General features: G+C 39.6%; 2 protein-coding genes across 4 annotated transcripts; one reads left to right on the forward strand and one right to left on the reverse strand.

The window, feature by feature from the left end:
- Positions 1–16,319: 16,319 nt before the first annotated feature.
- Positions 16,320–75,222, forward strand: pkp3b (plakophilin 3b). Of its 2 annotated transcripts, XM_051923200.1 has the most exons (14): positions 16,320–16,492; positions 30,536–30,743; positions 45,382–45,470; positions 46,002–46,762; positions 49,521–49,644; positions 50,675–50,879; positions 62,065–62,239; positions 64,569–64,686; positions 64,821–64,991; positions 65,441–65,623; positions 66,432–66,585; positions 70,411–70,603; positions 71,182–71,260; positions 73,398–75,222. In XM_051923200.1, the coding sequence occupies exons 1-14, from the start codon at positions 16,490–16,492 to the stop codon at positions 73,428–73,430; spliced, it is 2,496 nt and encodes an 831-aa protein (XP_051779160.1). In that variant the 5' UTR covers positions 16,320–16,489; the 3' UTR covers positions 73,431–75,222. The 2 variants fall into 2 exon arrangements, with proteins under 2 accessions (XP_051779160.1, XP_028650030.2); XM_028794197.2 differs by lacking the exon at positions 16,320–16,492 and having other exon boundaries at positions 30,352–30,743.
- A 34,187-nt stretch (positions 75,223–109,409) lies between these two features.
- On the reverse strand, positions 109,410–135,416 carry sigirr (single immunoglobulin and toll-interleukin 1 receptor (TIR) domain). Of its 2 annotated transcripts, none has more exons than XM_028794199.2 (10): positions 135,068–135,416; positions 127,698–127,858; positions 127,383–127,569; positions 125,820–125,947; positions 125,548–125,688; positions 125,165–125,308; positions 124,212–124,314; positions 121,596–121,746; positions 121,243–121,417; positions 109,410–113,134 (listed from the first exon to the last, which is right to left on the reverse strand). In XM_028794199.2, the coding sequence occupies exons 2-10, from the start codon at positions 127,708–127,710 to the stop codon at positions 112,950–112,952; spliced, it is 1,227 nt and encodes a 408-aa protein (XP_028650032.1). In that variant the 5' UTR covers positions 127,711–127,858; positions 135,068–135,416; the 3' UTR covers positions 109,410–112,949. The 2 variants fall into 2 exon arrangements, with proteins under 2 accessions (XP_028650032.1, XP_028650031.1); XM_028794198.2 differs by having other exon boundaries at positions 127,698–127,952.
- Between the last annotated feature and the right edge of the window lie 8,588 nt (positions 135,417–144,004).

Raw genomic sequence — 144,004 nt, forward strand, 5'->3', positions numbered from 1 at the left:
TGCAAGCTTGACCAGCTTGTCATTTATATTCTTATTGATGTATGAATCAAACAGAAAAGGGTATTTTAACTATGAAACATGTGTTGTTGAAAGTATATAACACAGAGAAAACAATTTGTTTACAATATGTTTCCATTACAGCTGTATATTATATCTATATATAAAAAGTGCTAATGTCTGTCCACCTGTCATGCAGTTACCCACAAACTACAGGGGTTAGAACCTCAATCTTGGTCTTAATTGAAAGGTTATGGCCTGTTAAATTCTGGACATTCAAAAACCAGTAGGTTGCAGCAACCTGGTTGCCACTTTACTGGGGCCAGAAAAGTTTATTGGAATATGGTTCCTGCAGGCCCATCTGTTGATAACTTCCCAGGTCATGATGTATACATACATGTTCAGAATTCATAATCAAGTGTAAGTATTTTGTTTAGTGATCATCAATCATTGAACTTTATTAATCCTAATTTAATAACAGCAAAGTGACACTTGGTCATGTGTTTATAGCAAAGCGTCAAGCTGAGCATTTAATGAGGAGAAACAGTAAGAAGACAAGATGCAGAAGCACATAGATAAGCAAGAAGTAATCCTGAATTCAGACCAACTGAACCTGGATAAAGAATGGAAGAATGAGAAATGCATGTCAACAATTGAGAAAATTTGCCAAATAGTCAAAACTTCTGACCATATGAAAGCATTGCTTTTAAATCCTTAGATGAATGCTTCTCTGTGGTGGGCTGGCACCCTACCTGGGGTTTGTTTCCTGCCTTGTGCCCTGTGTTGGCTGGGATTGGCTCCAGCAGACCCCCGTGACCCTGTAGTTAGGATATAGCGGGTTGGATAATGGATGGATGGATGGATGAATGTTTCTTCGAAGAGCACTACTTAGCAAAGTTACATCAGTAATGTCATGAATGTCAAAGTGTATTTTTAATGGTCAAAACAAAAGAATGTGTTGCCAAAATTGAAAAGTTCAGCTTGTTCTATATGAGCCACCAGAAGAAATAAAGTACATTATAACTTCTAGATGAACTGAAGGAATTCACTAATTAGAAAACACAAGAAGTAGCCACAGTCCATTATCTCTAACTTGGCTTTTTTCTGCATTTTATTTTAGGACCAGAGGTTTGTGGGTTTCTTTAGTATTCTTTAGTATTAAAGGCTCACAAACAGCATAATAATCCTTGCACACACCAATATGGATCCAAGATCCAGGCTTTTAATGACCTCTTGGGCACAGCCATCAGCAGAGTGTCGACCTTGTCGAGAGGTTTACTTGCCTTGGCAGTGACGTTAATGTCTCTGGTGACTCTTCCTATGAAGTCAGTAGACGGATTGGGAGAGCATGGGGGGGTCATGAGGTCACTGGAAAGGGGTGTGTGGCGCTCCCGATATCTATGCAAAAGGACGAAGGTCCAAGTCTTTAGAGTCCTGGTGCTTCCTGTCTTGCTATATGGTTGCCAGACATGGACGCTAACCAGTGACCTGAGACGAAGACTGGACTCCTTTGGTACTGTGTCTCTGCGGAAAATCCTTGGGTACCATTGGTTTGACTTTGTGTCGAATGAGCGGTTGCTCATGGAGTCCCGAATGAGGCACATTACCTACATTGTGAGGGGCCGTCAGTTACGGCACTACAGCCATGTGGCGCATTTCTCCGAGGGTGATTCAGCTCGTAAGATACTCATTGTTGGGGATCCGAGTGGCTGGACCAGACCAAGGGGTTGCCCACATAACACCTGACTGCGGCAGATAAAGGGTCATTTCCGGAGGGTGGGACTGGAACATTTGTCTGCCTGGGGGGATTGCCAACCGGGATCCCGAGTTGTTTCGGCGTGTAGTGGGTGTGACAACACGCTGTACCAGTGCATGCTCCCCAACTTGACTTGACTTGACACTAACATGTGAATTCCCAATGAGAGCACCATATGCATGATTTGCTGGAAGTAGCCTTAAAAAACAACAGAAGCATATTTTGTGAGCCATTAATGCCCTGTATATGAGCTTGTATGTTTAGCAGCAGCAAATGCTCATAGCTAAATAACCAGCTTATATTTAAAAAGGAAATGGTAAAAGAAAAACTAAAAGCCTGCCTTTCTGCAAGTCTAAGCTGCTGAATTGGTGTGCATGTTGAGTCTGAAGGTGCATTCCTCAGCTCAGCAAGTACAAGTAAAATGGCGGAAGTGCAGTACAATCTGAAACTGTAGTCAGTGCTAATGTCCCTTAGTTAAGACTGGCTGTTTGACAGTTTAAGTTGAATAAAGGATACCTTTGTGGTCATTTATTTTTATCTACAGCTTATCCCTGTCTTAGTACATACCGGTGTTGTTATCACACATAAAGCTCTGATAATAACATAAAAAACCTCCCAGCAGGCTGAGTAGGCATATACTGCACCATGATTATATGAGGACTATGTTGAATTATTAATACATAATTTATCATTAATCTCTTTAAGTTTGGCGTGCTTGAAGGACATTAAAGTGACCCACCTCTGGAACATCATATCTAAACAAACCTTGGCAAGCAAAATACAAACAACATTCAACCCACACTCACACACGCCTCATTTTGTGGTTTTGTCCTCTGGCAGTTCTCTAGAAAGGCTTTCCACCAATAACCTGTAAAACCCTTCCGTGCAGTTGCTTTGCTATTAGACTCAGTTGCATTTGCATCTGAGGAGCAAATGACAGAACAAAACAGACAGGTTCAGTGAGCACAGTCTGTTTCTTTACTTAGTTGTTGTCATTTTTCAATTCCGAAATCGCCCTTGAGGTTAGTAAAACATTGATGACATTGTCATTTGTTCAGAATAAATGTTAAAGACCAGAGAAAAAACGTTGTTGAGAGTAAAACTAAAGAAACTTCACTCCTTTAAGTCCACGGCCTTTGTTTCGTCTATCAGCAAAGCTCTAAGAAGTTTATCCTCTGCATAGACATCCCAGTCTTCCAAAAGACAAAAGTATAAACAATTTCAGGCAAAGGTCAACAAAGAAACAAATCAAGGGTCACTCGGCTTATTCATCTGGCCAAAATGGACTGGTTTTCCAGGTTTTGCCTTGCTCACATCCCTGATATGATTTATGTGAAACTCTTGTTTGTTCTCTTTTATCATCAATTTGAGAAAAAGAAAAAACTGTTGGCACTTAATAGGTGGGCAGGCAGCAGTGGTGGTGGGAGAGGAGCGGTGTCTCTGTTTTAGTGTGCAACATATAAACGTTCTAATATTACTCAGTGAGAAAAAACAGAAATGTGTGTTTTAGCAACCAAGGTGATGACTCCCACATTGACATAAATCTTGGAAATGAAAGTATATCCTCCCTCGATTCTGCGAGTATTAAGATGGGATAGGAACCATGGCTGAATTGTGGAATGAGTAAGCGGCAGGCCTATAGACGATATCTTTTATAATCACGTCACTCTGAAGACAAGCAAGTGGGAGAGAGCGAGAACAGCTGGCAATGCCCTTGGGCACAGGCCTGCGCCCTCTTCTCTGCCTTTGGTTCCACCTACACCATTCTTTTATAAAGGCTTCTTACTGAACACATGCTGTCAAGCTTCCCTGCTACTGAGCAAACATTAGCGTAATATGAACTCACTCTAGAAGGCACATGGAATCATACAAAAGAGGTCAGGTGTGGTTTTCTTCTGTCCACCCTATTTCAAACCCATGTAATCTAAATCTGCTTCCGTGGTATGTCAAACTCTGTTCAGGGAGAGAAAATAGAAAATATTGCAGATCTAAGGAGGAGGAGCAGGATGTTGGGAGTAGATCTAAGAGAGTCTTGATTTCAGAAAGGAGATAGTGGAGACTGGATGTTACAATGCAGAACTGATACAATGCCTGTGGAAATGGACTGCAGTGACACAAATAAGAAATGGGAGTGTATAGACAGGCCCTATAGATGTACTGAGATGAAGGGAGAGCTTTGAAATCTACAAAACACAACAGAATGCAAAAACGCATAGAATGAGGAAGCATCTATCTTACTAAACCACAGTTAATTTATGCATGGTGGACGCACCAAGGTGCATGCGCACTGAGGCCTTGGCACCCGCCTCAGAGTCCAGAGTCAAACGCACGCATGCACACTGCGGCCTTGGCGCCTGCCCAGAGTCCAGAGTCAAACGCAGCGGCTTCCCAGAGTCAGTAGGTGGCGCCCATATAACACAACGTGCTGCGCCATGGCGCCCACCCCAGAGTCAAACGCAGCGGCTTCCCAAAACGCGGCGGCTTCCCAGAGTCAGTAGGTGGCGCCCAGACAACACAACCTGTGAGCGCCCAAACAACACAACCTGTACAGTCATGGATACAAACAATGAACGAAGGCGCCCACATAAAGAAACTGCTTTAGTTCAAATAGGGTTAGTGAATTAAATGGAAACTTTACCATGCCTACGGCCTGTGAACTACACCTGAGGTAAAGCGTGCACGCCAGGTTGTACAGCCACCCGGACGCGACCACCCACACCACTGCATATACCCTCCATGATATCTCATCACGCAGCGGCTTCCCACCGAGGTGGCTTCCCAGAGTCAGTAGGTGGTGCCCAAACAACACAACCTGTAAACTAGACTTGCTCTAATCCACTGTGCCAGTAATATACAGAAGACGACAGCCCAATACCCAAATGCTACTTTCTTGACGGCCCTTTGGAAGCGTAAAAACGTGCCTTTATGAAACACTTACACATTTCTTTTCTGCAAAGAAACAGTTCATTGTCGCTTCACCTACAACCGGGGTAGCGGCTAATCTGTTAATAAATGGTCGAACATGTCACTCTTTGTTCAAGCTTCCAGTTCCAATCATGGAAACGTCACTTTCAACAATGAAAATGCACAGTAACAGTGCAAATGAGATCCGTCTCACAAAACTATTGATTTTAGACGAATGTACAATGGCATCCAGTCATATACTCAATACCATTGATAGACTTCTCAGAGCATTAATGGATACTGATATTCCATTTGGAGGAAAGGTACTTTTATTAGGAGGAGATTTTCGACAGTGCCTGCCTGTTGTTCCGCACGCCATGCGTTCGGCTATTATTCAGTCCAGTTTGAAATACGCTCTGCAACGACTTGGTAACGGAGGTTTTTCGTGAATCGATATCATTAGACCAGATACCACATTTGACGCACCGAGCTGTGTTATGTCCAAAGAATATTGACGTAGACCACATAAGTGATTGCATTACTTCCTGGAGAAACTCACGTCTTTCTAAGTACTGACAGTATTGTTTCTAACAACGAAACTGAGCATCTCCATTTCCCATTACCCATTATTTAAACAGTATTAACCCAGCCGGATTACCACAACACAATCTTAACCTTAACGTGGGAACAATAGTCATGCTATTAAGAAACCTTAATACTAAACAAGGTTTATGCAACGGTACACGGTTAGTCGTAAACACCATGACAGAACATGTTATCGAGACACAGGTACTAACTGGATCCCATACTTACAATACTGCTTTGATTCCCAGAATTGACCTTACAAGTTCTGACCTGGAATTACCCTTTAAACTTAAATGACGGCAATTTCCCATTAAGGCGGCATTTGCCATGACCATCAACAAATCCCAAGGACAAACCATAGACAAAGTAGGCATTTACCTTTCTAACCCTGTATTTGCACATGGACAACTTTATGTTGCCTTTTCAAGAGTTCGTTGTTCGTGTGACGTTACAGTGAAGGTTGTAACTACTCCATACCAGGGACAACTACTTCAAGAACAGCAAGCCATCTTTACTCAAAATGTTGTTTATAAAGAGATATTTGATTAACTGTTTTTTTTTTTCATTTTAGGAATGTTTACTTTCCAGAATACTTCATGTAAACCTTTCCACTCCAATATTGGTTTTACTTATAAGGGCAACAACTCAAAGACATTTTCGACTTACATAATGTGACAATTACAATTCCATTTTTGTTTTAATAAATTGGTTAATGTTAGTACAAATGTCTACATTTAATTCAATAAAAACTTTACCAGGACGCTCCCACCCACCATCACTTTTCATTCCGGACTCACCGCGACGCATGCGCACAGCCCCTCACCGCCCCAAACTCAAACCCAGCGGCTTCCCAGACTCAGTGGATGGCACACGAAAAACACTGACTGTAAACTAAACTTGCTGTACTCCACTCTGCCAGTGGTCGGTGTATGGAAAGGAAAAGCAATCACGGCTCCACAAAACGAAACCGCACAGATGTGCTTATTTAATTAAATGACATTTCCCCAGACGCACCCACCCTCCATGATATTTCATCCTTCCAAAGATCGGAGGAAACAGAAACTGATTGCCATTCTTAGATTTACGATTCTTTATAGAATCGCGGGCTTACTGGTAATAGAATAATAGAAAGTGAATCTAAAAAGAAAAAGTGAAGGAGTAGAGCTGGAGATGAACAATTGTTGTGAAATAAAAGAGTTGGAAGTGAAGTCTACAATCAATGACATGCCTACAAACTGAAAGGGTTGGACTCTAAGAGTTGAAAATGCAGGAGTACATAAAATTCAGAATTAATGATGGGGAAGAGAAGAACAGAAGACAAGGACTAAAGGAAAGTTTATACTTCACAATCTAACTGAGGACTCTGTCACGGTCAGAAGATGTGCACCCTGTTCTGAAGTATAATTGTGTTTGTGGCACTGCATACAGCTTCTCTTCAAACACATCCATTTCTTTGTTGCCCATTCCCTGCCCAACTGTGCACAGGATGGCTCGAACAACACAAATATCTGGAGTGATGTGTTACACCTCGGAACAAAATGACTGCTGACAACATTTATGTCTTACATAAATGCATACATACGCAGTCTTGTGGCAGATAGGCAAAGTATAAATTGGTCTTCAGAAGTCAGCAGAAGGCCGAAAGTGGTCTAGAATCAGAGAGAAAGTAGTGTCTAAGCCAGAAAGGGAAATGGGTGGAGGCCCAAAGCAAACAGTGGATTAAGATTCTGAAGCAGGGTGTGAGGATACCACTTTCACATGCTGTCAGACAGAGGGACAGTGGGAATTCTCCTGTGGATGCCCAATCAAGTAGAAAAATTCTGAGAAAATTGTTTCCTGAATTTTTCACATTGTGACATAGCACTGGTCTATCACCTCAATCGATTACATAAAATAAAAAATAACCTCCTCAGCCAGAAATGCCATTTTTGTGGTTAAATTGTATTTGGAGCAACATGATAAAGCTTTAATATGTTTATTTTGCTTTTTATTTTCTCAAAAAATATAATTTATCTTTAATTGCTTTTTCGGTTTGCAGACCACCCAACAAATCAACAATGACTAACAAAATGAACACATTGAAGTGACAGCTTGGATAGCACATGTGCGCAGCAGTCGAACGGCGGACAAAAGAATCTGTGAAGGGGTGACGTCTACAAAAGGGAACTACTAAGAGTAAAAAGTAACGACAGGGGTCATTCAGTGAGTTAGCAGCAGTTAGAAACAGAAAAATGTCCAAGTTAGCTTAAGCTGTCCTAATTTAGGGTGTTCATTACAAATGTAATGACTTAAGACTGACGTCTGATAGAGGTCCATAGTGGGCTTCATCACTAGTAAAGGGTCAAAATTCAAAACTAACATTATATTTGTAATTACTGGCCTTAAAATACTCTATCCCATAAACTTATGTTTGAAATGTGTCATTTGTAATCTTCTGGGTGTGGCTGTTAGGGGAATAGGACCACTGGTATAGAATCAAATATTCAAAAATATTATCATAGTTTTGATCAGCAACCTCAAAACAGCATAAAATGACACTCCGATTGCTTATTTTACCAATCCCCATTGTTTAGAAGTTGTGTGAAAAAGGAGTAACTTTGACCCCCTGTATACCATTAGGGAGTGAACCTCTGGGATCAGTAAACTGGGGATGCACCACTTCAAGACCTTCTGATTTTTTTTACAGAAGATAACTATTTGTTTACTCTTTATTATGAATGTGTAATTTCCTGCACAAAATAGGATCCCAAAAAGGCCTAAAAATTAGGGTTTTTCAGGTCTAGAGAGTCAAAAATGGGAGGGGGGGGGGGGGCAAAATAAAGCTTGACATCTTGCATAACTAGACCTCAAGTCAAATGGTATATCATATATGTTGGGAATTTTGAAGCACTAAAAATTGAAATAATTTCAAAGCATTCATAGAGTAAGTACTTCTTATGAACACAATGGAGACAAGAAGTGGAGTGGAAACAAAAGGCAAGGAGAGCTAGGCATGTAGAAGCTAAAGAAGAGATGCCGGAGTAAGGTGTCTATGGGTTTATAAGTGGTCACAGAGGCTAGAAGCAAAGTCAAAGAGTAAGATGTTTGGTGGAGTCGTGAACAGGAGAGTTGGGGGTTTAGTTGCAGGGATCGGTGAAATGAGAATGCATTGATGGGATAGATAGATAGATAGATAGATAGATAGATAGATAGATAGATAGATAGATAGATAGATAGATAGATAGATAGATAGATAGATAGATAGATAGATAGATCGATAGATCGATCGATAGATAGATAGATAGATAGATAGATAGATAGATAGATAGATAGATAGATAGATAGATAGATAGATAGATAGATAGATAGATAGATAATCCCAAGGGGAAATTCACAAAGAGAGACTGAAGTCCAGAAATGGAGAGAAATGGGGAGTGCAAGCAGAGCAGTGTGAGGTGTCTATAATAAAGAAAACAGGGACATGTCCAAATGTAGAAAGTAGTAGTAAGGACATGCAGTTGCTACATGTACTGGTTCTTAAAGGCATGTTATTGTGTTAGTGTATGCAACAAGACTCCTTTTAAAATCAGGAATGGATTGGTATTTTACAAATCTATTTATGGTTAATTATTGAACTTTTTGAAACCTTCATGTGGATGGTACTGTTGGAAACCAATGTGTCCAGTGTCACACACGTGCGCATGAGAGGCAGCTGTTGACGTCACTTTCGGGTCCGAGCCTATGGAGGAAGACCTTACCGGCTATGGCCCCTTTGACGTCACGTCCGGGATCGAGCCTGTGGCTGAAGACCCTTATGAGCCTGACCCCTCTGACTTCACTTCCTGTCGTCCCCTTTAAAAGCCTCCACCTTTTCATTATTCCCTCAGTTCTGTTTTGGACTCGGTTTTGTGCACATCAGTGCTCTATAACATTTTTGCGACTTTGCAGCCAGGATACCAAATATACGGGTGGCTGCCCCAAAACTTGCTATGACTCTGTATGGAGTTTCTGACACCAGTTATGGCATTGCTCTGTAGAATCACTTTCGTATATTGATTTTTAAGAGTGTAGGTGCAGTAATCAATCAATCAATCAATCAACATTTGTTTCATATATCACCTTTTGCAATGAGTATGAGCGCACAGGAATAAAGTAGTGAGAAGACTGTAATAGTACTGAGGAGGAGGTGATCCTCATGGTTTCCAGATTTCACAACGGCCCCTTCGATTTTGCATATGATTGCCCCTTGATGTGTATATTATACAAATTTTTATTATATTGCATTGCACTGTTCTTGTTTGTATTTCATACCAGGCTAGAATAAAAGGCATGGCATTATTAATCTGAGTTCTTGAAACTTTATGTATTGACTAAGAAAATGAAAATATGAATTTAGCTTCTACCAAGATGACATGATAGAAAACTCCTGACCTTGAGGGGTTATCATTAATGACTATGGTTTCCTCTACATCTTGCCATGTGAGACAGAAGGTGCCCTAAGAAGAGTTAACAACATGTTACTTGACACCTTAATCCAAGGGGACTTCAAATATTTCAGACATGGTTTCATTTCCTTTGTTTTTTTTTCAATGTGAGGTGAAATGACTTGCCCATTGTCACACAGTGTCAGTAGTGGGATTTGAATGTAAAACCTCAGAGCTTAAAGTCCAAAACCTTAACCACTACACCAACCTGCCTGCCTTGTTAACATCACGATATCCAATGAGAAGCCGAACATTTATATGCGACAAATGCGGTTTCGTCTGGCGCAGTCATAATGGCTGAATTGGTATTTAGGAACTGTAATACAAATATTAAGTGGCACACTTACTTCTTAATTTTGGGAATCTAAAGCCCATGGGGCCACACCTGACGCTTCAATTAAGTCTGTGTCCAGACTTGCACACAGACTTGTTTGCAATGGATAGTACAGAAAGTCTTCTTGAGCAGACATCAGTGTGTGGAATGATGTGGCAGGAGGGTGGGGTGCATTCCTGTTCTGTGACAAGCAAGAAGAAACTTGCACTCATTCCCGGGCTTCACAAGGGTGTGGCAACTGCTGCTTAAGGTAGACCTGCTCATTTCACTAATCCTGCATACAGGCTGAACGAGCGCAGACATTACAAACTTTTCAATTCCATTCCTCAGCCTTAAGTTCTACCTGCAGTGTTTTTTTTTAAAACTCACAGTACTGCCTACTAAATGGAGCGGTCCTTCACCTGGGATGCAGTCATGAAATAAAATGAAGGAAAGACATAGGCACGACTTACAGTGTGGCTCTGATTAAGGCTCTGTAATTGGCTAAACTCAGCCACAAAGCTGCTAAAGAGCATGAAATGTTCCTATTATTTCTATTTTCCTCTCTTTATTATTAACACATTTGTAATTGACCACTGCATTTATTTAAACTGCTGCTCATGACAGCTTTCACATTTTACATGACGGTTCCTCAAAGGTTTATAAAATACTATAGCTGGCCATAGTACCCCATAAATTTTTTTCCTTCTGCAGAAGCTGCAGACCCCTGATTTTTAGCACCTGGTTACAAAAGCAAAACGTCTGTTTTGTTCAACTGGCCGCTTAGGGCAATGTGTGCACTCAACACACCCGACCTCCACCTCCTCCCAGCCGCTCCTGGCAAAGTAGAAAGGTGAGTGTGTCAGCTTTGGTGTGCTCATTTCTTTATTCGGTGCACATTGAAAGCTTCAATAAAGTTTCTAACAGGAAAGTTCCCAGCAAAGGATACTACATACAGTACCAGACAGAAAATAAAAAGACACTAAATTAAATAAAAATGATTGACTATGACCACTCTTAGACTTGTAGCTTATCGGGTGGGTTAGGCCCTATACAGTATTTTCAGTATTTTTTACATAAATGCCTGGAATTTTGATCAATTTGACTATGAATTTTGTATTTGTGAATAAAACACACATTTTTAACACTGTTGACCAGAAAAAGACCAAAAATTATAAGTCATTAATACATTAAATTCCAAAAACTGACCTGTCAACACACAAAAATTATTTATAACCTCACACTCCCTGACAACTGGGTAAAGTAGCCATCTCTCACATCTATTATAGCAAATAGTCTCTTTAGATAAGTATTATTTTGCAAAACGTGATCAAGCAAAATTTGTCCTTGCAGACATACTGAAGTTGTGACATGGCAGAGGGCAGCAGTTATTAGGTCTCGCCACAGATGCTCAATGGGGTTAAGGTCAGGACTCTGACCAGGCCACTCACGGACATTTGTTTTCTTTACTGTTGCTTTGGGTCATTGTCCTACTGAAGCATAAACTTCCTCCTCATTTTAAGCAATCTGGCAGAAGTGAGCAGGTTTTTCTCCAAGATCTGTCTGTAACGTATTAATTTCCCTATCAGTCCTGACCAGAGGGCCACATTGACCAAGGCAGTGTGGCTATAATTTCATATATTTTTTGGTTCCATATGATAGACTGCATTGAACTCTAAGGTATGTTCAGTGCCTTTGAGATGGTCTTGTACCCTTCTCTGGATCTGTGCTTCTCTATAATTATATCTCTGACTTGTTTTAAATTCTGTTTTCTTTTCATTTTGGTTTGCTTTTGTGGAGAATCCCTACCATACTGCTGGACCACAGCAAGAGATGGACTATCTGTCCGTCTATAAATACGTGATCCACCCATTTCTTACACAGATGGAGACCACCAGCAAATAGGGTGAGTCGGTAAATTCATTCACTGCACTTAACCAAAGCTTGCTTTATATTTAGAAATGGAATGTATACTTTTTAAATCTCTCCATTTGGATATTTCCTTTGTAGCAAATTATTCAAATGTTTTCACTTAGTTTCTTTTGATTTGGCATGATATACACTGTTTTGAAGATCAGCTAGAAAACCTTTTACCTTAATATATTGTAATTTCAGATTATAAGACGATAAAATGTGAAAATAATTTTGGAGGCTGAATACTTTTTCAAGGCACTGGCTAGAAATAAAAATGAATTCCTTACATATGGGCTTTGTGATTGTGCAAAACAAATCAATTACTACCCTCCACCATGCTGGAAAAAATGCTGCTCAATTTCGAGGAATTAGACACAATTTCCGCATTATATAAAATCCTATTAGAGTCTCTTCCTTTCAAAGATCCAAGAGGACACTGGGAAAAAGATCTCAATCAATATATCAGAAAAGGAGTGGAAGGTAGCATTGCAGAGAATTCACTCGAGCTCCATATGCGTAAAGCGCAGAATTATTCAACTAGAAATTATATATCGAGCTCATCTGTCTCGCTTAAAACTGTCCAAAATGTTTCCAGGGCAAGATCCAACCTGCGAATGCTGCAACCAAGCTCCTGCCTCACTTGGTCACATGTTTTGGGCCTGCACCAAATTAACATCATTTTGGACCAAAATTTTTAAGTGCCTTTCAGACAGCCTTGGTATCACAATTCCTCCTAACCCATTAACAGCTGTGTTCGGTGTTCTTCCAGATGGACTTGAAGTGGAGAAGGACAAGCAAACGGTGATTGCATTCACTACACTTTTGGCACGCACACTTATTTTGTTAAATTGGAAGAATCCTAACTCTCCTCTGATAAGTCAGTGGGAAACTGATGTTTTATATTATTTGAAATTGGAAAAAATCAAATTCTCAGTTAGAGGATCTGTACAAAATTTTTTCAAAACCTGGCAGGATCTAATCAATAATATTTTAGAATAAGAAGAAATAATTATTTCCGCATTTCTTTCCCTTCTCCATGTTTTATTTACCTATATATATTTTTTCCTGTCTTTTGTTTATTTTTGCCCTATTAAAAAGCCCTAAGCAATTCTCCTTTGGCCATGCTCTCCTTCTCAAGGGTGGGGTTTGATTTGTCTTCAATTCTTTTTTGTATAAATTGATCTATTTGTATGGAATGATTACAATAAAATTAATAAATAAAATTATAAAAAAAAAAAAAAACAAATCAATTACTCAAACAATACTCATTTCATTTATATATGCACCCAGTCCAGAGATTGTTTTTACTGGGTGCCCACGATGTCTATGGAAAAGTGAAACAGGAGACATCATTATGTATAACATTACAAAACATCCAACAGTTTTTTGTTATGCATTTGAAAATATTGTAAAAAATAAGCTAATGACTCTATCACATCATCATTCATAAGATGAACAAGTAATGGCTTTAATAGCTTTAAGGTACTGTGTATTCTGCATCTCTTACATTTACTGTAAAATGATATTATTATCATTGCCTGTTGATTGGATATGCAAGTAAGAATTTTGCTGTGCACTGTAAAAGTGACAATACTACTACTAGTACTATTAAGATAGTTGTATCAGTACTATATTTTACTAGTATCTATTTTTATTTTGATATGCATTTTAAGATACATTGTATTGTCAGTGCATAACATTACCTTTTTAAAAAAGCCAACAATGTTTGTCCACCTGAATATTGTCATTACGTTTGCAATATCAATCAATGATTAGCTTTAAGCACTTTTTGAAGGAGGATATAAAAAGCAAATAAACAAAAAAACACCACACATTAACCAGTAGAGGCAGGCCACGATTGAACTGAATGAAGCAGCAGTTTTTCTATAGCTGATGGAAATTCATTTTCTGGCGGAGTGTTTGTCCATTTCCTCCCACATAGAGTGCAGTGTCAGGACATTTCATGCAGAGAATTAGGTAGACCACATTTGATGATCTGCAGGAAAATGATCCCTTTATGTGATGTTCTAGTCGGCAGTGTGGTAGAACTATATGGTCTGTATTATAAATGTGAGCACATGTTTTACATCTTTTCTGTAGGCAGGGAGATGTGCCATTTTCTGTTGGTTCACTTAGGGAGCTCCGGACAATTAGTTGCTGCAGGTTTGGTGGTTGTCTGTATGCCAGGAGGGGAGGTTCAGGAAATACATTTTTCAGTGTTTGGTCATTGTTTAGCATTGACTGAAGTTCTTTTATAATATGGGTATGGCAGTAGCTCTTCTTATTTGAGTGTCTGTTGTTTTGGGGGTATAACCTTGTCTGATGAAATCTTGTCTGAGCTCCTGCAGTTGTTTATCCCGGTCTATCGGGTCTGAGCAAATACGATTGTATCGTATTGCTTGGCTGAAAATAATGGAGCACCTTATATGCCTGAAGAGGTTGTAACAGACAGACACCACGCTGTTGTCATACAACACACCTTTATTCAACGTAGTGGCACAGCACACAATAACCCACAGTACTGACAATACCCTCAGTACTCAGTCCTTTCTTCCTTTGCTCCAAGAAGCTCCATTCCTGTGCTCTCCTCCTAGCTCAGTCCACTGCCATCCGCCTCCAGCCCCTGAGTTGTGGCAACTGTCTCCTTTTATAGAGGACCCGATAGCGCGCCACCTGATTAGCTTCCAGCTGCACTTCCGGGTGAGATGGCAGTCCTGCACAGGAGGGCTCAGCCGTTCCCCATACGCCCCCTGATGGTGTTCATGAGCCACAGCAGGGTTGAACGTTCCTGCTCTGTGGCAGTGTAGCAAACCCGGAGGGCTGTCCTCCGTCGTCCCGGCCGGGTGAGTATCCACCCGTTACAAGGTCTATTAATTTTTTACATTTAAGATTTCTCACTTAAAGGTTTTCCAATGTTATATCTGTTCTAGTGTCTATGTAAACACAAGGAGCTCCAGTTTCTGTATTACATCTTGCCTGAGTTGCCTCGAAAGCTTGCATATTGTAATCTTTTTAGTTAAACAATAAAAGGTGTCATTTTACTTGACTTTTCACTACATTCATAATGGCTAACACGATACAACACCCTAGTACTATAGCTGATGGAAATGCTGTTTTTCAGAATGTGATAAAAAGAGTAGAGGGCAGTGTGCTTGAGTGAGTAAAAATTTAATTAGTAACTTTTTTTTTCCTGGTTGACATTTATTTAAACCCACAGTATACTGAGGTAGTACCAATTTTAGGCTTTGATGCTAGTGGAGAGTTGAGATTTCTAGCAGTTTTTAACTTTGAATGAATTAATTTTAAATCACCTGTATAACTTTAACCAAATACTGCCTTAATACGGAGTTCTGCTGCAGTCTTTTTCACACCAGCACCACCAAGGACTGTATGTAGCATGTTCAATAGTAAGCCGCTCAAGTCAACTAAAAATATTAATCCTTCATAGATAAATATATATATTTACTTTTATTATATGGTTATGTTATATTACTATATATATATATATATATATATATATATATATATATATATATATATATATATATAGTATACAGTAAAGTACTGAGTTAATTACATAGTACTTCTGATACAGCCAATTAACCAATGCCACTATAACTGAATCCCATTGAATCAGAATATTTCCCAGACAATGCTGGGTAACATAGCTAGTATATACTGTATACAACTCTTGCCTGAATTTCCTCAAACTAAGAAAATAAAAACTGCTTTAATTAAAACACACTTACAAAGTACTTTTTTTTACTGTAAAATAAAAATAGGTTGAATGAGTCAAGAAGGAGCTTTTTATGTTGTGTTGATTTTGGCCCAGAGTCCTTGTTGTATTTTTTTCACCTGTGTTTCCCATGTAGGCCTATGAGCTGCCTTTCATCACACTCCTTCATCCTCTGCCCCACACTCTGTCAATAAAGACTAGTGATGTCTGCCAACATTCAGATAAATCTCTTTCAGGAAGACTGGCCAGATGGGGTTGATCTTTAAAGAGGTAGCTCCACCTCTCCTCTGTGTCTTAGGCCCTGCTCAGCACAGTGAGCTGTCAACACCTGAAGTGGTCAGCATCCAGGTTCGTTTCTCTTTCATTTTCTTACAGCTTAGTCCTTTTAAATATGCAGATGTTTGCCTTAAATTTCCTGGGGTCACTTTAAGATTTAGGTTGGTAGAGCCTTCCAATGTGAAAGCCTGACTTTTCAGTCAGGCTGCAGCATGCAGAATCTGTCTATATTTCCCAAACAGACAAAAACGCTGATGAATGCCAAGCAACAGTCATGAGAGCCGATTACATCTTGCCCGCAGGGCTGGTAGTCACACCTTGTCTAATATCTCAGTGAGAAGTGAATGAGGTGTAGCGCTAAGGCCCAGCCTTGCACAGTTCATCATCCTAGTGTGTGACTGGAGCACTAAAGGGTGGGGACCATACTGTACTGAAATCTGAATTCTACTATCATTTGTATCAGTGCTGACAAACAAGGGGACTACAGCAGATATTCAAGTGGACGAGAAAGAAGGAACGGAAGAAAGCACAGCTCCTCTGCATTCATGGTAATACCAGCTTAAAAGTCCTCTCCTCTCCTCTGTTAACATCTCCCTCTATTTCTCTCTTTCTATTCTTTATTATAAATTTTGTTTGGGGTAAACGGAAACATTTTAACTGGGCTGAAGACTCTGTAGCCAGGTTTCAGTCACATTAATAAACTGAGTTTATTGTTTCCACAAAGACAGAGCTGCTTGAAGTGATGCTGTTTGCCCATTAAGATATGGCAGCAAACCCATATAACATGGGTATCTCAGGCAGTTTACCCACTGATGGGGGGGGGGGGGGGTGAGGATGGAGGGCACAGCATGGTTTACAGATTGTACCCTGGGAAAGCTTCAAATATACATTTAATGGGTATAATGATAAAAATGAAATGCTTTTATTCTGAAAATAACGTAATTGTGATTCTGCTTGCTAGGAAATGAATGACATCTTTGTTTTTATTATATGGTTATGTTATTTTCTGGTGTTAAATTACATTTTTAAATCTCTGAACATGATTTGATTGGGGAGCTAAATAAGTATAAAATGAATTGAAAACTGAACTAAAAATGGATTGATTGGTTACTAGCGGAAACCTTCCAAACTGTAATCATGGTTGTGTTGTATCTTGCATAAAATAATAGTTTTTCAATTGAATGAAAACCACCAAAGTATTAGTTCAGTAGAGCTGTCAGGGTTGGCATAGTAGTGCAATGGTGATCTCTCCTCCTTCATGGATCCTGTGTCCAAATCCTACATGTGCTTATTGTCTGTGTGGAGTCTATATGTTCTCCTTGTGCCTGTGAATGGATCCTGTGCTGGACTTTGCACCCTGTCAAGGGTTCATTCCTGGCTTGTGTACATCTCTGATGCCACAGATGGATTAAGTGGCTTCTAGAATGTTAAGTTAGAAGTGTGAGTCCTGATCCTAAAAAGACTGAGAATCCCCCACCCCACACTGTTTTCTGGTACCAGGACCCTGTGTCTTTCAGAATTACTAAAGGAAATCATGAAAGGAAATCTCCACTTCTTGGCCCATATTTCCCACTAGTCACTGGATGTAGCCAAATTCTGTTCCAAAGTGGAAGAGAACAGTTTGCTACAGAGCACAGAGACTTAAGTCTAATGCCTTAATACCGAATGATACAGACTTTAATGCCAGGCTTTTGGTCCCGTGACTCTCAACCCAAATGCTAACCTGAGGAACAAATGTAGTGTCTTTGTAATTAATACTAGTTTAAAGTTTGAATCCTTTGTACACATGTGACTCACTTTGTTTTATTCTTTCCCTATTGTAATAAAATAACTTACACCACTTCCCACTGAAGGGAAATTCTTGGTCAAAGATAAACGTTTCATCCTTCCTCGCCCTTTGCCTATTTTGATCAACTGTTTTTTTCTGAATAGCTTTTGTATTCCTGAAAAAAAACTGTTGATTTCATTAAAAGTTTCAGGATTATGGTATGGTAACAAAGTAACATGAAAACAATATGTAAAATGAAGACAGGCTTCTTGAATTACAGGGACAGTGATGGGCTAGTTGCCATTTTTCCATTCTGCTCATTTAGAACTGGACATAAGGGGCACCTACTACCTCTTTTGCTCTCGCCTTTAATGCATAGAGAGGTCAGCCCCTCTGGTGGCAACCTGATAGCTCCAAGCCAGAGTCTTTGTTCCACCCATGTGAAATCACTGCAGGCCCTGAACAGGTCTTACAAGGTTTTGGCTCTGCTGTGGCTCCTTTACCCAGACACAGTTGTCTGCTTGTCTGTATAGGCAACTGCAAGCAGAAATGCAATGAAAATAACTTGTGGAATTTCAAACACATTGCAGTAATATTTCTAAAATGAGACATTCTAACTCATGTAGCCAGTACGTCATGTTACTCTGAAATCTGTTGGCTCCCAGTACACGTTTTCACAATATGTTTTGTTCTAAAAAATTGCTTATTATTAACATTTCTAAATATAAATAATAATGTACACTACTGGATAATGAATAGAAAGGGATGCTGGTTCAATCCTTGATTCTGATTCCCTGACAAAAAGGAAGTCATTGAGCTTCAGTCATATAAAATACACATGTACACATTAATGTACAGCTTTACTCTATGTCTATACTAGAGAGGCATGGGATAGTGTTCCCTTTCGAAAGCACCAATAAAAAGGAAGGATCGGGTTGCTTATGTTCTTCCTAAAAATTAGAAATTCTTCTTTTTGTGTCTTAAGGCCACAATGAATTGCAGCTTGTCTTGTATATCACAGGCTGGTTAATGCTTACCTGTCTACATCTCTAAAAGTAGGAGGCTTCTCTTTATGCTCTCTAATGGTATTTGGCATGGCAGTGGACTGATGTTAGACTCCCAGTCATAGTTGGTGGCAGTCATAATTTAAACATTGTGAAACCCGTGGGGCTCCTGATATGACTAATTTCAATTCGTAGCTCTTCCAGCCAGATCAGCATTTTTATGGCAAATGCAACACCAGTAGACAACGGATGACAATATATGCATTATGGCACTTACTGTAACCCCCCACCCACCCACTAAAACCTCCCACAACTCAAGTTCAATTATTTGAATCCTTTTAGGCAACTGTCCTAGAGCACTACATCTACTTTGAAAACAAAATATCAATAGCAGAGTTTGAAGCCTGACTGTGAAGCCACATCATTTCTAAGATGAGATTTAAACTGATGATTTCTGTAACATCTAAGCCCCTTTCATTTTTTAAAAATAACTAGCCTCATGAAATTCCTCCCAATTAGCTACAGCAAGTTGGTGAGAAGGACATTGACACTGACAGAAACATGCAAAGGTGTCCCTATCTCCTCCATCCAAATAATAATAATAATAATAATAATAATAATAATAATAATAGTAGTAGTAATAAATAGCAACCAGGGGAAGCCTAAAGGAACATTATTTTGGTTCAGCTGGATCAATGGAGGCACTATAGTATAGTAATTAGCATGGAGGTTTGTGAGCTTCAAGGGCTCAGTCTCCATGACCTTTGTACAGTTTCCACTCTTATTCCAAACTTCTGTCTGTTAGGTTTATTGGCATCTTGAAATTGGCATAGTGCAATGAGTGAGGTTATATGTGCATGATGATAATCAACTTGCCTCTATATCCATACAGAGATATTTCTTCCCTTTAGCCTGATACCCCCAGAATTGGCACTGGATTCCCACAATACTGAGGCAGTAGTACTAGTGATAACAGAAGTATTTTTGTGTGTGTCTGATCAATATTCAACACATCACTATTCCATGCCCTCATGATAAACAGGTATGTATAAAATACACAACTTCTTTATATTTAACGGGAAACAGAAATGAGCTTACTTGATGTAAGTTTTAGCTTTGTTTGTTGTACTCCCATTTCTTGAAACCTTGTGGAAAAACTACAGTATATCTAGCCCCAGTTTTGACTGGTTAATTAACCTTTCAAAATTACACATTCCATTTCTGTATTGTTTTGGCCTGAAGCCTGTCCTGATAGCACCAGACACCCAGCAGGAACCAGCCCCCGATGGGATGCCAGCCCATCACATGCATGTGCTATGGTCACCTATAATTTAACTGTAATTTCTACTTGAGAAAACACTCGGTTATCATAATAGAGAAAAAGTAGAATAAGAAAATTAAAGAAATAAGTGGTGGAGTTGTAGCAGAGGCCCTAGTAAAAAAAAAAAAAAACTTGGATGAAAACTTATTTAGAGCTAATGAAACTACGTAGATTTCTGACAAAGTAAAAAAAATGACCGTTTTCAAGTCTGCCTCATGTTGCACTTTCAGGTGCTAAGAGTTATTCTGACTTTCTGTAACAGCACAGATGGTGCAGACTGTGTCTCCTTCATCTTTCTTATACCATTACCCAGATGATGTTTTGTATGGCCTAACTAAATTCTTAAGGCTCAACTTTTCAGCTATGCTGATAAAATAAAGATATCTGCTCTTGTTGAAAAATGCCCTTTAGCACCTGCACTGGTCATGCAGATAAGGGGCTAGTCCTTATGTTCATTATTTATACTGTCAGGTCAAATGCAAATCCAGGTGGCACTCCCACTATTCCATTTTTTAAGTAATACACTGCAATTAGAAGCTCCAATTGTTTAGCCAGTTCATGTGCTGTGCCTAACGCTCAGCCCTCTGATTCAGCTCCACCATAACCAGTACAGGAGAAAGCGGTTTTCATACTGGAGGAGTTGAATCAGCAGACTCCATGAAAATGTATACTCTGAACTCATTATCCCTCTCACACACTACACACTTCTTCCACAGTCTTACCTCAGTGCAATGGTCTCTTAAAATGTGTCCACACCATTTTAGCATTGCCAGCACTTGCATAATCAAAAAAGGAATAAATTACAGGAGCACTAATGCCACATTCATGTGCTATAAGAATTTTTGGAGATACACTTGTGACCTCTCACTTTCCCACTTTGTTGCATTCCTATGAATTTTTAGTCTGCGTTTTGGGAGAGATGCAAGGTCACTTCAGACCTGCTACTTGGTCTACACAAAAAGCAAAAAAAGATTTTTTTGTGAAAATAAAAATCACACAGACACATTAATCATGTATTTAATCACTCCAAATAAATGTTGCTATAAAATTGCCATTATTTTCTGATCTTGTTGTTCAATTTTTATTTTACATTATTTTTGAAAGAAGTCACAACTTGTCCAATTCAGGCAGTATTGTCCGGCTGGGTGCTACCTTTTCATAGGGGGCTAACAAATTTCAAATTATAAGGCTCATATTTCTCATCTATATATTAACACATGAATGCAGAACTTCAGTGTGGTGTTAGAAAATAGGACAAAACTAAAGGAGGACTAAAATACATTTTGAAAATGTACTATTTTTGATTTGAAAAGACCCTTATGATAGTGTGCTCTGTGAAAGGTGTTGTATAAATTAAGAACTAACTGAGGGTGAGGAGACTATGTTTGAATCCTGGCTCTGGCCACTATTTGTGTGCAGCCCAGTTCATGTGAGTTTTTCTCCAGTTACTCTAATATTTCTCAGCTATTACAAAGCTGTGCAGATTAAGGTAATTAAATGTACAGCATTTCAGCCTGGAGTGAGAGAATGTGATTATAAGAGTACCCTGTTGATGGACTGAAGGCAAAACTAGAATTTGTTCTTGTCTTCAGCCTGGTGCTGCTTGAATATTTTTAAAAACGGGTTTCAAAATGGATAGATTATCGATTGGATAAAATTACATTTATTTACATGCATCTTTGGAACAGGATTATCTAGACAAATCCCAAAAGAAGAAGTTACAAACCCCACACTGACAGTAAAGGATCCAGGAACTGAACACACATCCCTGAAGCTCTTTTTTGTTCAGATTAGTTAATTTTTCAAATTACTACAGGGTTGCAAGGAGCCACACCTTACCCCTCAAATACTGTATAGTAAAGGACGAAGGCACCATTGAAGCAATACTAGTCCATGGCAGGAAATATGCAAACACACTTTTCTCAAAATGAGTCCTGCATGATTTTCCGTATTAGTGCATACAGTATTTCTATTTCTTATGCAGTAAAGGTTCCTGCCTACAAGTAAAACGAGATCCATACCGGTTTGAAATCTTACAAGAATTTGTGTAAGTGACTGGCCAATTTCCTTTAAGCCTTTAAAAATTTCAGCATTCAGTACTGTGAGTACTTTAAGATTTCTAATATTTCCGACAAGAAAGGCTCATACTTGAGAAACAAGCTTGGGTGGCTGCTGTTGGTTGTAAAGAAAAGGAGACAAGCTTGCACTTCGTGAATGAAGATGACTTTGCTAATACAGAACACCTTACAAAGCAATCTCAGCACTTATATTTTGTTTTCGCCACATTCAAGAGCGTATTCTGCTTGAGGCCACGAAACCTTAGGTGACCTATAGAATTCTGCCAGTTCACACATTGGGTTTAACTGTGCCATCTTTATCTAAATAGCTCAGTATCACTGTCCTGTCAAATATGGAAAAAAGCTATTAAAACTATTTTCAAATAACTGTTAGGGAGGATTTCAATACCCACTTGATCAAGCAGTACAGTTCCCACAGCTACAATTTCTTTTTAACATTCGCCTCCTCTTATCAACTCATGGATGATGACTAAAGTCAGTGTTTAACAAAGGTGTGACAGGGATTGTTGAAAACAGCAAGGCAACGCCCTATAGTTCAGTCCAAGCTAGTATGCTGTGCTTCAAAGCGAGCAATAAAAAAAACAAACAAAAAAAATTTTCTGGCCTTGTAAAAGCAATAACGTGCAGCTAACTAATACAAGGTGAAGGCATGAGGAATAAATGATGATTACCTACCAAAAAATTGCAGCCTGTTCTGTAAGAAAAACTCATTTACTGTTTGAAGAATTTATTACAATAACGACAATAACAGGAATTAGAACCAGCAAAGACATGCATCCTCTTTTCATCTAGTAGTGGAGTGTTGTAGTGTGGCTATATTGTTTCAACCAATGACTCGTTACAATATTAATAGAAAATGTAAAGAGTTACTTCTCTTCTTCTATTGATTTTGTGTTTATATTTATCTATTTTTGTTCAAGCACCACTTTGTAGTTTCAGAGTGTCTCAAGAAGTTTAGTTTCATTGAATGCTCCTTCTGCTGCAAATGGAAAAATATACTGCTCAAAAAAATGAAAGGAAATTAAAGTATAGCATCAAGTCAATGAAACTTCGGGGATATTGATCTGGTCAGTTAAGTAGCAGAGGGGGTTGTTAATCAGTTTCAGCTGCTTTGGTGTTAATGAAATTAACAACAGGTGCACTAGAGGGGCAACAATGAGATGACCCCCAACACAGGAATGGTTTAACAGGTGGAGGCCACTGACATTTTTCCCTCCTCATCTTTTCTGACTGTTTCTTCACTAGTTTTACATTTGGCTACAGTCAGTGTCACTACTGGTAGCATGAGGCGATACCTGAACCCTACAGAGGTTGCATAGGTAGTCCAACTTCTCCAGGATGGCACATCAATACGTGCCATTGCCAGGTTTACTGTGTCTCCCAGAACAGTCTCAAGGGCATGGAGGAGATTCCAGGAGACAGGCAGTTACTTCAGGAGAGCTGAACAGGGCTGTAGAAGGTCCTTAACCCATCAGCAGGACTGGTATCTGTTCCTTTGGGCAAGACAGTGCAGGATGAGCACTGCCAGAGCCCTACAAAATAACCTCCAGCAGACCACTGGTGTGAATGTCTCTGACCAAACAATAATCAGAAACAGACTTCATGAGGGTGGCCTAAGGGCCCGATGTTCATTAGTGGGCCCTGTGCTCACCGCCCGGCACCAGGGAGCTCAATTGGCATTTGCCATAGAATACCAGAATTGGCAGGTCCACCACTGGCTTCCTGTGCTTTTCACAGGTGAGAGCAGGTTCACCCTAAGCACATGTAAGAGACGTGAAAGGGTCTGGAGAGCCCATGGAGAACGTTATGCTGATTGTAACATCGTTCAGCCTGAATAGTTTGGTGGTGGGTCAGTAATGGTCTGGGGAGGCATATCCATGGAGGGGCGCACAGACTTCTACAGGTTAGACAATGGCACCTTGACAGCCATTAGGTATCGGGATGAAATCCTTAGATCCATTGTCAGACCCTATGCTGGTGCAATGGGTCCTGGGTTCCTCCTGGTGCATGACAATGCCCGGCCTCATGTGGCAAGAGTATGCAGGCAGTTCCTGCAGGATGAAGGAACTGATACCATTGACTGGCCCTCACGCTCGCCTGACCTTAATCCAAAAGAAGACCTCTGGGATATTATGTTTCGGTCCATCCGACGCCACCAGGTTGCACATCAGACTGTCCAGGTGCTCAATGATGCCCTGGTCCAGATCTGGGAGGAGATCCCCCAGGACACCATCCATCGTCTCATTAGGAGCATGCCCCAACATTGTCAGGCATGCATACAAGCATGTGGGGGTCATAAAAACTACTGAGTACGATTTTGAGTTGCTGCAATGTAATTTCAGCAAAATGGACCCTGCCGCATCATTTTTTCACTTTGCTTTCGGGTTGTCGTTGAATTCAGCCTTCTGCAGGTTGATAATTTTCATTTCCATCAAACAATGTGGCATTCTTCCTTTCCTAACACAGGAATGTGCAGTCCACATCAGCACAGATATCCAGCATGATTTTTTCCCATTGAGACCTGATGTGTTATCAAAGTGTTCCTTTAATTTTTTTGAGCAGTTTATAATGCAGTAGACCTTGAATAGGTCAGTCAAATGGCCTCAGTTTTCAATTCTGTCCATCCATTTTCTAATTCATATTTTCAATTACAACATTTTTGGACAGTGAAAACCCACGCTCACTCATGTAGAGCTGGTGCAGGATTTATGGGGAAACATGGGAATAGTGGGAAGCACCTAAAACTTTCACGCAGACATTGATCAGTTTGTATTATGGACTGACTACTAAAAACTTACACTTCTGTGACCAGACCTATGGTCAAAGCCAAAAGTGGCAGAGATCCAGCTGTAATTGACTATATTGGAAAAAAAATGATCTAGGTAAGGAAAGGCTGCCAATTCTATAAATTTGCAGAGGTAACCAAACATCTTGTTCTTAGAAATTCTTCCTGTACCACACACAAATATATGTAAGAGTGTGGAGTTTAGAAGGTTAATCACATGGATAATATCTTTATGTATATTAATGAGACACTGAGATTTTTTATACATAGGATTTATATAAGTGAGACTGAGGGGGGTGGGTTTTCAGGAATTAAGAAACAAACCATGAACATCACTGGGTAAAAATCAAGAAAATAAGTAACAACAAGTCAGACATTGATTATTTTAATGCAAGAAGTATGAGAAAGTGTCTAGACTATAATTTAAGCATAAGTATGCATGAGTATTACTATATTGTTAGTGAAAACTGAGTAATGTCTAAGTCAGGAAATATAGGTTAAAAGAAGTAAGCTGCAAAGAAAGAGGCATGGCTGTGGCAGCTGGTATAGAATTAATAAGGAAAATTGAGCCAATAAACAAGTCAGTAATATCCTAAAAAATTAGATGGGAATATTATAGAAACAGGCAAGACAAACCCTAATTACTGAATAATAAAATGTAAGACTGTAGTAAATAATGAAACACAATAATATCAATTTTCAGATTAAATTATTTTTTAATTCAGAATGTTAAACTTTTGTACATATCTTGAGACTTTGTAATAATTAAAACAGAATTTATAATACACGTTAGTGAGACATTAGAATTCACTGATCAAAACATAAATCTGCAAAAACTAAACTAATACATTATTTTCAAAATTACCACTTTTAAAGTGTCTTAGAAATATCTTAATACAAAGCACTGCAAATTAACTGAACAACATAATTAGTTGTGAACTTGAAAACTACATCAGTGGAACTTCCACATCTCGAGCATAAGTTATTTTGTAGACCTGATTGGGTAAATAGGAGTTGATAAACTACTTTAAACTGAATGGTGTAACCTCTAAGGACAAGCCTCGGGTTTCCCAAACCTAGCAGAAGATGTGAAGTTTGAGAAACAAGAGCTGATTTAGTCCTTCAAGTATGAACTATTTGCTATTTTTATCCAAGCTATCCCAATATCTAACCTAGATACTGACTTTAAATGCTTCAGGTCCATGACCTGTCAGGAGCATCCTTAAAGAATTTTATTCATGTAGCCTTATAAAGAAATATAAAATCATGCTGATTTTCAAAATTTCATTACAGTGAATAAGTTACAAGGCAGTAAGACATACTGCACTGTGTAGGTTTATTTGTTGAAGACTGAACAATTTGAATCCCCTTAGCCTGTGAAAGTATAAGCATGCTCTTTAGTCTAAATTTTCTTATTTGCTCTCTTCTGCACAATGCTCTTATGTAACCTTATTAACTGAGACGTTCCATATTTGCTCTGTGCATACAATTTTTATTTCAATTATTCCTTTTGCACTTTCAAAATGATATTATATTAGTGTTTTTTTACTTACCTCTTACTTGTTTTCACATAAGTCTCACCAGTGAGGAAATCAAATTTGCAGCTCAAACAATGGACAACTAAGAATACAGTTTGTGTTGCAGATGTGTGGCCATTTCTTTTAGCTAAGAAAATTAAAATCTGTTTTTGGTTCAACACATTTAAACACAATTCATTTCATTCATTGTATAGAAATGTAGGGTATATGTAGGAAACAATCCATGAAACTATATTTTTTTGGATTGTAGGCTTCAATTTATACACCTAACCTATAATCAATTTTAATAAAAGCAGTAGTTCATATATTTTACATAAGATTATTAGTGTCATATCGTAAACACAGAAAGAGACCAAGGAATTAGCTTATGTTTGTAGCAGTAAAATTTGCATAGTCAAACTAGACTTGAAGAAAATCCATAAGGAGCAGATTTGAATGCCTACCATCATTTAGGTTTGAGCACATACCTGTCCTGGGGGCATTTTGTATACCTGACATTGATTCTGACAAGAGACCCTAACTTGCAGGTATCCACAACCACTACTTTACAGTATTATTTCTATGTATTGGGACAATGAGGTAAAAATATTTTTGTGGCATTCATGAATAAACAGTATTTGAGAAAATAATCTGAAATGAGGCAAAAGCACAAAAGATCACTTGTTATATTTGGACATTTCTTACATAGTCCAAAATAACACTATTTTTAACTGACATAAGTGTGCAGTTGTTAGTTCTGCTGATTTACAGTATATGGTTTTGAGTTCTAATCCTAGTACAAATGCTCTCTGTGTAGAGTTTATATGTTCCCCAAGTGTCCACATAAGCCCAATACCAAAGACCAGCAAGTTAAGTCAACTGGATTCTCAGAATTGATGCTGGTTGAAGTAATTGTGCCATTTGGAGAATTAACACCCCATCGAGGGTTGGTTCCTGCCTTATGCTTGATGTCAGCAGGCAAAACTCAGGCTCCTGAAAACCCCTGTAACTAGAGTAAGCTTTTCCAAGAAAATAGATGAACTCCCAATTTTTCTCATATTCAGCTTTTAACTTCAAATCTGAATAACTTGTAAATATAGCAAAAATAATAATTTTAACTTCACTGTCAAAATACTGACAAAGGACACTGTATATTAATACTGAATTGTAACAACAACATAATCATTAATGTATAAATAGCATTTCCTGCTGGTACTAAGACCTTTGAATGATAGTGCGAAGCTTAGATGATATAGTCATGCTGGCATTTGCTTAACAGTTTACTCAACTATCCATTAAATATTCAGCTCCAACTCTAATAATGCTTCCAACATCATGCTGCATTTTTGTATCACCAAATTTCCATTCCGTCATTTTGACTTTGCATCAGAGTGATTGTGTGGCACTTTTCAAATATAAAAGTGGAAATATGCTTTCTAAAAGGGAAGAAGAACTACACAGATCGAAGTGCAAAGTGTGACTGGTGACATTAATTCTACATTTTGTAGACTACAGGTAAAGCAGATATAAGGCAGATCTGCACTATTTTCTTTGCCTTACTAATTGTTTAATAACAGTTAGTAGAGTCATGATGCCCTGATTATGAAACACTGCTGCTTTGGTAAAAGTATTTACTTTGCAAATTATTTAATTGGCTACTCAAAAATAGCAAGTAGCAGTAAGAAATATTTAGTCAGTAATAGTATATTTTTAAAGATTAAGCACTCCCTAGCTGTGTAGCTTCATAATTCAATTCTGCACTGAAAGGTAGGCAAAAAGCTCATGGATTATCCGGTCTTTGAGTCAGGCAGCCATAGCTTCAAACTGGTGCAAAGTATATTAATTGAAACCTGAGTGAAGTTAGCTATTCCCCAAATAAACTACTGTGGGTTTCATTTCTGCATGTATTACCATTTATGAGAAATAGCCACATCTTAATGTAAATGACCTTTCAGATCTTTCTTTTCATCTCATTTACACTTGAAGGGCATATGACAGCCGATAGATAGATAGATAGATAGATAGATAGATAGATAGATAGATAGATAGATAGATAGATAGATAGATAGATAGATAGATAGATAGATAGATAGATAGATAGATAGATAGATAGATAGATAGATAGATAGATTGTTGAATGTCGTGTAGACATAATGTAATTTTTAACTATGAAGTGTTAAGTAGAGCCTCTCTCTGCCATTAACATGGACAAAAAAAGTCTGCTATTTCATAACACTGCAAAAAAAAAATTAGTGATTACTCTAAACAAAGTAAGCTGACATTACTTAACTAAAGATCAAATTTTCAAAACATTCTTAATCCATGTTGGCAATTGAAAGATTATACTAGATACAAATTACATGAATGTGATTATACGCTATAAATCATCAAGAAAAGTCATAAAGCCCATCTATTAACTCAGTACTTAATTTATAAAAAATTGAAAACTTTTTTTGTTACAGTTAAAGTTGAGTTTAAAAGACTGAGTGATTTTTACAGATTTGCTCCTTATCGCCATAACGGATCTACTGCTTACTCTGTCATGCAATTATAACCTTTGAACCAGGGCGTAACGATTATGAGTTGCATTGACATAATCAATCATGGAAACAAAGTAGTGTGGCATAGTGCATTTTGAAACCAGTTTTCATTCTTAATTACAGATTTGCTAAGTGACTTTCTTCAAATTACATAACCCTCTTGCTCAAAATGTGTATTATAAATAAACTCTTAAAAATGATGGTTCTGTATGAAGCCTGTTATGGATCAAAATAAACAGAAATTGCTTCTGGAACCTTGATGCAGATGGATCTTTAGACAACCAAAAATGGTTCCCCTATGAAATTGCTTTGAAGAACCATTTTTGTAATTTTATGTTTAAGAGTGTAGCACTGTAAATGTGAAGTGGTTGTCAATAAAAAACTTGATTAAACTGCTCCCTTGAAGAGCAGTGCTGTACCTGTAAATATGCATGTAACGATTATAGATTTCACTTTAGGAAATGTCAACATTGTAACAAAGTATATTAACATTAATTCAATTCAAGGTCGCTGACAACAGTGGGCTCAAGTAAGAAAATGGTTCCGGAAAAGGAGCCAGGCATCACAGGGCTCCCTCATGTACACCCCACCACTCATACTGGCCACTGTGAGGAATCCATGAAACTAAGTGATAGTTCATGTTATTATTAGCCGTAGAAAATTAAATTAATTACTCTTAGACATTTTTTTACCATGACTATGAGTCAGTTATGAAAAGCTAAATATGAACAGAATTCACATCCTGGCACACCTAGGTGAATTTCCAGTTATGAGGATATTTAATTTGCCTACTACATTTTGTTCTGAGAAGGGAATTATAAAATGATTGAAATGTGTTCAGAAATTGAGTGAATAAATTAATGGACAGAATTCATATTTTGGAACGGCAAGCTGGTATATAGATGTCTTTGTGTTCTACAGTTTCACCCAGATAACAAAAAACATGCATGCCAATTAATGACTCTGGTTACAGTCTAATAGAGCGTCTGAGTGTGCTCTGTGATGGGCTTTTGTCCCTTTAACACTCGTTTCCTGCTTTCAGCCCGCATCTTTCTGTTCTTGGCTCACAACTATAAAAAATGAAAAGGCCTGCATTGACAAATAGATTGAGGAATGTTAATTCGGGGATGAGGAATAACAAGTATTCAGTTTAAGATTCCCGTGGAAACACTCTTTAAGGTTAATCCTATCCGCTGCTACAATTAACCAAATAATCCAGAAATTCTGAAGTGAAAAATTCTGAAATACGTAAATGCACACGGAACCCTCGACCACCTTAATGGAAGACATTTACCTGTTTAAGGTGGTCTGAGTGTTCAGTGCAGCTCCTCCTTAAAGTAGGATGGGTCCTGCGAGGCGTGTGGGGTGTGTCTGTGCCTCTGCCGAGTTCAGGAGGCTTCTGTCTGGGAGAGAGAGAAACCGACCAACAGGAGCGGAGGAGTGGACGATGGGCAGCTGCGGACACGGCTTGGCACATTAGAGTTACTTAAACCTGTGCTTTTTGCTTCTTAAAGTTAATTCGGGTAAAGAACAGTGATGAGTTCGGTGCCTGAAGGAGTGTTTTTGTCCACCTTGCAGCCCAACACGACCACCTCAAGCTATGCCCTACCCTCTGAGGGGCAACTCGGATATGGAGGAGGAGGCAACACGGACGAAGCCTTCAAGGCGCAGAGGGTCCAGGAGCAGGTCCGTCTGCGGATGACACAGAAGAAGATTGGTCAGAGTAGCGCCGGTCAGAGTGCTACTCTGACCAGAAGTACAGGCCCAGGCTACGGCGACTCCAAAGGTGAGGACACCTGAGTGATTGTGTGGAGCTGTGTGACACAGCCTGGTACAACACCCACACATCGCACACAATGACCCCAGTATGTATAGAGGGTCACAATTCTTTCAACGCCCACACAAAACACACACACACAGGAAATGCCTGAAACACTTTTATTTATGTTTTGTCCAACGCTGTCTCCACATTATTGCGGTTGTTTTTTGCAATACTTACTCGTCAATCATTACATCTTGCACATTAGTGTAATAACGTAGCCGATCTGTGAGAAAGGCAAACATTGTGCGCCGCTGAGTGCATGGTAGGTACAGGAAGAGTGTCACATTTAAGACTGACAAAAATAAGCGACGAGTTTGGGTGTGTTTCAGGTGAACGGATCCGAAAATGACGCCCCAAATTGCGCCCTTAAATCCAGCTTTGAATTACCATGCATCCATTTAAAATCAGATGTCGCTTGTGTAACCAATATTTAAATAATACAAGACAAACACACACTTCACAAAAGATAAAATGTTAACCCTTACAATTTTACTGAATTATGGAAAAGTTGGGCCGGTTATTGCTCGACTTGTAAGAAGACGTCCATCCATCCATTCTGTGCACCCGCATTTTCCAGGACAGATTTGGATCTCCTGCCTCTGTCTTATCGAGCGCTGGACACGTCCACGCAGACAACACACACATGAAGTAGCCAGCCGTTTTATATGGAGTCATTAATTTAACTCCATATCAATAATAGAATCAATACAACCATATGAGGCAAACGGACAAGTTTTGACAACCGATAGTTACACAGTTGTCGCATCCCAGAAGCCGTAATGGCGCAGGCCGCAGTGGACGTCACCTGGCATGATAGGTGAGGGCACTGAGGCAGTCGTCCGATCCTGGCACTTTTTTTTACTCACTTGGTTTAACGCTTTCTGGTTTTTGTGGTTACGCCTTGATCCGTGTGCTTTAAAACCTTTCCTAATGACGGTAACACAAGGTACAATAACAACGTGACCAACAGGACCGACCTTTCACCCACGATGTTGGCCTCTGTCGTGTGTATAAAATCGCGGTGCGTGGCAGCAGCAGACCCGTGCCGGAGGAGGAGGAGGCGGACGCGGCTAAATTGGCGCGCACCTTTACTCGTGGCGCACCCTCGCCTCGGGCACCTAATCCTCAATTTTGCGTTTCCATCATAGATTAATATATTTCGGCACTTAACCATCAGTTAAGGGAACCATTTGTAAAGTGAGGTAACTTGTCGAAGAGAAGTTGGCAAGGGCGGTGAAGCCTTTCTCAAAATGTCGCTGCCTTGTGTCTGATGTGCTTCTGCTTCTTTATTGACACTGAGAAGGATCACTACCTAGAAAGCATATGCCTTTGATTTAATTGTAAACTAAGGTCACATTCTTTCACATTTTCTAAAATCTATCAGCGCATGCTCCCAACCTAGGTAAATGGCAAATTTGATTTGTTAATGTGCTATTGTGCTTTAAATCTGTAAAGTCGAGAGAACGCCGTTTCTTTTGACAAGTGCGCAAAGTGTCATCTTCTCAAACATTTAACAACAACGGGAAAGGACAAAAAAAATGTGAATATTTCAAATCCAATTGAATTCACTACCTGATCTTTACCTCTTTATAGTCCGCAAGATGTCCAGGTAGTCAGAAAGCTCAAAATCGTATGAATGTCACGTCTGTCCATTTATTTATTTGGCCATTGCCTTTCTCCAAAGCATTACAACATCTTACAACATTTGAGATACAATTGGTTACATTTCTTTTTGTTTTTCCAATCGGAGCACAGGGTCACACAGTGTTAATAATTTAAACTCATAACGTTATGACCTGAAGTTCAAAGCCTTAACCACTGCACTGCCTGCCTGTAATGTGTCATTTCAAAATATTTTGCATCAATGAACTTATACATTTGTAGATTTGCCTTGATGATTGTGTTTTTTTCAGTTCATATAAAGTTTCTCTGACAAGTGTGTCTATTTTGAATGATTTGTGGCAGGAATGTTAATTTTGAATCAGCTAGCTTTTGGTGTGTAAGTGTGTCAGATCATGCACGTTCATCCATTCCTCCACCCACCTATCCATTATCAAACACAACTTAATCCAGTTTATCTAATGCTGCATATTCCTGTAATTACCTAATCAAATATTTAACAACTGCAATCATTTTTAATCTCAATAAGCTGTTTTGATTCCTTTTTATGAGGGTGCAGTTGTGTTGTTTCTAATTGCTTTCTGTTTCTGGTATTAGATTGTTAATTTTGAATCTTGTGTAGTTTTATCCATTAGCATGTTACTTTTTAATCACTAATGGATGTCTTGAGTGCCATTTTTACCTAACAAAAGTTGCATTGCTCCTCTCTCTTGAAATTTTATTGATCATCATCATTTAAAATTATTCCACACAAATATTTTCACAAGATGCACGTTTTTACTCACTGACAGTTTTGTCATTTCTAATCACTTACACTTCTTTAAATGATTGTGTTCATTTTTAATTGCCCCTGTTTTGGCCAGAATGTTTAATTCTTCTCTGGCACTATTCTTTTGTGTGTTGTCTTTTGCTGTTTTATGAGAGTGTATATTTAGAATCATGGTGAGCTGTTTTGATAAATGAATACATGCTCATTCAGGTACAGTTTTTCTGGTGAATATGTTAATTTGTAATTTGTGTTTGTGTGTGTTTTGTTTAAGATTATTTATAATGACAAATGTAAATGGATTTTAAAAGGTGTTAATTTTTAGTCTTGCACAATGTTATTATTAGTAAATGTGTGTTAATGTCTAATAAATTAACAGTGACAATTTGACATTGTCACTGTTAATCTTATTGCACATACAATATGTGTGTTACACTCTTGCATCTCATTGTGCTCCAGTAGCCATTTTACTAATCAGCCAGCCCTGAAGATGTTAACATGTTAGGTAAGAGGATAGCAGAATGGAAAACTTCACAGTATCATCATGGTATGTCAGGAACATGGCGATATATCCTCATGTTCAGAACTGCATGTTTTTGTTGCTTGCCAATGATTTTAACAGTTTATGTCATTTATAGTGTTTTTCCGATATGTAATGGTGTCAGCTTGCTTAATGTTTTAATATCAAGCTGTGAGTCCTTGTGTTTTTTTTTAATTCCTCACATTAGAAGTGGATTAGCTGGTTTGAGCGCACTTCACATCTGCTCAAGGATTATTGCAACCCATTTTATGTTTGATAAGCAGACATGAGAGGAACTGAAATCTGATGCTTATTTAAATCTTATTTCCTAATACTGTGTCTTTTATGTCTAACGGTATAATGAATGCTTGATTTTTGAACGTTTTGAAGTTTGCTTGGATTGTCTACTATTGTTTCTGTAACTGTAATGTATTACAGCACTAGCCGATTGTATGTAATGTAGTGCCTTCGATAATTCTCTGTGAAAGTCATGCTTGTTGATACTACTGTGCTGAATGAAGTATCATCTTTGCTTTTGTCAGATTTAACTTATAGCTGGTCTCCTTTGAAGTTTTCTTGCCCTGCTATTTTAGATGTCTGACAAACTTTCTGAAGTTGTTTTCTTTCACAACCCAGAGTTTTCAAATCCTTTCAGTAGTGCAAAATTCCAAATGTATGAAACATGACTTTTTAAGTGAAGATAATTTGCAAGTGCAGCACTCTAGTTGTGGATTTATTTGGTCATCCGATTGTTCCCATTTGGAATCTCTCACTTCTGTGATAGTAGCAACATATTTTATCACACACAACAGCTGACACTGTCACAGCCCTGTGATTGCGCTTTTCAGAGTCTTCACAGCTGTGGAAAACTACAGTAAATGTTTAAAATACTATCTGGATTGGAAAACAAGAATTTAGTAATATTCATGGTTGTTTCTTCATTCTCCTTAGTTAATATAAGGTGTGAGATCAGATTATTCAAATGCCAGTTCAGGCTTGTCTGTCCCAAGCAACTTCAACTTCATGTGGTTTTTGGCGGAGAATCAGTTGCTCAGTGGGTGAAGGAAATCGAGCTTTCCGGTTTAAAAACCCATTGAAACAACTTATATTTGACCACTTAGGTGAGACAAAACGGACAATTTAATTAAAGACATAACAAGTGTCACCCATCCATTTTCTGAGACCTATCTATAAAGTACAGGCTCACAAGGAGCTAGAGCTTAATTTCAGCAGACCAAAGACAATTTGAATGTAGTCTGTTTCAACATACATTTAGTCACACCAGACCAGTATGGTTTTTTCACACTACGTACAACAGTGTCTTAGACATGGTGTTCAGCCCTGCCTGTTTATTGAAATAATTTTTTTTTTTTTTATTATTTTGTAGTAAGCATGTACCATGTTATCATGACTGATGCAATAAAATGTAGCAATTTTTTCTTCTAGTGTATGAATCTCGATTTCATGTGATCATAACATATAGTGAAGTTGCTTTGTAAACATAATATTCACTCAGCCATTTAATTAATTTGTATTCATGCTGACCATAAAATTATTTTTTTGACGTAAATCATCTTTAAAACTGAGGATATATCTGTGGTGGTATTCGGGTTGTTAATATATTGTTTTTGAAAATGTTTATAAATCAGATACCTGTATTTTTCTTTAATTTTTGAAGAATCAAAACAGTACATCTGTAGTAATGAGAGATGGTAAAAAGGGGTAAATGTAAAAATATTACTTAACATTATGTTCCACTACACATTACCCAATATTCTCAACTTTGCAGTTACTCCTAAATTATGGTGTTACTCTGTACTCCAGTGTTACATAGATAAGTTAGTCAATACACACCCTAAGAAACCATGAAAATACCTTCTTTTTATTATTGATACTTTTATATACAATATAGAACGACACATTTTTAGCAAATGAAGCAAAGGTTATGATGTTTTCTATAACTATAATTTTAATGCAGCTGTAACATTGAAGGTTGATTTCTTTGCCATTCTGTGCATCCAAACAATGGCGCATACAGTATTGCAAAGCAGGGGATTACATTATGCAAATGCTTAGTCTCGGTGTCTCAGTGAAGATGCAAACCATATAGATGGCTAAAATGTCTGCCACTATAGTGAGGCAAAAAAAAAAAACCTAGGTAGAACTTCATTGCATAAAGATACATTGAGTTCCTATTTGAATTATTCCTAATTAAAACACCCTTATTATGAACATATATGTTACATTTAACACAGTGGCATAGTAATTTGTGCTGCTGTGTTATAGCCCCAGAGATCTTTGTTCAGTTCTTAGCCTGTTCAATACTGACATAGGGTTTAAATGTGCTCTCTGTGTCTGCATATTTTTTGGATATTTCTCACATCTCAAGGATGTGTTGGTTAGGTTAAGATGAAGATGACATCTCTAGTGATAGATATGTATCCTCTTTGTGGTTGTTTCCTGCATTGTGCGCTGTGCTGTCAAGATAGGCTATAGTTCTGTGCAACTCATTATTAGACTAAACCAAGTTCCAAAAATTGATAGATATATAGTATGTCTTTTTACCTGTATCTGTCAGCACATGGACTGTTACTTGTATTATAAACACATGTAATTGGATTTTGCTATACTAAAATTAATTTAAAAAGGCATTCAATGAAACATATTCATAAACCTGACCTGAGTCGACCAATGTTTTATAATATTTATACAATGTTTTTTTCTCATTGTTTATATCTCTCTCTATTCTTATATTAGAGTTAGAGTGATATCAATACCCTTTTTAAAGAGATAACCCATTTACAATTGTCATTTTCATGGAGGGATGGGTTTTTAGCTGACATTCATGTGGGCCTCTAGGTATGTGTTAGGTTATTTGACATAGATTGCACATTATGGAATAAAAATCTGCAGGCAAAAGTTAGGGGAGTCAGAAAAAAATAACAGTATGAGAGACTCCATAAGAATATTTAACTTGTTTGCATATAGGTGATGCTTGGCTGATGAAGAGAATTCATTTAAATATTGCAACATCCGGACACAGCGCTGGCTAAAGAAAAAGAGTGCTGTTTAAAAAGTGCAGAACATATTAGTTGGCACTTTTAAGAGAAACTATGAGTGTAATGGTTTTTTCTAGAGGACATAGCCATACTGTATCTCATTTGCTAAACTCTTTTTGTTCCCAGTGGGATCACAACACCAGACTATATCTCTCATAGCACAATTGTCTATGGAGAGGGCAAACAATGCTGTTGAACATATAGGTAGTTTGCCACACATAAAGTATGTGAAATGGTTGGAAGGCAGAACTAGGCACTGTAAGTAGAAGCATTAATTGAGAGGTTCAGGACACCACAGATACACCTTGATATAGTAATAGAAAGAAAATATATCTGTTAAGGAGCATGCTATGAAACATGTGGAGGAGATAAGCAGACAATTGTGAATCAGCGGGTTCATATCAGTTGCGGGAAGGGAACCAGGTCTCTGTATTTTGATATCTTGTGCTGCAACCCACCACCTGCAGCTCAGTGTCTATACTTGTCTGTTTGAATAGAAAAGGCTAGTCTTCACTATGTTGTAAATAGCAAATGTCCATCCCCTTTCTGTTCTGGTTTATTTTATTTTGATATTTTAAAACTTTCCCAGCATAACATTTTTCCTTAAAATGGGAGTCTACAAAAAGATATGCAGTCTATAGTATGCTAGATGAGATTAAGAAGTGATTTGCCAGCATTCTTTTTAGGGAGTGGTAGAGCATTGTCCACCAGGTCAACAGGGTCCTTTTGTGAATGTTGTGCTCTCAATAATTACACAAGGTCATAGGTTAATACCTATAAGGACTCTATAAGCCCTGAAGCATGTGTTCACTGAAATTACTCAATATAAAACAATGACAAACTGATCTTTGAATAACAAATTTTCTTTCCTGTCTGAGTCTAGCCAGCATGACAAAGCAGTTAATATGAGCTGTGAGAGTTGGAATGGCCTTCTTCATTTTCATTAAAACACTTCTAAGGGTTATTTTTTTTTAATGAAACATATTTTTGTTTTGTTAAAATTATAAAACAGATCACATTTGACTTTTCTAAAGGAACAATTTTAATGTTATGGGGGCTTTCCAAATAAATCTAGCTCCGTGGTCACATAACAGGTGAAAGTTTTCTGGGAATCTCCCCATACCCATAATGATGCCACAGGAGCCACAGATACCAAGAGGGTGAATTTATTATTTAACGGGGATGGGACACTCAAACTGCAAGTAAACAGAACAAATAAAAAAGTACAAATGAAGCACAAAGAAAACCTTTACAGTGTCTCTGCTCTAACTACTTGGCTAAGTGGCTTGCCACTTACCAACATCCCAGGTAACCTCAAAGCACTCCCTTCTCACTCTTTATCTACCCTTTACTCTCTTGCTGCTGTGCTCTCTTATTGCTGATGGTGAGCCCCAACTCTCTTCCCAGCTGTATCTGCCACTACCTGGAGGTGGCTTTAATTCTCTTCCGTCCGTCTGTCTGACTTTGGTATAATTAATGGTAACAAGAGCAGCCTGTTTTTAGGTGCAGAACTTAGGATACAGCTTATGGAAGCCGTATTTCTGTATAAGTTTAAGTGCTCAGTAGTTTTAAGATCTGCATCTTAAAAATAAGTCTTCTTCTGGCTGTCCTTTTAAAGAGTATTAAAGATTATGCTGACAGAGCCATAATGTTTGCAGTCCATGCTCACTTTATGATAGAGAAAGAAAGGCACATGATCCTAGGGTTCAGTCAAATAACTATTTTAAGATGCAGAGAGACTTTAAGAGCAAATAACTATCCAACATTCATTGAATCCTTTATTTTACAGACATGTTTGCTCATATATAATTAGGTTGTCTTCATTTGCAGAAATTGGAAAAGACGGGCATGTTGTCAGGTGAGAGAAATCTCTTCCAATAAAGATAGTGGATAAGGATTTTGATTCCCCATTATGTCTGAATGTTCACCTCTGAGTGACTTCTTCACAACCTGCCTCAGGAAAGTGGGACAACAAAGATTTTAATATACACTAAAGTTACTATGTGATAAATAAAAGGATAAGTAGGTGAAAAACAAAAGCTATCCAAGGTCTTTCTGGCTGGTATTTGCTTTGGATACTTTTCAGCATTATGTAATGTTTGCTGTTTTTTTGAACCTGAATGCACTGATTAGATGATCAACCTCTTTGTTTGTTTTCTCAGGGTAAGTTTGAAGATGGATCATATTGTCATGTTTCAGTTGCTTTGCACAGTGCCTTCTGTTTCGTTTTTGTGCATTATGTGTCTCTCTTCTGTGTTTTTTAAGCATGGCTAGGCAGCTTTCTAACTTACTATACTTTATTACTGTACTTCACTACTGCGCTTTGTTATTGCACTATATTGAGCTGCCAGTACTGGCAGTTACATAGTATTTTCATTGACGCAAAGTACAGCTACTTTCAGTGATGGTTTATGGGAAAGAATAGTTTGGCTCAAGTCATGTAGGTAGCACAGAAAAGTGCTGGAATCAGAAAGCCCAGAGTGGTTATGGAGTAACTTTTTGTATTTACATTTTTGGTGTCACTTCTACTAAAGAAGCAAACTTGTTTAAGATAGGTTGGACAGTATATCTTAATTGTCTTCTGTAACACAGAAAGTTTAATCTGTCCATTGTTAATTTGATACTGTAGTTACTGAAACTGTTTTTCCTTGCCCTTATTTGGTTGCGTGTAAGATATTTCTTTGAATCTCTTAGATCTGTAGTGAACAAGTGCAACTCTCTCTAAAGGGCTGTAGGACTGGAGTGAATAATATATACAGGACTAGAACAGTGTACAAAGGTGTGTATTAAAGGAAAACAATTAGGTATAGTATTGGCACACAATGGAAAAAAATGATAAAATATTTATATACTGTGGGGATTATGTGTAATTTTAAATAATTAAAACAAACTGAGACCTTAACTCACTCACATGTGACATGAGAGTCAGCTGTTATGCCACTAACAAACATGATAATCACTTTTTGGTTGTTGAAAATTTGTAGATGCACCTGGGCTCCTTATGACCATTTAAGAAATGGAAGATTGATTAATTTTGTTTGTAGCCTGTGGGGAAGATGCAATTTTTTACTACTGTGCAGTTGTATTTTCACAACTAGAATTGATAAACTGTACACATACTGCTTAGTATCAACTACCGCAGGTAAGACACTTGTATGGCAGTTACAGAAAATCTCTGTTTTTAAATTAAAGTGATTTAGTGACACCCACTATATGGGGCTTTCTTCTTGTATAGAGTCTGCATTATAGTGAAGTACTGTTTCATATTTATGACAATTGGATAATGCCTTTTCCCATCTTCCCTTTTATATTCTTGTCTACACAAGCATATGCCTTGGATTTTTGTTCTTTTTTCCTCGCAGAGCTGCTTTTGCTCAGTTTCTGTTTATCTGTTATATGTGATGTTACTAAGCAGAGTTAACCATTAGACATACAGTATGTGACTGAGGCTCAGAGATCAGTGCATCTCACACTCACTACCATGTGCCATTTTTATTTACATCAGCATCAGATTGCGAGTGACTAGTAAATGACATCTTAAAACTCCCCTTTACCCCGATATCTGCTCTATACTGCCATTCACTCTTTCTGACAGTGTTACTTAGTTTTTTGCCATCTATTTTTGAAGCTATGAAATAAATTTGGAAATAATATCAGATAACCCAAGCAGAAGAATAAAGATTTGGGTTGGTATGACATTGCAATCCAGGACAAGGTTCAACCTTTTGTTTATGAGATAAGGTGATATCACATTACATGACTTATAGTTGTACAGTATGTCAGAATTGCCGACTGCAGTTGCTGATCTTGTTGCCAGATCACATTGACCTACACAACTGCAAATTATTAGACACATCAAATTTAGTGACTGAGTGCCACCTTTCCAGCACAGTCATGCTTGCAACTTTTTTTGACGGCCAGTATGTTGCTGCTCGATAGAGCTGGTGCTGTGTGAAAGGTTAATAGGTATGGCAAGTTCACCCCACAATCACGGTCCTTTTCTTTTCTCTTCTATGTTCATTCTGTCATGCCACATAAAACACATCACATCAGACAGATGAGCTTTTCTATCATGCATGAGGTCCAAAACATCCAAGTTTCTTATGTCTTGTCGCTGCATTATAAACATTATACATAAACGAGCATTCATTGCTTGTCAGCTGTCATGTACACAGAACCTGCCACTACAACTAAAGACAAAATGAAATCTGTTTGATTTTGTCAGAGTGAGTTGTGGATTAGTTTGAGTGAATCACTAGGCACATCATATTATACATATCATATTACTGGTGTCTGCGGTGGGCTGGCGCCCTGCCCGGGGTTTGTTTCCTGCCTTGCGCCCTGTGTTGGCTGGGATTGGCTCCAGCAGACCCCCGTGAGCCTGAAAGTTAGGATATAGCGGGTTGGATAATGGATGGATGGATATTACTGGTGTAATGGGAGCACACCACTGAATACCTCTGACTTTCTCAGATTATGTAAATGATTGCTATGACTTAAAATCATTGGAAAAGTAAACTAATGGTGACATGGCTTTAAAACTGCTTCCCACAGCTTGTAATGTGGAAACATAATTTCTTATAGAGAAGAAATCCCAGATATTTTTCTGTGGGTAGTTACTGGAAAAGTGGTGAACTTTACATGATTTGCCTTTTAAATCTAGCATTGAAATATATAAACATCAATTCCACACACCTGCAAACTGACATGAGATACAAAAGAAGCCAGTGCTGACACATTTTTAGCGAGTTGATTGGGTGGGCTAAGCTTCTATTGCCTTTTAATATTGTACCCATTTTATTTGTGTCATTTGGAGTAATTTTCTCACAAAATTACATGCAAAGTGGCCCAATATTATATATCTGTCCTTGATGTTTTCAAAATAGTTATTATAGTTATTTATAAGGATAGTATATATTAATTCCTAGTATTTACATGTTTTTCAAAAAAAATTTGATTTGGAAATTTACCTTTTTTTTACAAAATGTGTCTAGTGAATAAATGAATATTCAGTTTCCACACAAGATTATATAAGCTCCACACAGATGGCACACCAAAAGAATTTAATTTACATGTACTATAAATAATGTTACCTTCTGTGCTACCCATCCATGTCCATTTCCTTTATTTATTACTAGGTTCAATGGAACGATAACCTTTATGGCAATATCAAACATAAGGAAGTAAGCAGTCTGAATGGGGAGGTAGTCTATCACAGGACATATTTAACATATTTAACATTGACTTTCACCATGCAAATTTGTAGACATTTGTTTGTATACTATGCATACAGGAGCTGCTGAAACTTCATTTTGAAATAGAAAAACAATTTGTCGAAATATGTAAATGTACTAAATATACATAGAATATTTATGAAATAGTAACCGTGTTTCTTCACTCTCCATCCACTTATCCTGATGAGGGTTGTGGTGACAACATGCCAAGTTAGACACACAAGGCCATCTTTTCCCTAGGTACTCTTTTTCACATTTGAAAGTTTCAGATGCTTCATAAATTCAAATTGTCTTTTAATATTTTTTATTTTGAGAAGTGTTTTTCAAAATAAGAATACGGGGTGCTTAAAAAAATCACAGTACATCATAACATAGCTAACCTGACTCCAATGGTCAAATTCATTTAGAAAGAAATACTAATATTAACATCCATCCATTATCCAACCCACTACATCCTAACTACAGGGTCACGGGGGTCCGCTGGAGCCAATCCCAGCCAACACAGGGCGCAAGGCAGGAAACAAATCCTGGGCAGGGCACGCACACACACACCCACACACCAAGCACACACTAGGAACAATTTAGGATCGCCAATGCACCTAACTTGCATGTCTTTGGACTGTGGGAGGAAACCAGAGTACCCGGAGGAAACCCATGCAGACACGGGGAGAACATGCAAACTCCACGCAGGGTGGACTCGGGAAGGGAACCCAGGTCTCCTAACTGCGAGGCAGCAGTGCTACCCACCGTGCCGCCCTAATATTAACGTTCTAAAACAAAATTAGTCCAAATATTTTACTTACTTGTAGACAGTGGTGTATGCTACAACTTGGAAATTGGCCAAGGGCACCAGGATATGGTGATGGCATCCACGGCAAAAACCATAAACACTAAACGCTGGACTCGCACGTCGTGAAAATCTCAATGGCTATATCATCTTGCCTGCATTCTGGAATCACAAAACCCACAAAAAAAGAAAACTATTAGTTTTCTATGTAGGTGCTAATTTGCTTGGCACATGATTGCTGTACAACCTGTAGTGGCATCAATTAAGAAAATGAACTGGATTGGTGTCAGCTTGCTGCAGGGGTTTTCAATTTGCATCTGGCCTCACTGATTGTGTGACCCAGACAAGCTCCTAGATGTTACTGACATGCAATCACAAATTATTTGCTTTGGTCATTCCTAAACGCTCTCATGTTTAGTGGATGTTTAACAGCAAATTATACATAACAGCTCATAATCCTATCATAATTTGTGGCTGTCAAATCATTTTATTAGGATATATTTTATGATCCCTCTTTAATTCTTTGCATCAAACAAAAATTTCAAATGCTGTGGGTGCAAACATTTTCAAAGTGCATGTTACTATGTGACTTTATGTAGAGTACTCAGCAGGTACTCCATTATTTGCAAGTTGTCGTACCATTCCCATGTTGCCTTTGATTTGTTTGATCACATGTACAGTATTGTGCTCGTCTAAACCTCTGTAAAAATAGAAATGCAAACAGTCCTCTGATTTATCATTTCTTCATCAAAGTCCATCCAGGTCTATGGACAATCCTTTGTACTCTTCCATTTCTGGAATATCAAGCTCAAAAAAGTAAAATCCATCTTCAGTCCAGTCAGTAGGTAAAATAATCATTAATCATCAATTGCTTCTTAATTTAGAAACATGTAGAAAACCGGTAAATTAAACCACATTTTTGGCCATGTCTCAGGGGTAGTAATCTATCATCTCGACTTCGGTGTGCCGACACCACTGTGACAGTAAGGATTCATCTCCGTTAGGGTGCCTCAGAATGCTCACAAATATAAACATTTGCCATTTATAAAATGTTAAGTTTTATTTTAAAAAAACTGCCCAAGCATACTGTAGAGTGTACTTTTAAGCATCCATCCATCCATTATCCAACCCGCTATATCCTAATTACAGGGTCACGGGGGTCTGCTGGAGCTAATCCCAGCCAACACAGGGTGCAAGGCAGGAAACAAACCCCGGGCAGGGCACCAGCCCACCACAGTACTTTTAATCATTACTTAAGTAAATAGCAAGAGTCCTTATTTTATAAAGAAGCCATTTTGACCTTCCATTTTTCTACTTCTTGTTCTGCACTTTGTATAGGTTTACATATTACCCTGCTTTTGCACAGATAGCTAAAATGTACTGTGGTTTGCCTTATTCAGATGAATGCCATGGTAATTGTAGTTCATGTTCTGTTTAATGCCCCATTTCTTGTGCATTTTGTACACATTTTGTTTCTCTTGTCCAGTTTCTATTTTGGGTCAAAACATACTGGATATAGCAACTTCAAGAACATATTTAAAAAGTGGTTTGCTCCTTTTCTTAATTTTGTGTAGGTTAGAAAGAACAGCAAAATTGTGATTCACAAATCATTAACAATTAGGTAGATAGCTAGAACATTATTTTTTTATAGAAGCTCTTTAAATAATTATAACTGATTACATAGATTTTATAGGTGACTCCCTCCTATAGGCCTTCATTTGGAATTTGAGAAAGTAGCTACAGGTCCCAGGTATCTGTCATTTGGATGTTTGTTCACTGTTAATGCTGGTTTATTCATTTTTTTTGGTAAATAGCATATTGCATTTGATTCATCACTATGTGGTGTAATGGTTAAGGCTTGGGACTTGGGTTCATATCCTGCTACTGACACTGTGTGACCATGAGCAAGTCACTTGACTTGTCTGTGCTCCAATTGGAAAACCAAAAGAAACGTATCCAATTGTATCATAAATGTTGTAAGTTGCCTTGGGTAAAGGTGTCAGCCAGATAAGTAAATGTTTGTGTGTATGGGGACAGCGAAGGTGCTGATAGTCTTAATATGGCTCTCGCTGCTGTTATGCTTATCTGGCAACACATTGGGTGTTCTCAGAATATGCTGTTTTTTAATTTTTACACCTGTGATTTCTGTTTTAAAATACAAAATAGGTACATTGCAGCCTTGTTACATCATCAATCAATTATAGTGTAAAGTAATTAAGTTAAAATTATTAAAAGGATGTTTTACTTATTTGAAAAATTCACTAAAAATGAATTAGTACACAGCACAACTTTTAGATCATAACAATAGTGTAATGATTACTTCTGACACACATCTGTGCCATATGCTCCTTGTTCTTCTTTTGCCACCTCAGCACTTCTTTAGGATTTGCCTTTCAGTACCCTTGGAGGTAAATCTGCCTTTTCTGTAACACTGAGACTGACCTGCCAATGGCACTCCTAGCCAGTAAGTTTCTTCTGAAATCTTACTAGATGCAAATTTTCCTGAGGCAGCGTTTGTGCTTTACTTGAAAAGCCAATTCTTGTTTTGGACAAGTCGTGCTCTTGTGTGCCTAAGCATAAAATAATGCAACAAAATCTCTTTCTATCTGTTGACAGACTTGGGACTGTCATCTGTCAAGTATGCAACAGTGGCTCCAGGATACAGTTCCAGATCTTTCATGTATCAAATGGAGTCAAAAGCAGCGGTGAGTGTGTTTTTCTTTTCTTTAAATAGTGTGTTTCATGGTGTGGAAAGTAAGAGGCCAGTGGATGAGAAAGCATCATTATCCATGCATGTATGCAGACACCCTGTGATATCATCTTCTTGTGTAGCATTGTGACGGTTTTGACGTGCTTCTTGTTTCCTGATACAAGCAGTTGTGTATTTCAAACTTTTTCCACTTGGGGATAGATGCTATAGTGGTTTTTCTTCTAAATAATGGAATAAGAAAATAGTAGTCCATGTTCATGCATCTTGAAGACAGTATACCACTTTTGACTATTTTTCGGCATGATATTTACTCTACCTTCAGATAACTTTGGCTTTACTCACTGACAGTGGAGCCCACAGCTCCTGGCTACTACACTCCTAGAAATTTAATCAAGGGATTCCTAGATAATTGTGATTTCCGTGTTAATTTTTGTTACCTGTCGTTTATCGTGATGTTAATAAAATCTTGATGTAGTAAACGTTAATATTTTTTACATTAATTGTAATATTTGAAATTGCCTTTCAGGTGCCACTACAATCTAGATATGGTACTGTACGGACTGGGGGATGGTCATCTCGTTCTGCCGTAGACATGGGCTCCAGTCGGAAGATGAGTGTAGGACGCTCAGGTGGAGGCAATGTTTACCAGACTAGGCACACCACGGTACGCAGAGTGAGCAGACCCCAGCCAGATATGGAAACTATGTCCCTAAGGTCCCTGCGTTTGACAAATGGTCCTCTTGCTATGCCTGTTGCTGGCTGGGATGATGGGGAATCCAGCATGATTTCTGACCAAGTGGACGGTGGTATGATGAAGCAGACCATGTATGGAGGAAGTAACTACGCCACAAGCTCCCAGTACAGACACATGTCCAGCAATGATGCACCAGGCACAATGAGCTTGCGGAGGACTCTTAGTGGTACTCTGCCTCATGGACTAACTGGGCCAATTGATTATCAGGAGCAAGTGGATATGGTGCCACAGCAGTCAAGAGCCCGGGGTCCAGCCATGCGTACCCTCAACCGAATTCAGACCAATAACCGATTCAATCGAATGAGTATGGGCTCTATTTCAGGAGCAAATACCATGCAGCAGCAGCAACAGTATGTATCCAACTCCTTTGTCAGTAACCCAGTGCAAACAACCAATGGCTCTTATAGCAGTTTAGTCCAGCAGCAGATTCCTCGGGCCACATCCATCAGGAGTCTACACAGCATGACTAAAGGAATGGATACTTATGATGATTTAGAGAATGTCACTGATGGAGTGGGTAACATGGCAATTGGGTAAGAAATCATGTTCTTTTCCAGGAAGCTACAACATGTATTTCTAATACTTATGCCTCTGATCTTTCTATTCTATTCTTTTTATTTTATGTTGTTCTTTTCTGTTCTATATATAAGCAATCAGGTACTGAGAGACTGAACAATAATAATAACAGTAATTTTATTTATACAGCACCTTATCATACATTTACATGCAACTCAAGGTGCTTTCTACAGATTAATCAACACAAAAAGAGATATACCACATTTACTTGGATTATTATCATAAATTAATACTATGATAATTTCTAATGTTAGTAAGTACAAAATCAACCAGGTATTATTAAGCAAAATGTAACCACTAAAGTGCAAAACAGACCTTCACTCTTATCAGAAAAAGGTTTTCTAATTAAAATATCTATACATTAAGGCAGACAATAGAACAACCAGATCTAATTAATATATATATACAAATACATATTTGCATTATATATCTGTGTTTTACCTAGGCATATATACATGGCAACACATTGAGTAGAAATAGTTTGAAGTTATTAAAGTTAATGAAAAAATGCAAAGGCAAATAACAGTCCATACAACTAACTCATAGAAGACAAAAACCACACACCCATTATACTTTTTTCAGCCATCATCATATTTCCACCAGCTGCTTTGCCAGGCCTGCAGGAGGCCTGAGAGTCACTCATCTGCAGTGAACGCAAGACAAGCACTAGCAGTGGATGGGAAGAAAACGTCTTATAAAACACCCGCAGGTACATATTTGCATTGGTCCTATTTAGACTGTCCATTCTATTTGAAGAGCTAAGTGATCATGCTTTCTTGTCAGGCTATGATTTTCAGTAATGCCATAAAACACAGTAACTGCAAGGTTAGTAGGTCTTGCATGTTTTTAGTAAATATTGTGGTGTATAATGTGTTTCATATTCTGAATCTAATCGAGTAGTTTACAATTTGTTTTATACTTTTGTGAGCTCCTGAAATACCTTTTGGGGAGCAATAAAGTGTCATCATCCATCCATCCATCCATACATTCCTTACTGAGGTTGTTTTAATTCTCAGAATGTCTCACTGAGCTTGTTTTCATACTCGGAATACAGGCTTTCTTTTTGATTTACCGAAACAGTGAATTTTACAGGCGTGTGCTAAAGTGCAGGACTGCTGATATTCCCTGTGAAACAAGTGGGCTGTTCAGAGAGCAAAATCCTCCAGTTACTTCATGAGACTCTGACTGTTCTGTAGTTTGACTGTTACAGTTCTGTTGCCTAAAACTGTCTTTCCCCCCTCTCGCAGTGCGGGATGCACCTTACTCCTTAACCTACTGTTATTTTAATAAAATTGAAAAAGGACCCGCACACCAGTTTATTTTGTTTCTGACAGTTGTCAGCAAAGTGGCTAAACCTGTTTGGGTGTGGCTACAGACTTGGTTGATTGCAATTCCTTAAGTTTTTAAATAAAGCATTTCCAAGTGTTTCCCAATAGCATCAAATAAGTGGATATTTAGTTTAGAACAGTGTAGCAGTAGCACAGCCTTCAGCAAACTGAAATTCTTTATGTTCAATTTCTGGATGCACAGCAGGTTGCAGTTAATTCCTACCCATGTGTTAATTATGTAACAAGAGTACAATTGCATAGCAGCATATAAGGGAGTAAATATTTAAATTGAGTTGATTTTTAAATACTGTACAGTACAAATGAAAACATAAGAAGATCTTCAAAGAAAAAAACAGTCAGGCCAGGTTTGAATGCTGTTTATATTTTTATTCTTTTATTCAAAACATTCCGCAAAATATAAGATTAATTGTTCCATGTCCATTTTTGGGATACAATTCTAAGTGAAGCACCAGCAGCATGAGCAGCAGAGGACAGCTGTATCCAGTGTATATAATGTAGGTTCAACTTCCTTTCTAGTGCATTCCCCTATCTAATAGATATCCTCAGTCCTTTTTAACTTCTAAAAGATCCCTTTAAATCCACTTGCTCTTCTTGTACATGTACTCAAACCAGACTGTCCTAGATATACAGTCCTATTCCATTTCATCCATGTGTTCACAGTCCATCTACATTATTCCCAATGGGTAACTTAGGACTAATTTTCTTTGCAGTTTATGCCCTTAATTCAGCTACTTATTTGATGGATCCCATCAACTTAGTTCTGCTTCCCTACACAGCATATGTCCATGGTTATTTTTTCATCTCGAAAGAAAATAAGTTACTGCTCTTTTAAATTTAATAACAATGATGGTGCAGAGTGTATCAGTGCTAGGTCATGGATCTAGCATCCCAGGTTCAATTTCTGCTGCTAGGCATCTTCAACATGTACAGCAAAATCACCAAAATGAAAATTACAGTGTCAAAGTAGCCCTTAAAAATGTATATGTGGAGAAAGGAGACCCATATGTACTCTTAAAATGTTACTGGCATCTTTATGGTGTGAAGTTTGAATATTCTGACCATGTCTGTATCGGTTTTCCTCCCACATTCTCAGAGATGTGCAGTTTAGATTAAAGGATAATTCCCAGTTTGCTCGGGTGTACAGGAATGTGAATGATGGTGTGACTCCCTGATTAAGCTTATGCTTTGTGTCAAGTGCTGCCTGGATAGGTTCTGGACATTCTCTGAGTTTGATTAAGTAGGTTTGATAACGAAATGAGCACAAGGGCTGTGACAGTGTTACAAAAGTAACCTTGGGGCATAGAGTAGTGTAATGATTACATCCTTTACTGAACAACTTATTTCTCTCTCTTTTTTTAACTTATAGATTTGATCGATTAAATATGGGCTCGGCTGTGGAATCCCTTTCTTCCAGTGATTCTGCCTTACAGGTCTTGGGTGCAGCTTTTATCCAACATGAGTGCTACAATAAAACTGAATCCAAAAATCAGGTATGCTGTATACATTTGTATCTCATGTACATTTTTTTTTTTCATTTTACATACCTCTTTGGTATATTCAGACATCAGAAAAAGTTTGATTTTCACACACAGTAAATATTGAGGGAATAATCTGGGAACTGTTCTTTGTCTTATTAGAAAACACTTTGTCCTTCTGTAGCACCAGCTAAAGATGGAAAGTGATTCCACCAAAATACACACTATCTTTGGAGATTTATCACTTATTTGTTCCTTGAAATGCCATTTCCCATCCTGCTGCCATCATCTTTTCAGCTCTGAGGCCAAAATCTTCTTGAGTCGCTAATAGCTGGTCATTTGCACCAGATTACTTTTTTTTAGCTCCTAAATGGTCAAGGGACATTTGTTTAGAAAGCAGCCACTGTCATTTTATATGGCGTCTACTCTCTAAATCTTCAAGATGTTACTAGTGCGTTTGAATAAGCATAATACCAAAAGTGTATGTTTATGTTCAAACATACATTTTGGTAATTTAGGATAAAAGTATGGTAGAAGAAAAGTATGTGCATTACTCTAAAAATCCTGTTTCAATGTTAAGCATGCTTTTAGTAAAGCTGTCATTTTTTTGTGTTGACTGGGAGTTCAAGTAGTGATTGATATTGTAGCACAGCAAAGATACTGGACAAAACAATTCATTGCCTGACCCTAAGCAAGCTATGTGGCTTACTTGGGTTTACAATTTGAAAAAAATATTTCTAATTGTTCTAAAACTCTATACTTGTATAAAACTCTACCCTGGTAGAGATCTCAATGGATCTATATAATATAATATAATCATAATATAATGGTTTGTAATGTGGGGAATACAAAAATGTGAGTTCTGCTGGAATTAAAAAAAAATGCAGTGGTAGCTTTGGGTTGATAGAAAAACGTACTGTTCTGTGTGTATTGACTGTCATTTTGTGTGTTTACTGGAATAAACTCTCCTGGTGTTGACCCTACACAACTCTGCATAGGCTTCCAGTTTGCATGACTGACCCTTTATATTTTCGTTTTTCTGCAGGCTCGCCTCTTGAAAGCCATTCCAAAACTTGTGACTCTCTTTACTAGTGACAATCTGGAGGTACAGCGCTTTGCCACAGGAGCCATGAGGAATCTTATCTATGAAAACACAGAAAACAAGATGGAGCTTATCAATTGTGACGGCCTCGTAAAACTCATGAGCGCATTGCAGGTGAACGATGATGAGCTGAGGAAGAACATCACAGGTAGTGATTTCGCTGCCAAGTTACAGGATGTTTGTGCATGACTCAACTTTCAAAGGCAATTGAAGCACTAGAACACATATTATGTCCCCCTTGTGTCCATCTCCACCACCCTGCTCTGTGAAAGTTGTGTCCTCTCTTGCTATCCCAGTGTTCTCCATGACATTTACTTGTTCATGTCATTCAGCTTTTTGCATATTCGTTCCTGTACTAATAATAAACAGGGTTGTAGAATGAGAGATTAACAGATGTTGATGGTCATGGAGTTGTGAACAGTTTGGAAGACTAGAGTTTTTTTCATTTAAGGTTTTTTGTTTATGAACATACATACTATATAGGTATACAAGAAGGTTAAGTAAGTTGCTCCACAGTTAACATGCACTCCTGACAACAGCTAAGGCTTCAAAAATGAGCTCTATCAAACCAAAACTTTTGAATTATATTTTTGAAAGGAGTAGGGAGCCGGTATGACAGGGGAAGTACAGTTTATCATTTTCCATGAGTCTTGTTCATGTCTCTAGCTCATTAAAAAGCTTAAGAATGCTGACTGGATCAGTACTAAAATGTTGACTTTGGTATCAATACTAGCTTTTTAACTACAGTACTGGTACCAAAATGATACTGAAGGAAATAATGGATAATCCCTCTCTCATATCACAGTTGCTTTGTTCCCCAAATGCATGCATCACCATGCTCTGACGCAGATTCACAGGGGAGTTGGGCCCCCTTTGGAGTCTCTAGCATGTTTTATATTTATGTGTACATTCAAAGGGGGGGTTCACCTTGGTGAAGTGAGCTAGATTCATAGCGCGTATTACATCGGGGGAGGGGGTGTCAATTGCAATCTTACTAATAAGTGAGTCAGCTAGAGGTACTGGAACACTGCCATTTACTTCTGGTAGCTGAAGTAAAGAAAGACTGGTACCATACCATTTTAAAAATTGGTGCTTTCTGTGCTTTTTCAGTACTGTTATACCACACAATCCTTGTGCATTTTTCAGAATTTGCCTACTTAACACTGTAATTCAAAATTGGCCAAAACAAGAGTTTATCTTACTCACCTGCAGAAAGTATTTTACATTTTCAGTGCAAAAAAGTTATTTTAAATCTTCAAAAAAGTAACTGAGTCTAAAAATCCTAATTATGTAAATCACAGAAATTTTCAAAAATATTGAATTATCCTTTGTGTACTGTACATTTATGTTGCAAAGGTTGGTAAATGTTTTATTCCTAACAATGATAGCTATTAGTCATTTTGGAAATGCATCTACCAACTTTGCTTAGCCAGATGTTCTTTTTTATTACATATTTGTCTTGACAGAATTGCTTACGATTTTTATTACTTATTACCATGTTTCTGCTGAATTTTGGTTTGTAATTTGATTTGGGCACTGGTGTACTTTGTTTTCCTTTTGCTGATTTGTTATGATCATTGATTGTATTGCTATAAGGTGAATTTTTCTATTAAATCTACATTCACCAGGAGCTGCCTGTATTTTCAGCTCTTCATTTCTCCCTTAATCTTCTCAAACCTCAGTATTTCTGCTTTAGCAATATATTTCTAAAACATAATGTTGCTGCCAAGATATTTTACGGGATGCCATATTTAGTACACTATGCATATTATTTTGCAGTAAGACAATAAAAGCAAAGTTGTACTTTGCATTTATCGAACAGGAAATACATTTTCCATGTGTATGGTGTGCCTCTTCAGCTGAACAAAACATCAGACTGATCTACCTCAATAGCGGCTTCCTTTTTGATTTGCATACTCCCCCACCATAACCTATTGTCTATGGAGATGGAGCCGAAAGCTTTAGATTTGTCAAACATTTCAGTTTTCAATGGATCTTGATGTCTTAGGGTCCCCTGATACTGAAAACATCGATAACTTGATGATGGGTGTGTGTCTGTCTGTGTGTGTGTGTGCATGAGGACGGTCTAGAGTTAAAACAGCTGGACAGAAAAATATCAAACTCGAAACTTAAGCCTGTTCTGAAATGACGAAGTGCTGATTAGTTTTTGAGCCAAATTTGCAAGAGAAAGAGGCACTCTAGAGGAACCCTCTAATACTGTAATTCTGCAATTAAATGTGAATTCTTCTTGTCAATTGCTATCATAACAACCTATTTTCTGATCAGAAAGATCAGTGTCAAAGCACTAAATAATTACTGAAATGTTATAGAATAGTTCAGGTAACTTGGTTCCTAGAGCACAAAGCCTACTGGCGCTCACGTCCAAATTTTTTTCCATCTATGCTAAATAGACTGAAACTGACAATAGTCAGCATTGTCCCCAGCCTCAGTCAGAGAGCTATGCTTTTTGTTAAGGCCTCACAGCCTTAACACAATTTCTGTAATCCATATAGATATTTGGGGATTGCTTGGTCAAGATAGTGTGCAGTGATGTCAGATTGTTTCTAAGTGCCAGTGTTAGCCCATATACTATCTTAAAGTATATTTAAATGTTTTGAGCCATTTCCATATATTAAATATATTCCATGTATTAAAGAGCCCTTTTTTGCAGCTTTATATTTGCCATGTTTTGTTTTTTGTGTCAAATTCACTTTGTACAACAGGACCAGCCTAATCCTACATGCAGGAGCATACAAATAAGTTGTATTTTACCATTTAACTCTTTCATTAGCTTCTTAAAGGTATTTTTTTCTAGGGAGACTAGTACGTCAGTGATGTCATAATGTTTGGACAAAGCTGTAAAAAGCACAAAATGTGGTATGAGGTCTGTGTTTAGCAGAAGTTATAAATCTTTATTGCCCACATTATTCATTTTTCTTTCTCTCTCATTCCTACAGAGAAAAGACTAACTGTCCTTGAAATTCCCCTTATTATTATTATTTTTTGAAGGGTGAGTCTTTACTTAGAGGGATTTTTTTGCAGCATTAATTGTTTTTGCATTTGTTGTTATGGAATGAGCAAGGTTTTCTGTTCAGCAGCTGAGTCATAACACACTCTGGCACAGAAAATACGGGCAGACTAACAGTAGCACTCTTATCAGGACAGTATGCATTCCTTTTTGTTCAGGCAATGAAGGTTAACACTTTCACGCATGAGACTTTTGCCTACCCAAGACAGTCAGCCATAGGTGCACCACTGAGTAACTGCTTCTTCACTCCACCATGATGCTGATCTCACCAGACAAAGCACCTGGATTAAGATTTCTGGTGTCTTGAGAGTGTTAAAAGTGGAGTTTTCTCAGTAAGCTCATGTTGAGTGCTATAGCTTTCCCCTTCATCTAACACATTCCCAGAAACACAGTTTACATCATTCCATAACTTCCATTCTTTGTAAGATTTGCACTATGATTTCAGTTCTCTTGTAAATCTACTACTGGATAAGTGTTTTTTGCTGTCTTGATTTTCACTGATAAAATATAAGAGCAACTAAGGAATTGTTTGAACTGCTTTGAAAATGAGTGAGTGCAATGTACCCATCTCTTTTAAACAAATAAGCCATATTTTGCCTTGCTTTCTCACTTCTTGATGAACCATTTGCGCCAAGCAGTCAGAGTAAGGCACATTAAAAAGCTGGGCGTGTACCTTCTTGTTATTTTGGACATTTTTGTGTTTGCTTCATTTGGTAACCTAATAATGAATACTGTTTCTCTGTTGTGTCAGATCAACCCTCTCACCACTATAGCACCTGTACTTGAACTATGAGCTTCGTCACATATTATTTGATCTGCTTATATGACCTTCCACTGAGAGAAAGGTGTGATAACAGCCAGCAAGTACAAAGTGGGAAACCTCAGGGTGTCAGTTTCCACTTGTTTTAAAAAAACAAATTGTGAATTACAAAATGAATAAGACAAATTAAAGGTACATTCAGTGCTAGTACTGCATATTTATGTTTCACATGAAATTAAATCGGTATAAGTAACCCCTCTTAATTTGGAGATCTACAGTATATGAGCAAAAAGCTTATTGTACATTAATCCATCTTACATTGAAAAAAGCGTAAAAAAAATGTATTGCAATGCAATTCATAAAACTAATAACATCAAGCAGTTGTCATCTCATCTTTATTTTAATATATCCTCTTGAAAATCGTTCACTGTTCAAAAAACAAATGAAGTGTCCTTCCATCCATCCAACTATTATTAAAACTCACTTAATCCTGACATAGTTATTAGAACCTGTCCCAGCAGGTTTTTAAATATGAGGTGTAAACCAGTCTCTGGAGGGACACAATTTCATTACAGGGGACACAAATACATGCACCCAAGCTCATTAATACCAAGCCAATTTAGATTAGGGAGTTCACCTAATACATTCATTTTTGAGATACAGAACAAAAAGAGAAATACTCACACACATTACCATATGGAGAACATTCAAACTTGTTACACATAATGCCCAGACCAGGATTCAAACCCAGGACTCTGTAGCTGTGAAGCAAAGGAACTAACCTTTATGCCAACTTGATATTCTTATTATTTGTTAACCAACATATTCTAGTTCAAATAATATGAATAGGCTAGGATTTGATTCAGAGATCGTCTAAATCAGGGGTCTCCAATCACAGTCCTGAAGGGCTGCAGTGGCTGCAGGTTTTTGTTCTAACCCAGTTGCTTAATTAGAAAGCAATTCTGCCAATAATTTAATTTCATGGCTTGTTAGTGCTTTAACTCTGCTATGTCAGGTCATTCCCATATCCTAGACTTTCTTCCCCTATCTAAGGATATCATCCAAATGATTTGAAGGCTAAAATGGACGAGCAATTCTCAATCATTCACTTTTTTCTCTTTACTTTCCTTCCAAGTATTTAATTAAACCAAATAATGCAAGATAAATACACACTGGCGTAAAAGGTAACAAGCCAAATGGAGAAATGCTGGTCTCTTTTGTCATTCGCATGTTATTGCTAATTAGGATCCATTAAAAACTGAATGAATACAGCTGTTTAAGATGAAAATAAGCAATAAGCATTCAAAATCTTAATGAGCGAGACAACTAAAGTGAAGCAGAAGTGTTACTTGAGCAATTAGTGCTTCTTATTAAGCAATTGGGTTGGAGCAAAAACCTGCAGCCACTGCAGCCCTCCAGGACTGTGATTGGAGACCCCTGGTCTAAATCATTAGACTACACTGTCAACAATGTAGAGAAATGTTTTTCCTGTGACCCCCCCACTTAGAGTGCAGTTGCCTGGTGTGCATATTGCAGTGGGTGTATATTAAATGTGAACAATTTATTTAACAAGGGCAGGTTCTCACAGATCCATAAAGTGACAGTTATGGCATACATGACTGAGAAATCTTCAGAACCTTAGTAAACCTTAACAAAGGAGCATTAGAAAACTGAAAAAATCTGATTATGAAAAGATAGTGGGACTAGGAATGTAAGAATATTCATCAGTAACACCATCACCAGCACCCGACAGTGTCCCCAATTATGTTATACTAAGATTTTTTACTATTTACCATTTATTAATGTTGGCAACTAGACCAACGGCTTTGGTAAAATGATGCTATGAAGAAGGTGGTACAGGTTGTGGACTGCACAAAGACAATCCGTCATAGTGTGGCTGCAACTATGCATAGTGAGGATCACAGGATTTTTATTTACTAGATCTATGGTCATGATTTGGGTGGGTAACCCAGGTGCGAGACGAATTATATAAATGTTATTATTATTATTATTATTAATTTGTGTGAGCAAAGAGGTTGATGATATGATGCTTTGTATCCTACAAGCTGCTTAAAAAGGGAAAGAGAGAGATGATTTGTTCTTTGAAGGTGAGCTTTAATGACTTTCGTTTGCAATTTTCGCTGTGTGAATAGAAGCTCGGAGCACACCAGTGATTACTGTGGAATGCCTGAAATGCTTTAGTGAAAGACTTTATGTAACCCTGGGGTGACACCATAGCAAGGATGGCTGCCACACCAGATGTCTACTTTGTAATTCACTGCTAAGGCAAAGATTTAGCAGTACAAGCACTTTCACTGACTCTGTTATGTCTCATTGCTGACTTTTTCGTTACCTGTGTGTTTAGGTTGCATTTTGTCTATTATTGATATCTGCCAAATGTACGTATGTAATAAAATATTTTTGATTGAGCATCTAATTACTATGTATATCTGCTTTTATGTAAATGTGTAGCCTGAACTTTATTTTTCTCAACTTGTCATCAGCAGACTCTCAATTTATAAGGCACAGGTTTATGGAGTGAGATCGCTGTCAAAAATAACTCAAAATAATTTACGACAAATTTACATTTCATACGTATGAATTATGCTTGTGCTTCTCAAAATTATGCTTGCTTCTGAAAATTACGAGTACATTTCTCAAACATGAACAAACTCACACTGCAGAGCCAGAGCTCAGGGGGCGTGCTGCAGAGTTCAGAAGGGCGTACACGTACATGGGGTTAGACTTTCAGACCTGCCCATGTCACGTTATCTGTGTTTGCATAGTTAGATGTGGGTAGCTCAGAGTTTGTGGCATCATCCCATTCTAATTGCTGCTGTGGGGAGATTTATTCAATAAATCATCATCAAATGCTGAGTAAGCTCCAAAATATTAAGTTGTTATACATTTTTAAATGAGTTTATTTCTGCTGTTTAAATGAACTGTTAACATGTTGTTACATCGTTACAGTTTGTGGGCTTTGAACCAGGGTAACACCTAAGTAATATTAGTTTATTTCACGTAATTTATAGTGCTTTAATGCGCTGTTTTGAAGATTTGCATTGTAATGCATTAACTGTTTTTAAGACGCATTTACACATTATTTTGTATTAATGTGGCTGTGGCCGAAGGTGTTTTGCTTTGACCATTTTTAATAATTATAATTAATAACAATAACAATTGATTCCTGAGGGAAAATTTGTCTGTTCGCATTAACATTAGGGTCTTTGTGTATTTTACCTAATTATTTAATATGTTCAAGTATATCTCCTATACATTAATTGTAAAGCTACTACTTATTTCTTATCTGTTCTCATATTAGAGCCATTTGGCCATATATCATCCAATTTATCAGCAACCTCCACCTAATTTAAATTATCCCATTCCACCTTATCTGTGGTTTTCACAGTAATTCTTTTTCCTATTATACTGTGATAAAATGTATAATAACTTAATATTTTGAATGATATTTTATGAATCTTATCATTTTGGGAAGAAAACAAAGAAGTTAATCTCCCTGCAGCAACAAACAGGATGGGATGGAGTGGGACGACAAACTCGGAGACGCCCACATCTAACTATGCAAATGCAGATTAACGTTCCAGATCATAATACTGCCCATTTATGTGCATACCTCATTGAGTTCTGAACCCCATTCCCCGAGCACCTTCTCTGTCCCATCCTTGGACCTGCAGCGATGACCTTCTCATGACAGTTTGTTCATGCTTGAGAATTGTACTCGGAATTTTCAGAAGCAAACAATTTTCAGAAACCAAGCGTAAGTCACACATGTGAAATGTTAATATATATGTGGTGAGAGAATGTAGGCAGTTCCTGAAGGATGAAGGAACTGATACCAGTGACAGGCCCCCACACTCACCTGAATTAAATCCAGTAGAACGCCTCTGGGACATTATGTTTTGGTCCATCCGACGCCTCCAGGTTGCACCTCAGACTGTCCAGGAGCTCAGTGATGTCCCGGTCCAGATCTGGGAGGAGATCCCCCAGAACACCATCCATTAGGAGCATGCCCAAACGTTCTCAGGCATGCATACAAGCATGTGGGGGCCATACAAACTATTGAGTATGATTTTGAGTTGTTGCAATGAAATTTTGGCAAAATGGACTAGTCGGCTGCATCATTTTTTCACTTTGATTTTCAAGGTGTCTTTTGAATTCACCTCTCTGAAGGTTAATAATTTTAATTTCCACCAAACAATGTGGCATCCTTTCGTTCCTAACACATTACCCAGTCCATTTCAGTATAGATATCCAGCATGATTTTTTTTCACATTGAGATGTGATGTGTTTTCAAAGTGTTCCTTTAATTTGTTTTGAGCACACATATATAGTACTGTGCAAAAGTTTTAGGCAGGTGTGAAAAAATGCTGTAAACAAAGAATGCTTTAAAAAATGGAAGTGTTGATCATTTATTTTCATCAATCAACAAAATGCAGTGAATGAACAAAAGAGAAATCTAAATCAAATCAATATTTGGTGTGACCACCCTTTGCCTTCAAAACAGCATCAATTCTTCTAGATACACTTGCACACAGTTTTTGAAGGAACTCGGCTGGTAGGTTGTTCCAAACATCTTGGAGAACTAACCACAGATCTTCTGTGGATGTAGGCTTCCTCACATCCTTCTGTCTCTTCATGTAATCCCAGACACACTCGGTGATGTTGAGATCAGGCCTCTGTGGGGGCCATACCATCACTTCCAGGACTTCTTGTTCTTCTTTATGCTGAAGATAGTTCTTAATGACTTTGGCTGTATGTTTGGGGTCGTTGTCCTGCTGCAAAATAACTTTGGGGCCAATCATACGCCTCCCTGATGGTATTGCATGATGGATAAGTATCTGCCTGTATTTCTCAGCATTGAGAACACCATTAATCCTGACCAAATCTCCAACTCCATTTGCAGAAATGCAGCCCCAAATGTTCAAGGAACCTCCACCATGCTTCACTGTTGCCTGCAGACACTCATTATTGTACCGCTCTCCAGCCCTTCGACGAACAAACTGCCTTCTGCTACAGCCAAATATTTCAAATTTTGACTCGTCAGTCCAGAGCACCTGCTGCCATTTTTCTGCACCCCAGTTCCTATGTCTTCGTGCATGCTTGAGTTGCTTGGCCTTGTTTCCACGTCAGAGGTATGACTTTTTGGCTGAAACTCTTCAATGAAGACCGCTTCTGGCCAGACTTCTCCAGACAGTAGATGGGTGTACCTGGGTCCCACTGGTTTCTGCCAGTTCTGAGCTGATGGCACTGCTGGACATCTTCCGATTTTGAAGGGTAATAAGCTTGATGTGTCTTTCATCTGCTGCACTAAGTTTCCTTGGCCGACCACTGCGTCTATGATCCTCAGCGTTGCCCGTTTCTTTGTGCTTCTTCAAAAGAGCTTGAACAGCACATCTTGAAACCCCAGTCTGCTTTGAAATCTTTATCTGGGAGAGACCTTGCTGATGCAGTATAACTACCTTGTGTCTTGTTGCTGTGCTCAATCTTGCCATGACATGAACCTCACCTTGGTAGCAGAGTTTGGCTGTTCCTCACCCAGTTTTGAGCCTCCTACACAGCTGTTTCTGTTTCAGTTAATGACTGTGTTCCAACCTACGTGTGACATTGATGATCATTAGCACCTGTTTGGTATAATTGGTTGATCATACACCTCACTATAATCCTACAAAATCCCTGACTTTGTGCAAGTGTACCAATAAGAATTGATGCTGGTTTGAAGGCAAAAGGTAGTAACACCAAATATTGATTTGATTTAGATTTTTCTTTTGTTCGCTCACTTTGCATTTTGTAAATTGATAACAATAAACAATCATTATTTATTTCTGAAAGCATTCTTTGTTTACAGCATTTATATATATATATATATATATATATATATATATATATATATATATATATACTGTATAATATACACAGACTATTTTTGTCTCATTTTCTTCTTCTGCATTTTGCAATATGCTATGTGCCTTACCTGCGTGACACATGATTGAAGCATTGTCACAGTCGAAGGGCTAAGGACGCAGATTTAATGTTGCTTCTGTGTTTAGTAGCCATTTCATGATGGGGAAAATAGTGTGGCATAGTGGCTGTAGTGTAAGTATCATGTTGAGTCCCCACTGACTCCCTAGAGCTCCATTATTATTTTAACGTCCGCTGTCAGAAAGTTAAAGCAATTGATAGTACTGCATATAACAGTCTGGGAGTGGCATTTCTTAAAATAAAGTTTGCCTTTTAAGCATGGTGACTTCTACTTTCTGTTTAGCATTTGGAAAAAGAGTCGGTGATCATATAACTTACAAAGCAACCTTTACTTTGTGTAGTACATATTTGCAGTGAACACCATTCCAAGGCACTTTAAAAGTCCATATATGATTTTTACATTTGGAGCCCTTAAAGATTAAGTAATTTTTGTGGGATCACACTGTGATAAAGATGTAAGACTTGAATTCAAAACCTTGTGCTTTGCAGCCTAATGCTGTAGCCAGCCAGGTCACACTGACTTCATTCCAGTAACTGGTATGTTCTTTCTTGATATCCAAGCTTACTCTCTTTCTCGTTCTGTCTGTTTCCTCAGAAGCAAAATTAGAGAGAGTTTTATCCACATGTTTGTCCGAGCATTTCTTTTGCAGTTGCCTATTTGGCTGTTAACGTCTCGGACCCGTAAACAGACAGGCAGACACCAATTGTCTCAAATCACACACGTCTATTTACAACCCCTTTTCCCCTCACCACAAACAGTGCAGTAATCACCACTAAAAGTCCTCTAGACCTCTTTATCTCTCTTCAGCCACCTCCAACTCCTCACTCTCAAGCTCCGTCCTCTTCCACCCGACTCTGGCTAACCCGAATGGAGTGAAGCGGCCCATTTTATAGCGCACCTGGAAGTGCTCCAGGTGCTCCACAATTAACATCCGGCAGCACTTCTGGGTGTGGCGGAAGTGCTGCAGACCACAATTCTGGACCTGTCCAGACACTCCCTGGTGGTGGCGGCCACGTCCCTCCATAGGGTTGAATTTCCAAGCTCTGTGATCCCCATGTAATCCCAGGAGGACGCCCCCTTGTGGAACAGGGAAGATACTGCCCTTTTCCTGGTCCTTCCCTTCTTCCGGCGTCCCGGTGGGGTAAGGTCCCTGGACATCTGTCACACCTTACATTGGTGGGATATGTTGGCAAAAATAAGTATGTTTATTTACTCATATTTGGATTCCTGTTTAGTAAGGAACAGTCCCTAATCAATCACTAGGCCTGAAGGTTTAATGAAGACTGAGAGGTATAAGCAGTGGCCGGCCTATCTGCTGACCTGAAATGCCGAGATGTAGTTAGATTTATTGGACATGTCAAAGTAGATGATGTGGAATGTGAAAAAAATCCACAAGATTCAAAAGCTCTTTCCTGTGTGTATATTATATGATTCACTGAAGTGAAATGATAGTTTGCCTGTTGCTACTCCTACTTTTATTTACTTAGCTTTTAAGTAAACCGCCTAACATCTATGTTATTGATCCACTGTATTTGCTTCTACAGGGATTTTGTGGAATTTGTCCTCAAAAGAAGATCTGAAAGAGAAGCTAGCTCTTACATCCCTCAATGACCTCAATAACAATATTGTTGGGCCTCTGACTTCGCAGAACAGTACAGGGAAGATTTGTCAAAATGCCTCTGAAGCAGAAATCTTCTGTAATACCACTGGCTGTCTCAGGTATTGGAACATTTGATTACAGTTCATTCCAGTTCATTTTATTTTTCTCAGTATTCTTGTGTTTAGATCCTTGTTAATATTGGTTAGAGATCTGTATTCACCCATCATTGAAAATGTATATTCTAGGCAGATATCCAATAGTGGTGCAAATTTAGGAGTGGCTGCTAACCACTACCACAAACTACTGCACATACCACAAAGCAAGAAGTTTAAAAAAAAAAAAAAGTATTGATAGCTTTGTGATGATGCTTGGGGTTGCCCATAAGTGGCATCATTTATCCTTGCACCCAGACATCGATAGTCAAGATGGACTAATGCTATAAAGACACACAACAACAATATAGGTGCTCAACAGTGCTCTGTGCTTTTTATTCCAAACAAAAAAAATCCAACAAACATCAACAAATGCCAAAAGGTGGAGTACAAAATCTTTCAATTTAAAAACAAATATCCATAAAAACACAGATGTGTACCAAGGAATTTGATGCCAATAAATGATCAGTAAAATCGCGGTTAGAATCGGTCTTTTAGCTCCTGTTCTCTCTCTCTCTCTCTATTCACTCATCTCCCAGATAGATATTTGATTCCCATCCAGATCACCTGTTTGTTAACATCCACAACCGTGTGCTGAGCCAGAATCCCTTGTCATGCAACCATTCCTTGGCATTTGCAGGACCTCTTGAAGCATATGATCACCCCTGTTCTCTGCTTTTCAGCATGAGTGATTCCATCCACCCCAGGAATGACTGTTACTCAGCTCCTTTGCGGAGCATCCCCTAACTGCTTTACCACGTTATCTGTCACTTCACTGGTTACCTCTGGAGTCTTTATTTTTTCCTTTCTCATCAATCTCATTTCTTTTTCTTTCTTTTTGCTCTTCTCCCTTTTTCTTTCCCCGAATTGCACTTCTCAGGCTCTCTTTATATTAGTGCTTTCATTATTGACCCATGGAAACCAGCTGAACTGAGTGCATTTGCAGATGAATGCGTGATCAGTCAACTTCTCAAACACTTTGGGGTTACATGGTATTACCACAGTAGATACCTCCACCCACCAAACCTGAGCTGCACTTACTCACTTCTCTATAAACTTGTTTTAAAATATTACTTTATAGGATCTTTTTTTATGCAATAACAGCATTAGATGCCTTCAGTTTATTTTTATGTTGCCTTCCTATAGTAAACACTATCCCAAGACATTTTACAACTCTATAGTATATTTTATTTAGTATATACAAGGGTAAATCAAAAAGTAAAGGCAGTTTAAAAACTATTTGGTAACCACAACAGATAGAAGTTGACACAATACAACACAATTTCAGTGGTTATGGATAGTTCAAACATGTACAACGCAAAGCTCTGCCAACAGTGTTGTTGAAACCAAGATCAAAACAAAATGGACTATTTTCGGCAAGATTGCACCATTGTTGAGTAACATATTGTAGTGAGATTTCTTTGCACAGATGGAGTAAAGCCTGCAGAAATTTACTGAAGCATGTTGTCTCAGTTCAGAATTGAAAACACATGGCTCAATTAAGTTTCTGAATGTGCAGAAAGGTTTAAAGCAGGAAGAACAAGCTTGATCTGGTCAACCATCAAGATCGCGCATACAGGCCCACATCGACATGTTGAATGCCTTCATTCAACTGTGTCTGCTGTTGCTGCACATTTGAATATCAGCTATGAATCTACACATGCCATAGTGCAGGATGGCTTGGGGTACCGAAAAGTTTGCGTAACATGGGCAACCAAACAGATTACTGATCTATAAGTCAATATCTGTCTGTGAATTTCAGTAGGTTTTACTCCCTCTGCCCAATGAAATGTCACTACGGTGTGTTGTTCAGCAGTGGTGCAGTCCCGCAGCAGAACGTCCATGTTCATTTGACCTTTGCTTCAAATAGATAAACGACAGAGTGCTGTGCTGTGTTTGTTCCAACTACCAATTAAGTTGTAATTTTAAATTGCCTTTACTTTTTCATTTACACTTGTAAAATTATAGTTAGAACACAGACAAGTTAAGTGAATTACTCAAGGTCACAGTGTAACTTGGAAATGGGAATTGAGCCAGCAGTCTCATATTTTAAAGGCTACTTTATTAGTTCCTAGGCTGCACTGTCTGCTTTTAGACAGTAGATAGTTGTAGGAGGAAGTGAGCAAAAGTTAAGCAGCTTATAAGGGCACTAAAAATATAACAATAATTAAAAGAATGAGACATCTTGTCATGTCAGAGAGGGTAAATGCAGTATTTCTCAATATTAGAAAATGAAAAGCAGCTTTGTGATCTGGGCATTGGGCAACTGGAATCATTAATGTTTTCTGTTCAATAGAAACCTGAGCTCAGTGAGTGACAAGATACGAAACCGCATGCGAGATTCTCCAGAACTGGTGGACTCACTGATCAAATACATCCAGGATTCACTGGAAAACGGCAAGACAGAGGAAAAGGTGACTGGTGATAGAGGATGACTTGTTGTCACATATGTCTTCAATTTTATTTATGTGCTTGGTGCCTCTGTTAATTGTGAAATTTCTGCAGATGAATGCAGGATATCATTGTTGTGATGACTTCTGTTTTACAGGGATTGGAGAATGTTGTGTGCATACTAAGAAACCTCTCCTACAACCTCTACACTGAGCTCCCACCATCAGTTTTAATGAAGTTGGATGGACCAACAAGGCGTGAAGAAGGAAATTCAAAGAAAAGTGACACCATTGGCTGTTTCACACCCCAAAGCAAGAAAGCCAAGCAGGTAAGCCTTATGAGAGTCCCCTTGACTGGACTGCTCAGTCTTAATTCTTCAAATGAGCCTACTTGATTTCTGATTTGCCCCACTAAAGATGAATCTAGCTTCTAATAATGCTCATCCACTTGCATATTTTAGCCATCAACAGAAGTGATAGTGTACTATCGACTATCACATACTAACACTAGTGTTATTAGTTTCAAACTACCATCATGCACCAGTTCCATGAACTTTATATCTCCAAAAGTTTCTCAAAAGCATCCGTTCTTTACACAAGCACTACTGCCTGCTCAGCTCCCCTGAATCCCTTTAACATTACATATCATAGTTTGATCCACCAGATATATGAAGTCAGTTAACCTTTAGTGAATTTTGGGATGCATTCCCTATAGCTAATAAATCGATGGTTTGTGAAATTCCTTTATCCAACAATGATTTTTTTCCACTTTGAACAGAAACAAGGCACAGATCTGTATACATTCTCTGAGATAAGCAAGGACCCCATAGGAAGGGAATGGCTCTGGCACCCTAACATTATTGACATCTATAATAAGCTCCTGCAAAAATGTGAGATCAACAACACAACTCGAGAAGCAGTTGCCGGAGCTCTGCAGAACATCACTGCTGGAGATAAGAGGGTTAGTAATACTACCATCTTATGTGTTTGTCAGTATGAGCATGATACAGACGGCATAATGAACAGTTTTCTGTTTATTTTGTTGTGTTCTGGGATCTGATTAGCACAAATGAAACTAATAAATAGTCCTTCTTTTAAAAAGCATCACTTTTTTTCTTTAAGTAGTAGAAATAGATTTAGAGTCTTTTGGCAATAGATAAAGCAGAAAATCAAACGTGACTTATCTTCAATAAAGCTCAACTTCATTTTAGTCGTCTCGGACAGCAAAATCCAAAAGCATCTTCTTCAGAGCTGCTGTGTTAGAGGGGTGGGGACACCACATTTGAGACTGAACAGAAAGACAGAATCCCTATAGCTGAGGAAAAGCTAATTGCATTAAGAAGATTTTTTACTATTGTGGGATATGAGAGTTGCATGTTAAGGCAGACAACATGCAGCTGGTCATGTATGTCTCTAACTAAAGTTTTAGTGATTTTCTGTGTTTTTATTCAAAACAAAACCTTTTCTGGAAAGCAAAGGTGCAGTGATTTTTGCGCATTTGTATTTGTATTTTGCTTTGATATGTATTTCAAAATTGAATTTGGTTACATCTGCATATATTCATTAAAGTACTACATGTGTTTGGTTCTACTTTTGGTGAGTATTGTATTTTTGTTTTGTATTTATTTACCTTTTGAATTGGTTTTGTGACTCACTTGATTTTTCTGTTGTGTATCTTTAATTTTTTTGGTGGTGTTACTTACTGAAACACTTCACCCACTAGAAACAAACTGCAAGACTTATTTTTCTAATGATTTTTTTGTCTTCAGTGGGCAGGTGTCCTGAGCCGAGTAGCCTTGGAGCAGCACAGGATCTTACCAACTGTCCTGGATAGCCTGAGAACCAACAATGACCAGGAACTGCGATCTGTGACAGGCTTCTTAAGGAATCTGTCACGTCATGCCCCTAACAAAGATGACTTTGGTAAGGCTGAGCAATCTGCTTAGGATGAGTCATGACCAGTGGAATCTTCATTGAGTCTTATTCCTTCATCTCTTTTCATATTGAATGTGTGAAATTCACCACCTTCAAGAGAATTTTCTAATTTCTCACACTTAAGAAAATCACAGCAGCAGCAGAAATACCTGAAATGACACAGTGCCTTTACACTGTTATACCATATCTCATAGAGCTTGTCTTATATTTATATTCTCTCAGTTTACAGCCTATTTATTTAATTACAGAACCACAGTCAACCAGAGCCTGATCTGACAGCATTAGGCAAGAACCAAATCTAGATGGGATGCCAGTTCATTAGAAAATACACAGCAACACTTACCGATAGAATTTATTGCCAATTTACATATGCTTTAATATCCTAGTTATTCACAGAAAACTTGTTTCTAAAATACCATGTAAATCTTCCGGTTAGAGAAACTGGGATATTGGTCTCTGAGAAACCAGGTTTAGACACATTGATTTCTCTACAGGTAACCTGCTTATTTAGCCATGTAATCCCTTAACCGCATTACAATTAAAGATTTTGTAGTCTGTACATGTCCATTGCACTCTGTTTGCTTTGCACACGCTTCAAGCAGCCATGGGTAGAAAATGGTGGAACCATCCACAGAGATCAATTTCCTGAGGCAAATGCTTAGTCAATTATATTATTCCTTTGGCTGGTTGAAATAATCTGTCTCAGTATTTCAGAAATTTCTGAATTTATGTTGATGAAGTGAAAGTACAGTGCTAAACTCAGCAACACAATCTCTGGAGCTGTAGGGTAGCATATTAAAAGTAACAGGTTTTACATAGTCCAGTTACGTTTTACAGTAATGAATAACCTAATACAATACTTATTCTATTTAAGTAAAAATACCTGTGTTGTTATTGTCCCAGCAGCACTGTGTTTTAGGCGAGGAGTAAATGCACCTGTATGCACAGCCAAGCAGAATAGAGATTGTTCTGTGGTAATAGAAACATATTATTCAAGTGTCAGATTTGGTCACACTTGCTTATTTGCTATAGATATGTTGAAACCATATGATTGGGTGTTGCTGCCACTATTGTTCATTCTGTGAATCCTAAGGGGCTCATGTTGAGGATGTAAAAAGAGGATGGATATTGTTTACTTCACAGCACATGAAGAACTACATGTATTTATAAAAATAAGAGAAATATCACGTTTGGTTGTGTTTCTGATCAGTTTCATGAAGGTTCAAATATATGCTCAGTAATAAATGCTGGCCAGTCAAATATGCAGTTTTTCATACAATAGAAGAAATGGTAACACAAAAGTGCTGCATTTTGTAATAAGTAACTCTATAACAAATTTAGTTACTTTTAATTATTTTTGTAAGTAGTGAGTAATGTAGCTAAGTTACTTTTAAAAGTCACATTCAACACTCTACTTGGGAGACACAGGCTCAGTGCTTATTTTTGGATTCACTGTGGCTAATGAGGATGTTTAATTCTTTTATGCAATTTAAAGACATCGACACGGTTTGCCAAGGGAGAGCTCCATTGGTGGACTTGCGCATGTTAATGTGGGTTTTTAAGAAACCAGGTTTCTGTCTTAAGTGGGCTACTCACCTTAACCCCAGTTTTGTGTGTGTATGTAATCATACACAATGTTAGGAAACCAGAGTATCTGGAGAAAAAGCCTGCTATCCTGAGAAAAATGTACAGCCTCTACACAGCCAATGACCAGATTGGGATTTGAACTCAGTATAGCAACAGTGAAAAGTACCACATCATCCATCTTAAAGATAGATGTGCTATTTACTTGGATTGTCCCAGCACATACAGAACATCTGAATAATGCAAAAACCATATCTGAACCTTTGAGGCATGAGCATTCTGAAGCAAGGTACAGTCATAATTGTGGGTCACGAATGCCATAATCTTGTTCACCAGAAATTCAGATGTGACAAGACGGAGGCATGATGAAGATCTGGACTAATGACATTAAGGCAAGTTAAAAAGTACTCTGACAGGCCCCAGATCCCATAATGAAGGATATCTGGATTAGCAGGTCTCAAATGTCAAGAATATCTGAGTGATAGGGATCATGTATAAAAAATACCTAGACTGAAAAGGCCCAAGCATGAAGAACATATACTGTAGACCAGCTATCTGTTCTACCCAGTTTCGCCTGGGAGAGTGATAAAATATGATACATGTGTAAAATAAATAAAAAGCAGATATTAGACTTACAATGTTTTTAATATTACTTAGCATCTAGTGCTTCTGGGGTTATTATGCCTTTGTAAAATTTTACTGGGAAATTAACTATAAGCTTTAGAGAAACAAACAAGTAATTTTGCAGGAAAGAACAAGCAAAGCAAGGAGCAAATGTACCTGTACACACAGCTATTGAAGTATTATAACTCGATCACTGAGAGGCAATGAGGGTCGAGTGGCACACTTGCCCTCCTACTCCCTGAGCAGCCCTGCTTGCATATCCCCATGAAGTGTCCATTCCCTCTCACTCCTCCTTATAAAGATGAGAAAAGAAAATAGGGAACAGATTTTTATATAATCCAGAAAAAGAGTTATTGAGAGGCACACATAAAAATCTCATTGTTTTTCTTAAATGCTTAAATATTTAAAAATTCTAAGTATTTATTGTAGTCAACATAAATGCCTGAAATTGTTCTGTTACACCATTATTTTTAATTCTTTTGAAGTAAAAATCGTGTTGATATCATGATGTAATCTGGAGATATTGAGGTCAAAACAGGTCCTGTGAAAATGTCAACATTACATTTATTCACGTAGCAGATGCTTTTATCCAACTCGACTTACAAAAGAGGTGAAAATAATCAAGTAAACATTAGTCTGGAAGATTGTTCTGGAACAAATGTTACAAGACAAGTTTAAAAAAATTGATCATCACAAGTGAAGAGCTCAAAACAAAATGTATGGTTTTAGTAAGGTTGTTTTTTATTTTTTATTTTTTTAGACATGTATGTGTTTATGCATGATATATACAGTATATAGAAAATCTAAAATTGTATTTACTGTATTCTAAGTTAGACTAAATTGGACATACAGTAACTGCAAAGATTTTTAGAAATGGTTTATGGTGGTTTTTGCATGATGCTCGAACAGACAATAAGAAATAAAGCAAGTTATATAGATTGTATATAAAGTGCCATTCTTCCAAGCAATTTTAATAAGGCTCACTATCTACCTGTTTCTGCCATCTAGAGTTATGTATTGCTGTTAAATCAGTATTATGTTAACTGATAACGACAATTTTAGTGAGATTATCTCTATTTTCAATATTATCTGTATACTTAGAAAACCTAAACTTTTATTAGCCTATATTCAGAGTTAGACTGTACTGGAAATAATTGCAACATTATATTAAAATAAGTGTTGTGGTTTTCACATGATACATTAACAGAAATAAACTCTATTATATAGATAGATAAGCACCATTGGTGACAAGTGTCCAAATTGATGTAATATAATGTGCCTGTAGGTAAGGCTAAAGACATCTAAAGCATCTAAGCTGAGAAGGCTTGACATGGGGAGAGCATATTAATGGTCAGCAGTGAAGAGTGTCCAAACTAATAAGCCTCACATGTGACAAGCATCTAAACTAGCAGAGACGACAGACTTCTTGGAAGAATTTGAAATTTAATGATGCGCTATTGAGCTCAACAATCAAACTGTGTAATGCAGCATGGTGTTACATTTAAAGGCAGGGATCAGTTTCTGCTTAAGCATTGAGCTGTGATTGAAATTAATTCTGTTTGCTCCCACTGGTTAACTCAGACTTGTTTTTGTTTGTTTTTTCAGCTACTAAGGTGGTGAATAACCTCATTTCAAAGCTGCCAAGTGACAGCAGCCAGGAGCAGCCATCTGTTGATGTCATCATGAATATCTGTGCCACACTCAACAATTTAGTAGCCAGTTCCTCAATGGCAGCCCGTGATATTGTGTATTTTGATGGTGTGGATAAACTGATAAACATCAAAAGAAACAAGAGCAGGTACGACCAATGCAACAGGTTCCCAATATTGAAGCAGTGCTAGATGAAAAGGAGCAGGGTTGCCCTCGGAATAACTGCAAGCTTTCAGACCTGAAGATGGCTGATCCTGTAAATTTAAAGCATCAGCAGAATTCTCTGGTAGTTAACTAACTGCCAAATGTGAAGAAAGTGGCCCACTTGGTCTGTTAAATCTTGGGTATAATTTAAAATTACTTATGATTTGTTGACATAATGTTGTAGTGGAGAGGAAAAGAATGCCTAGGCTAATTCCAGGAATGTGGAGTATGAACTGTGAGGAAAGACTGAGGAATTGAGCTTTTTCAATTTGAATTAGCCGAGATTAAGAGTTGATAAAGTAAAATTGTTGCAAATTGTGTAGAGAATTAGTATGGTGTATTCACGCTGTTATTTTATAAGAACACAGGCTCACAAATGGAAACTTGCTATGGGTAAATTTTGAACAAACAAGAAATAATTTTTCTTCACAAAGAGAAACAGACACATATAATAAATTACCAAGTAGTGTGGTAGACAGTAGGGCAACAGGAACCTTCAAATTTGTTTTTTATCCCTGGCAGAGAGAAGGCAGCAGACGCAGCCAACACAGTCCTGTCCAACATGCTACGCTACAGCAAACTGCACCGTGATTTAAAAAAGGTAAGTAGTACGGTATACTCTATGCTCTGCTCTGTCTGTCACACCAAGACAGCTGCTACTCAAAATTGGCTGGTGGTTTCTACAGGTATGACCTGTTCTTTTGTCATCATGACTGTCCATCTGCACTGTAGAAAACATTGTTCTCAAAGTTGTATTATAAACTCTTCTTGCACCTCAGCAACCAGATATTTCCACTTAAAACTAGAATCAAATTTATTTTAGACTGAAATAGTGCCCTCAATGGCAGTCAGATGGCATCCTAAGGCAGTGCCACATTCCTCACTCTTTTCATGTAAACACGTTTGTGTATTTTATATTTCTGTCTTATTTCCTCAGTAGGAAAGTTTAAAAAACTGTAAGAGCAGTAGATATGTACACCCAAGTGCATGCTTCAAAATACTATTCATGTTTAAATTTTCTGAACCTACTATTTCCATGACATGGTTGCTGAGAGCTGGATGTTATCTGGCACTACTAAGTACCAGGTAAGAAACTTTTGCAAGGAATGCAAGTCTGTTATAGGGCACTTGCACTTAACATTCAGACCTATTTGTAAAAACCCAATTAAGAACTACCCTCCAACCTCTTGTGTACATCTTTAGGATGCGGGAGGAGACTGGGGATAACTCGCTTGAAGAAGTGACTGGGCCAGAATTTGAACCCCATCTCCTGGAGCCGTGAAGTAGAGACCCTGACCTTAGTACCGTCATGCCACCCATTCTGTAGCCTTTATATTTATAACAAACCCACCAGTTCTATACTTAAAAATTATTTTTTGATACTTTGCTTCCCTGTCTCTGCTAAGCCTCTGTGCTCTCTGGAAAGCCAGGAAAACATAACCTGTTAAGCGAAATGAGGAACCGCCTTCAATCCTCCCCCACCTCGCAGTATTGTCTGTTTGCTAGGAAGGACCTTGGTTGCCATGGAAGCAGCACCACCTCAGCCTGAGGGCTCTTTTTACACAGGTGGAATTTGCAGGCAGCTCCTGTGACGTGCATTCCCTAGCCAAGCTGGCTCACCTAGCCCTGTCAGGCAAGTTGTGGGGGGAGGGAGTAAGGCTATAGCAGGCGCCCATGTGTTTGACTTGTTGACGTTTTGAATTAGTCCCTGATCCAGGACAACTTGTCCTGGATGATCCTGTAATCCTATGTTCATCTGAAAGAAATGGCACATCATTTTAGCTCCTGTGAAATAATTTCTTCTGTATGTGGCAACACTTGCCACTCATAGATGGCCTTCCCATTCACAAAGCCTTTCCACTGCATCTGGAACTGTGCAGCCTATAAAATGGACAGGCATTGTTCACTTCAACCATCTGAACCTGAATCCAAGATTTGGCTTTATATTAACTGCAGATGCTCACCAGATACTCACCCCTGTATATGAAGAACTTCTGCTGAAATATGGATGTTGTAGCCTGTGTACGAGTGTGTCATCTTTCCCTTCACTCTATGTAAACAGATGGTCACCACTGAATGACCTGTACCTGCTTAGAATTGCATCAGATTTTCATCCACTTAGATCATCTCTCTATGTCCCTCTCTCCAACATTATTTAACAGCTGTTTTGTTCACACCTGATCATTTAACTTTCAGATTTACAGTTGTAAATTACATTTATGGTAAGGGCAGCAGAATGTGTGGCTTCAGCTTAGTCTTCATCATGACTACGTGGTGTTTTAAAGTAACATAAATGTTAGGGAAATTATGATTTGGAGCCATTTTACCAACAAACAATGGTGTGAAAAATAAAGTTTCCCCAAAAGTTAGCAAAAGCTACAATTAATTAAAACAGTGCCATTTTTACACCATAAACATAGAAACTGAAGTTGTTGGGTTTTAAGGGTATCATCAAATTGGTGATGGAATTGAACTGTTAGCATAGACAGCAAACACTGGTTTTAGGGCAACAGATGTCCACCACAAGTGACAGTGTGCTATTCTGGTGGGGCCAAAAATTGTTTTGTTAGGAAAGTGTGAAGGTATAGCCCACCAGTCATCTCAGATGTGATCAGGAGCAATAATTTGGTTCTGAGCTGAACAATACAATACTGATCTCTTAGAGTCATGGTGAATGTGGTACACTGGAAGATCATCCAAGGGTTCTCTAATTTTCCTTTTTGTTCCTTCTTTTACAGAAAGGATTCAGTAAACGTGATCTTTTAGATTAAACTCAACAAACACAAAGCCCTTCCTTTTGAAAATATCAGTGTTGTGGTTGCCTTGAAAAAGGACCCAAAAATATACTCCAATGTTTTTTCTTTCTACCACCCACCCATGACAAGCTCCATCCACTCAGACGTCACATTAACCTCCAAAATTGCAACCCATGTTGTCCCACATCCGCTGTGTTCCACCTCTTTGAGTCCATGGGAATGACTGAATTAGATATCTCCACAAGACTGTGAGATTAATTCTCCAGAAGAGAATACAACAGAAGGTCTCAGATTGCACAGCTCCTTGTAATGTTCCCAACGATGACAAGAATAAGGATTGTTAATGGATTGGCGGAGATCAGCATAAACTGGAGCGTGACACTATCACTGATTGAGCCTGCCTAGGATGTGCCATTTTTGAGAATTTCCAGGTGGCCTTACATTTGGGAGGTTTGATAAGCTGAAAACAACATTACAATGGTCTTTCATTATGCTGGAGGCAATCTTACCTTTGGACGAGCGTCATACAGCACTAGCTGTCCTCTGTTGGGATTATCATCTTGGATTATTCAAGTAACACCTTTTATATTTTAAGAGCTTCTGTAAAAAGCCAAATTCCCCCCTGGGGGCAAATAAAGTTCTATCTAATCTAAAGTGACTGTGGACCTACGGCCAGTCTAGGAGGTACACCTGAGGGACTGCTTCTCAATGAGTAACACAGTGAGACCTGTGGACTTGGTTTTGAGATAATGTGGCATGCACTAAGTCTATCATCATGAAGAAGTTTGGCTTCACTGGACAATGCAGGATGTTCTGCATTTAGGCAGGCATCTCAAAATATTTGTGTTTCATCAGTGGGACTGGCAACTTTAGACACTGGAGTTTGACCTACAACAGGATTCTGAGAGAAAGTTGGCTTCTCATTAGAGGTGGCCGCTCATGTTAGGCAAACGCATCTTCGTTCATCCACCTGCTGACAAAACTGCCTTGCATTATGGTCAGCAGTTGAAATTTATTTGAATTTCAGTGAAAAATTCAATAATTGTAAGTCTTTTCAGTCGTGTTTATAGTTTAAACAATTTGCAAACATTATTTTTTTTCATCTCTCTCTGGATAGCTGATTCAAAAGCCATGAAACCTGGACATGTTCCCACTTGATCCAGTTTCCTTTTGAGCAGCTGTTGTGAAAATACTCTTCTTGCTTTTGGAATGTTAATTTTTTCTCATGTTTTTAAATAAGAATTATTTTTGCAATTCTGTATTTTTTAAGAAAGACAAATAGAGCATAAAAATAATTTAGTGCCTTTAAGCAGTGGTACAAAAATTGTGAGGCTTCTACATAATAAATGGGAAAAACCCCTTGAACTGTGTATTTATGGAGCGAGAGGCCTGCTCTTTCTGCTCCATGTCTGAGTGTGTGTGGGTGTGGCAGAGAGGTCCGGTTTTGCACACATTAAGCTGTGACAGAAGCACTTACAGTACATGACCATTTTCCCCCTGTGTTCTTTTTTTTTTTTTTTTTTTAGTTCCCAGCTTTATTTTTAACACTCTGTCTGAAGCTTGTGGTGCTTAGGTAGCATTAGACATGAATCCTTGTATGCATGTTTTGTGTGTGGAGGGGCGTAAACAGAGGTTTAGTTTACTTTTGTGTGATGAATTGACTTGTGTTATGCAAAAATAAACTTCAAGATGTTTATATCAAGTATTCTGAGTAAACAGTATAGCTATAGTTATAGCTATATTATTAACTATTTCATTTATGATTTATTTTGGTGGTGAGCATGAAAAATTAAATTTTTCAAAGATGTCCTTGTCTGTGTGTGTCTGTTTCAGCATGCTAAAAGAAAGTGTATGGAGCTAGAGAGTGCTGCTTTTACTATCTGGCCTTTGCTTTACTATATATGGGGCTACCATGATACAAGTAACACCACACATGGCATTCTCAAATCCATCCTATTCAGCGGTACAGGGGCCGATCCCAGCAGCATGAGGCACAAGGCAGAAACCAACCCTGGAGAGGGTACCACTCTCTCAGAGTGCACTTAAACACACGGGGCCAATTTACAGGCATCGATGAATCTAACAGGCAAAATTTTGAAGATGTGGAGAAAAATAAAAATACCCAAAGATAAACATCCACAGAGACGTGAGAAAAACTGAAAGGCAGATGCGAGAGTTGAACCCTGGGAGCTAAATTTGTTAGGCAGCGTTTGTCAACTACAATGCTGACATATTACCCGACAATGCAAATGTTAAAATAAATTAAAACATCCTTTATGTAGACACACTGAGCACATTAGCCATTTTGAGAAATTTTCTTTAGTGAGCATTCACAAGATGGCAAGTAGATGCTCCAGTTTAAGTGGGTTGTTATAGTTATGTTGGATTGTGGTTTACAGCAGTCTCTCACCCAAGTGGGGTGTGGATTGCCATTGGTGGGTCACAAGAAAGCCATTTCAGACACTGAGTTGCTGTGACATCCTCTGATCTCCCCCCATCCCTTGGTTGCCAGAGCGATCGACAAAGCCCTGCAATGTTTTTCCCCATTTCTAACGCTTGCTTCACTAAGAGGCAAAACCGATCATTTAATCATGTTTATTTCACCAAGGGGAATTATTCAGATGCCCTCCATGGGTTAGAAGTGTACTTGAAAAGGTAAAACTAGGTTCCAGGAGCATAAAGACTGAGTAACACTGACTTAGATAAAGGACAAATAATGCCTTCTTTAAAAAAGTAATCCAAAGGGTTCTGTGTTCAGAAGTGTTCAGATAGAGCTGAAAAATAAGCTAGAGTTGACTAAGAATTCAAGGAGCCTTTGTGTTTCAACAGCAATCAGCTCTGAGTATGTGAAACATTAATGTGTAACCAACAGTCGGGCCTAAGGAATATCTGAAGAATCAGTCAATTTATTAACTTTTAAATAGTAAAGATTACTGTTTAAAGTTAATGTGGAATATCAGAAACATTGCAGTATATCTACGTTAGTACAGAATAGCAGGAGCATTACTGTCAGTACTGCATTTACTAAGCAGTCCTATTTAAATAATAGTCAGTGCAGAATATTGAAGGGAATTCTCTGTAACTGATGGTCAGTATGGCATTGCTAAAGATTTACTGTTTATTTGATGGTCAATACAGGATATCTAAAGCATCCAATAGTTAATTCCAAATTTCAGGAGTATTACTGTTTAACAGACAATCAGTAATGAATATCTGAAGCATTGCCTTGTGTTCAATACAGAACATCCAAAGAGATTACTGTAATGAACGGTCAATGTCAGCCAGTCATTTTATAACCCATTTAGTCCCGAAGAGGGTTGTGGGGGTCTGCTGGAACCTATCCCAGCCAGTATAAGGCAAGAACAAACCCTGGACAGGGCACCAGTCCGTCGCAGTGTGAACACACACACATTCACCCCAGCCGCACACTAGGGCCATTTTAGGATCAGTAGTTCACGAGTTCTGCATATCTTTGGACTGTGGAAGGAAACCCATGCAAACATGGGGAGAAACTGCAAACTCCAAGCAGGGAGGACCTGGGAAACAAACTCTGGTCTCCTTGCTGCAAGGCAGCACCACTCTCATTGTGCCACCCTGACCGGTTAATGTGGAATATGCAAAGTCACTGGTCAATATAGAATATTTGAAGAATTACTTTATTACCAAATAAGGAACAGTCAACACTGAATATCCAGAGCATGAATGTACAGTAAAATACAGTATTCTAACAGCATAGCCGATGGTCAGTCAATATGGAATATCTAAAGCTTTATTAATGTTACATTGTAGACTGATGCGTTCACAAAACTTATAGGATTGGGATACAGAACAATTGTGCATGCCTTTCACAATTGGACCACAGGCAGGTTAAGAGACTTGCAATGGCGAGTCACACTGTAACTGAAACAGCAACCTTTAGGTTTAGTCACTACATTACACTACCTGCCTATTATTATTATTATTATTATTATTATTATTATTATTATTATTATTATTATTATTATTATGTTATATGCGCAGTGCTCAGCAGTTAATGTTGGGAGCAGTGCCATATAACTGACATTTAATCCAAAGTACTGGTTGCCCTAACACATTACCCAGAAACAAGCATAGAATATTCGAAACAGTGCTGTACAGTATAACCTACAGTTGGTGTGGAATACTCAAAATTGCCACTGTCCCTTTCCCATCAAGTGTCTTAAACAGTTTTCAAAAAAGAAAATTACTGTAAGAAGTAAAATGACAAATTCATTGCTAACTGCAATATGTCCGCATTACATTTACTTTTGAAGAGATTTGATCGGTGTGACAGTTTGTTCGTTACTTTCCTGGGGCTTTCCCGTTTACCAGCCTGAATTTTTTTACTGCTTACTAGCAGTGTATTGGTGCACCTATCACATCAGTTCTATTCAAAACAGACCCAAGTTCTGACCAATCAAATGTCATGTGATGGAGAACCTCACACCTGTGTCAGTGTGTGTGATCTTTAAAGATCATTGACTCAGTGCTGTGTGCTCCCTGTACAGGATCGCTTCTATTAAGAAATGTAGCTCTCAAACAGGAAACACGGGCATCAAATGAACAGAGAACCATCTGCATAGCATCTCTAACATGTACAGAATATTTTCAAATTCTAAATTTGTAGCACAGCTCTCAGTGATAGTGTCAGTAACATTTCTGACTGGTTTTCATACCGTGTTTGTGGTTAGTGGTTTGTGTTCTTTTTTTTGTCATTGTTGGTTTTACTTACCGCATTGTGCCTATAACATCTGACTGGCTGGATGAGACATCCTCATGCTGAAGAGTTACTGTATGTGTAAGCAATGTTAATGTATAAGAAAGTTTTAAAAGTGTAATTAAACAAATGAATCTGTTACAGTCTAAGTGGGTCGCGTCACTGAGTCAGTTTGGTTTTATAGAGAGCTACATGGCCCATAAATGCCTCTAGGAAGAAGGCAGCTTTCGGGCGTTATATGCGATGCTGCAAAGTAGCCAGTAAAGGTTAGTGAGGCCATTAGATTAAGTGTTAGAGGACCCATGAACAAACAGCAGTAAAGTTATTGGAAGGGGCTGGACAAGCATTAGCAGGGACTGGAGGGCAAAATCTTGTGGTCAGATAAAATGGAATAACTGCCGGTAGAGGTCATCTTTTTGCCTTGTTGCCTTGTGTTTGTTGTCAGGGGATGGTGCCTCGAAGTCCTCCTGAACAAGTCTCGGGAGAGAAGGGACTGCAGGGTATCTGTTATGACCCCATAGCGACGAAATTGGCAGTAAATCTGGTGGGCTGGATGTTGGTTTACTCATATGTGTCTGTGTGTCTGAATTTTCTTTTTGAAATCCTTTTGCTTTCTTGACCACAACCTGTTGAAGGACAAATGGAAATAATTTGAGTTATTATTGTTTTTTTCTTCTAATTTTAGTTTTTTATTGTATTGTTTTAACTCATTCAGCACTGGAATAAAGTTTGAAGAACCTGGTTGATGGACTGCATTGAACTTCGATACTGATATCACTTTCTTAATAAAGAACTTCAGCTCTCTGTACCACCCAGGTTTGTCTTTGGTCATGAACTACAACAGGGGTCCTCGATCACGGTTCTGGAGGGCCGCAGTGGCTGCAAGTTTTTGTTCCAACTTAATTGCTTCCAGAGAAGTCATTTATTGCTGATGAAGCACTTATTGCTCAAGTGACATTTCTCTGCTTCATTTACATTGTCTTGCTTGTTAGGATTTTGACCCCTTAACTACTTATTTTAGTCTTAAACAGCTGCATTCACTGTGTTTAACTGCTCCTTATTAGCAAGGAGATGCAAATGACAAAGGAACCCTCAGTTCTACATCTAGATTGTCTCCATTTCCACCTCTGTGAGTATTCGTCGTGAACTGTCTGGTGTAATAAAGTTCTCAGAAGAAAATTGAAGGGAGAGGGAGGAACTGAAAACTTCTCATCTGTTTTAGGCTTCAGATCATTTGGATGATGTCATTAATAAGGAGTTACAACACTAACAAGCCATGATATTAAATAAGATGTTATTGACAAGGAGTGTTTTCTAAGTAAACAACTGGGTTGAAACAAAAACCTGCAGCCACTGCGGCCCACCAGGACTGTGATTCAAGACCCCTGAACTACAAGATGCTCCATCATTAGGGTGAAGCAAGGGAAGTGGTTTGCATGAGCAATCACACGATTTGAATTATTTTTCATTTTTCCTGACCTTATCCTGTATTCTTCTTTGGTTTAAGTTCTTCCTTTTGGATACATGAATTCAGTTTTGTTACTTGAAAAAAAAATTCTTGAAAGTGTATTAAACATTGTTAAAAATGTTCCAATTCTTCCTGCAACACCATTATTAATTTTGAGTGCTGCCATTTTTTAACTATTATGTTTTTCGTTTCTATGGCTTTGTTGCCCAAAGTTAATTGGGAGTGCGTATTGTGTGACAGTGTAAAGGTCACAGTGATGCACTTCCAGGTCATTCGAGATTGGATTCAGCCCTGAGAGTTAGCGAGCGCCTTTCTCTAGTAGTCTGATCTTTGTCAACGGTTTTTCAACCATAATTTCTGGTTATCGTTTTGGCTTCGATAACGGATAGAACTGAAATTCTGGTAGCCAACCTAAATATAACTTCTGGTCCCAGCCAAAAAAATGTTACTTCCTTCCACAGAGGCATAATATGCTCTTTAAAAGCCAAGCTACAAAGCAACCTCCCTGTCCTGTACTGGTCCCGATATAATCTGCTCACCCGAGTTATGAAAGTCAAAGTAACAAAACTCCAACCGGCACCGGCATGAATAAGCAGATAACTGGAATCTGAGACGCCCAGTTGATTCAAAATTAAATGAAATGGAAAAATACAAGATATTCAGAAATTGAACAGTGTGATCACGAGAACAGTTAATGATGCGCCAAGCTCTCAAATTATGGCCTACCTGTACAGAATGTGAAGTTACACCTTGTAGGATGCAGACATATTGGCATGAATCATACTGAAACATTTTCCTGTTTCAATCTAAATAGTCTATTAAATGCTGTAAAAATTTCCTTGATTTGCTTTTCATCTTGCTAACATGGTGATTGGTGACTCTAATAAGTGTCCCACCATGGACTGATGTCCCATACAAGTTTGGTCCCTGCCTTCTTGTTGGTATGGGGTTCAGAAATATGGATTAGATGATGGAGGGATGGATGGAATTGAAGCAGCCTTATCACCTACTATAAGGAGGTAGCAAGATTTTATGTATTAATATTCCTCATTTGTAACTGATATTATATGTGCAAAAAAGTGTACACAATAGTGCAAAACATTTGTATGCGGGTGTAAATTTCAATGAAATGATGATCATCAGAAGTGGACTGATCTTTCATACAAATTGACGGTGTGGAATTTTGATCCCTGGGACAGCAATGCATTTGTGAAACTGATTGTTATATTTTTCAAGCAATATCTTTGTACATAAAGAGATGTTTTACAGAAGAACAGTGTGAGCCACAAACTATCACATATGCAGTAAGTGCAAACTATACAAGAATACCATCCATCCATTGTCCAACCCGGTGAATCCGAACACAGGGTCACGGGGGTCTGCTGGAGCCAATCCCAGCCAACACAGGGCACAAGGCAGGAACCAATCCCGGGCAGGGTGCCAACCCACCGCAGGACACACACAAACACACCCACACACCAAGCACACACTAGGGCCAATTTAGAATCGCCAATCCACCTAACCTGCATGTCTTTGGACTGTGGGAGGAAACCGGAGCGCCCGGAGGAAACCCACGCAGACACGGGGAGAACATGCAAACTCCACGCAGGGAGGACCCGGGAAGCGAACCCAGGTCCCCAGGTGTCCCAACTGCGAGGCAGCAGCGCTACCCACTGCGCCACCGTGCCGCCCTATACAAGAATACTGACCACTTAACTGTTGTTAACACGGGTAGTAAACATACACACATATACAGGTGTATACCGTATGTACTGGCGTGGATCAGAACCATCCCTGCTACTGCAAAGAGAGACAAGCCAAGAGGGATCACAGCAAGACCTTCCATCCCTGTATGTCACTCCTTATTTATATGTAGCAAAATAAGTGGTGTGCAGGTCTTTATGTTATAATGGAGTAAAACAGCTGAAATAGTCTTTGCAGAGTAAATTGACTTGGCAGAGCTAATGAGATGGTGATGATTTATTCCTGTGGCTTACTTTATCTCTTACTACTGAGCTCTTAATCTCTAAATTATTTTGGTTACACTTGCTGTAATTTCTAAAGTGGTTGGGTGGCACTGCTCCAAATTTCATGTCATAATAAACTTTCTATTTTTTTCCATATCGAAGAAATTGGTTATTACGTCCACTTTGTATCCATCCATTTCCCATAATGAGAACATGGCAGGAACCAAGCCTGGGAAGGACACTGGTCCATCTTAAGGTACACTCACACGAGCAGCCATGATTAAGTCGGCAAGCACTGGAAAATCTACTCAGGGTGCATTCCAGTATGGAAGTGACCCAGGCACCATGTGCTGAGAAGAAGCCCCAGTAGTACTTCAGGCTGCCTGTTGTATCTACCATTCATTCATTTATTGTGCAATCCTGGGCGTGTGCGTGTGTGTGTGTGTGTGTATGGAAGTCATGTAAAGTGCATTTTTGTGACGGTTTGCACCGGGGGCTGATCAGGGTGGATAATCACTCTTGTTCTGTTAGTAAAACAGCCACAGGGTTCAAAGGTAATCAGACTAGAAAACCAATGTGGGACGTAAAGTAGGCAATCAAGCTGGTGACTCAGATCTCTCTCCGCCTCATTCTGTCTCTCTCTGTGTCAATGTGCTGTGACCGCTGGGAACCCCAGAAAACTGAGAAAAAATGTGACGCTTTGTTTTTCTTTCAGTCCAGCCCTTCTGACTTGTTTATCTTATAACAGAAGTAAAAGGGGTTTCGACCCCTCTTTCCTCTGTTCTTCAAGGGTGCCTGGAGATAATCCTCAGGAAGAGTTCCTGTCCTGTGGCTAAGGTCAAATAAAGAAGTTATCCACCTTCACGTGTGACCTTCTATATCTTTCTTCAGGGGCGTAACAGTAAGGGGTGGCCCTAAGATATCCTTCAGGACCTTCTTAGACTCTCCTTTCTTGGGCATGTCCACTTCCACTTCCTTTCAGCAATTAGAAGAGGAGCAGCCCAGAAATGCTCGGAGATGACAGCTTCTCTGTTAGGGATGTCTCCTGTAATCCCAGGGTGGACAGTGCATGGGGATGAAGCTGTGACATACACACACACTTACTTATATATATATATATATATATATATATATATATATATATATATATATATATATATATATATATATATATATACTGTATATATATATATATATATATATATATTAGTGTGATGTTTTTATGTCACATTTTTTGTCACACTTTAAATCAGGCTTATTTTAAAAACTACATATATATGTTTGGTATCATTCTTTTCAGAATTTATCAAACTTTAATGTGATGTTGTTAGATTTTCAGATTCTTATTCTGTTTTTAAATTATAAACTAAAATATCAAGAAAATCATGGTTTATAAGAATGTCAGTTAAAACTAATGGATCGATTATTTAGTCTCTTATAAATACTTATCGAGCATAGTGGACCTCAGTTTAATGGGAATACTCCATTCGGTAAGAGAGTAAATATTTTATTCTCATTTCATGATTTTTACTCCGTTAAATAATAATTAATTTTTCTTTTACACATATTTATAGAATTTCGTTATTTTGACTCCAATAATTTTCTTTTGTACATTTACAGATTTTACAAATATTCTGGCTGCAACTGGGGGTTGGGCACCAAAGATGCCAGGGGCATATATACCTCCTAGTATATATATATATATATCCATCCATCCATCCATTATCCAACCTGCTAATCCTAACTACAGGGTCACGGAGGTCTGCTGGAGCCAATCCCAGCCAACACAGGGTGCAAGGCAGGAAACAAACTCTGGGCAGGGTGCCAGCCCACCACAGGGCGCACACACACACACACATACACACACACACACACAAGCACACACTAGGGAGCAGTTTAGGATTGCCAGTGCACCTAACCCTGCATGTCTTTGGACTGTGGGAGGAAACCAGAGTACCTGATTATATATAATATAGGATAAAGGAAGGATTCATACCTGGTCAGGAGGCCATAATGGAAGGAGTAGGCGGGCAAAGAAGCCCACCAGGAGCTCATTCACCCACACAACAGGTGGCAGTGTTCCTCAAGGCTGGACCACTTAAGTACCTCTACAAGGTGGCATGTGAGTTGAAGTCTAGTGATGCAGTGCTGTGGGGGTCTTTGGGGACTGCCAGAAGGTGCCAGCAGGAAAGGAGTGCCCAAGTTTGTGTATGATCCGAAACTGCTTCAGAGGCCTGAGACAGGAACCTGGAAGCAGTTCCCAGGTCAACTATAAATGAGGGCTCACTGCCTCACTTGATTTGTATTGTGTATTATAATTGATCTTTCCATGGGCGACTATTGATTTTGTAAATATCTTTTATTTATCCCAGAGCTGTGTTCGGTATTACTGTGTCTGCGGTGTCTCCTGGTAGGTGGGCGTATTGGGGGTTCAGAGCAGAATGACATAGCCAGGATGGGTTGTGAGACAGCGCTTGTGCTGACTGCTCTTCCTCTTCTAGCTCAGGTGTGGAACAGGACTCCAGTGAGGAGCACTGGACCTCTACAGGTCTTCTTCCGGCACTAGATCCGTATAAACACTGCATTGGACAGAAGCGGGCGTTCAGATCCAGGTTTGCGACTGTTGGAGCCGTATCAGATAGCAGGAGCGCCAAATCAAACAGCCTAAAAACGCAGCCATGACCATCTCTTCCTTTTCTGTTACATGCTAGAAAATGGGATCCCAGGTAGACCCAAAAACTTAACAATGTCATGTCCCCTTATATAAACTGTATATGCAATGGGCAGGATTGATCCCCAGAGGTGCTTCTTGTCAGGAATGAGCCTGAGGCTAAAAGTGCTCCAAGTCAGCACCTCCTGTAGGCGACGGAGGGGATTTTCCATGATATCATCCATTGCCACTATCCTCTGTTCTACAACAGGTTCAACTTTCTGACTTTCCTGATAAGTTTGTTTAGACTTTGTGCATCTTTTGGATTGAAGCTGCTTCTCCAGGAGACCACAGTGTATAGCAATACACTAGCTACTATGGACTGGTGAAACATCTCCAGCAGCTTGCTGTATACATCAAAAGATGTGAGCTCAGCTCAGCGCCACTGTGTTGTAAGACCACTTCAGTTTGCTGCCAGGTACTTGTAGCTCTGCCATCACTTTCACGTCCACCCCCTAATGGTGTCTGGTCTCAGAGGCACCTTTGGCACACTGGAAGTCCACCAGCAGCTCTTTTGTCTTCTTGCTCATGTTGAGTTGCAGTGTGTTCTTCCTGCACCACAAGACGACGTTCTTCACAAGTCTCTGGTACTCCGACTCGTCTCCTTTATTAATGCAGCCTATGATGGAGGAGTCATCTGAGAATTTCTGTAGATGGCAAGTGCCGGTATTGTACTGGACATCTATTGTGTAGAGGGTAAACAGGATGGGAGTCAGGACAGTTCCCTGATGTGCCCCACACATGACCATTTCTGACACACAGTTCCTATGAAACAAAGGACCAACTATAAATAACACGACCCGATTACAAAGGAATGGCATGGAGCTCCCTCATGTTTCCAGATTCTTGGATTGAAATTCAGGCCTGGTTGACCGTCAGAAATGTCCTCCCCATGTCTCCAAGAACTTTTCTAAAGGTACTCTGAACTGGACACTCTAAATAAGTGAGCCCTACAATGGACTGGTTTCCTGGTTCTGGACTTGCACCCAATGCTACCAGCAAATTGAGACAATGCTGAGGAGAACATTGACTCAACTGTCTGAAACTTCAGCCCTGCTGAGCAAACACTGTCACTCTGTCTGATCGTCATCGACACTCCCTGTCCACCTAGGAGTGAGTAATGTGGCTGTTTTTTTGATTTTTATGCCTAAAAACCTGAGTCTAGCGAGCAGGGTGCGGATTTCACAACACAGAACTGTTTCTTGTCTCCTCCTTTCAACAGCAGGGTGGGGCTTTGCAAGGCTGAGAACGTGATTTATGTTCACATGGTACAATCTCATTATCTCGTGTGTATGTGTGTGTGGGGGGGGGGGGTCACTGACCCTGCCCTCCTTACCTGGAGGGGCCTGCAGCCATCTCACTCATACTACTCTTTCTGTGGGGACATTTTACTGGACTGCAGTGACAACTTTTGGGAATTTTTAAACTAGCCCCCAGGGTGGGTGGGTGAGTCTTGAACACACTGGCGCTTTACCTTCTAAATAAAGAGATAAACCTCCGCCATCTTCTGTATCGGAGTGTTGCCTCACTTTTCAAACTGGAAGGAGTTTAGGGGCGAAGTGGTAGTACATGATCTTTCCAAGCTTGGCCCGCCTTGTGCCCTGCAGCATCCACCCTGACCTTGATCCAGATGTTCTGTGCCAAGTCTTACAACCCAGCCCTACACTCCCACCACACCCAGTGCTTATGTAACATCTGAGTCAATTCACATGATTCTTTGCTCTCCCTAAGTGAGTTGTCTCTAATAAAAGAAGAACAAACAGACGTGCGCCCGTATTTTACAGTTTTATGACCTCGCGGCACATCTAATGGCATTCAGTTTTGGAGTTGTCTCGAGTCGTCAGGAGGCTTGTGCAGACACGCAGCGCTCTTATCGACACCTTTGGCATGGTGTACACAGCTGCATTAGTAAATTACATGGCTCAGACAGCTGTTTCACGCGGGACGCCACTTTCAATGTGGTCTTCTGACTGACTCCCAGCACCAGCCCTCCTGGCTTGGAGGCTCAAGATGACACCCGGTCAGCACCCAAGACACGCTGCTGCATGTGAGGATTGCCAGCTGTGTCAGGTCACTTTTTCCCCCTCTCAGTTTCGGAACTTCTTCCCACTTTCTCTCCTCTTATTAATAGGAGGCACTCTAGGGATCAGTTCTGAGAGCTTGTCTGTTAACATGTGCCAGCTTAGAAACTGAAACAGTCCTCCAAAAAAAAAATAGGAATGTCTGAGCCTCCAAGACATTCTTTATGACATGTGTTACCCATTGGAAAGGATGCTCGGAGTTAAGGAGGCCGACTGGGGTCTGGGATCTCAGAGACGGCTGACCTTGAACTGCAGGTGGCTAAGTTGGAGTTTGCACCCTTGAACAGTGGGTGACACACTGAAGGATGCTAGCAGTTGGTTTTCAATTTCGACATGTGTGTTGCTGTCTCTTTACCCCATTGGCCACCAAGCTTGTGAGTAACATGACACTGTGGCTACCAGGGGGCGCATCTAACCCCTCAGACACCACTGTAATAGCACACGTACCTGCCGCAGGCTTTTCCTTCCACTTGGGTCTGTACAAAACAACATAAAGTCTTTCTCTTCTGTCTTCCTTTTTATTTCATCTTCCCCTTGCTTCATGTCTGTACCACTGCACAGTGGCGTAGCTGGGGGGGGCAAGGGGGGACATCTGTCTCTGGGCGCAGCATCCAGAGGGCACCAAATTGATGTTATGAAATTTTAGAGTGAAATGTTTTCCAAACAGGAGGGGGCGCGAAATGTTCAGTTGTCCCCGGGCGCTGAAAACCCTAGCTATGCCTCTGCCACTGCACTCCTCCTCAGGCTTGTCCACCAGCTCCCACCGAACACCCTGAGTGAAGAAGAGTGGCCACTGAGGAAGCGCCTCCTGCTCTGGTCCAAACGGTTATTCTGAGCAGCGCCCCCTGGCAGCACCTATGGCATTCAGCAGGGTTATACTTTGGGACTTCAATACCCAGATTGCCCTACTGGTTCCTACCATCATGCCATTCTGATAGACATTCTCCCCCTGTCCATCCACGTTAATGGTGTCAACCCACCAACCTGGTCGGGAGCCCACAACAATACAAAATAACGCGTTAATGTCTTTTGAGTACATTTCCCAGTAGTGAAGTAGTGTAACGCATTACAGTTTTAACTCTTCACATTACGATTACTGACTTGAATAGAATTTCGCTCCTTGTGTTCCACAGATTTGTCTAAGCAAACAGTATATAAATAGTGTAAATTTTTTGAAGGGCACGTGATCCGTTTCACAAAACATTCAAGCAGGAGAGGATGGCGACTCAATCTGTGTCCACTGCCCAATCTGCACTGCTCACCCACACCATTGTCACATGTGCATGGAGTACATTACTTCATCCTGGGTATGACGTTACTCTGCACCCAGTCCTGCATGTAGGGAATAGCCTGGGGGTTGGTGGCAGAATTAGCACTCCACCCACCGTAAAAAACCTCACACTCTTCTTCATTGTGGTGCTAAGGTGTCACCCGTTGCAGGCTGCACTCAGGTCCTAATCGGGGATCTTGAGGTGGCTTGTCATGTGGCGGGTGCGGTGACGTGCTGTATTAGCACCTGCTCCTAACCTCTCTCTGTGTATGACAGGTGTGTATGTGTTATTTTAAGACAGTTTGTCTTAGAGTAGAAGTGTACTGTAACTCACTTTGTCTTTGTTAATAAAGATTTTGAGTTTAACAATCGTTCAGTTTTACAATCTAATGAAAGAATTTGTTGAATGGAGAGAATTTCATTTTTGTTTAAAGAAGACAGAGCAATGTGCTTTACAAACAGTCAGCGCGCACTTTTAAAAATAGCAGTTCTTTAATGGCATTTTGTGATTGGGTGGTTCATCATTGAGCTCTTTCTTAACAAATCTCAAATCTATTCTACGAAGGGTTCTCTGGATATGAAGTTGGTTCTTATGCTTTGAAAAACTGTCTTATATCTTCTTCTTCTTCTTTCGGCTGCTCCCATTAAGGGTTGCGACAGTGGATCATCTTCTTCCATATCTTCCTGTCCTCTCCATTTTGCTCATCACACCCATCACTTGCATGTCCTCTCTCAGCACATCCATAAACCTCTTTGGCCTTCCTAAGAAAAAGTTTCTTATATGTAGAAAAAAAAACAAAACAACTAAAATCTTTAACGTATTGTAGGTTACCTAGGAGGCCTTAGCCTGTGTTGTTATATGCAGCAGGAATCCTTTTAAAATCGTGTGATATTTCATAAATCTGTTGACATCTTTTCATGCTTATTTACTATATGGATCTTTTATGGATCTAAATAAAGAAAGGTTCTTCATGTGAATGCGTCTTTTCAAAACCAAAAATGAAATTCAGAGTGTAGACACTTGCAAAGAAGCAAGTTAATAGATTAACACCCGGAATAAATTGCATAGACGTACACAATGAAATTTAGTTACACACAAAAGCAAGCTTAAACAACGTAAAACTGAGAATAATATGTAGCGCAGGTCAGGTAGTGACATCACACATGCACGTATGCGCCATACGTTATTCAGAGATCAGGTGCTTGCACACGCACCCACCGGACAACGACCCACCTGGATTGGGAACCGACTGCAATGGGTGACACCTCAGCACCATACTGAACAGTGTGAGGTTTTTGCAGTGACTGGAGGGCCAATCCTGCCACCAACCCCAATGTTTTCCCTGCTAGTTGGAGGGCCTGCTTGCAGGACTGGATGCAGATTAATGTCATACCCAGGATGGAGCAATTGCAGGTTAAGGGGCCCAGCAGAGTAGAGTCTCTTCTGGAGTTTACAGGATTCAAAACGGCAACCTTCCAATTGCTGGTGTGCTTAGAGTGAAAGTTCTACGCATGGACAATGCACATTGGGCAGGTAGCACAAATCCATGGCCTTTCAAGGCATCATGAGGTGCTTGGAAAAAGGTAAAGGTTGTCTAAGCCAGTGACACAGCACATTTTTCAGGGAAAGTTATGACAAAAAAGGTCACCAGTAAACCCAGCAAGTTTGCTGTCAAATTTCATTGATAGACACTACTGTGGGCGGCACGGTGGCGCAGTGGGTAGCGCTGCTGCCTCGCAGTTGGAAGACCTGGGGACCTGGGTTCGCTTCCCGGGCCCTCCCTGCGTGGAGTTTGCATGTTCTCCCCGTATCTGTGTGGGTTTCCTCCGGGCGCTCCGATTTCCTCCCACAGTCCAAAGACATGCAGGTTAGGTGGATTGGTGATATAAATTGTCCCTAGTGTGTGCTTGGTGTGTGGGTGTGTGTGTGTGTGTGTGTCCTGCGGTGGGTTGGCACCCTGCCCGGGATTGGTTCCTGCCTTGTGCCCTGTGTTGGCTGGGATTGGCTCCAGCAGACCCCCGTGACCCTGTGTTCGGATTCAGCGGGTTGGAAAATGGATGGATGGATGGACACTACTGTTCAGTTTATATTCATAGTTATTGGTGATTTCCTCCTTGAGTAGATGTGGATTACATCAGGGATCGGCTCTGAGACCTTTCTTATTTACAATGGTGATGGACAGGTTGACAGACGAGATTAGACAGGAGTCCCTGTGGACTATGATGTTTGCTAATGACATTGTGATCTGTACAGATAGTAGGGAGCAGTATGAGGAGACCCTGGAGAGGTGGAGATATGCTCTACAGAGGAGAGGAATGAAGGTCAGTAGGAACAAGACAGAATACATGTGTGTAAATGAGAGGGAGGTCAGTGGAATGGTGAGGATGCAAGGAGTAGAGTTGGCGAAGGTGGATGAGTTTAAATACTTGGGATCAACAGTACAGAGTAATGAGGATTGTGGAAGAGAGGTGAAAAAGAGAGTACAGGCAGGGTGGAATGGGTGGAGAAGAGTGTCAGGAGTAATTTGTGACAGACGGGTATCAGCAAGAGTCAAAGGGAAGGTCAACAGGACGATAGTGAGACCAGCTATATTATAAGGGTTGGAGACGGTGGCACTGACCAGCAAGCAGGAGACAGAGCTGGAGGTGGCAGAATTAAAGATGCTAAGATTTGTACTGGGCGTGATGAGGATGGATAGGATTAGAAATGAGTACATTAGAGGGTCAGCTCAAATTGGACGGTTGGGAGACAAAGTCACAGAGGCGAGATTGCTTTGGTTTGGACATGTGCAGAGGAGAGATGCTGGGTATATTGGGAGAAGGATGCTAAGGATAGAGCTGCCAGGGAAGAGGAAAAGAGGAAGGCCTAAGAGAAGGTTTATGGATGTGGTGAGAGGGGACATGCAGGTGATGGGTGTAACAGAACAAGATGCAGAGGACAGGAAGATATGGAAGAAAATGATCCTCTGTGGCAACACCTAATGGGAGCAGCCGAAAGGCAAAGAAGAAGATTGGCTTTCATCTTTGTACTTTCTAACTGGTACAACGTGAAGGTAAACTAACTAGTAGGGGGGTTAGTATTTCAAGGAAGTAACGAGTAACGTAATCCCATTACAATCTGAAAGAAGCAATTCCCAATTTGTAATGGATTGATTTCTCTGAGTAGTTACCCCAAAGAATGCACTGAATACACTGAGAGATGGCCATGTAAGGCAGGCCCACTTTAGAAGTGGTCAACAAGCATGGATATGTTCTCTGGGGAGACAGAAGGTGTCAGCCATTATGAGCTCATTGTTCAGATATACACCGAGCAGTAAATCAGTGAAGCACGATCAGGATTTTTCTTTCCTCTCCTGTATTTAATGCTGGCCTCCACAAATAAAAAGGTCACATGACCCATTTATTTTGCACCGCGCTGATGAATGACTAATCCATCTCAGTCCTCTGCCTCTGTGTTCCAGAGATAAAGGTGAGGTAAATCAGCCCTAAGTGACTCTCACATTCCAGACCCTGACACTTCCTTTTCTCACAGGCTTTCCTTTCACGTTTGTTGACATGCATACACAGCACGAATGCCTGTGTGGAGCGCAGGAAGACAGGCCGCCCTCATGATACTCAAATGGTTCATTACGGTTGTTTTGGTTGTTAGATTTCTGATAGCTAAATAGAAAATCCCAGTGATGAAGACGATAACCTTTTATACGCTATTATTCAGCTTAGCCTTACGGTTGCTTTCAGTCTTCTTGAGCTGATGCTTCATCCAGTTAATCCATGTGGGTGGCACAGTCAGACAAGGGCTATAGTCCTTCCTTCTTTTTTTTGGCCAGACTGCATCCACCAGCCTAGTTCACTCACTGTTCAGGCATTTTAGAGCCTTAGTGGTCCAAGCTAAGCCTTCAGCACCCAGTCAATATATGGACTCCGTTGGTTCATCTATGCAGTCAGGCCAGGTGAGCAGCACAGAGTTGTTTTCTTGACTTCGGTGGTCCTTCTGCTGCTGCACCCAGTCACTTGTGATGGATGGCACCCTGTCTTCTTATAGCCACAGTGGTCCAGCTCCTCCATCAGCTGAAGACAGAAACCTGGCTTGACCATAACATGTGGTCCTTCTTCTCTTTTTGGTGATTGTTTCATGCAGTTCATTCTTCAAGTCCCAGGTAAGCAGCAATTAAAGGCAACAGAAGTCTTCCTCTCTTTTTGCCTGCGTTACATCCAGTCACTCTAGGTTTAATTCACATTAAATGGTGGCATCTATTAGTTAAATAAATTGAGATAACATGCCTTTCTGCATGTGTTGAATGCTTCTTCTCCATAACTGCACATGCTGATCTGAAACTAACCCCCAAGCTGGGATAAACCAACCACATGTTGTCCAAATTATTGCACCCTAGATGACATTGTGCCTTCACCGGAAGAAATCTCTTTGTATTCAGAAGAAAAACAAAGTGAGGGACCCTACTGACTTGAAGAGAAAATGGAAAAACCCCAAAGTGGCTCTTGGTGCCTTTGAGTCATCTCATCAGATCACATCGAGTACACTGTGAAGACCCAAGATTAAACTAGGATTTATTACATGTTCTATTGCATTTGAGACAAGGCACACACACCTTCAAGAAACAGGCTTCTACTTGTATAGCATATGTAGGAGGCATGCAGGATGGATGAACAACCTGGCCAACAGTTCAGAAGATAACTTACCCAGATGGGAGACCTTGTGGGAACATAAAGGCATCCCGGTCAAGAAAGGGAAGGAGGTCACACCTGGACTTGGCAGCCCTAATGGACATCCCAGCCAGAGTGAATGGTTCCTTAAACAGATGGGAAGCCGTAAATAAATGGATAGGCATCCTGACCAGACCTGGACTTCATACCTTCCCTGGCCAGAACAGAAGAAGAAGACAGGGTAGGACTGTCACTGGGGGATGTTTATTATCCCCAGGCACTACATGGCAGCAGCCCTCCATATCAGCGCCCATTTGGGAATCAGCAGGGAATGCTGGGAGTTGTAGTCCGGCAACACAGCTCTGCTGGGGTAAGTGGGTGCTGCAAGGAGATGCACTCCCCAGAATATGGGACTTTCCTATGACCCAGAAGTACTTCCATTGGACAGTGGCCAACGCACCAGCAGTACTCCCGGATCCTCAATAAAAGGGACCGCACCCCCTTATCCAGGCGAGTCAGAGCTGGAAGGACGTGGAGCAACACCTGACTGGAGGAGGGGAGCAGTGCGATGGTGAGAAGAGAGGAGAGATATTGGGGACAGAGAGAGAGATTACTTGAACTTTGTGTTTGCAACGTTTTGGAGGTATTGTATTCAATAAACCATCCATTATTTGAGCCCGGGACTCTCTGTGTGTTCGGGTTTGGGGCTCCCCTGTTTCCATCATGCATAGCAAACTTGGTTGCTCTGAAGAGTGGTGTTTACACCCTTTAGAAAGGCACATGAGCCTGAACCTCCATTCGTGTGCTGCAGTGTCAGTCCACACATACAGATGGCGACATACAGCAAGGCTAAATTTTACACAAACTTTAGGAAGTTCTTCTTCACACAGAAAACCATAGACACTTGGAACAAGCTAAGTCCTCCATCATGAGAAGGCTCAGGAGCAGGAGATCATGCAATTTGTTGTGGAGGTCTGTGAATGGTTCTATTTTTGTTTGAATTTACTGTTTTTTGTGAAATCCTTGCTTGTCGTTCTTGGATTTTGCCTAACGTCGAGTCTCAGCTGGGGTTCAAGTTCATGTTTTACTTCTTCTTTGTTCATTTTTAATTCTTTAATTTACAGTATGTTGATTATGTGCCTCATTCTCTGTGTGGATAGCGCTTTGAGTACTGAGAAAAGCGCTATATAAATGTAATGAATTATTATTATTATTCTTTATTTTTGGTTTTGTCTCTGTATGTAAGCTGCCTTTGTCATATTTCAAGTGTTTTGTGGCTAGTCACCGCCAGGACCTGCCCTCCGCCATATATACAGTATCTGGAAGGTCTCCCACAGTCACTGACAGTTTATTGTGAATGCGTAATATTTTGTGTTTTGTTGTGCTCGTCCCTTTTGTATATTTTGGATCCTCTTGTCGTTTCTCGACAATTTCTTGATTTAGATTCTGCATTAGGACTTTGATCACCGTTGTTACAGGCAATTCCATTTTGACTTTGTGCTTCCTTTGGTTTGGAATACTTTGGGTGAAGAATAAATCTTTTATTTTATAAAGATGTTGTGCTTGCCCTTATTAGTAGCTGGAGTTTGATGTTGAAGTCCCCCTCTAGTGGGCGTTATTGGAAGTGTTTAGGACTACGTGCATTGGAATTCTTTAGAGCTTGGGTCTCCTAGCTGATGACACCTATGGATTGTGTATTGTGATTTGTTTCCTGTGGGTTGCCTATTAGGCCAGTCTTTTGCCCATTTTCTGCTATTTTGAACATTTTTGCAGAAGTTTGTATTTTCTCTAATAAATCTCTGATTTATAACAATCCATTGTTACCCTTTTTGTCCACAAGCCAGGTGTTGTTTGCTTATCCTCCCACTTTTTTGACAGAATTGTGAGCTCCTCACTTTTGGGGCCTGCTCTGGCTGAAGCCTACTGGTAGTGTTTGGGGCCTGGCTGAGTTAAGGTAAACCTCTTCTGGGCAGGTTAGTAAAGTTCCTGGGCTGCTTTGTAGTTTATGTTTGGGGGCCTTATACCCATTTTGCCATTTTGAAAACTTGATTTTGTTTTCCTCTCCTCTGCTATCAACTGGCCATATCTTAATTACAGCATTAATGGACTTACAATGGCAATTTCTTTTTATCTAATCTTTAGAAATGGTTTTGTTTTACTTTCTAATGTAACTTCTGTGTTATGGATATAACTATTCCAGGGTTTCATAGTTTACCATTAATGTGTTTGTTCTGCCTAGCAGTTGGAAAGTAAAAGGACCAGCCGAGTTTAGAACCAGGAGTTCCAACTTCACTATTTGCCAAATTGAAAACAAAATCCTAAAGTGTAGTAGAAATCCACACTAGAAGAATCGAGAAAATCAAAAGCACACATAAAGTTCACTGTTGTTATCTGAATCTTGGCTGACCCAGAATGGCCGGGGTGATCTTTTATGACAACATAAAATCTATGGTGTCACGGCAATGGCGACACACATCACACATTATCTTGCCAATTCCATAGCAACCACAAAACAGAAACCAAGACAGCATCAACAAAAGATGTAAATAGTAATCAGCTATTCGAAATCAAGCTTAAATCAAAAAATAATGATGGAAATGAATTCTGCAACCCCAAATGCTTGTGCAAAGTGAAATGCATCTGTATAAAATGCTGAGGGTTGTGTCTGTCTATCAATTACAATTGCACCACTGGGACTAGAACCTTGATCTCGAAGGCTCATGACGTGATACACACTGATGAAGCATAAGTTGTGAAGTTATTGGGCTTCATGTGTTTCTTATGGTGAACTGCATACACAAACTGATTGAGAAAATAGCGTTGCAGGAAGAAAAAGAAGAGCAGCGACATCTTCTGAGCGTGAAGCAAATTGTAGCAGTTGGTTGTGCGACAGAAAAAAGATCACCTGCATTAACTGCATGGTAAGCACATTTAGTGTGGCACTCTGCTGGTATGCATGAACTATTGGAGCGGGACCCTTGATCTTGAGAGAACCAGAGGGCCACTTGTTTCCTAGTAAAAATTAATTACTAAACATAATCGTATTAGCACATAGTAGTATTAAACATGTGTAAGCCTATCCTCAGTGAAGAGCGCTATACAAAAATCAACAGATACGCTTTTGTTCTGCTTTACTCAACCCTTTCTGACAAATAGTGGGACATGCTGTGTGGTCATCTGAAGAGCCTGTCCTTGACGGTAACCGTACTGAACAAAGAGAGCAAGAAGTCCTGCAAATGGCTTCCAAACAGACTCTGCTTTAACTCTAGGACTCACTATAAAATAAAAAGGAGAGTTTTTTTGAATGCTCACTTGTCACTTTCTCATACACCCTTTTAAACCATCGCTGACCATAAATCATCTATGTTTTGTTTCTTCTTTAGGAATCTGTCAAGTAGCAATTATCCTTCCTTCCCTCAGGGTGATGGGCCTAATTCCAGACAGGAGAAAAGCAACCCCATGACACACCCCACAGTGCAGGTCTGGCTGCTCTTGAGTTTTTATTAACAGTCAAGGTCGGGACACCCCTCTGCCAAAAGGCTCTTAATGTCTGAAGACGGGCTTGAAGGAGAAAACCAAAAATGAGCTTTACTATTAAACCAGACTGCCACCCAGCACCCTAGTGGGTGTTCTGTAGCTGTGCACCTCTCCTCTTGCCAGAAGGTCTGCTCAGTTCAAACTGAACAAGCTTTATTAGGAAGAGAAGAGAAGAGAAGAGAAGAGAAGAGAAGAGAAGAGAAGAGAAGAGAAGAGAAGAGAAGAGAAGACCAAATCAACTGAAGCAGGCATTATAGTAACATTGAGGAGAAGCTCATTCTGAGACTGCTGCTCGCTCTTTTATGTGTCGTCCCGCCAGCTCTCTCCACATGTTGGTCTCCCTGATCGCTTCCAGTCTCAGCACTGCTGGCTTGGCCATTTCTTTGTTTCAGGGGTCTTTTGTTACTCGTAAGAACAAGATTAAGGTAAATGGGCCATTGCAATGTGTAGGCCACACTACTACTACTGAGGTTTCTTCTTTTTCATTTATTTTGTTCACTTTTGAATGCTTTGAAATCACTTCAGATTTTTATTAGGTCCTGGCAGCTCCTGACTCACCGGAACGAGAAAAAAACCCACATATATGATATACCATTCGATTCTTGATGCCAAGATGTTGAGATTTTTGACTTCCTAGACCTGAAAAACTTTTTAGGCCATTTTTGACCATACTGTGTGCAGGGAATTACACCTTCATGGTAAAGAGTAAAGCAGTAAGTGTCATTAGCTAAAATGATCAAAAGGACTCGTTGTGCTGAATTTCACATCAACTGACCCCAAGGATAGATAGATAGATAGATAGATAGATAGATAGATAGATAGATAGATAGATAGATAGATAGATAGATAGATAGATAGATAGATAGATAGATAGATAGATAGATAGATAGATAGATACTTTATTAATCCCCAAGGGGACATTCACATATTCCAACAGCAGCATACTGATAAAGACAATATTAATTAAAGAGTGATAACAATGCAGTGGGATTGACCCCCTAATGGGACACAAGGGTTTACTTCTTTTCAAAAAACTTCAAAAAAACATTGGAGATCGGTAATATAGGCCCGTGGAGTGTGTCATTTTATGCTATTTCAACATTGAAGATCACGGACATGATAATATTTTGGATATTTGATTCTTTACCTGCAGTCCTAGCCCACTAAGAGCCATTCCCAGAAGGTTAACATAACAAATTTTAATCATAAGCATGTGCGGTGTGTGAGTGCCATACGGGACCCTCTCCCGACCGGGATGCCATAATGGTAGGACAGAATTGAAGGAGGAATGAATCAATATCTGCGGTGGGTTGGCGCCCTGCCCAGGATTGGTTCCTGCCTTGTGCCCTGTGTTGGCTGGGATTGGCTCCAGCAGACCCCCGTGACCCTGTGTTCGGATTCAGCGGGTTGGACAATGGATGGATGGATGGATGAATCAATATCTGGCTCAAACGAAAAGATGAATGGATGGAATGAGGGAGATGGTGTATCAAAAGCACCCATAAGAGATGGCAGTGCCCTGCTGGTGTGGACCCAGTAAGGACACCCGCAGGGATATACAGTTGTGCTTTAGAATTTTCTATATTTCTGCATAAATATGACCTAAAACATCATCAGATTTTCACTAAAGTCCTAAAAGTAGATAAAGAGAAACCAGTTAAACAAATGAGACAAAAATATTATACTTGGTCATTTATTTATTAAGGAAAATGATCGAATATTACATATTTGTGAGTGGCAAAAGTATGTGAACCTCTAGGATTAGCAGTTCGTTTGAAGGTGAAATTAGAGTCAGGTGTTTTCAATCAATGGGATGACAATCAGGTGTGAGTGGGCACCCTGTGTTATTTAAAGAACAGGAATCTGTCAAAGTCTGCTCTTCACAACACATGTTTGTGGAAGTGTATCATGGCACGAACAAAGGAGACTTCTGAGGACCTCAGAAAAAGAGTTGTTGATGCTCATCAGGCTGGAAAAGGTTACAAAACCATCTCTAAAGAGTTTGGACTCCACCAATCCACAGTCAGACAGATTGTGTACAAATGGAGGAAATTCAAGACCATTGTTACCCTCCCCAGGAGTGGTCAACCAGCAAAGATCACTCCAAGAGCAAGGCGTGAAATAGTCGGCGAGGTCACAAAGGACCCCAAGGTAACTTCTAAGCAACTGAAGGCCTCTCTCACATTGGCTAATGTTCATGTTCATGAGTCCACCATCAGGAGAACACTGAACAACAATGGTGTGCATGGCAGGGTTGCAAAGAGAAAGCCACTGCTCTCCAAAAAAACATTGCTGCTCGTCTGCAGTTTGCTAAAGATCATGTGGACAAACCAGAAGGCTATTGGAAGAATGTTTTGTGGACGGATGAGACCAAAATAGAACTTTTTGGTTCAAATGAAAAGCGTTATGTTTGGAGAAAGGAAAACACTGCATTCCAGCATAAGAACCTTATCCCATCTGTGAAACGTGGTGGTAGTATCATGGTTTGGGCCTGTTTTACTGCATCTGGGCCAGGACGGCTTGCCTTCATTGATGGAACAATGAATTCTGAATTATATCAGAGAATTCTAAAGGAAAATGTCAGGACATCTGTCCATGAACTGAATCTCAAGAGAAGGTGGGTCATGCAGCAAGACAACGACCCTAAGCACACAAGTCGTTCTACCAAAGAATGGTTAAAGAAGAATAAAGTTAATGTTTAGGAATGGCCAAGTCAAAGTCCTGACCTTAATCCAATCGAAATGTTGTGGAAGGACCTGAAGCGAGCAGTTAATGTGAGGAAACAGCTGCAGTGGGGGGTCACACCAGATACTGAAAGCAAAGGTTCACATACTTTTGCCACTCACAAATATGTAATATTCGATCATTTTCCTTAATAAATAAATGACCAAGTATAATATTTTTGTCTCATTTGTTTAACTGCTTTCTCTTTATCTACTTTTAGGACTTGAGTGAAAATCTGATGATGTTTTAGGTCATATTTATGCAGAAATATAGAAAATTCTAAAGGGTTCACAAACTTTCAAGCACAACTGCATGGGAGTCGTAGTCCTGAAGGACAATCCCGTTGGGGTCCACCAGGACTTGCTACAGGGAGAGGGACTTCCAGCTTCAGGAGACTTCCATCTGACCCAGAAGTGCTTCCACTGGGCTGTGGGCTATGTCCCGGTACCAGAAGTACTCCTGGGGTCAGACATAAAGGCCCAGCATCCTCTGGGGAGTCAGAAGGTGGAAAGGGAGGACTGTTAATTGAAAGATTGTGGAATTGGTCTGGAAAGAAGGCATTTTGGTGCAAAAAAAAAAAACCCTTTATTTTATCCTGGGACTGTTTAGTGTGGTGTGTCTGGGATTTGGGGGCTCAGTGGCGCCCCCTATGTATTACAGGTGTCATTTTAGCCTCTTCCAAGGTCAGCATTTACAAACATGATGCTATTTTTAAACCTTTACTAAGGATGTAGGCCTCTGTGGCCCTCTGTCAGAGGGTGAAGAAATGAATTGAGAATATTCAGATTTTTAAACGTTTGAACTGAAGAACACATTTATATATTTCAAATATAAGTCATGCAACTATTTTTGTTTATTATGTTCTTCTACCTGCATTTTATATAAACACTCTGAATTAGGGCAGCCTATGTTAATTTAGGTCTGCGTGGGTTTCCTCCGGGCGCTCCGGTTTCCTCCCACAGTCCAAAGACATGCAGGTTAGGTGGATTGGCGATTCTAAATTGGCCCTAGTGTGTGCTTGGTGTGTGGGTGTGTTTGTGTGTGTCCTGCGGTGGGTTGGCACCCTGCCCAGGATTGTTTCCTGCCTTGTGCCCTGTGTTGGCTGGGATTGGCTCCAGCAGACCCCCGTGACCCTGTGTTCGGATTCAGCGGGTTGGAAAATGGATGGATGGATGGATGTTAATTCAGACTCTTTTTTACTGAACATGTCATTGATAAAAAATTATTTCAAAATATAATACAACAGTCGTGTGCGGTTTCCTGCTTTGTATCCAGTGCTACTAGGATAGGCTCTGGCCCTCTGAATCCTTCAATTGAGTTAAGAGGGTTTAAAATGGCATGATATTAAAATTACAATTGCATTTAATTATAAAAAAGTAAATATTTGATATACATTAGCCTAAAGCAGGGTATAAATCTGCATGGCATGCCAGGCCTGTACAGGGCACACCTAACCTTAGCACAAACAAACTCCACTCGGAGCATATGACACACGTGGCCAATGTGGTACGATGCTACGTTGCTTGACAGGGACGCACCAAAGTAGACACTGCACTCTGTGAGGGACGACATGGCACCCGGGCCAATGTGGACCCCACTCCCCCTTACTTATGTCATTTCTGTGACTACGTTCTAACAAACACTGAACAATAACACCAGGGATGGGCTTGGGAACAGGGAAGGACAGCACATTGGGCAGCTGCCGGCTATAGACAGGGCATCCACCTTTACATTAGGTGGCAGCATCCCACCTGGCAAGCCCCCTTATGGATGCCAGCAGGTCAGCATGGGAGTTGCGGTCCTATGGGTGTGGGAGCAGTCAGATAATAACATTACAAGGACCACCGTAGCTCTGCCGGGCCCAGAAGTGCTTCCTGGATCATTTGGTTAAGCACTGGAAGTATTCCCGGGTCCGGAGTATAGAGATCCCACCCCTTGGCTCAGAGAGTCGGAGCGGGCAGAGGAGCTGGACGACACTCCACTGGGAGAAGTGGAGAAAAACTGAAGGAGCAAAATGAGGGTCTGTTGGTGTTATTGTAAAGAAGAGTACTGGATCTGAACCCGGGACTCTGTGTGTGTGTGTGTGTGTGTGTGTAATTGTGTTTGGGGTGCTGAAACACCCTCTAGTGGCCAGGATGGAGAGCGTCTCTCTTTAAGTAGATAGATAGATAGATAGATAGATAGATAGATAGATAGATAGATAGATAGATAGATAGATAGATAGATAGATAGATAGATAGATAGATAGATAGATAGATACTTTATTAACCCCAAGGGGAAATTCACATTTACAAGTACGACAGTAGACCATTTAAAACTGTTCAGCAGTCCATGTTGGAGCAAAATGTGCGAGAAGGGAAGCTTGGCCTGGCACCATACACACATGCAGCTTGCCACTCGTGAACTGTCCTACCTGCAGGAGATGAAAAATTTCACAGGCGCTTTGAGTGAAAGTTTGTAACCAGAATTTTGCTTTTTTGTCACAATTCACAGAACAAACTCTTGAGGTGGGACACCGCTAAATCTCAAAATGGCTGCCTGTCCCACCAGTGGTGGTCAAACATTAGGGAGTTCACCTTAAATCCGAGGTTCACCATAAACGTCCCATGCCAACCTTCAGTGTATGGAGGGCACATCGTCCTGTAAAGGTTCAAATCAGACTTGTGTGTCCTTTTTGTGGGTCTGTGGTCCCCAGTGACATATTGTTTCTCTAAGGGTGCCTTTGCCTGGGATTTACGGTTTCACTTTGACCTGAAGTCATGTTTTAAATTTTGGTACACACAAAAAGACCCTTGAAATATGCGTATGCCGCTTCTCACACAAGCATCAGAATTTATTAAAGAAAACTTGAAAAGAAAACATGTATAATAATGGCAACTCTGCCCCATCCAAATACAACGTTTCAGAGAAACTGGGAAGCGACAACAACCTTAATGAAATAGAGAAATGCAACCAGACAGCTAAATGACGTCTCGAACGCAAAATAAATCTTAACACTGAGCCGTTATTGCAATCTGTGTTGACGTGGCAATCATATTACATCTCAAATGTGTTGAATATCAGGCTGCATTTTAGTTTCCTTTATGAGGGCCAATGCCGCGTATTTACACTAAAAGAACTTTTTCAGTTTTTCGTTCGTTTAAATCAGCTACTTGTTGTTATTTCTCCGAGGAGTGGCCGACAGGTCAGGAATATGTCCATCAAGCTTCACTCAGTCATACCTGCTGTGCTCAAAGCCATTAACCGACTAGTAAGGCGCTATATCCAGTTTTCGTATGGTGTGGGTGCACATACATAAAGCATAACACGGTTTTGCCAAAATAAAACGTCTTCCGACGTAATTCCAGTAATTGACAGCACTCGTATCGCAGTAAGGGCATCTAAGCATTCCATTAGTGCACAAGTCATCTGTGATGCCCAGATGAGACTGACAGCCATCATGTCTCCATGGCCTGGGCCAACCTGGGATTCATTTATTTTGAGGCAAAGTACCTTTGACAAGACATGACGGTGCTGTACATGGTGTCTGCCTTGTTGGTAAGGTAACTGGCTGACCCCTCAGTGTTTCGTATGACTTGAACTATTCATAGCCATCACCTCATTACATGGGCCAGGTGACAGTGGCTACCCACTTGGATGCTGGCCCCTTATGCGCTTTCCTGACCCCTAGAACACAGAAGAGAGGCGCTATAATATTCAGCATGACCTTGCACTCTCGATCGTGGAGTACAGCTAAAATGCACGTTGGGGGGGGTCAGGGGATAACTTACACATCTGGGAGGGAAATTCTGGAGCAACATATGCTGCCATCCAGATGCCATCTTTTCTGCCAAACCACATTCTACCCAGATTACAGATTATTGAGAGTGTGGGTACGACGCTGACCTGCACCTGACTGAGAATGTCTGGTCCATTCTGAAGCCCAAAATACGGCATGAAGGCCTTGCACAACTGAAAACATTCATAAGGGATGGCTGAGAGGAAAATTCCAGTTGCTAAACTTACCAACTTGTGTCTCCGGTGCCTGAATAGACGTATTGAAAAGAAATGGTGATGTCACATGGTGGCCCCACCTTATTTGGAGGGTGCTGCAGTCATCAAACGTGAGATAAGCTAATAACTACGACAACCTGCTAGCTGCTGTTAGCTGATGAAACAAACTTGATGGACTGAATGGTCTCCTCACGTCTGTGAAACGTCTCATGTGCCGAGTGTGGCGTAACAGTTTCAAATCCACGCAATAATCTCAGATCTGTGGGGGGCTGCAGCTTATGGCAACATGTTTATTATCATTAACGAAGGCTTAAATATTAATAAAAAAGTGTTTTTCTAGACTTATTATATATAATAGAAGGAGGACAGGCTTCCTGGCCAGGAAAGGGGGTGATTTCGATACCCAGATGGGATGCCACACAGGAATAACAGACGGAGTGGCTGGCAGAACAAACAAATAACTTTGTGTCTGGCCAGTATCAAATAATGGAAGGACCAGCAATAGCCGGAAGTCAGGAGGAATTCCATCTCCCCTATGCTAGGAATTGTCCAGGAATTGTTCTTGTCTTGTGCCCGATAACTTTTCAAGTCTGCAGGAGGCAAAATTCTGCATATAAACTTTTCATGACTGGGATGGCATCAGAGATCAAATGACAAAGGCCAGCATGGCAGTTTTTTTGAATACAACATTGAAAGTGTCAAATGTCAGGATACGCAGTGTGAGCAAAAACGGCACAAACCTTAAAGTTCACCTACAGAGTGAGCACCAATTGATTGGCCTGCAACCTGTTTCTGGGCAAAAAAAACCCAAAAAGGATGAAAGGCACCAACCTTCAGATTACACTTCTGTTCAGCACAAATGATCACATAATATACAGTAACTATTCCGTATCTTGTTTTGTTTTGGTTTGTTTATCAGGACACACCTGTAGCCTTCGACTAACAGTCCACAAATGTCAACTCCAAACCCATTAAGGCTACAGTTCTCTGGGTTTGTGACACAAAGCTAAATTGCATAATTTCTCTTTTTCCATACATAATTACAGAAACTAAAACTGGTATATAAATAAAATGGAAATGCCTTTGAACTGAAACTAAAAATACATTATAAAGGAAAAGTAAAAATAAACTGAATTTTCAAGTAAGATCAAAAATTATACAGAAATAAAAAATCATATAAAAAGGCAACACATAATTATCTTGTACTGCAGCAGCACAGGGCACAAGACAGAGAGTGGCAGTTCATCATAATGCCCACTCATGCCCCCATGCTCGCACGTACATGAGGCTCATATAAAACCTACGCTGCACGTTTTTGGGAACTTAGAAGGAAAACTGGAAAAGAAAAAAAAAAAAAACTCATTCAAAACATGAAAGCTGTGCACAGACAAAGACTTGGCATGACATGGAATGCTAACCACCACACTACAGTACCACCCATTTTCTTCTATTCATTAAAACAATAAGCAGATCAAACACAAGCTCTCTATTCTCCTGTTGCAACAATCAGCTGGTGCACAATGACTGCTGGCCACCACACCTGTTCCTGGCACACTCACCACTTTCGACTGGCAGCCGGCACACAAAGCATAGACAGTGACACTGAAATCCAGTAAGTGTTTGGACTGGTAGCTCGCTGATGCAGACCCCGAGTCAGGATGCGGCCAGATCCCAGGAAGGCTGCTTAAAGAACTTGCTTTCCTCACTCACTGTGACATTCATGAACTATTTAATTTCCATTTACTGCCTGGCAGAAGGTGCCACCTGCAGGCCGCCGACATTACGGTAGAGCTTTCCAAAGAACTGGCTGTTTGCTCCATATGCAGATACTAGTCTGGTGCTTGGCCTGGGCTGGATGTGATGGAGCTTTCTGAAGGATGTTTTGTAAATAAGGTTACAGATGTCCTCTCTTTCACAGTCGCATGTGCAGGCCCTCTGGCCTTTTTGAAACGAAAAAAGTGATTTAGAGCCTCACACAGCAGGATCCTTCAAGGGCGTCCCAAATTGCAGGGAGCAGTCGCCAGTAATCATTACTACTTTTGGCCTTGAAATTCTGATGTTGACCACAAAAGACTACATTTCTGCGTCCTTTCATATGAAAACAGACACAAGATTCCATTCTCGTTGGGTCTTTCTTTTTATGTACATATGTATAGACCATTAATAGTTCAATCATCAGACTGATGACCAGCATCTTGGTTCTTAAAACAGCAGTAAATCTGGGACAAGTAGTTACGATTTTTACAATGGAATTTGTAAAAAATACAAAATAATGATACCTAGCATTCTTACAATTAAACAATAATAACATGCTCCAACTCAATGAGACCTCCCATAAACCTTCTCTTCCTGGACAGGCACAGCAGACATAAGCGATCTCAAGCCTCAGAGCACAGCAGCACAAGTGGGTGAGTGAGAAATCTGGAAAGCCCCACTGCTGCCTTTCCAAATATCAATTTGTTGAACTGAATTACTCAAACTCAGGAATGCGAGGGGCTGGAGCCTGTCCTGGTTCACTTAGGAACATTAAGGCTTTGGTGTTCTAAACCTTAGTGGCCTCCTGGGGATCTGCTACTACTTTTGGCCTTCAGATTTATCCGGAAGCCCAGACTAAAGTGGAGAGAAACTGAAGCATGCAATGGCCTAACATGTCAGTATGTGGCCATTCTTGCTTTCCTAGTCACCTGTCGGACTTCCCACAGATCATGGAAGTCACTGTGCATGTCATTAGCAGCTACAGAAAGCAAAGCCTGAGCAGAATCTTCAGGGTACTCTGTGCTGTAGGACAGAAGAGAAATGTCACCCAGGTATGCTTCATTCTAGGGATCTGAATCAAAGAAGATGATTTCTTTACACACAACTGCAGTGCCTCCAGGGTTTAAGTGGGTTGGGCTGTGCCAGTCTCTGCCCATTGGAGATTTTCACAGTTCTGAACAATAACATTGTTTTTGGATATCTATTGAAACGTTTAAAAAAAGTGCGGAAACTTTTTCAACTCTATTAAGAATTTCAAAAACAAATTACATCACTTTTCTACATAGTCACCTCCGTTTGCGATGCAATTTTCCCAGCGTTGTGCCAACTTTTTAATGCCCAATTACTACTCTTCCCTCCTTCACCATTTCCAATAAAAATATAAAAGTGCGGAAACTTCTTTAACGTTCCTTGTATTTCAGTATTTTTGATGCCTAAAAAGTGTTACCCAGGTGAGTTCAGGTGATCGAGGTATTTAGTCAGTCAATGTTTTTCAGTTCAAAGTACCACCTGACCTGAGAGTTTGCCACTCGTGGTGGTGTTTTTGAAGAGAAGTAGAACTGCCTCTGGCTTTGGCTAGCACTGTCCATGCTATTTATGTTGTCTTGATTTGTACTATATTACTGGTGGTGCCCGCTGTGGTACAGATGGCTGACTCCCAGTACTGAGAAGTATTATTCTTCTTCTGAAGTGTGGGGCGTCTAATATACAGTAGGTAGGCCTCACAGTTTTTAGCTTCTCCCAGGAATTTCATTAGTTGTTTGTTGTTCCGACAGTTGTTCTCCCTGTGTCTGCGTGGGTTTCCTCAGATGGTTCAAAGACATGCAGGGTAGGTGCATTGGCAATCCTAAATTGTCCCTTGTGTGTGTGCCCTGCGGTGGGCTGGCGCCCTGCACTGGGTTTGTTACTGCCTTGCGCCCTGTGTTGGCTGGGATTGGCTCCAGCAGACCCCCCATGACCCTGTAGTTAGGATATAACGGGTTGGATAATGACGGACTGACTGTTCTGACAGTTTGCCAAAATGATGTTTAACTGAAATGGCCAAAGAAAACAGTTGACTTCACAATGCAGTGGCATAGTAGGCAGGATTACATGTCACTGAGAAATTAGAGAAAAGTTAAATCAGTCATCAGTGAAATAAAGCTGTATGATAAACTCTGAACTCTTCCATTGCTCATGAGTGAGATGGGATGCTGTGGTCAGTATGGAGTTTCTATATTCTCATCATGACTGCATGGACTTTCCTTCCATATCACAATGATGCACATTAGGTTAACTATTATCCCGGTGCACCCTGGGACAGTCCGATGTCGCAAGAGAATTCTTATACTTGAAACAGTGATTCAAGTACTTGAGGATACAGGTGGAGATTGAAGGGAAGCATATTTAAGACAGAAATGAAGACGTCCTGGGATGTTGAAGAAAAAAAAAAACCAAAACAAAACTACCCAGTCACTAGAATGACAGAGAAACATGGGATAACGCAACTCCAGTCTAAGCCAACAAACTCAGTGGGTTGAATGCTCTCCTCTTGTTTGTGAAACCTCCCCATGCAGTCCTTGTGCTGCCCGGATAGCCCATAAATTTGTTTAGGTGGGTTTATTAAATGGATAAGCATATTTACATCACTTAGTCCATGCTGCACTATTCCATATCTCAGGTTAAACACTTTGAAGCTCTACAAATTGATGTTGTCTACCGTCCATGACAGAAAAGCTAAAATAAGAATTCATATGGTGAGATACGGTGATTAATTTATGGTGTTACGGCTCACTATAAGCCATCCCTCCTGCAGGATGTGAATTCATGATTTCTCACTCTGCAGCCCTCCTTATGGATTTGATGGGTGACCCACCAGCCATTGGAGTCACAAGGACATTTTGGTCGTTTGCAAGGCTTCTGTTATCACACTGGGTGCTGCTACATGTCACTGCATTGAGGTCCACAGGAGGTGAGCATATTTATATATTTTGGAACATGGAAGACCCATAATAAAGTGTAAAGAAGTGACACTACTGTGATGGTCATATTCTAACTCAAAATTATAAATAGATTTTTAAATTTCTGGCAAAAGAGGCTTCTCCCCTTAGGAATCGTGCTTATGATTATTTTTCATCACGGCCTGTCTGGGTTTCACTTTGAACACAGGCAAAGTTTAGCTGCTCTCTCATTGTCTGTGTTGTGGTAGTACTTCTTTCTACGTGTACACCCTCATTTCTCTTCACTCCTCCTTCTTCTCCATGTCTGGAGGAAAAAGGAAAAAGTGTTATTGAATTCATTGTGGTTGAAGCTGACTGGCACATTGGTTCATTCTAGAAAAATAGTTTTAAATTAACACGAACATAAACAAACACCTAAAAGCATAACATTCTTTCTTCGTGGCTTTCATAACTTTTAATCAAACATAAAATTGTCACCAAAAAAAAAAAAAAAACTAATTTCAACAAAGTCATTTAAAAAGTGTTTTGGTTATAACTCACAATGCTATTCTTCGTCAGAGTATGAATAAAACTAACTTAAAACAAAAGCATAAAAATACCACAGAATGCACTGCTAACATAACACTCCATGTCATTACTAGAATGTCGTCAAGCCAAAGGAAAAAAAAAAAACAGAACACAGAGTGCTTTAGTTTTGCCAAGATTCGAGAATAAAGACCCAACCAAGTATGGCTCCTATAATCAAAAGTGGCCCACTTTGAGACTTCATTTGGTTGTGCATCACCACAAGAGAATTGACCCTCCCATTGCTGCTTTATTTCTTGGCCAGAGTTGTGACAAGTTGACCAAACACCTGAAATGTCTCCCCCGAAAGTCATGAATTTTGATCAGAACTGATGGTGTATGTGCTGTACACATATTGAGAAGAAGGGCCATTAACCGCTGGCGCAGGTCTGGCACCAGGCAGCACACTATGGCCGGACACAGTTTGGAGTCTCCCTGCCTGCTACGGGCATAATCATGGCTAAAATAGTCTCTGTACTGCAGATTACCATTAGGTAAGTGTTTGAACGTCACATTCACTGGATAGAGCAGCCACAGGGTAATGAAAGTTACAGCTCTCAGCAAGATAATGGAAGCAAGGACAGTGCCAGTGTGCCAAATGTCTTGAATGGATCTCCGAGTGCCACACATTCCAAGGGGAGGTAACGTATCCCATCTCTTTCCAAGTGGATTTATTCCCATAAACACAAATGTAGAAAAATTTAACCTGTGTCTGTTTATGTGTTGGCAGACTCCTGGATTTGGGTGTTGCAAGTATGCATGTGTGGGTGTCTTTTATAATGAGGGTACAAACATGTCCCAACTTACATAGGAGATAGAATTCTTTTGAGAAATGCTTCTTTATTTAGTAAAGTAATTTGTAAATAGCTTTACGCAAAGGCCCTCCACCCTGTTTACAAAGAACAACACAATCCGAAAGGGATTGTAAAATATAACCAAAATGTCAACAGTGCTCACAAGTAAAGCCATAAAGTACATGTGCAAGGGTGATCTTATGCCAACAGGTTTTTTTCTTTTTTTATTCTTCCTGCCACTATGCTGTAGCCAGAAGGTTGATTCAAATAAAAAACCTCTCATCAATATTTTAAGCACATAGCGGACAATCATTATACATTATTTATGGAACACAATATAATCATTACTATGTGTGTCATGCTCATTGCAAAAATCACAAATGGAGAAAAATATCGATTACATGCGCAGGCACACTGCAGTAACAAAAGTCTGCCACCGTCATGCTCGTTTAACTTGATTTAAAATGACCACACGTTTCAAATAAGGGAGGGCTCATGAGTACTTGTGAACAGACAAGAAAAGAAAGGAACTTAAAGAGGAGGTATGTAGCTGGTCTATCAAATAATGAGCCCTTTCCACCAAAAGGGGGCAGCACTCCTTTGAAGCAATTGGGACCCCTGAGCCCTTACAGCAGTGTTCAGTCCTCCAGCCCCGGCTACTGTAGATTTTTATCTCACCCCATTTCTTCCCTCAAATGGACTCCTACCTTAGTTAGGCAAACCATTTTCCCAGTTTCTCTATTTTTTTGTATCCATCCAGAAATTACAAATTTGTCATATGCTGTTTTTACTGAATGAAGCAAGAATTTATATATGTTAGATGGGTAAGAAATCATTTTTTTCCTTTTAAATTTTTAATATACTAGTTATTTAGACAATTATTTACTAATAAGCACACAAGTGGGTTGTACTGTCAGAGTCATTTGCTCAGATGGCTGCCCTGTTCAACGTTAATTGTTTGTATTCAGATACAATTAAGAAAGTCACCTCCACATAAATAAGTGAATTAAAAACAACAATAGAAAGTAAGCATTTAAAAATACATGAAATTAATATTTGTACTTTTTCTGTAAGTGTAAATCTGACACTACTGCACTTTTCTAAATGCAACATAAAAGGAAAAACAGGCCATCTACATAAACTGTGAGATCAATTAAGGTAACATTGACCGAGAAACTGGTTGGAACAAAAACCCAAAGTCAGGGGGCTTCCAGGACTGAACGTTGAGAACCACTGCCTTAGTGCTGGTCATGAGACCCCTATGGTTACAGGTACCCAGTTTCTCAGTCAGTCAGTCATTATTAACTAGAATTGATCTCAATGTTTAATTACCTGGTGTGGTTTTTCCTTTCTTCTTTTATTCTACATTGAAAAAAAGCACTAGTGTGTAGTTTAAATTTAAAGAAATGTAGAAATATTCATAGTTCTTATTTTTTTTATAATTTTATTATTAATTTAGTGTTTTCTGTGGCATTTACTCCTTTAATTGTATCCTAATAATGTCAATTAACAACGAGCAGAGTAGACACCAGGGAAAATAACACCGAAAGGCTGCAGCTACTTCAGTGTCAGACCCACTAGTGCGCCCATCAGAAAAGAACAGCTTAAAACAACCAGAACATCTGGAAAAGCCAAATGAAAATCATAAGAGCAATGATGAAAACCTTAAAATCCAAGACAGGAAGAAGAGCACACTACATTACCTTCATATTACACACATAAATGTTTAGTATATTCCACTGAAACTAATTCCAATTTTAAAAAAATCCAGTTTTAAAACTTCTACTGTAAGGCCTTTTCATTATTCCTATAATGATACCATGATACAAACTCTGCAGAAGAAGATGAATTAATAGGAAAAATGACAAAGCAGAATTAAGAATTTAAGACTATGGCAAAGAATATTTAAAATCTTCCTATGAATGTAGATCAAACACTGGTGCTTTTTCTGAATGCAGAATATGGAAAAATTAAGCAAAGAAAATCAATTTGATGCAAACTGACTCACCAATGTTGAAAGCCAAAGAGGTTCCAAAAGACAAGCGATTACAGGTAGCATATTGCTGCCACCTCACAGCTCTAAGAGAGTCAGTCTGAACTCTGGCCACATTGCTGACTGAATGGAGTTTGCACATCTTCCTCTTTGTTCTTGTGATTGGTTTTCTCCAGTCATTACAGTCTTCCTTTCAACTACCAAGCATGCAGAGATTATGAAGGGGAATAGTAGGATCAACTGTGAATGTATGAACGCGTGTGTAATAATACAGCCCTGTGCCCAATGCCACAAAGGGGCAGGCTTCGACCCTCAATGAACCACTAACTGGAATACACTGGTTCAGAAAATTAATGGAATATTTAAAACAGCTCCAGAGTCTGCCACAGAGACTGTGGTTAGCTGTAGAGCAAGTAAATATTTTTAACATCACATTTATGTGAAGATCTTTCAACAGAGCTGCTCTTAAGGACATATTTTTCTACATTTATTTATATACTTTTCTTATGATATTATGGATGCAATTTTCTTCTTCCTAGACCACTCCAGGATGTCCATCGACTGTAGATAGCTTTGGGTACATGGTATCTGACTGCTACAAAGTAATAAAGTCAAAGAATGCAGGGTTATGAGAACCATGGCCTAGGAGTCAAGATGTTGGGGCTTAATGTGACCCAATGGGAGCCTTTAATATTCAGAGGCAAAGCACTGGGTAACAACAAGAGTTTACATGAACAGAAGCACACACAAGAGTAGGGGCGTCTCTAACACCACCTACTTGACCTTTGATGAAAAGCATTACATTGGTTTCTGGCATATGTACTTTATTGATTTGGCGAACACATTTAAGTTGACTCAGAAAATCAGGCCTCACTGCAATTGTTAACATATATCTTGATTTTTTAGAATGGAAACTGTGTTTTTTTAACTTCATGTTGTATTGTTTATGTATTACATTACACTACACTATTATAAGTGCTTTGTACTCTTGATCATACATCCATCTATCTATCTATCCATCTATCTATGTGTACTAATTGTACTAATTATCATGGGGCCCAGGTACATTGACTTTTTCTGGGTCAGACAGTAAGCTGAAGGCTGGAATTGAAACAGCAATTTCTGTTTTTATGTGCAGCACCCTACCTGTTATAGAATAGGAGAAAAACACTTAATAGGGACAAAACAAATGGCAAATTGCTGAATAACAACTTCATGGCCTTTTGGCCTAGTGAAGTCAGGTAAACCAGACAGCAGTCTCTGACATGTATTCACATAGTCCTACAGAAGGAGTAGAGGACAATTTTGTTAGTGTAACTCCTTTTGATTGAAATAATTGATAACATAGCGTTCCTAACTGTTGTAAGGACAAATTTGGGTGTTCTGTTGTAAATGACAACTGTATTTAATACTGTCAAAGTAATTACATCAGAAAATGTGTGAGAGGATGTACCATCAGGCATGGACCATTCTCAGCCCATCTAGCCATTTCCTGAACCCACTTTCCTAATGCAACCTTAAAGAGACTTTTAGGGAGAAAAGGCACATTTCTTTGTAGCAGCAGTGCAGGCTTGGTTTATACCCAAAAGTAGGGTGACAAAGAATTTTTGGCATTAAAATGTTCTGTCGTTCAGGCACATGCTATTCACTTTAAATTAAGCTTGTTCCATACATAGAAAGTTAAATTTACAAAATTTACATTTTCTAAGAACTATTCAAAAGCAAGCACTGTATCCATTATTTAGCATACATAGAAGGTTCAATATGTATTCCCACTCCCAGTTTGGTTTCAGCACACAATTGAGAGAGCGAGTTTGAGCTCAGAGATGAATATTTACTGCCCTCTAGCGACTAAAGACTTTTCTAGTTAAAGGGCCACTGTTCTCTTTCTCCAGTCACAAAACACTTAAGGAGCAGCAACCATTGGGAAGCACTGCCTTCACTCCCTTAGTGCCTATGATTAATTATTAACAAGAAATCTCAGACACAGAAGTCTTATGGTAGTAGGAAATGCCAAAAGGTAAAGATTTTAATTCTAAAAGGCCCATGTGAACTTTGTTAGGCTCCAAAGCCTTTATTTCACAGGCATTCCCCTTCAACTGCCTGTCTGCAACAGGAAGTAATATGGGGCCTTCTTTGCATCCAGTCTTCTTCAAACACTTGATGTAAAGAAAAAGGATGTGTAGCTTTTGTCTTCCAAATCCCCAGACTCTTGCCAATAACTGGCCTGAAAAAACAATTGCCTGAACGGTCTGACACGGGAGTCCAATTCTGAGACATGTACACCTCCAACTGGACTACATAACATGCTGGTGACTCACTGAACATCATGCCTGTCCTCTTTAGAACTCCTCTTCTGTCACTAGACAGTAGAAATCAGTGCGCACACCATAGTTGCGGGAACCCAGGTCTGAAATGTCAATTTCACTGTGCCTTTGCTCCAGTTCTTCAGTAGGCACGTGGGTTGCAGAATTAGGAAGGGCTGAAACCTTCGGTGGTGGGCCTTTAAAGATCGGAACTCGAACACCTGCAAACGATAAAAACAAGTAGTAGGCTGTCATTTACCAGACTTAAAAAAGCATCTATAAGAAAGGAAAGTGACCTGATCCTATTGGCTCGGCAAGGCAGAGTCAGGTAGTGTATTGGATGATTTATGCCTCTTCTACTCTTTGAAACTACATCGAGTACTCATGTCAATACCTACCACTTTGGAATACCTACTAATTTTGCCAAATTACAGGATTATTTTATTGGGAGGTCTTCTGAAAGTGCCTATTGTGAAAGTTAACAATAAAGCTTATTTCATACATTAATTTGATACAGTACTGTCACTATTGCAACCAAGTGTAAAATTAGAATATATTCTCCTCCTTCTTGACTAAAGTGCAGCATTTGACACTGTTAATCATGAAATCCTCCCGTCATGTCTCTCTGCTGTAGGCATCTCTGGCTTAGCCCTTCAATGGCTCACATCATATCTCTCTAATAGGCAACAGTTTGTCACACTCAGCCGATATAAATCCTCCACCTCACCGGTGTCGCATGGCGTCCTTCAGGGTTCAGTCCTTGGGCCATTACTTTTTCTACTTTATATCCTTCCTTTGGGTCAGATTATTCACAGACATGGCCTTAACGTCCACGGTTATGCAGACGATATACAGTTACTGTATATATCTTAGTACAGACTCCCCTACAGATTCACCTCCCAGCACACTCACTGACTGCATCACTGATCTTAAGCTATGGATGGAAAATAACGTTCTCATACATAATACCAATAAAACCAAAGTGTTACTGGTGGGTCCAAAATCCCAGCTTTCTAAGGCATCCAATTTCTCGGTTACAGTTGATGGTACACTTGTCAAACCTGCTCCTGTTGTCAGAAATCTTGGTGTTTTGTTTGATTGATCACTTAACTTTGAGCTACACATTAGGTCTCTTTCCAAAATTTCATTCTATCATCTCCGTAACATTGCTCACCTCCGTCCATTTCTGTCCTTGTCTTATCCTCAAACTCTGGTTCATTGTTTCATAATCTCTCGTATTGATTACTGTAATTCCCTCTTCATCGGCCTCCCTCCAAAATCTATACAGAAGCTACAGTATATTCAGAACTCCGCAGCCAGAATGTTCACCCACACAAAGCGTTTTGCTCACATCTCCACTGGTTACTGGTTCCTTCAGGGATTAAATACAAAATTCTGCTTCTCACCTTCAAATCCCTACATAACCTTGCCCCTCTCTAACTCACTCAACTCCTTACACCCCTTGTCGCTCTGAGGTCCTCAAGCAGTAATCTCCTTACTGTCCCACGCACCAGACTGTCTACCCTGGTCCTTAGGTGCTATGGCCCCTCAACTCTGGAACTCTCTTCCTCAGTCTCTCCAAGACTGCTCCTCTTTCTGCACCTTTAAATCTCAAATGAATACTTTCCTCTTCTATGAACTTTTGTGTTCTGTGTAATTTATATTTTTTTTTTAATTTATTTTATGTAATAATAATAAAAAAATGTATAAATTGATCTGTTTGTATGGAATGATTACAATGAAAATTAATAAAATAAAAATATTAAAAAAAAAAAAAAAATTATTTTATGTAAAGCAACCTTGGGTTTGTGAAAGGCGCTTTATAAATGTAATATTATTATTATTATTATTAGAAGAGCAAAGCAGCCTCTGGCCATCATCAAAGCCATGGTCACCTTTGATAAAATTTACTCTCTCTTGTGTTGGTCACTACATATAATTATTTGAAAGTAACATACACCAAGGTGAAAGACAAAAAATACTCTTTTCTGTGGTAATAAAGGTCACATCTTGACTACCTGCTGAGTGCCAGAACATCTGAATGTTCTTTATGATCTTCCCATAAAAAGGACAAAGGCAGGGTTGTTGTTTATAGGGTCAGTGTTGTCACAGGTACAGAGCAAAATGAAATTCTTGTATGTCATTTGATGTGTTCATATATTTATACAATTGTGAGTAATGTTATTTTTAGTAAAGATTTGTTTCTTATCTCTCAATAGGACTGTGGTTTAATACTGTACTTCAGAAGTCTCAGCATTACATATCAATGTGAGGTTCTTCACTTCCGTCCTACATTCCAAAGACATGCATGTTGGTTAGTGTGTCTCAAGACGGGCTGGCATCTGGTCCAGGTTTGGTTCCTTCATTGTCTATAATGGTGCCGTCAAGGCTGTGACTACCCTACATTGGATTACATAGGTTTGTTAAATGAATGGATGATCATGTGAAAACAGACAGTTGTGAGAATTTGTTGGTTGATTTTAATAATTTTTTTATATGAAGTGCAGCATTTGCTGGGCAGTAGTCCACACCAGGGGACACCTAGTCCTGTATACTTTTATTATTGATTGGAAAATAAGATAAAATTGTATCAATCAAACAATATTCATCTTTCTGAGGGCTGTTTTTTCTTTAGGGTATCCAAATCACTACTTTCCTTACCTGATAGTGTTTTTTTTTTTTTTTCATAATTTAATTTTTGCATTTTTCACACTAAGAGGATATGTGCTTGAATTGTGACAGAGTCAAAAGACAGTTTGATTGGTGACTCCCTGCATGAATGCGCACATCCTGTGACAGGCAATGTCCTACATATTCAGTAACAATTTTCAGATTCACGATGTCAAGATAGGCTTCTGGTTCCTGCATCCATACTCTGGAATGGTACTAATACCTAATGAGGAATCACAATTATAGATTAAATTGTATGGAAGTCTAAAACTGGACACATCAGGTTTATAGGGGTATTCTTATGACATAAGCAGTAATTCCCTCAAGTCCTGTAAAATCTGATTAATGTAAAGTTCAATTAACCCCCTAGTTATCATCTGGAGGATGCAGTTAATTTAGTTCAACTCTTGTTAAACACTGGGTATAGCCAATACTAAAAGGATCCTGCAACAAGATGAAGCTTGTGTTTGCACTGAACTTTAAACATATGATTTTGTCAGTCCAAAAACTCAATTCCTCACGCCCTGCAATTCTTCTTACTAATGCTGTAATTGAACAGCAGCCCAGTTCTGCTGCTGTAGACGGTGAAACAAGCTGGTAAGGATGCCCAAAAGGTTTTTCCTGGTCAATGGGATTCATTTATTTGGTCTTACGTAGCAGTGCGAGTCTTATTCTGAACACATTTTTTCCAAATGTTCCTGTTTCCACTGGTGTGTTGAAATATGTTTATCTCAATAATGGTCAGAAGAAAGTGGTCTGCATGAAACTCAATGGCAAAACACAAAACACATTATATTTTACAAACACTGAGTGTTCAACTCTTCACATTCATATGTTCTCTTTGTGTCTTAATCCAGTAGTGCAGTTTGTCATGCCTCCACATTTTTATCATTTTAAGGATACTTTCAGATGTAAAAAGCAATATTTAAATTGACTGTGCTCTAATAAAAGCAGAAACTATTTTCAAAGATTCAATACATTTTCTGAACACCAGGGTGCGTTAGTCTCTTTTCTCAAGCCAATGAAAGGCAGAGCTGTTGAGGCCCTCATATTTTGAGCCAGATGGTGGCTAAAAGTGCTGGTTGTGGCAACTGGCTCTCTTATTGTTCTACTTTAGGCATTTTGCTTTGTTGAGCAAATTACATTTTTAACAGGAGCTGCAGAACCACGGTGGTCCATGGTTTAAATCATGCATTGAACAGCACCAGAAATTTGAATAATAATAAGGTTACAAGTGAAGGCTGGGAAGGATTATTTAGAGAAAGTAAAGGTAAGACAGACAACTCCAACAAAAATGAAGGTAAAAACAAGTCTAGTAATCCAATGTTTAAATACAGATTGGTGTGACAGTATCCAAGGACTAGAACCAATTATCATGCAAGTCAGTTTTGTTTCAGAGTGCACATTTGACCTTTTTTAATGTTTTATTTGAATAAAAATCAAAAGTCAATGCAACAGTTGTGTCATTTATAATGTACATAAACCTGAAATGTAAGACTATTTTAAATAAATAAATACATTTTAGCTTATAGTGCTTCTCAATGTTCATTACAAGTCTGTCATTGTATTCATTTTATTTTCTTAATGTAACTGTCTTATCTGACATACATTTAGTCTAAATTTAACTGGTATTTGCAGTCTATGTTGCATTTCAACTTTAATATTGCACCTTATTACGTTGTTGTTTTGAGCCAAGTGCTGTCCAAGGCGATTTATGATGGTGATTAGAACAATCTATATGAGAACAAGCCATTCAGTTGAACAAACCTTGCTAGTTCTATCCACTTAATTCTTCTAAAAAAAATCAAGTCAGGTTTTGAAAGTCCCTAAAGTCTTACTGCCTACCGCACTACTTAGCAACTTATTCCAAGTGTTTGTGGTTCTCTGTGTAAAGAAAAACTTCCTAATGCTTGTGGAAAATTTACACTTAACAAGTTGCCAACTGTGCCCCATGCTCTTGATGAACTCATTTTAAAATAACAGTCTCAATCCACTGTACTAATTCCCTTCATAATTTTTAAACACTTCATGTCTCCACGTAATCTCCTTTGCTTAAACTGAAAAGGCTCAGCTCTTTTAATCTTTCCTCATAATTCTTCCTCTGTAGCCCTGAAATCAGTCTAGTTGCTCTTCTCTGAACTTTTCTAGCACTGTTATGTCATTTCTGTAGCCTGGAGACCAAAACTTTACATTGTACTCCAGATGAGGCCTCACCAGTGCATTACAAAGCTTCAGCATAACCTCCTTGCACTTGTAGCCAGTTCTCCACCCATCAACAAACATCACCCTGAACTTCAAATTCTTTTAGTTTGATGCCCAACTTCTCATGTGGCACCTTATGAAATGCTTTCTGAAAGTGAAGATAAATAATATCATAAGCTCCACTTTGATCATAGGATTTTGTTGCTTCATCATAGAATTCCTGCTTGTTAGTAAAACAGGATGTCCCTCTTCTCAACTCATGCTAACTTTTCAGAAAAATTCTTGTACTTCTCATGCGCTGCTCAATGTTATCCTTAATTCCTTCCATTAATTTTCCTGTGATGCACTTTAAGCTTACTGGCCTATAGTTGCCACAACACCCTTTTTATATAACAAGATAATATTTGTTATTTCTGAATCTTTCGGAATTTCCCCAGTGCACAGTGACGTCCTAAAAATATGCATCAAGGGTTTATATATGTATTCGCTAACCTCCTTAAGAACTTGAGGGTAAATATTATCAGTCCTGGAGATTTGTTTGATTTCAGCCTATTTATTCTGAGCAGTATGTCTCCCTCTAAAATTTCTTTATCATTTAGTACCTCCTTAGTCGTGCCACTTACGCTGGGAAGTTACTCATTTCCTCACTTGTAAAGACCTCAGAAATATGTGTATTTAGAGCATCTCACTGTCTGTATTTTTTAATTTCCCTTTACTACTCCTGACACGCTTCACCTCCTCCTTGACTGTTCTTTTACTACTGAAATGCTGAAAGAATCTCTTTGGGTCATCTTTCTGCTTATCAGCTATATCTCTTTCTAACTGTTCTTTAGCCTTCCTAATATCCTTCTTATTGTTTGCCTTCATTATCTCATACGCCCTATGATTTACTTTGGAGTTATTAGTCTAATATGCCTTATACTTTTTCCTATGCAGCTTAAAAAAAAAATTAATTCATGCAGAGTTTTTTAAAATTTCTTTTTAATTACAAATTTAGGTATGTACCTGTTCTGCATTACATGTAAAACATTTTTAAACCTGTTCCACTGCTCTTTGATGGTCTCTACACTTAAAGCTTAACCAATTCATCCTCCTCAGACACTGCCACATCTGTTCATAATTTGCCATATCAAAGTTAAGTTTTACAGTTTTAGTCTTTGCATTAGCACGCTTCAAAAACTCTGAGAATCGTATTATATTATGGTCACTTCACACTAGTGGATCAATCACCTCTACACCCTCAATTCCATCCCAATTATTGCAAAATACTAAACCTAGGGATGCTTCACCCCATGTTGGTGATTTAAAATATTGGATTAAAAAACAGTCACTGGTTACTCTTGTGCTCCGCTATTCGCAAGGTTATCCCAAGGTTAATATTCGGATACTTAAAGTTCCCCATGACTATAATATTCTCCTATAAATTTGCCTTTTTAATATTACTAAAAAAGATGTCTGCATTGGGTGGTCTGTAATACACTACTACAATAAGACCTGTTTTCCTAATGCTTTCCAGGTGAAGCCACATGTCCTTACTAAGATGGGGTTCAATGTCCAGCTGAAGAGGATTTGTGTTTAAATTCTGTTTGACATAAACAGGAACCACACTTCCTTTTCTGTTCTGTCTATCCTTCTTAAAAAATGTACTCCAACTCACTTGCTTTATTTTTTATACTTCTACATTACTATGCATTTTTACTTGTTTGTTCCTCCATGTACAGTTCTAAATCTGGCCTGTCATAAACTCCCTGTCCCCACCATACCTTAGTTTAAACAATCTTGGGGGAAAAAAAAAAAAAAAAAATCGGGGAACCGATTTTGAGGTGGCCTGTTGGGGCTCCTCATCCCTGCCTACCACCTCAGAATCTTCAGAGACACTCCACAAGGACCTGAAAACGGTTTGACACTTGATGCCCCCAGAGTGTGTGCACCCTTTACCTTATGCCTTGTGACCGTGACCCACCTATCTCTACTCATCTGGTATAGAATCTCCTCCCATGCCACCTTAGGGGTGCACACTATCTCTGTAAAGGACAATTGGGTCAGGTCCTCCAATTGTCTACTACAACGCCAGCCAGCCAAGTCCTTCTCAAGTTCATCGACACTGAGCTTGAGTTGCTGGATCAGCTGGCATCTTCTGCTGATGTAGTCCTTATAGAAAAAGGGCTCCTCCAAGCCACCCTCTAGAAAGTCCAACATCAAACAGAACTTGCACTACACTGGCCTCAATGCTAAAGGTTGAGTTAGGATTACTAAAACTGCCTTAACTTTTTTTCAAATATATTAAAATTAAATGATTTAACTTAAATGGTAAAACCAAAACAAATTTAAGCCAAGAAATTAGCTACAGTTATTTTACACCTTCTGGCCCCTTAAACCCCTGTAATATTCTCCCTCTCAACTGCCTGCTGATATAGAAAATAAGAAAAGATCATTGGATACTAAATAAAAAGTGGGACTGATGGTCACTTTTTGTCACTAATTATAATGGGCAGACACCCAGGGCACTGTTAGACACAACACCCGTTATTCATGAAGGTAATTCTACCACTTGATTTAATGGTCCTCATTATGTCCATAGTGCCACCATTTCCAGGTGAGTTCCTCACACCCGAGGGATGCCCTTTTACATTCACTCTCCAGTTGTGTCACTGCATAAACCAATACTGGCCAAAAAATGATTTCTTGACTTGCTGTAGGTTGTGATGATTATTAAAGATGCTTTAAATTAGACTTACTTATTTTTCATTTAAATGTCTAATAAATATAAACATTTATGTTCTAAAACAAAACGGGCAGCATAATGGTGCAGTGGTTTGAATGCTACACCTGGTTTTGGTTTATGTGCAGCTTGAAATTCTCCATGGTCATGTTAGGATAACTAGCAGCTCTAAGCTAGAAAATGTCAATGTGACTGGACTAGGTGATGAATTAACATCCTTCCCATAGGTGCATGACACAGATAGCACTAAGTGCAGTCAGGGTAGGCATCTGCCCACTGTGACCCCGAATTGGATTATGCAGGTTTAGAAAGTATGTATATCATATATACATGATATAGGATAAAATATATCTAATAATGTGTATGTATGCGCCTTTACTATTTTAAAGATTAAAAAGATGTTGAGCCTGTAATTTGGTTGAAAAATCTTAAAACTATACTGTGTACTATAAATTGATCACCACATTTTCCCCTCAGAATGCTATTTGATGATTTACAGAATAGTCATGGTGAAGTGCATCAGATAAAATGAGATTGGACAGATTAGGCTCTGTATATTTTCACACATTCTGATCCAGCTTTATAATCTTTATCTCAGTGCTCAATAGGCTCCTATAAAGAAAGCTTGCAGCACTGCATTCTTTTTACATGGATCAGTAATCTCAAAAATCAATGTGTGTTCCCTGAATTTACAAAAAAAAAAAAAAATCTTAAAAAAAACTTAAAAATCCTCACCCAAATCTCCCTGTGGGTCCAAGTCTGAACCGCAGTCCAGGTATTCAGGATTAACAGTTAGCATAGGGTCCTTGTCATCATGGAGAAAAACCTGAGGGTCAGCCATAGTGCTGTGATACCTGATCTTGTGAGGCATTGCTAAGACCAGCTCCTTCCAGAAGTCTGAAGAAGGGGTCTGTGTAAGAGAAGAAAACAGAAAGTGTATGATAATAAAAACTCTGTTGTGTGATAGCTTTCTGAAAGAGAAAAGAGCTGGAAAGAAACCTATGGAGGAGCCATTACATTTAGTCGGGGGATAGTAATCAAGTCACTGCAGACATTAAGCACCCCACCCCCCTCCCAATTCATCTCACCACAGACTTGGAGTTCCAGACTAATAGTGTGATGCTCCTCTTCTGCTCCCTAAGCAGCTGGACAGCCGGATGAGTAGCCAGTCTGTACTGATTTTCAAAGAGAATAAAGATGGGCTTGTTGCAGAGCTCGGTGAGACGCCAGAGGCCCTCCCTAAAGGCAAAAGAAGACTCCTTTAAAACTTCTATCAATTAGTACTTGTGCAATAGCAACCCCAGAAAAAAACAAACTAAACTGCAGAATTCAGCAGATGACAGTAACAGAGGTTTAGACCAAATCATGGATCGGTCAGTACAGATAAACACACTGGTGATGTACAGTTAGCTACAGATCAGTCATTTCACAAAACATACTTACTAACACATCGATGGGTATGGGGGATGCATAAGAAAGATGAGGAAAAAAAATGGAAGAGAAGGTGGGCAGGCACAGTAAGTAGCAAAGGGCTTCAGACCAATTAATATTTGTATCTGCATAGCACAATCTGTTGGTTTGCTTGATCTTTATGCAAAAGCTTTTTATTTCAAGCCACAAACTCGAAACTTGGACACAGGTATTTCTCACTACAAATTATGATCATGGAGTTATGGTTTCAATTCTTGACCCACTGGAGACAATGTCTTGAGGTCAGAGTGTGCAGTATGAAATAATACCATTTGATCTACTGTATCAACAAAGAATCACAGCCACATTTGTTGTGTTGGTGGTGTAGTTGTTAGCATTGCCATTACATCACCAATAGAATCCATTTGGCACTGTTCCTCTGTTATAACTGAAGCTGCATAAGTGAGGCTTTTTTACATAGATTTTTGGCCTTGGTAGAAATGGTTTGGTATTGGTTAACTGGTTGTAACCACACAGCTGACTCAAATCTTAGGATAGACTGGAGTCACAAATTGTGTTTAATCTAAGCATAATCATTTTCCCATTTTACATTTACAAAGAAATATAATTCCTAGGCAAAGCCGCGAAAGGGTAGCTACAGTTGTGGTACTGAATCAAGTGGCTGAAGCTTAAGTAGCTGAAAGAGACTCACTAGACAAAAAAGCTGTATCACAGTAAAAGGAATCAGATTACCGACAATGGCTAACAGAGATGTCCATTAGTGCAGAGGTTGAAGTGGTGTCTTGTCAATCCAACATCATTTAGTTTGTGTCTCTTCTCTGCTGTCTCGGGACGGATGGTTCAAGAAAGACGATTGGAGAGTCAACTTTGAGCAGCTCCTAGCTTGGGATAACTGGGGGCTTATTCTGAGATTACTCAGGGAGGGGATGACTGTAGCTAGCAGTGTACACAGGGTCAGCTGAATAGAGTTGTTGCATAAAAAAGTTGTATCACAGGCTAAGTGGCCACATCTGCTTCTGCCTGAGGGAGAGTTCCTTAACTGTAGGGCAGTTTGTAATTCCAGTGTCATGAGTTTGTATGTGATCTCTTCCGTCTCAGAGTGGACAGCTCAAGAGAGAGCGGAAGCATCAGACCTGAGCAATACTTTGCTGGTGAAAGATATGAAATAAAGTCATGAGCTGATTTATGGCTCAATTTGAGACCAGCAATTGGGCCTTATGTCAGTCACAAAGTGTACAGGTCATCGCAGTCGAGTCTGTTTGGGTCTGCTGTGGGTCACCAGTATGTATACTTTAACTGCCAGTAAGGTGCAGAACAAACGGTCGTTTATGTCTCAGTGACCACACGGTGTGTCCATGTAAGGCAAGATTTCTCAACCACTGGAGTGTGCATCCAGTGGGTCACAGTATGTCACCTAAGCCAGTGTTTCTCAGCCACTGGGTTCCAGGTTGCAGTCGCTGGTTCATGAGTGGGTCACTTAAACTATTGCCAGAGTGACAAGCGATACGTTTCCCTCTCTCTAAGTGAGCTGGTTTCACCACGCAATCCGATCACATTTGTTTCACCAAGGGTGTGGTTGATAGCTGCTACTAGTGAGATGTCATGAATTTAATAAAAGGCAAAACTGGGTCATTGGACTATAAATTTTGAGTAAAACTGGTGTAGGGAAGGCAGTGCAGGCTAAATGCATTGGAAGTAGTCACATGGAACAGCCCAAGTCAAAACAAGCCTTGAAGGATCTTTCAAGAATCAGAAAACAGAGTCCCTGTGAAATAATAATAATATTGAAAGATTTATTACTGCTGCTGGATTTGGCAATGGTGTAGAACATTACCATCCAATTGTTTTCCTATGCCCCTTAAGTGCGAATTGCCTTAACCTGGTCGGATATAAATCGGCACAAGACTGTACTACAGAGTGATGTGTCAACAGAGAAACAATACCACACATGTTGAGATGGCTGCTTTTCAAGTTCATTTTCCAAATGAGAAATCCTGGTTTGATTCCCGTTCATTACATTGTGCTTTATTTTTTGTGATCTTCCCAAGCCATACGGCCACTGGAGTTATTTACTGCATGTAGGTGTTCTTTACATTACAAGGAAAAAAAACTTGAGGTATTTCAGCACTAACAATAGTTATGTAGTAATTGCAACAAGTTAAGGATAATAATGTTTGGTAAGATATGCTATGTAATTATTATTTGCCTTTTCACTTTCTCACCCGTCGTTGCCAGGTGACTAAACTATTATTCCTAAAATGCTCTGTACTCACTTAAAGTTGTTAGTGCACCAGTCCTGCTCCAAGTAAGACTGCGATAGTACCACAATAAGCCGGCGGCAACGGCTTACATTCATCAGCAGCTCTGCTGAGGGCTCTGTCAGGAATATAAATAAATAAATAAAAAATAACTAACATTACAAACCTTCGGGCTTCAAGTAGCAGAATTCAGTCCTTTTAGATATTAGTACATGTTGCTACAAATCCTGTTGCTTGAGCGTCTCAAGCTTCAACAGTCAGATCTCTGCAGCCTTACCCAGTGAACTTGCTTATTTCAGCCCTGGAGTCCAGTCCCACCAGACCACAGATAGAGTTAATAGTCTGGTACCAACATATACACTCCCTGATGGCTGATCTTGTGAAATTGTTATGCACCTTTTGGGTTCCTTTCTGAAGTCTAACATTGCATTAAACCCCAGCATCCATTATTTTTTTTTTTTATTTTCAGGAGTTGGATCCTTTCATCCTTTCAAACTGGGATCTGCAACTGCACTTTCTAAAGGCCGATGCTGTACGAACTTATTTTATGTTTTTTTTCATCATATTAGTTTTCAGCAGTTTTCTTCGTATCTCATGATTTATGCTTGCATTGGAAAATGATGCTGAAAACTGAGAGAAATCTGCTCAAGTTTAGTGAATGATTAGAGGGAGCCGTTTATGCACTCTTGGGTCAAACTGATAGAGCAACAGCAGTGCCGACATAGAGAACTAAGTTCATGTTGCCCCTGCACAGTCGGGTGTGCAAGGCACATCATAGGAAAAAAAAAAAAAAAACCTTGCTAGACAGGAATTACATAGTTCTCTAATTATCTTCTACTGCTTTGTATTCCAAGAGTAAGTATAAAACAAGTTTTGAAGCAACACATTGTACACAAAGACTTGCCCACACCTAAAAAGGGCGGGGAGGAGAAACATACTCCTTATCTCCACTGTTGATAGCAGCTTACCTGATCCTGGTAGAATGTCACCAGTGTTAAGGTGCAGTTTGTAGTTGTACTTGTTCTCAAGGTGAGGCTTTAAAATGAAGTTCACAAACTTCTTTTCACTGGCTGAGTCCATATAAGAAATGTAGGCATCAAACAGCTTTCCATCTGTGGTCAAAGCATACAGCATATACACATTTATTATCAGCGTGCTATATTCAGTGACAAATTTCACAGTATGTACCTTGCCAAGGACTACACTTACCCAAAAGTCACTCCAGCAAGTATAGGCTGCACACAAACACATGGTGATTGCCCTACTGTAAACAATTAACTATGCACAAAGTACACAATAACATTAGCACACCACCCCAAACTAAAGCGATAACCCTATAGCAGTGATTTACCATTGGCATCATAGTCTTCATATTTGTCTCTGCACCACAGCTTCACGTTCAGCCTGCACTTCACATATATGATGGTCATCAACACAAGGACCACAAGAACAGTTAGGGCACCGATGACAGCAGCTACATGATTTGCGTTCCCTGCAAAAAAAGACAGTTCAATTGGCAATTACATATGATAAGGGGAGTCATGAGCGGTGCACAATAGAATCTCATATTAACTCGAACTTTCAACAGTATTTACTTTTGAAGTGCTCTTCTCACACTCTTACCTGGTTTCTGCAGAGTGAACTCTGCTGTAGAATCACTCAAAACACACTTGAAGACTCCATATGTTTGGTCATCGGTCATGTTGACACTTAGAACACTTTGCATAACCTCAAAAGTTTCACTCATTTTTCTGAGGGATTAAAACACAAAGTGACAGGTCTCATAACATTAAATAAAGAACTACAGTATATATGAAATGTCTACTGACTTTAGGTGCAAAGCATTACCAAGAATGGGAACACACTCATTGATTCTCAAGTCAGCACTGGAGGGGTCAAACTTGAATAAGGATTGCCCCGTATACAAGAAAACAAACTATATATTGTTGTGGTGTAGTTTAGGAAGAGGAGCTGAATAATTCAAAGCTTCATGTGAAACACCTGGCACATAGGAGTGGCTTTCTATCAGCAAGAAATAAATCCCAATACTTAAAACTGTTCTTGTACTGTTCTACTAACTACTCCTCTGCCTTCATCGTACATGTTTGTGGTGATGAGAAGGGCCCTGTAACTCTAATGGAGTGTCATATGCTCTAAACCAGTGGTCTCAAACTCTAGTCCTGGAGGGCCGTAGTGGCTGCAGGTTTTCATTCTAACCCTTTTCTTAAATTGGTGACCAGTTTTTGCTGCTAATAAACTCCTTTACCTCTCATTTTAATGGACTTGTTTTTTTTAAAGATTTGTTCCCCTGTATTGCTTCATTTCTTTCCTTAAATGGCACCCAAACAGAAATGATATGTGAAGTGAGTCAACTAACAGAAGGCCAACTAAGTCAGGGCCTCAGATTCCAACCGGTTGTTTAATTAGGTGCTGATTCTTGTTGTTAATTAAATACGTTCTTTAATTCCGTTACTTGTTGCTACTCTCATTGTGCAATAGCATACATTTCCGAAATTGTTGATTTTCTCTTTTCTAAGAGTGGTGTTAAAATAGTTTGATGACCTAAGCAGATCAACATTTCTGAGACCTTCATCTTTCTTTATTTTCAGATACTGTATGATGGACACAGTTTGCTGGTCATGTTTTGGCTCATTTTGTATCTCACTATTGTTTGGCTGCTGATTAAGTCAAAAACAAATTAAGGGGTTTGAGTCTTCAAGAGAAAGTCAATTAAAATTAATTTAAAAGAAGTTAATTAGCAGCAAAAACAGATCAATAATTAAGAACAGAGTTAGAATGAAAGCCTGCAGCCACTGCGGCCCTCCAGGACAGTAGTTTGAGACCACTGTCCTAAACCAAGCACCCACCCTATCTAAAAATGAGTCACCCCAGAAATCACGTGTTCTTTGTGGCTCCCTGAATCTACATAACATACCATTCTAAAACCTGCTTAATCCATTTCAGGGCTAAGGGGGCAGAGTCTAACTTAGCTGCACTGGCCAAGAACCAACCAGGACAGGGTGTCAGCCCATGCATATCCCAATGTAAATGAATGATAGGAGTTGCTCTCAAGAGAAGCAAAGACTTAACAGCACCCAGACACACCAAAACATTTCTAAACAGACAAGAATTGCATTAGTTAGGTAAACTGAGCCGTACAATAGAAGCAGACTCCTTGTGACTTACTGAATGGACACACTGCTGCTTGTAGGAATTGCCAGTCCATCCTTAAACCAATTGATCGTGAAATTGCAAAGGCTTTCCAACGTGCTGTTGATCTTGACAGAACAATTGAGCTGCAGCTGCTCGCCAAGGTGAGGCTCCAAGACAGGCTGCCCTATTGGTGATAGGAAGGTGGGGTGATGACTGCAATCTGTGTAGGAAGAAGCAGAGGGAAACAAGGTTCTCAGGAAAGAGTGCCACACTATGACCTTAAACCTTTATGTAAAAGTCAGGGGTGCAGTGCCAGATGGCGCTACATACCTGCTGAAGTTTACCTACCCACAGTGCTCATTATTGCAGTTGGTAGCCACCTGGACCTTTGGAAATAGGTGCAGTCTTTTGTTTCAGTCACCCTCGACAACTACAATGATGAAGAACCCATAGCGCCTGCTCTTCTTTCAGGCTCTTCCAGAAGTTCAGGACTCAGCAAATGTCAGCACCTTAAACCAAAGAGGTGGTTGCATTCATAAGAACAATGCTTTTGGCTCTCTCTTGCAAATGTTGGGATAGAATGCACATAAAACTTGGTCATATCTAAAGGAGTAAAAATCAAAGTTGTCATCATTAACAAAGAAAAACAACTTTCTGTTATTCTTTTTAAATGCCACTTGGCATCAGCCAACATATAGATTATAGAAATTAGTCAATCATAGGCACTTAGTTCAACCTGCTATGACTAGGCAGATGACTTAATCCTTAAAGGCCAGACTAGTCTGAAGGTGAATTTCTAGAGGGCAGACCATACCACATTCAGCCTTAACATTCAGATCCAGTGGAGCATTTCTCCAAACATCCACCTACCCTTCTGTATAAACTTAATTTTCTGGTTCTGCACTGTAGTGCTAACAAATCCACTTAAGGGCAATGCAGTAATGGAGCCTTGCTTTTCAGTTTAGCCTATAATGTCTATGCATACATTTTGAATTAGAACATCTGAGAAACCACCTTGTGGAAGAGCAGGCTGTGCATGATTTCGTATACATTTGTCAGAAAAATATGGTGAATTGCGTTACTCTAAATGTGTGTGAGCATGTTCTGGGAAATACCACTTTTACAGTCACAATCGAATGATATGCTATGGAATTAATTAATGGTAGGATCTTCCCTGTGATCCACAAGTTACTAATTTGTCTCACTACTTCCTGTCCATCTGATTTTTTGTGAGGCAGGCTTTCAAATATTTAGGGGAAATCAAATAAACCTCTCCAACTCCCAGCCATCTGAAATCCTAAACCCTCACATCCTGAAGATCCACCTTTCTAATCTGAACCATAAATCATTCTATTCTTTGAAAGATGGTTTGCCCAAGATTCCCTTATGCATAAAGATTAGGTAGTGCAGACCAGGCAGGGGAAGATTGTTGACACTTCTACATCTCTCAGGATAGCCACAGACTCAAAACAAACTTTGAATGAAAATATGGAAGTGGTTGCAAAATGGCATGGCAGAGCCTGTACTGTTTAAGGAAGTGGAGTCTTTTTAATGCGAGTCCTACCATGATGTCAATCTTTTATAAATCTTCTGCTGCTCTGATTAGGAAATCTTAAATGGTAGCAACAAAAACAGAATAAATCCAATTGTAAAATGTAGCAGTAGATTAACAAGGTCTCAACTTTTAAATCTGACAGATATAAGTATTAGGGAAAGCAGAGTGCATTCTCCGAGACAGGATTCATCCACTTCTCAATTTCAGTTGTTGCCATTAGGTCACAGATTCAAGGTTCCAAAGATAAAAAGCAACAAGTTCAAATACTCCTTCATCTCAACAGCTACTAAACATCTAAATAACTTCAACTATATTAAACACTGACAGGCTTCCGTCATGGGATGAACAGCTATCGTTTGCATCATTAATTAGTCAATTCTAAGTGTTGGTTTCCTTTTTATGTCTAATATGTCCAAGTATTATGCTCACTGCTATTAGATTATAAGTTAATATTTGATGGCTGTATTCTTCATGATGTGTTTTTAATGTTATGGTCTTGGCCTCTCTATAATACCAATAGACAAACCAAATTTCCCTCTTGGGACAATACAAAGTTAATCAAATTTGGCTTATTGTGCTGCGAGACTGAGAGTCTGGGAGAGCAGATTCATTACTACTCCTTACATCTTTACTCTGACTATTGTAGAGTGCCTGTGCATCTATGCAAACTGCTTTGCCAACTAAATTTCTGTTGGGCTGTTCTGCATTGCTCTAGCTTGAGTGTGGATACCTTGTGGTATACTGGCATCACATGCATTGCTGCATTCTGACTGATGGACTCTGATGGACGCCCTGATGGGATTCAATGCTTTATTGCCCCGATCAGAGCATATATTGACAAAAAATATGGATGGAGAAATGAGGAAATAAAGGAAATACATTAACCAACTCTAGCATGCAATAAAAAAATGAACATTTTGCATCTTATGCATCTGGAGCCAGATTTCAACTAAACCATGCTACTCCTTTAGAAAGGCACTACATAAACAGCAAATGGGCAAGGATAGTGATGTAAAAAACAGGCATGCTTCGATTTGCACTGCTTTACAAAACTGACACTAAAATTTGTTTCACAGTTGCTTCCGCAGTTGTGAAGTGTGAAACTCACTGAAGAGGTTTTTTTGGAGTGGAAAACAAGGCATACTGTTTCCTAAAGCCTCATACACACTTCCATGTTTACCTGCCTCTTTTGTTTCTGTAGCTGCACAAAGCATATATAATTCTTACCACACTGGTAAAAACAATTCTATTTATGTGTCTTGTTCACATCACCGCAGAGGAGTGCAGTCGGTTTTTAAAAACGAGACTTGCTGCATATTTTCAACATAAAAACACACACCAAAATGCAGAGTTGTACAGAGAATTCAAATTTCTCACAAATTGTTTTGCTCACTAACCAAGAAGCAATGAAACACACCTGAGCAATCATCTAGCCATCTTTTAGCCAGCGACAAATGTACAGTATGGCTTTAATTAAATAAACATTACTTTAGTAAACAAAACTGACCAGAGGCAAACCTGTACCAAAAGTAGGATCATTCTGCACAGAAAGAAATAACACATAAAATAACACCAATGTCTAATTAAGTGACCCTAAGCAGGGGGGTCCACTGATGTGACACAATCACTAAGTGACATTGTCCCACAGGCTGAAGATTCCCACCTTTCACAATTGATTGGTCAACAGTCTGGACTTCCTCCCACAGTGCTGTGGGTTCTTGATTTTGGTTCTTTTCAAAAATCCTCCAAGTATTTATGGGGTCAGGGCTCTTGTTTCAAATTGTGCAACTGTTAAACTGTACTGCTTCAATTTGATATTTAGAAGAGCTATAAAGCTTTTAATGGTGATGAATAAAAGCAAAGACTATGTGACGGCTTACACACTCCTAAATTTGTGTGGTAAGTGAACTGGCAAATCTAAATTGACCACACTGTGAGTGTGCGGGCATGCACTCGCAGAGAAGGGCTGCCTTGTGCCCTATGCTACAAGGACTGGCTTCAGAACACCAACAATTGAACGGGATTAAGTTTCTGAGTTGTATATTTGTGTGCATGTATGAGTGTTTAATCTAAAAAGAACACAGAGCCCATCAGGTTAGGTGCTATGGCAATGTTTCATTATTCAGCATGGTGGACAGTCAATCCAATTTTATGAATGCAGGCTCACACAGATGGTAAAGCCTATTCCGTAAGATTGAGCACAACGTGAGAAACAAACCTGAATGAGCTACAACTCCAGTGCTGAACTACCAGGCCACTTGAGTGACGTCAATTAAACCAGCATCCAGACCTTTGGTAGGAAACTACAATATTTGTGAAGAATTGATAAGTTATTATTTTATTTAGCTCAATTCACAGAATACGTGGCACTTTAAATAGCAATAAATGACAAACTTCAGAAGAAACAGAAAATACAAGCACATTCAAACAGGAGGACAGTCACAGGCTAAAGTGTACTTCAGATAAAGAATGAGACAACAGTACAGTGAAGCAGATGAACAGCAAGAAAAGACAGCATGGTAAAATGAGTACAACTGTTACAGACCAACTGAATAAGCTAAGAGTTACAGTTAAGTAGAACAACCACCATGAAAGGGTGTGCAGGTCTTTTAAAGTAGGAATGAAGGAGTCCAGCAGTGAAACTTCAGTAACGGACAAAGGAAAAAAAGAGAGCTACAGACAGAGGTGGGATATACAAACTCCAAGCTGTCTCTAGGCCCAGGGTTTGATCTCAGGACCATGCAGCCAACTACAGTACTGCCACTACTGTTAAAAGATCAGAAAGGCACTATATAACAGACAGACAAACAGGTAGCAGGTTTCAACATTCGTCAACACTGTCACACAATGAATTGACCTTTGTTGCTGCACTTAGCATAAATAACAAAAAGTAAGAAGAAAACTTAGACTTTGCAGTTGGACCAAAACTACTAAATGAACATCAAAGGTCAGCTCTGGTAAATCGTTTCTTAAAAAAAGTTAAACAATCCTGATTTTGACAGAAAGTCAACCGACTGCATCACCATTGGCCTCTGGAGGTCAGCAGCTCTCACAAGCCTGGTGCTGCACAGCCAGTGCCCTTCAGAGCTCCACATCCTACAAACAAAAACCACATGCAGACTTCAAGGTCACTGTCCTCAGACCCTCAACTGAGTGTGCCTCCTGTCACCCAGCACTCCTGCTTCCCTTTATCCTGTCCTGCTCCCTTGGGTATGGCTCCTTTCTGCTGTCAGAGCTCAGCAATAATATCCAAAGATGGGCAAAAACTCTCAAAACTGTCAAGCTCCATGTATGAAGGTGCTCATTTTAAATTGTCAGTAACATAAAAGAGAACACATCATGGTGCCAGAATCAATGACATTCTGCATTTCACCTAATTACTCTTAAAAGAGATGTAAATAAAAATAGCACACGTAGTACAAGTGAAAGCGAATGAACGCAGCGCACCAGGAAATCCTTGGCCGACTATTTACATGTTAAACAGCACACTGCTCAGCTTGTTGATTTTGTGATATTTTCTTAGCGATAAGGCTCATGTTCTATGACTTGAAAAACAGCAGATGCTTGTTGGATTTGGGTTGTTGGGCGGAAGGTCACCGTGAAAACATAGCTGTAGCCTTTCCTGTATGACATGAGAGTCACCATATTGGCTGCACAGGCCATACTCACCATTCAGGCCTTTAGTTCAGTGGAGCTTCATGTTGTTTGTTTTTGATGTTTGCATATGAGACAAAGAAACACACTAATGCAGTCTTTCATAGAGTTCAATTTTGGGCAACCTGAATTTCTGCTATTTAATACAAGTCTCATCATAACATGAAGCTGTCAGATAACTGGCTTCTGTAGAAATACAAGTTACATGAGGCCCACTGGCTGAGTTGGTGCATCAATAAGTCATTCCCTCAAGTTGCAAAAGCCTTAGCAGCAGCTCTTCTTCAGGCTTTGTTAATATTTATGCCACTGGGCACCAGGAGGTCTTCTGTACTGTGGATGTGTTTACTCTCCACATTGGTGGGTGGTGTGTGCTGTAAGCAGGAGAACTCAACTATCTACTGGGTGCTGCTTTACCCCCATGTGGAAATGGACAGTCAGGAGGCTTGTCAAAGTGAGATAATAACATTGCTTCACTGCTGCATACCTACCATTAGGCACTTTTAACATCAAGTAAAATCAAAACCATTTGCAAGTGGATGAATTGGTTTAAATTCTACATACAAGCAATTAAAGCGGCCTTAACCAAAAACTTTCCCATTTCTCAATCCTACCAATATTTGACTATTCGGTGTCATTTTGGTCTCCAGCTGTCACCCTACTTGAAGTGCAGATTTTCTACCTTTACTCAAGAGGATTTGCAAAGGGTACCCCTTTTTCTCTCCAAACCTGAAGACATTCAAGTTGCACCGTGACAAATCGGTGCTCCGTTCAGGCTTGGTGGCACCAAGTGCTGTACCTTAAAACATTTTCATAATAAACACAACAGAAAATGAACTGATCCTGTAGTACTTTTTAAATAAAGGACCCTATTGTTACATTGTTTAACTATTCAGTAAACAATTGCAATTTACAGGTCTGTAGGCTCCTGTAAAATGCACCAGAGTGAGAAAAACAGAAGTAGTTTTATGGTTATGGAAACTCCACGTCCTGATATATCTTGACAAAAAGAAAAACAAAAGTGAGAGAAAAATACAGTGTTTCCAGTTGGATTAAGAATCTTTAATGATCAACTATTTTTGTTCATTTTTATGTTAAAGAATAATCAGAAAAAATAAATCATTTGCACTGCACAAAGAATGGATTAATATCCTGAATTAATATAAACCTGTTCATGCACACATTTATATATCTATACATACCAAAGATGCACACAACCACTGCACGTACACAAATATCCATCCATCCATTATCCAACCCGCTATATCTTAACTACAGGGTCACGGGGTCTGCTGAAGCCAATCCCAGCCAACACAGGGCGCAAGGCAGGAAGCAAACCCCGGGCAGGGCGCAATATATGTACACAAATACATTTAGAAAAATACGGATTAAGCATATATACTATATTCATACATATACAACTCACCAAAGCACTTTATTTAGCACTATTCACAGCACAGACACCGAATCAAGACACGCTGCAAAGTAAATCAGATTACAGCATAGTAATAATTACAACAAAATCAGTAGAGGTCAGGCCCTCCTCTTACAATAACAAAGCATTCCGAATGGGCACAGTAACTAGTGCTGCCCTGTGGATTTTGGTCCGTGGTTGGCACTAACCCTGCACAGACACTATCCGTGGACAGATTGCATGTTCTCGACATGTTTACATGGATTTCGCTCCAGCTACTCCCGTTTTCCTTGCACATCCCAGTGGCTTGCACGTTACTAAACAGGCGATTCACTCACTTAGTGAGTGGTGGGTGTGATGATTTAGCGTACCGTCCAGGGAAAACAACGTCATTAACCTCCCTAATTGTATTAAACGCGTCTAAAATTCCGCGATTGCCGATAAACAGTTTAAGAACGCAAAGAGTTTTCTTTAAGTTAGAATCGACAAGCCACATGAGACACTATATGTTCTGAGGTGCTGGTGCCGCCGACAGCTTCAAATGACCACGTATGTGACAATAAGATGAGCAGAGCATACGCATAACGCAAACGCTGAACACCTAAATCTGCGATTTTAAGGTCCAGGCAATGGTCAGAAGCATGCAACCCAAGACCCTTCACCGCCAATAACACCTGTACTGAAGTCCACCTCGTTGTCGTTATGTTTCGCACTGGCTGTTACCACAACAGGCGCGCAGAAACTTCCTCAAATTCTAAAAGTGATATGAAAATGACTATTCCCCTCGAGCTGACATCACTAAGGATCTCATAAAACAAAACTTCCTGCTACGCAGAGGCTAGTGGGAAAGGAAAAGTAACGAAACCCGTCCGTGTGGGCGCAGGACCTCGAGGAAGCGAATCTGTCGTTTGCTGTCAGTTTTGGCTAGGATGACACCTGTCTGGAAAGTACCACGAATACTTGTTTAGGCACTTCCAGTGATCCCCTGGTTGACAAGCACCGATACGGAAGAAAAACGAGTGTCCGTCTGTTCACCCATTTGGCTGCAGACCCACCGTCTGATCTTTTCCCTCGGACAAGCACGAAATTTTTACGTACCTGACACAGCGACTGTTTCTTTTTTTCCCTCCAAGATCCGCAAAGTAGACTTCCAGTTGTGCCCCTATCCTTCCACCACGCTGTTTTCAACTCCGGAATTAGTGATGCTTATTCTCTCAGAGTCTCCGCACTGGCTCGACCGCTTTTGGGCACTTGCAGGCTCATCTCTCCCTCCCAGCTTCACATCCAACCACCGGCTGTCCTGTGCAAAGGTGACCTGTCGCTCGCTATTGGCTATCGGTGTGGTCGACTAGCACACTTCTCGCTGCTATTGGCTGGCCGGGTGGCAGGTGTTGTGGTTCACGTGACACACCTGGCCGCACCTGAGCGCGCGATGCGACTCCGGCGTTACATCCCGACAGCCGGGGAAAATGTCCCGCATTTTCTAATAAAAGCAACGCGAACAGGAAGGAAACAAACGTAAAATAAGCATATAGGATTAATAAATCTCGTCAACCGGGTTTTTCCTGATCATGACAAAATGGAAATGATAGGTATAATTATCTTTTTATTTTGTTGGTGAAGTACCCATTGTTGCTCGGGTATATTTGTATAATGGTTTAAGGTAAGGAAGCAGACATTTATGTGTTTTTTTAAGTGGTTGTCATTGCTGGCTGAAATGCTAGGGTCTTCCACTCATCTACACTACCTCTCTGATAGCTATAAATGTCTCTGTTCTCATGAATCGAGTATTTGATTTTTTTTTCTGAATTCATTGCAGTAAATCCTTGCACCGGTGGAACTATTAGCGCCAATTCTTTGATTTTTCTAAATAATATAGTTTCTTGAATAGATGTTTACTTCCACGCTAACAAACCTGCTTGTTAATAACTGAAACCTTGGAAAGTCATGTAGGTTGGGCAAAACTACTAGTTTTTGTGTTGTTCTATCTATTGATCTGCTTCTTCCTTATGAAACTCTTGAAAATGAATAAACTTATTATGTTCAGTTGGGTTAACTGTATTGTGAAGTTAACATTTCTTCAACATCCACTTAGCTGTTCTGAAGTACACGTAATGAATGGTTTTGGTAGTGTTGACCCTCCTATTATGACTCCCCAGTGAAACTCCATGAAGCCTATATTTTTAATTGCACAAACAATAATGTAAATACAGAATTTTGTGAAAGTAGATATACAGCAGGGAAAATAAGTATTGAACGAGTCAGTAAATATATTTCTAATGGAGCTATTGACGTGAAATTTTCACCAGATGATGTGTTCAATATTATTTTCCCATCTGTAGCTACTTTTGAGTGATATAGTGTGAATTTCCCATTGGGATTATCTATCTATCTATCTATCTATCTATCTATCTATCTATCTATCTATCTATCTATCTATCTATCTATCTATCTATCTGATTTTTCAATTGTTCTCACATCACATCATGTCCTTCACCATTGAATCACTAATGTAGAATGCAGCCTTCACTGTAAGTGGAGCCAAACCTATACAGTATGTCAAATTCATGACCATCATCTGAAACAATTTGGTATAATAATGCAGTTTTAGTTTTAGATTCGATTATCTTTATTAATCCCAAAGGGAATTTAAGGTGTATTAGCAGCAGAAACAAACAAACAAAAAAAAAAAAAAACAAAGACACAGACTTAAGGGCAAATAATACAATCAATCAATAGATTTTTTATTGAAAAATAAATATTGTATATGTAAGAGCCAATCTTAGAAAGTTAAAGTTTTGAGTTAAACTCATATTAATGTTTGCTTAATTTGAATAGAATATAATTTCTTCCATAGTCATAGACAATGGTATAGTCTTTTCCCCCTATAAGTTAGTAAGAGATAGAATCTTCTTGCTATAACTGAGAAACAGTGTGATAATAGATCTAGTTGTGTTTAGAACAGGTCCTAGTAAACAGGGACTTGAAAGACCCATTTTTAACTTAGAAATGGGATAATCATACAGTTTTCTCTGCGGTGGGCTGGCACCCTGCCCGGGATTGTTTCCTGCCTTGTGCCCTGTGTTGGCTGGGATTGGCTCCAGCAGACCCCCGTGACCCTGTGTTCAGATTCAGCGGGTTGGAAAATGGATGGATGGATGGATACAGTTTTCTGACCGTTTTGAAATGGTTCAGAAATGATAAGTGAATAGTAACGATTTAAGATGTAACAAGATTAAGCTTAGAACTGAACTTTTCTTATTATAAATTTTTCCCTTTTTTTGCTATTTTAATTTTCTTTTTTGTGTGAACTGTTTTACTTTGAAACTTAACTTTTAAAAATGAAGATATTTTGTCTGTGGAATCATTTCTGCGCGTCAGGCTTTTGTTGAATCCCATTTTTTAAGTTAGAGCTGCTGAACTTTGGTAACTTTGAGAAAACACAGCTACAGTATATATTGTGCAGAAATAAAAAAATTAACATAGACAATGAGCATTACATCTGGGACTTCGCAAGGAAGCACAAAATTGCCTGATAGCAGTGGACAGGAAACATCTCTAAAGGTGCTTCTTAGCGCACCATGGAGGAATGAACCTGTGGATAAAAGTGTTTCAAGAGAGCGCCTCCTGGAGCGGATGGATGGGATTTTTCATGATGGTATCTAATTTTAGCACTGTTGTCCATTCCACAACAGCTTCCAGTGTTTGTAGGGTTTAGCCCTCTGATGGAGCAGGCTTTCCTAATAAATTTTTTAAGGCATTGTGTATCTTTTGAACTCAAGTTTTTCTGCACCCTTATAACCCCTACCCCCAAATTACAAGTCGTTCCTTGTTGGAACTTTTTAAAAGCTTTAAATTCTAGATATTAAGTTGTATCAACAGTAATGTGCATGCAAAATTTCATAAGCTTAGACAGCCATTTTGGAGTGATACAGCCCCCCTGCCCTCCATTACAGCCACCCTTCCCAAAAAATGTTTTGTAAAGCTGTATAGCCTATTGTAAGTTGGACCAATGGCAACCTACATGCAGAAATATGTGAACATTTTTTCAGCCATTTCTGCATGATTAGTAAACAAACAGATAAAGATGAGATCTAAGAGTTGAAGAAAGGTCCTTAAAATACAAAAAAAAAAAAAAAATCAAGCAAAATCAACTGTATTTTTATAGATATTATATTTCCAATTGGGTAGGGGCAGAGTCTTTTGTGCACTTCCTGATATGATACACAAGAAGTGCCACCAAAATATACATTTATGAATAAACATACTCATTTCATTTCCTTAGCGTGCCAACTAGTGATAATATACAGTCAGTAAATTGTAATTGAATTTAAAATACATTAAGCTAAGGTATAATGAACCAAAGACATTAGGACAGATATTAGTATAGGATTGTTTTTGTAAGATAAGGAATGTACCTGAAACCGTAAAGTTTTCTTAAAATCCCCTGGACATTTGTTCATGTTCCCAGTTCATGTATTCCACTTATGTGGGTCATGGATGAGGCTAGTAGAATCAATCTCTATGGTATCACACTAAACGGCAAAAAATCCTGGAATCTTCACTTGCATTCTGTAGGGAAAACTCAGTCACTCCACACCAAATCAGATTTGGGAGAAAAACCGACAACAGACACAGGGATATGTTACAGACTCCATTTGGGCAATGATCAAGCTAGGATTCAACATCAGAACTCAGGGAGTTGGAGAAAGCAGTGCAAACCACTGTGAGTGCATGTGTCACGGACAAATTATTGCTATAGGTAGCAGAAATTGTAGCTGTTGGACTGCTAACAAAATAAGTTGAGCTACTTTATATTCAAGAGGTGGGTAAAATTATGAACATTTAAGGAGCTAGAAATAAACATATCCTGACATCTTGGGTAAACAGCCTGTGACCCGGGGCAACTAAAGAAGGCTGCATCAGGAAGGAGATCTGGCCTTAAAAAATTGTGCTCTGATACTCCGTTGACGATGAGATACAAAGACAACAACTACATAGTATGGGTGGGGTGCAGCCCATAGTAAAACACCAGATTACAGAAAGTTGTGGAACCTGGCAAAAACCACAGAAGGGGGAATCCTGATTTATTATGGTCTTAAAACAGATGTGCTCTGGGGAGGCTGGTTTGTTGGCAGTTGAGATAAAGGGGAGGCAGTCAGTAAGGGATGTGAGGGACAGAGTCTAAAGATTACAACTTGAAATACTGAGAGTATGACAGAAAAAAATCAGACATAGTGGTGACAGTGCTGAACAGAAGGAGACTACATTTGTGGGGCTTACAGGAGACAATAAGGACAGGTAAAGGTACGAGAATGCATAATGTTATGGTGTTAGGTACAAGGTTTCTTGATAGGAGAGTAGTGATGGAAGTTCTGAGTTTAGTGTATTTGTGCCAAAAAAATGGTAAACAAGATGGTGGGCATGAAAAGGGTAAGAAAGCCTGTTTTAGTTGTTAATATCTATGTTGGTAAACAATTGATGAACAAAGCTACATTATGTACCCCTCAGATTTGCATAAGCAATGCAAGTAAAGATGAATTTTGGGACAGGTTGAAGGAGGCAGTGTCTGGGGCGCCCCATGGGGAGATGACTGCAACTGAAGTCAACTTGAATGGGCATGCAGGAGCGAAAGCTGATGGTTATGAGAAAGTCCAAAGGGGTTTTAGCTTGGGTGCCAGGAATGTTGAGGCTGAGATGATTCTAGAGTGTAATGATGCAATGGAAATGACTTTGTGCAACACATGTATGTTAAAAAAAACCAAAGGTTTAGATTGACAGCAAACATGCATGTTAAAATCTCCAACAATAAGTACTTTATCATAGGAGAGTGTAACATCGGTCAAAGTTCAGAAAATTCAGAAACAAACGCAGCATTCATTACAGGAGGCCTATAAACCACAACACACAACAAAGAGGAAGAGTTACACACTTCCGACACAGAAACAAACTTTTTAAAACAGTGGCAAAACCCCCACGACAACACACCTGAGGAAACTTCAAAAATGAGTAACCTGGAGGTGCCAAGTCAGTAAAACAAAGAGTGTCACCATTAACAATTCAAGTCTCAGTGATGAAAAAGAAGTCCAGTTTCTTTGAGGTAACAGTCTTGCAGGATAAGAGTTTTTTTAGACACTGATCTCACATTAAGGAGAGCAACCTTGATAGACACAGAAAAGCTTGTTGTGGGGTGAGACTGAGAAGATTAGCAGCGTTAACTCCTCTAGAACACACAGACAAAAAGTGATGCCGCCTTGAGATTGGGAGATTAAATCCGGTTTCCAGCTTCTGAGGGTCATGCCAGCATCCTGTAAAGGAGAGGATGGGTCAAAGACAACTATCCAAGCCCGGTGTTGTCATACAGGTGTACACTGGCATCCAAGTACAGAAGTCAAGAGATGAGTAAAACAAGGGTGGAGGTTCAAATACAGTCCCATCAGAAGAAGAAAATTGAGAGGATAACATGCCATAAAAGACAGTAAGTAAGGAAACATGATCATAGGACACATAAAAACAAAATTAAAGCATAAATCAATGAGGCGAGTCGACTGCCCGACACACCAGTCGGCGCCATCTTGACTATGTTTAAGAAGAAGAAAAGCATGTTGGTGACATATGAATTTGGTGTAAGAAGCAAACAGACTATTTGTTGGTGAGAGATTAATTGGGAGAAGATGGAAAATGTGAAGGTAATCCCTGGAGAAGGTTCAGTATCACAACATTTATTAGTTGTGAGAGATCTTTTGGTCAGGAACATTAAGAAGTAAGAGAAAGTATATACCTAAACTGAAGGTCTGGAAGTGGAAGGAACAGTGTGTGGGAAGTAAGTTTACTAAAACGGCAGCAAAAGCAAAGGAGAAGAAGAATCAAGTGTGAATGGTATGTGGGAAGTGATGAAAAATGTCTGATTGAAAACAAGTAACCACTAAGACATGGAAACAATGTGGTATGCTGAGGTAGCAATGACAATTGATGAAAGGAGGAGATGTTATAAGGAGTGTGAAAATGCAAATGCAGAAGATGACAGAGCAATTTAAGAAAGCAAAGAAATAGGAATTTGCAAGTGCGCTGTAGAATGAGGACGTAAACAGAAATGTGTTCAGAATCATGCAGCAATTGGAAAAAGAAAATTTGGAATAAAATTGGTTGTATTGCTTATTAAATACTATAAATATTAACAAAAACTGTTGGCCGTAAGTCTGCGTCCCTATTACTTGCCCAGAGAGTTTGGACACATCATTTTTGTTAATGTTTACATCCCTTCTCAGGCGGACGTGGAGATAGCAGGTGACATCATCCATTCCGCTGTTGCTAAATTACAAATGCAGCACCCCGAGGCACTTGTGCTAATCTGGAGATTTTAACCATGTGACACTGGACAAAACATTACCTGCCTTCTCCCAGTACAAGGGGGCTCCGCCCCCTGCTCGCTTCGGTCGCCTACCCCTAGTGTTGGGTAACCCAAAATACATTGATGAATGTATGAGATATATTGGAGTGTAAAGGTGTAGATGACAAACAAAGGAAATATTTTCATTAATCCTAATGAATGTCCACTAATAGTGGACTCATTACAGAATGCGTTGTCAGCTAATTGGCGGAATTGTTTATCGGCCGTCTGTCATTCCTTTCTTTGCCGTTTATCTATTCACTCTGCTGTTTGAGAGGCGCGTTGTAGGCGCCTACGTTTATTAATTGTATTCAGGCGGGCTCGCTTCTGTATGTATCTCCGTCAGTTGTGTCGTTCGTTTTGAACCCGTGCCTGCTTTGCTTCCGCAGTTTCAGACGCGCGTTGTAGGTGTCTATGTACATTGTATTTGTCCATGCGGGCTCGTTTTTGTAGCTCCGTTAGTCAAGCTGTTTGGTTTTGGAGCCGAGACAGTTTTGCTTCCGCGGTTTCAGACGCGCATTGTAGGCGCCCACGTCTATTGTTTTTATCCATGCGGGCTCGCATCTTTGTGGACCTGTGGGGCCTCCGTAGGTGTGTTAGAAGCACGTGGACCATGCTGTGTAGTGTGGCGGTTTAGTTCAGAAGTGCGTTGTAGGCGCATGCGCCTTTCGTACTTTCACGCACCTTCCGTACTATCTTTGTGGACCTGTGGGGCCTCCGTAGCCTCTTCCGTTTGACTCTGGGGTGCAGCGCGGAATCCTCTTTTTTGTGTGGCCGTGTCGTTACCTATGGGCGCGTTGCCTCATTTCTTATTTACGTTAGTTGAGCTCCTTCGTTTTTGAGCTGTGACTCCTGCGCACTATGTCTCCTGCGTCCATGGGCATGCCATGTACCTGCGTCCATATCCGGTTTACCATTCTCGGTTAGTAATATGGATGTGGAATGTAATACCCGGGGAAATAAGACTATTGACTTACTGTATGCAAACATTAAAGACGCATACAGCGCCACCCCGCTGCCTGCGCTTGGGAAAGCAGATCATAACCTGTTTCTGCTTCAGCCTCACTACAAACCAAGAGTGAGGGAGCTACCTACAACCACGCGCTCATTCAGGAAGTGGTCCCCTGAGGCAGAGCAGGCTCTGAGAGACTGCTTTGGAACTACGGACTGGGATATCCTGCAGGGGTCATATAGTGAGAACATTGAGGAGGTTGTTGACTGCACTACTGACTACATCAACTTCTGTATGGACATTGTAGTTCCAGTAAGAACAATACGCTGCTATGCTAACAACAAGCCATGGATTACAAGTGACATCAAGGGCCTTTTGAACCAGAAGAAAAGGGCTTTTAAAGGCAGTGGTCAGCATGAGCTCAAGCGTGTGCAGAAGGAACTCTGAGTCCAGCTCAGGGCGGCGAAGGAGCAGTACAGGAGAAAGATGGAGGCATGGATCGTGGACTATCTAGATAGATAGATAGATAGATAGATAGATAGATAGATAGATAGATAGATAGATACTTTATTAATCCCAAGGGGAAATTCACACAGTCCAGCAAAAGCATACTGATACAAAAAACAATTTTAAATTAAAGAGTAAGAAAAATGCAGGTAAAAGCAGACAATAACTTTGAATAATGTTAATGTTTACCCCCCTGGGTGGAATTGAAGAGTCGCATAGTTTGGGGGAGGAACGATCTCCTCAGTCTGTCAGTGGAGCAGGATAGTGACAGCAGTCTGTCGCTGAAGCTGCTCCTCTGTCTGGAGATGATCCTGTTTAGTGGATGCAGTGGATTCTCTATAATTGATGGGAGCCTGCTCAGTGCCCGTCGCTCTGCCACGGATGTCCAACTGTCCAGCTCCATGCCTACAATAGAGCCTGCCTTCCTCACCAGTTTGTCTAGGCGTGAGGCATCCTTCTTCTTAATGCTGCCTCCCCAGCACACCACCGTGTAGAAGAGGGCGCTCGCCACAACCGTCTGATAGAACATCTGCAGCATCTTATTGTAGATGTTGAAGGACGCCAGTCTTCTAAGGAAGTATAGCCGGCTCTGTCCTCTCTTGCTCAGAGAATCAGTATTGGCAATCCAGTCCAATTTATCATCCAGCTGCACCCCCAGGTATTTATAGATCTGCACCCTCTGCACACAGTCACCTCTGACGATCACGGGGTCCATGAGGGGTCTGGGCCTCTTAAAATCCACCACCAGCTCCTTGGTTTTGCTGGTGTTCAGGTGTAGGTGGTTTGAGTCGCACCATTTAACAAAGTCCTTGATGAGGTTCCAATACTCCTCCTCCTGCCCACTCCTGATGCAGCCCACGATAGCAGTGTCGTCAGCGAACTTTTGCACGTGGCAGGGCTCCGAGTTGTGTTGGAAGTCAGATGTATATAGGCTGAACAGGACCGGAGAAAGTACAGTCCCCTGTGGCGCTCCTGTGTTGCTGACCACAATGTCAGACCTGCAGTTCCTGAGACGCACATACTGAGGTCTGTTTGTAAGATAGTCACGATCCATGCCACTAGGTATGAATCTACTCCCATCTCTGTCAGCTTGTACCTAAGGAGCAGAGGTTGGATGGTGTTGAAGGCACTAGAAAAGTCTAGAAACATAATTCTTACAGCACCACTGCCTCTGTCCAAGTGGGAG

This window comes from Erpetoichthys calabaricus, chromosome 2, assembly GCF_900747795.2.
Source record: "Erpetoichthys calabaricus chromosome 2, fErpCal1.3, whole genome shotgun sequence".
Taxonomy (NCBI): Eukaryota; Metazoa; Chordata; class Cladistia; order Polypteriformes; family Polypteridae; genus Erpetoichthys; species Erpetoichthys calabaricus.

What these genes read in the sequence shown, in the direction of transcription:
- pkp3b (XM_028794197.2), top strand. Translation starts at nt 30,494, where the DNA reads ATGAGTTCGGTGCCTGAAGGAGTGTTTTTGTCCACCTTGCAGCCCAAC. An exon ending in AAACTGAATCCAAAAATCAG is followed by an intron (nt 49,645 to 50,674) that starts GTATGCTGTATA and finishes GTTTTTCTGCAG; the next exon opens with GCTCGCCTCTTGAAAGCCAT. An exon ending in ATCAAAAGAAACAAGAGCAG is followed by an intron (nt 70,604 to 71,181) that starts GTACGACCAATG and finishes TATCCCTGGCAG; the next exon opens with AGAGAAGGCAGCAGACGCAG.
- sigirr (XM_028794199.2), bottom strand. An exon ending in TCTGGAACTCCAAGTCTGTG is followed by an intron (nt 121,418 to 121,595) that starts GTGAGATGAATT and finishes TCTCTTACACAG; the next exon opens with ACCCCTTCTTCAGACTTCTG. An exon ending in GGACCCACAGGGAGATTTGG is followed by an intron (nt 113,135 to 121,242) that starts GTGAGGATTTTT and finishes TATCGTTTGCAG; the next exon opens with GTGTTCGAGTTCCGATCTTT.